Below are 144,179 nucleotides of genomic sequence, written 5' to 3'. Positions count from 1 at the left end.
TACATCATGCACCCGCTCATAAAAGCGACCTAAAATCCTGACGGGCACTCAGAAAAATTCTCTAACTCTCACAGACATAATGCAACTTGACAGACTATCTTTTTATCCTCCCATAAGCCTTCATTATTGAATTATTATCTGGTAGCTTTCCAATGATAGTCCTTGATCAGTTATACCAACGCAGAGACAATAGTATACTGGATTGCATTCAGTTATCCAGAACATCGTTGGCAATTACTCGCTAGTGAATATGACTGTCCAGCTAGGAAAGTCCATGTTACTGGTCACTGGGTTCTGTATGTCCTTGTGTGGCTGATGAGCCCTATCCTTGAGCCACATCACCAATCACACATTTGGCAGGTGCTTCCGGGAGATGGAATTAGCCATTGGCCTCAAGACCACTGAAATCCCTTTCTCCGGTGCATTTTCCACATTTCCTCTTGCTGCACTCCAAGTCAGTTTCCTCTGAACAAGGATCGCCCAAGCATTGACATTCAAGTTGCATTTCCATGAAACACTTCCTTCATTCTCCTCTTGGTAGAGTGCCCTCTTTGAACTGGGCAAAGAACTCAGGCAACCTAAGCACGTGGCAAGCCCCAGTCGACTTGCTTTTGGATAATCATGACCTTGTTGATATCAGACTCCTTCAAGGATACTAATGTTAATAATGCCATTCACAAGTTCGGTGATGACACCACCATAGTCGGTCGAATCTCAGATGGTGACGGAACAGACTACAGACGGGAGGTGGAAGATCTGGAAAAATGGTGCATTGAGAACAACCTAGCTCTCAATGCTGGCTAAACCTAGGAATTCATTATTGACTTTTGGGGGATGTTACTCATGCCCCCCTACACATTAACAGTACAGAGGGGGAACAAGTGGAGAGTGTCAAGCTCCTGGGAGTGGTCATCCACAACAAGCTTTCTTGGACTCTTCATGTGGACACACTGGTTACAAAGGCCCAACAATGTCTCTTCTTCTTCAGGCAGCTGAGGAAATTTGGCATGATGGCGAATACCCTTGCCAACTTTTATAGGTGCACCATCGAGAGCATTCTGTCTGGATGTATCACTACCTGGTATGGCAACTGTACCATTCAACATTGGAGACGGTTTCAGAGAGTGGTGAATTCACCCCAGACAATCACAAAGGCCAACCTCCCATCTATAGAATCCATCTCTCAGGCCTGCTGCAAAGAAAGGCCACCAGCATTCTCAAAGATCCATCCCACCCTGGCAATGCTTTCTACAAGCTCTACCATCAGGGAGAAGGTACAGAAGCCTGAACACATGCACCAGCCGGTTTCAAAACCGTTTCTACCCTACTGTTGTTAAAATACTGAATGGACTCACAAACTCTTAACATTTGCCTGTTCCTGTGTTTTGGTTTTTGCCGCTGTTTACCTATTATTTACTTATATATGTGACTTAACCATACTATCTGTGATCTGCCTGTATTGCTCACAAGACAAAGCTTGTTACTGTGCCTCAATACACGTGACAATAAATTCAATAAATTCAATTCAAGTGAGGAATGCAGATGCTGGAGATTAGAGTCAAGAGCGAGGCGCTGGAAAAGCACAGCAGGTCAGGCAGCATCCAAGGAGCAGGAGAATTGACGTGTTGGGCAAAAGCCCTTCATCAGGACGTTGTGCCTGAAATGTCGACTCTCCTGCTCTTCGAATGCAGCCTGACTTGCTGTGCTTTGCCAGCACCACACTCTCGACCACTAATGTTAATACACCTGTCCTCCCGATTGACATGGAAAATCCATCTCAAACAGCATCGATGTACTTCTCAAGAGTCTTGAAGTGGCAGTTATGCAAAGTCCACATTTCAGGCCTATATAGAACAGTCAGAAAGATGAATGCCTCATACACAAGGATCTTGGTATCAGCCAGGATGTGACAATGGTCAAAGACTCTGTGATCGCCAAAGGAAGTGCTCAGGGATTGGATGTAATGTTGAATCTCTGCATCAGTATTAGCATTCAATGAGAGTTAGCTTCCCAGGTAAGGCAAACGTTCCACATTTGGAAGAATTTCTCCATTTATTTTAATGGAGCAGTGGACCGGAATGTGACCTGGAATAGGTTGGTAAAGCACTTACTTAGAATCACACTGTTTTTATCTAAAACTGTGTCAGATATTTAACTCATTCTTTTTTACAGTGATATTGTTGGTTTATCTGAATTTACAAAGATCTTCTTGAGTATATTTGTTTTTCGTTGGATGTATTTGTCACTGATAGGACCAGCATTTATTGCCCATCTCAAGGTGCCCTTGAGAAAGTGGTGGTGAACTGCTTTCTTGACCCACTGCAGTCCACTTGCTGTGGTGGACCCACATGGTGTTCTAGGATTTGGACCCGATGCCAGTGAAGCAATGGCGATACATTTCCAAAGCAGGATGGTGAGTGGTTTGGAGGGAACATGCAGGTGATGGCGTTCCCATGTATTCGCTACCACTGTTCTTCTAGATAATGGTGGTCATGGGTTTGGAAGGTGCTGTCTAAGGAGCTTTGGGGAATCACTGCAGTGCATTGTGTAAATGATACAGACTGCTGTCACTGACTATCAGTTTTGGATAGAGTGAATACTTGCAGATGCGGTGCCAATGGTGTCAAAGTTCTTGAGTTTTTTTGGAGTTGCACTCATCCATCACATTGCTGACTTGTGTATTGTAGTATCATAGCACCTTATAATAACTTGAATGGTTTTATCTGTAGAGTTGGGAATTGCTGACATGTTATTCAAAATCACAAGTTTCATCTAGAACAGAGAATCTTTTCAAATCTCTTTTGCCATCGGGGCAAAGCTGAGCTGGTTTTGTATTAAATCTGACCAGCTCACTAATAACTGAGAGTCACTGACAGCAAAAACAAAAAAAACTGTTTTCCTTTCCTTAGCGCTGTTGTCCATCATCTTAATGAGCCCATGAACAGCTTTGGGTTTCAAATTAATTGCAGAATACAACAGCTGGAAAACAGAATGTTTTGCAATTTCCCGTCACCATCAGGCGAGTGGATGGAGACTGAAGGCCTGGAAAAAACCCAAGTCCTAATTATTCCACTTAATTTGCAACCGATGAAAATGTGAGCACAATAGTTGTACAGGAAAGTCGTATTACCTTGGGCCTTAAACGTTAGACTGAACAACCTTGTTACGCCACGTCCACCAGTTTCATTATGAAGGCATAGAAACCTAGGGACGACATCGTGTCTGTCTCCAATTCAACATCAATGTTGCCAACCCTTCAGCACTATTCCTGACATAAGCAAAAATCTGACCTTTTGCATCCAAACTCTTCCGGCATCTGTTGCACTCCCCCAGAAGATGTTGACTTTTCACATGCTTCTGTTCTACATATAATAATGATTTATATTCATGTAGTACCTTTAACATGGTAAATGGTCAATGGCATTTTGCCCAAATTTCCCCTCCCCGTGAAGCAGCCTAAAAATTATTTATGGGCAAGTTAATTATCTATGCAATCAAGAAATGACTTGATTTTCCCAAAGCTCCTTACAGTCAATACAGTGTGGATGCCTGAATAGCGGCAGGTTTTAGGGGAAGCACATTTGTCCATATCCAAGCAGGGGAGCCTGGTCTCCAATATCCTTTGCTATCCTTGCTGTTAGATACAGATTTCGCTATTTCTTTTATCTATTACTACCAACTAATATGGGGAGATAAAATAGGGAGGCAATGGCCTATTGGGGTTATTGCTAGACTATTAATCGAGAAACTCAGCTAATGTTCTGGGAGTTTAGACCAGAGTGGTGCTGGAAAAGCACAGCAGGTCAGGCAGCATCCGACGAGCAGGAAAATCGATGTTTCGGGCAAAAGCCCTTCATCAGGAATGGAGGCAGGGAGCCTCCAGGGTGGAGAGATAATGTTCTGGGACCCTGGTTCAATTTGAATTCAATAAAAATCTGAAATTAAGACTCAGTTGATGATCATGAACCCATTGCTGGCAAAACCCCACCTAGTTCACTAATGGGCTTTAGGGAGAGAAACTACAGTCTGGCCTACATGTGACTCCAGACCCACAGCAATGTAGTTGACTTTAAACTGCCCTCTGGGTAACTAGGGATGGAAAACAAATGCTGGCTTATGAGACACTCTCAACTTGTGAATGAATATGTTTAAAAAACCAACATAATAGGTGACATTATCTTAATAGTGGTTAACTATGCTACTCTTGGTAACAGCTCACACTATCTCCTACAAGGCTAACCTAATTTACATGGTTGCTAATCTTACCTAAGAACTTTCAAAATGCAGTCTCAAAATAATATTAACCATTTATAACAGATGTGTCAGAAATTATTTAATCCAGCATGATAGGTGACTGAATTATATAGATTATGTTAACCTGCAGAATATCAATATCATTATCTAGATACTGTTGAGATATGCAAAATAGCATGAGATGCACCACATTGAATGTTTGTGGAGAAGGGAGCAACAAATCAGGTCAATTCTTGCTATACAGTTCGGGTATATAGTCCAATAGGTTTATTTGAAAGTAAAAGCTTTTGGAGCGCTGCTTCTTCGTTAGGTAGCTATGGAGGAGCAGCACTCCAAAAGCTAGTGCTTCCAAATAAACCTTTTGGACTATAAGCTGGTGTTGTGCGATTTTTAACTTTGTCCACCCCAGCCTAACACTGGCACTTCCACATCAATCTTATGTAAGACAAAGAGACAAGAACAATTACTACAGACAACTATAACTGACTCCACCCAGAGACAATCCTATATATTTCAGTAGGGGGGAGCTATACAAATGCTTCAGTGTTAACCCTTTAGGGCCAACTGCCTTTTTTTTTTACAAAGTTAAAAGTCACACAACACCAGGTTATAGTCCAACAGGTTTAATTGGAAGCACACTAGCTTTCGGAGCGCTTCTCCTTCATCAGGTTGTTCAAAGAGTAAGTTTTGAAGTGGGTCTCAATAGAGGATAGTGCAAACAGACTTGTGGGATGGGGATGCAGGAATGGGAGGTTTTGGAATTCCAGAGATTCGAGCTGAGAGGTTTGAAACCCATGGCTACCTGGGAAGGAGTCAAGGGAGTGGAAGATTTGCGCAAACAGTGCAGGGACCCCCTGTGGTCGTTCCCCTCAAGAACAAGTATACCGTTTTGGATACTTGTGGGGGGGACGACTTACCAGGGGTAAGTAACGGGGCTCAGGCCTCTGGCACGGAGCCTGTCCCCGCTACTCAGAAGGGAAGGGTGGAGAAGAGCAGAGCAATAATAATTGGGGACTCGATAGTTCGGGGCACAGATAGGCGGTTTTGTGGGAACGAGAGAGACTCACGTTTGGTATGTTGCCTCCCAGGTGCAAGGGTATGTGATGTCTCTGATCGTGTTTTCCGGGTCCTTAAGGGGGAGGGGGAGCAGCCTGAAGTCGTGGTCCATATTGGCACCAATGACATAGGTAGGAAGAGGGATGAGGATGTTAGACAGGCTTTTAGGGAGCTAGGTTGGAAGCTCAGAGTTAGAACGAACAGAGTTGTTGTCTCTGGTTTGTTACGCGTGCCACGTGATAGAGAGTCGTGGAATAGGGAGAGAGAACAGTTAAATGCGTGGCTACAGGGATGGTGCAGGAGGGAGGGATTTCGGTACTTGGATAACTGGGGTTCTTTCTGGGGAAGGTGGGACCTCTATAAACAGGATGGTCTGCACCTGAACCTGAGGGGCACCAGTATCCTTGGGGGGAGGTTTGCTAGTGCTCTTGGGGGGGGTTTAAACTAACTCTGCAGGGGCATGGGAACCCAGACTGTAGCTTTAGGGTGCAGGACCTGGAGTGTAGGGAGGTTAGGAATATGGCATCAATCTTAAAGGAGGGTGCCTGTAAACAGAAGAGTGGCTTGAAGTGTGTATACTTTAATGCCAGAAGTATACGAAATAAGGTAGGTGAACTCGCAGCGTGGGTTGGTACCTGGGACTTCGATGTTGTGGCTATTACGGAGACGTGGCTAGATCAGGGACAGGATTGGCTGTTGCAGGTTCCAGGGTTTAAATGTTTTAGTAGGGTCAGAGGTGGGGGTAAAAGAGGGGGGTGTGTGGCTTTGCTTGTCAAAGATAGTATTACAGAGGTGGAAAGGAAGATGGACGAAGATTTGCCATCTGAGGTAGTTTGGGTTGAGGTTAGGAATAGGAGAGGTGAGGTCACCCTGTTAGGAGTCTTTTACAGGCCTCCTAATAGTCCTAGAATCGTTGAAGAAAGGATTGCGAAGATGATTCAGGAGAAGAGTGACAGTAATAGGGTGATTGTTATGGGAGACTTTAACTTTCCTGATATTGATTGGGAAAGCTATAGCTCCAGTTCGTTAGATGGGTCAGTGTTTGTGCAATGTGTGCAGGAGAGTTTCCTGACACAATATGTAGATAAGCCAACAAGAGGTGAGGCCATACTGGATTTGGTTCTGGGTAACGAACCAGGCCAGGTATTAGAACTAGAGGTAGGTGAGCACTTTGGGGACAGTGACCACAATTCGGTGATTTTTACTCTAGTGATGGAGAGGGATAAGTGTGTACTACAGGGCAAGAGTTATAGCTGGGGGCAGGGAAAGTATGATGCGTTGAGGCATGACTTAGGATGTGTGGATTGGAAAAGTAGATTCCAAGGCAAGAGCGTAATTGATATGTGGAACTTGTTCAAGGAGCAACTATTGAGTGTCCTTGATAAGTACGTACCTATCAGGCAGGGAGGAAAGGGTCGTGTGAGGGAGCCGTGGTTTAATAAGGAGTTGGAATCCCTTGTTAAATGGAAGAGGGCGGCCTTTGTAAAGATGAGGCGTGAAGGTTCAATAGGGGCGATTGAGAGTTATAAGGTAGCCCGGAAGGACCTGAAGAGAGAGCTAAGAGCAGCAAGGAGGGGACATGAAAGGTCCTTAGTTGGTAGGATTAGGGAAAACCCTAAGGCTTTCTATAGGTATGTTAGGAATAAAAGAATGACTAGGGAAGGAATAGGTCCAATCAAGGATAGTAATGGGAAGTTGCGTGTGGAGGCTGAAGAGATTGGGGAGGCGCTGAATGAATACTTTTCGTCAGTATTCACTCAGGAACAGGACATTGTTGTCGATATGAATACTGAGGCACGAATAAGTAGAATGGATGGCTTTGAGATATGTAGAGAAGAGGTGTTGGAAATTCTGGCAAGGGTGAAAATAGATAAGTCCCCTGGGCCTGATGGCATTTATCCTAGGATTCTCTGGGAAGCAAGGGAGGAGATTGCAGAGCCATTGGCCTTGATTTTTGTGTCCTCTTTGTCGACAGGAGTAGTGCCAGAGGACTGGAGGCTAGCAAACGTGGTTCCCTTGTTCAAGAAGGGGAGTAGGGATAATCCTAGTAACTATAGGCCAGTGAGTCTCACTTCTGTTGTGGGCAAAGTCTTAGAGAGAATTGTAAGGGATAGGATTTATGCACATCTGGATAAGAATGATGTGATCAAGGATAGTCAGCATGGTTTTGTGAAGGGCAGGTCGTGCCTCACAAACCTTATTGAATTCTTTGAGAAGGTGACTAAGGAGGTAGATGAGGGGAAAGCGGTAGATGTGGTATATATGGATTTTAGTAAGGCGTTTGATAAGGTCCCCCATGGTAGGCTACTGCAGAAAATACAGAGATATGGCATTGAGGGTGAGTTGGAGGTTTGGATTAGGAATTGGCTCTCTGGAAGAAGACAGAGGGTAGTAGTTGATGGCAAAGGTTCATCTTGGAGTGCCGTCACTAGCGGTGTTCCGCAAGGATCTGTTTTGGGACCATTGCTGTTTGTCATTTTTATAAATGACCTGGAGGAAGGGTTAGAAGGTTGGGTGAGCAAGTTTGCGGATGATACGAAAGTCGGAGGAGTTGTAGACAGTGAGGAAGGATATGGCAGGTTACAGCGGGATATAGAGAAGCTGCAGAGCTGGGCAGAAAGGTGGCAAATGGAGTTCAATGTAGCTAAGTGTGAAGTGATTCACTTTGGTAAGAGTAATAAAAAGATGGATTACTGGGCTAATGGTAGACTACTTGGTAGTGTGGAAGAGCAGAGGGATCTTGGTGTCCATGTACACAGATCTCTGAAAGTTGCCACCCAGGTAAATAGTGCAGTGAAGAAGGCATATGGCATACTGGCTTTTATTGGTAGAGGAATTGAGTTCCGGAGTCCTGAGGTCATGCTGCAGTTGTATAAGACTCTGGTGCGGCCGCATCTGGAATATTGTGTGCAGTTTTGGTCGCCATACTATAGGAAGGATGTGGAGGCACTGGAACGGGTGCAGAGGAAGTTTACCAGGATGTTGCCTGGTATGGTAGGAAGATCCTATGAGGAAAGGCTGAGGCACTTTGGGTTGTTTTCATTGGAGAAAAGAAGGTTTAGGGGTGATTTGATAGAGGTGTACAAGATGATTAGGGGGTTAGATAGGGTTGACAGTGAGAACCTTTTTCCACGTATGGAGTCAGCTATTACAAGGGGGCATAGCTTTAAATTAAGGGGGGGTAGATATAGGACTGATGTTAGGGGTAGGTTCTTCACTCAGCGAGTTGTAAGTTCATGGAATGCCCTGCCAGTAGCAGTGGTGGACTCTCCCTCTTTATGGGTATTTAAGCGGGCATTGGATAGGTATATGGAGGATAGTGGGTTAGTGTAGGTTAGGTGGGCTTTGATCGGCGCAACATCGAGGGCCGAAGGGCCTGTACTGCGCTGTATTCTTCTATGTTCTATGTTCTATGTTCTATAAAATAATACGGAGTGCCAGGGAAGTTGTAGAGGCGAGGCTTGCAGAGCTTGGGAGGGCCAGGTCTGAACACAATAATAAGAATTATTGTGAGGTTTTGTGCTTCCTGGGAAAAAAATTCGATCAGCAAGGACAGGGTGATGGACTGACATATTGCATTGCATAATGGGATATTACGTGATTATCTGTTAAAGCAACACAATCATGGAATTATTATGGTGCAGAAGGCGACCGTTAGGCCCCTCGTGTCTGCACTGCCTCTCCACATGAGTATCACAATTTAAAGTCATTCTTCTGTCAATGTGCATTGTTTCTGTTTAAATAACCATCCGATGGCCTTTTGAATGCCTCAATTGAACCTGCCTCCATCACACTCCCAGGCAGTACATTCCAGACCAGAATCACTCATCATGTAAAAATGCTTTTTCTCAGCTGACATTTATTCTTTTACAAATCACTTTAAACTTGGGCCATCTCGTTCTGATTATTTTATGAGCAAGAACAGTTTCCTCCTAATTTTCTGAAAATCTCCTCTTCTCTCTGAGGGGGACAAGTCCCAATCCCTCCAATCTATCCTCACCACTGAAATTGCACATCCTTGGAACCATACATGTAAACTCTTTCCAATATCTTCACATCCTATAATGCGGTGCCCAGAACTGAATGCAATACAAGTGCCTTGCACAAATTCAGCATCACTTCCTTGCTCTTGTACTCAATGTCACCATTAATAAAGCTGAGGACATTGTTTGCTTTATTAGCTGCTCTCTCCACCTGTCCTTCTATCTTCAATGATCTATGCACATATACATGCAGTGCCTCTGCTCCTGCGCCCCCTTTAGAATTATAGCCAATAGCATCTATCCATTTCTCCCTACCAAAATGCATCAACTCACATTTCTCCATACTGAACTTCCTTTGCCACATTCATTCCCCAATCAATTCATCTCCTTTTGAAATTCCATACTGCCGCCTTCACAGTAGCCTGTTCCAGTATAAGAGGTATCTAAGCTCTTGGTTGATGTCTGTACCAGAACTGTATAACAAGAATCAGTCTGATGTGTTGCTCCCTTCTCCACAAACATTCATTGCAGTGCATTCTCATGCTATTTTGCACACCTCAACAGCATCTGAATAATGATACTGATATTCTACAGGTTAACATAATCTATACAAAATTCAGTCACCTATCATGCTGGATTAAATCATTTCCGACACATCTGTTGTCAATGGCAAATATTATTTTGAGACTGCATTCTTAAAGTTCTATATGTATTCATCTATTAAGGTTCATTTCAAAATAATGAGTTAATTGTTGGCAGTAAAATCACCAGATGGGCCATTCAGCCCAGCAGGTCCATGTTGGTTCTGTGAAGAACAATCCAAAAAGATCAAATCTCTCCTCTATTCCTACTGCTCTATTCAAATCTCTACTTTGGTTTAAGAAGGTTCAAATACATCCATTGCACTGCAGGAAATGTGCCTTGAAATGTTTGTAAAATTCTATTCGCAAATTTCAAATTATTCCCATTCCTTTACTCAGGCACTCATTCCTTCAAATGGACTCTTTATTTCTTTGATAAGTTACAGCGTGTGGTAAAATCTAAAAGCAACTACTGCACTATTTGGGCTTCTCTTCCAGGTCTTAAGTGAATTACTCAGGAAGCTGTTGCGCCTGGAGCCTTGGACAGATGGATCCAACATACTGTCAGCTTTGGTTTCTCTTACCGGAGTAAGAAGTGCTCCAGGGAACAATGTTATGTATCTGTAACTGCACCATGACCTGCTCTCTTAAGCCTGAAGCACTTCACTGCACTTCCTTAGTCAAGGCCTCTTGTCACATTTAACTTGTGCCAACTTACTGGTTTGCCAACTCCGTTCTCACCTTGTGCCAGGATACTAGACACACCAGTGGTTTCGCATATCTAACCTTGTGCACTTTTGATTTAATTGTTAGCGCATTAATGGAAGTGAGGATATCTTTGTTGACAAGTTGCGTGCACACCCCACCCTTCATTAGACCAGCCAACATTCTTCCTGATTTACATTCTTCCTGCAAATCTGGAGCAGTCAGTCCCAGCAGTGCAGAATGAATTTAAAAAATTAGGGAAACGGTTAGCTCGTTCCAGGGCAGAAGTGCATTTTATATCCAAACCCCATTCGGTCTTGGCATTTGCACATTTTGATTCTGACCACAAGTAAAGAGGTGGAACTCTTTAAACATTCTTTGTTGATCGGCAGAATGCGGTCTTTGGAGATTGCTTCTCACTTGCACACAAATGAGAAATGGTGTCTATGCAAATGATGGGCTCACACTCTGCTTTTTTTTTTGTGAAATCACAGGCAATGCAGCCCAATAAAGTACCTGTCATGGCGCACGAGTGACTTATGAAAGTGGTGTTACTGTAGCAATTCCTTCCAGAGATGACCGTCTCTCAAAGTGGACACTGATTCCAGGAAGGAGTGTTTTGTAAACCTAATGTTGCCAACTTCCACGCTTCCCATTCAGTTCTCGCCAGCACTTGGCAGTAGGGATGAGATCGAATAACAGCCGGTTGTTATGGGATAGAATGATGCAGATTTTTTTTTTAAATGCTACTAATATTTACAAGAAACAGAAGGCTGGAAATTAACTCTTGGAACATTCAGGGAGGTATTTAACTCACTGCCAGGAGACAAACTTTTCTATGTGCAAAGCTGGTTTCACATTCTATGGTAGTTTTCAACCAGTGAGCTGTGACAAGGTGAGAGGTATGCCACAGAATTTCCGGGAAGTAGTGTCACTTTACCCGAATGCCAAAGCCTCATGGGTGTTCCCGATCTCCTCCGAAGCCTGTGTGCATTATTGAAGGCAGTGTCTGCTGACACCAGGGGGGGCCCCCGTTGACTGCTCACATACAAACCTCCAGAGCTGCACATATGTCGACCTCCAATACTGCACGCACATGGCCGTATAGATGGCATGGTGGCTCAGTGGTTAGCACTGCTGCCTCTCAGCACCAAAGACCCGGTTATGATTCCTCTCTCAGGCAACTGTGTGTGGAGTTTGTATATTCTCCCTCTGTCCATGCGGGTTCCCTCTGGGCGCTCCAGTCCATGTGCAGGTTAGGTGGATTGACCATGTGAAATTGATCATAGTGTCCAGGGATGTGTAGACCAGGTGGATTAACCATAGAAAACATCAGCTTACAGAGTAGGAGGTTAGGTGTGGGTGGGATGCTCTTCAGAGGGTTGGCACAGACTTGATGGGCTGAATGACCTCTTCCCACCTTTATAGGGATTCTATGGCAGGAGGTGGGGGGTGGGGTGGGGGAAAGAGAGAAATCTGGTCAATTATGCAGCTTGCTTGTCCATGCACAGAACCACACATTTCCATGTTAGCACAGATTTTAAAGTGTTTTTCTTTGATGTTATCACTGGATACAAGCTTTTGACTCGAAGAAGAAATTGATGAGTTTCTTGTCAAACAAGGTGAATGTTCTGCCAATTCAGCTATCGAAACATCTGAACTCAGAGAAACAAGACATAACTGTGCAGAGACAGTACAAGAGTGATCTGGCCTTGGGATTTTATGGGTGAAGAGGTGCCATTTGCCCCTTACCCGCAGAGAGAAGCAGCAAACGTTACCATGCTACCAAGTAAGGTCAGCGTTTTTCTCTCCACAGATGCTGCCAGACCTTTTAAGGTTCTCCTATAATTTCTGTTTTTATTGCACACCTCCTAAAACCGCAGTTGTTTTATTTATTCATTTACTGCCATTTGAAAGCCAACACCCTCAGTACTTCTAGAGCCTGAGTCCAAAACATCAAATGGGCCCAAGGTCTGATGGGAGTGTGGTGCAGATCTCCGATAAAACTCAAGAGGCCGGCTGCCTGGTGCCTGAGCTTGGAGCAAAGCCAAACAAGGAGAAAGTGAGAGCTGCAGATGTTGGAGATTAGAGTCAAAAGTTGTGGTGCTGGAAAAGCACAGTTGGCCAGACAGCATCCAAGGAGCAGGAGAGTCAACGTTTCAAGCATTAGTTCTTTGTCAGGAATGGGTGGGGGGTGGGGGAGCGCAAAGTGGCTGAGAGATGAATGAGGGGTGGAGGGAGGGTTGTAGAGAAGGTAGCTGGGAATGCGAAAGTTAGATGGAGTTGGGGGCTGATAGTGATAGGTTGGAATGGACGGTGGAGCAGATGGGTGGGAAGGAAGACGGACAGTTAGGACAGTTCAAGAGGGTGGTGCCAAGTTGGAAGACTGGATCTAGGAGAAGGTAGGGGCAGGGCAAATGAAAAAAAATAGTGAAATCAACATTGATCTCGTGTAGTTGGAGGGTACCAAGGCGGAAGCTGAGTTGTTCTTCCTTCAGGCGTCGGCCCCATGTACTTGCTGACACCTTAATCATGGCTGGTACGTAAAACAAATCATGGCTGTGATGCTTGGAGCTGAAGCTGCAAAACAGATCAACAAAATTCCCCTCTCTGATAACACTGTTAAACAGTGAATTGATGACATATTAGCTGATAGGAGGTGCTGCAAGAGAAGCTAGCTGTGAGGAGGAAGTGTGCCTTGAAGATTGTCGAGTCCACCAATATAAGCAGATAGTACCAGCTGCTGGCTAACATTCAGTGTGTTGACAGGATCGCCGTTCATGAGAACTTCCTCTTTTGCTGTTTATCCCACTTGAAAAGGGGTAGGAAAGATTTACAAGAGTATTGCTGGGGCTCAAGGGTTTGAGCTATAGGGAGAGGCTGCTGTTCCTTCCCCTGCAGCGTCAGAGGCTGAGGGGAGACCTTACTGAGGTTTATAACATCATGAGGGCATGGATAGGGTAAATAGACAAGGTCTTTTTCTTAGTGTAGGGGAAAATCCAAACCAAGAGGGCATAGGTTCAAAGTGAGCCAGGAAAGATTTAAAAGGGACCGAGGAGTAACTTTTTCACGGAGAGAGTGATGGAGGCTGGTATAATTACAACATTTAAAAGAAATCTGGATGGGTACATGAATAGGAAGGATTTATGGGCCAAATGGGATGAGATTAATTTACGGTATTTGGCTACATTGCACATGTTGGATGATTGGCATTGGGAGGAGGGATAGGAGACAAGCAGCCCACCAGAGGAAGGCAGCACTGAGAGTCACATGGCGGAGGCGAGCTTTGGGTTGGACAGTGATAAGGTGGTGAGGGGTTGGGTGGAGAGCAGGAGTTAATGATAGTCAGCCTGCTGGGTCACTCCTGCTGATCTTTCATTTAATTTTGAAAGAATAAAATTTTTTTTACCAAACTATATTCAAGTCTCTCTGGAAAAGAAAAAAAACTTAGTCACATACATTTGCTGGTGAGGTAATAGCGCTAGTGAAAACTTTTGAAGTGCAAAGCCTTGTGGATTATCTTCAAGTTAAATGCAGATAGGATAGGGGTATTTAAGGGACTTTTAAATAAGAGCATGAATATGCAAGGAACGGAGGGATATGGACCAAGGGAAGGCAGAAAGGATTTGTTTAATTTGGCGCCATGTTCGGCACAACATTGTGAGACAAAGGGCCCATTCCTGTGCTATACAGTTCATTGTTCTATGATAATGGGGGCAGAATAAGACTGACAAGAGTGGGAGAGGAATAAGGGGCAGTGATGGGGTAAATATCACAGAGATGGAGTGAGAAAGACGGGAGAGATTACGAAGGAAAGGGATAAGAGTGTGGGACAGCAAAATAGGAGAAAGTGGAAAAACAGCTGTAAGAAGAGAGAAATCACAGGCTGAAGTTCAACTCATTTCTGAACCCCACTTCCATGTGAATTCCTCCCACAGTAACACAAAATCATGCAATGCTGCAGATTTGGATTCATGACAAGTTTATTCAGCAAAATAAACCAAGCTATTTACATGATACAATCTGAACATTTCAAAACACAGTAAAAATGCAATTCCATCTATCCTATCACCCTGTCAGTGGGAACTAGGGATAGCCAGTAAATGCTGGCCCAGACAGTGGAATCCCAACCCCATCAACAAATATATTTTTAAAAAGTATCTGGAGTAAAAACAAATTCTCAGAACACCTTACATGGGCTCCAGAAAGACGTAGGATGAGTAATTCCAAAATCTGAAGGGTGGGGTGAAATATATTGTTGAAGAGACAAGTGTGTTTATAATGAAACCAATCCATTATAACACACAGCTCTTTAAAACTCCCACTTTAAACCTCTGCTTCGTTTTGCAAGGCTCTTCAAAAATCCATCCTTTCCTCATGTATAATCTTTACAATCTCTTGATTTTCCCCCAATTGTTTCCTCGTTTCCCCCTTTTTTCTTCTTCCTCTTTGCAAAGTCTCATCACCCAGTGTCAGCTGCAGAGCTAATCTACCTCATGAAAACGTACTATATAAATGCATTTTCTTTTGCAGCAATCTAATATTTTTCCTTTTTACCCTCCTGCTTCCAAATTCATAACGTACAACCAAAGTAAGGGATACCCTCTATATAGCTTGAAGCAATAGATAAAGTTGATTATACTAACAGGGGGAAGAATGACCATGATTTAAAGTTGGCCAAAGAAAATTTAACACTTAAACTGCATTTGTTTTTGGCTAATGAATGTTTATTGAAAACGTTATATAATGCCATTACAGTTAAATGGAAAAAATACAGTGACATTTTAACGAACTAGGCTTTTGCTGCCAATTTGATATTCCAGTAATTTTACTGCAGGTCTATTAAAGCTGTGAAGTCAAGGCCGGTTTGGAGCACAGGGGTTTTTGTGAAGTGCTTGTTATCCTGAGCTGTCAGATAAAGAAAAACATACTTAGTGAAAAACTTGTAAGCTTGAGTTTTACAAGATGGCAACGGAGAATAGGGACACAGTAATCACCTAATTTCACTCCAGTTGTGCGCAACAGATATTCAGTTTACCATTACACTCAACTGTTTAAAATCCAAGTTTTGACATTAGAAGTCAAAATATGACTTCAAAAAGAAAATCAGAATTCACAGCTACTAGCAGCTGCATGCTGTTGAAATTCATACTTGCAAACTGAAGTTAATCATTGAGAGTTATAAGGTAGCCCGGAAGGACCTGAAGAGAGAGCTAAGAGCAGCAAGGAGGGGACATGAAAGGTCCTTAGTTGGTAGGATTAGGGAAAACCCTAAGGCTTTCTATAGGTATGTTAGGAATAAAAGAATGACTAGGGAAGGAATAGGTCCAATCAAGGATAGTAATGGGAAGTTGCGTGTGGAGGCTGAAGAGATTGGGGAGGCGCTGAATGAATACTTTTCGTCAGTATTCACTCAGGAACAGGACATTGTTGTCGATATAAATACTGAGGCACGAATAAGTAGAATGGATGGCTTTGAGATATGTAGAGAAGAGGTGTTGGAAATTCTGGCAAGGGTGAAAATAGATAAGTCCCCTGGGCCTGATGGTATTTATCCTAGGATTCTCTGGGAAGCAAGGGAGGAGATTGCAGAGCCATTGGCCTTGATTTTTGTGTCCTCTTTGTCGACAGGAGTAGTGCCAGAGGACTGGAGGCTAGCAAACGTGGTTCCCTTGTTCAAGAAGGGGAGTAGGGATAATCCTGGTAACTATAGGCCAGTGAGTCTTACTTCTGTTGTGGGCAAAGTCTTAGAGAGAATTGTAAGGGATAGGATTTATGCACATCTGGATAAGAGTGATGTGATCAAGGATAGTCAGCATGGTTTTGTGAAGGGCAGTTCGTGCCTCACAAACCTTATTGAATTCTTTGAGAAGGTGACTAAGGAGGTAGATGAGGGGAAAGCGGTAGATGTGGTATATATGGATTTTAGTAAGGCGTTTGATAAGGTCCCCCATGGTAGGCTACTGCAGAAAATACAGAGATATGGCATTGAAGGTGAGTTGAAGGTTTGGATTAGGAATTGGCTCTCTGGAAGAAGACAGAGGGTAGTAGTTGATGGCAAAGGTTCATCTTGGAGTGCCGTCACTAGCGGTGTTCCGCAAGGATCTGTTTTGGGACCATTGCTGTTTGTCATTTTTATAAATGACCTGGAGGAAGGGTTAGAAGGTTGGGTGAGCAAGTTTGCGGATGATACGAAAGTCGGAGGAGTTGTAGACAGTGAGGAAGGATATGGCAGGTTACAGCGGGATATAGAGAAGCTGCAGAGCTGGGCAGAAAGGTGGCAAATGGAATTCAATGTAGCTAAGTGTGAAGTGATTCACTTTGGTAAGAGTAATAAAAAGATGGATTACTGGGCTAATGGTAGACTACTTGGTAGTGTGGAAGAGCAGAGGGATCTTGGTGTCCATGTACACAGATCTCTGAAAGTTGCCACCCAGGTAAATAGTGCACTGAAGAAGGCATATGGCATACTGGCTTTTATTGGTAGAGGAATTGAGTTCCGGAGTCCTGAGGTCATGCTGCAGTTGTATAAGACTCTGGTGCGGCCGCATCTGGAATATTGTGTGCAGTTTTGGTCGCCATACTATAGGAAGGATGTGGAGGCACTGGAACGGGTGCAGAGGAAGTTTACCAGGATGTTGCCTGGTATGGTAGGAAGATCCTATGAGGAAAGGCTGAGGCACTTGGGGTTGTTTTCATTGGAGAAAAGAAGGTTTAGGGGTGATTTGATAGAGGTGTACAAGATGATTAGGGGGTTAGATCGGGTTGACAGTGAGAACCTTTTTCCACGTATGGAGTCAGCTATTACAAGGGGGCATAGCTTTAAATTAAGGGGGGGGTAGATATAGGACTGATGTTAGGGGTAGGTTCTTCACTCAGCGAGTCGTAAGTTCATGGAATGCCCTGCCAGTAGCAGTAGTGGACTCTCCCTCTTTATGGGTATTTAAGCGGGCATTGGATAGGTATATGCAGGATAGTGGCTTAGTGTAGGTTAGGGGTGCTTTGATCGGCGCAACATCGAGGGCCGAAGGGCCTGTACTGCGCTGTAATGTTCTATGTTCTATACCGAAATGAGAGAGTAAAAGAAATAAAATTTGAATTAAACAATTGTCATTGCTGTAAAAACCCACCTGTTCTTCAAGGAAGGGTTCTGCTGCCCTTACCTGTTTGGCCTGTGCAGTGATTGAAACTAGGTGGATTTTTACCTAGTGATTGAAACTAGGTGGATGTTATTGACTGAGATCCTTGACTGGGACTGTTAGTCTGGGTGAATCAGGGAGCCCTGGCTGATTGATATAAATAGGGGATTCTCCAACTCAATTTTGATTTAATCCTTGCCTTCCCCTTCACTGTCTGATCACACAGCATTGCTCTTCGATGTGAAGGGTACTGCTCGTCCCTGGCCACTCGGGTGTTTCCTTTCTTCCTGGTGGTGGAAATTTGAATAAATATTTGTGCACCATGTGTCTTTCACTGTGTCTCACACCTGCACACACACAACATGGGTGCTGGGGGAAAATATAAGCACTGCCGCGGTTAGGTGATAGTGTGGGGGTTAAAAGAAAAAAAAACATGAGTTAAAAAAATATTAAATATGAGTAAAAACAAAAAAAAAGGGGGCTTCTCCAACTCTATTTTGATTAAATCCCTGCCCTCCCCTTCACCGTCTGAGAAGGGCACCGCTTGTCACTGGCCACTCAGCTGTTTCCTTTCTTCTTGGTGGTGAAATATAAATAAAGACTTGCACACTTGTTGCTTTTCACTGTGTCTGACACCTGCACACACACAACATGGGTGCTGGGGAAAAATAATTACTACTGTTGTCAGGCCGTAGTATGGTGAACAGAAAAAAAAAAGTGAAAAGAAAAATGAGTGTCAAAAAGAAAAACTGGGCGTTAAACATTCTGTTGATGGAGGGGTGCCTCTGAGGGAGATGGGTCAGTGAGTGTGAAAGACTCTCCACTTTTCAAAAAAAAGGGGATTCAGAAAGTCTCCTGACTTTAGGGACTGATTCTGAGCTGGCTGGTCATAGCCAGTGTACTGTGCACACATAAATATAGGGTAACTTGGTGACGGGATACTGGCCTCTGCAGTTATTTCAGCCTGTATATAACTTCAGAGCCACAGCCAAGTGGCTGATTTTTAACTACTCTCCAAAATGGCCTGGCAAGCTATTCTGTTGAACCTAACTGCTAAAGACATTAAAAAAAGATTGATACTGGACAGACCATCTGGCATTGGTCTAGATAGAAACAGGAATGATAGGCTCAGCAAAGTCTTCCTTACTAACATCTGGAAGCTGATAAAAAATTGGGAAAGCTACCCAACAGATTTGTCAAGCAACAGCACAGCTCTGTCATGGTCTCAGACCCTCCCCTTACAGACAATATTCCAGATAGCACCATCACTGGCTCAGGATGCCTGGTCCAACTAGAAGGACAGCCCCAGCAGAGATGGCTGCACAGTGGTTTACATTCAGGAGGGGATTGCCCAAGGAGTCCTCAACATGGAGTCAGGACCCTATGAAATCTCAAGGCAGCAGGTATGGAAACTTTCAGCTGATTACCCCAGTGTCATCCCCACCCACTCCCTTTGTGGGCAAGTCAGTATCTGTCCATGTTGAGCACTGCTTGGAGGAAGCACGAAGGTTGGCAAGGATGCTAAATGTGGGTGGGGAACATCAATGTTCTCTAACAAGAGTGGCTTGGCAGCACCACTACTGACCAAGTTGGTCAGGCCTTAAAGAACATAATTGAGATGGAAGCAACAAGAGGGAAATATCGTACTTCACCTTATCCTTGCCAACCTGCATGTCACAAATGCATTTGTCCATGACAGTAATGTCCTGAAGAAGGGCTTATGCCCGAAACGTTGATTCTCCTGTTCCTTGAATGCTGCCTGACCTGCTGCGCTTTTCCAGCGACACATTTTCAGCTCTGATCTCCAGCATCTGCAGTCCTCACCTTCTCCTCGAAGTAATGATACAAGTGACTACCATACAGCCTATGTGGAGATAAAGTCCTGCCTTCATACTGAGGGTACCCTCTATTATGCTGTGATGCATCAGCACAATGCTAAATGGTATAAAGTTCAAACAGATCAAGCGGTTCAAGACTGAACACCCATGAAGTGCTGTGGGCCATCAACAGCAGGAAAATTATACTGAAACACAAAGTGTGGTCTTCCCCATTCTATCATTAGCATCAAGCCAGAAAATCAATTCTGGTTCAATGGAGAATACAGGAGCAGCATTAGGTGTACCTAAAGGTAAGGTGTCACCTAGTGATGCTACAACACAGGATAACAGAATAAGCAGCGGTTGATAGACAAGAGTAAGGTGAGCCCAGAACCAACAGATCAGAACTAACCTCTGTAGTCCTACCATATCCAGTCACGAATGGATGTGTTGTCCGAGTTGAAGGACATCCATCCTAGGATAACCCAAACAAAGACACACACAAGAATTCCTAGAAGCATGGCATTTTCAGCACTGCTTCGCCTGAGGCTCACGAAAGATGTTACCTATTAGGGTGACGAAACGTCTGGAAATGAATCTTCCAGGTCAGCGAGCAAATCTACATCCAAAACCTCAACCTGAGTTACAAACCTTCTCAAAACCTATGTTTTTGTTTTTGTCTCTGTTTACCTATTATTTACTATCTATGCTACTTAACTCTGTGATCTGCCTGCATTACTCACAAGACAAAGCTTTTCACTGTGCCTCAGTACACGTGACAATAAATTCAATTCATTCATTCAAATCAACATTGGTCTTGAATTTACTTAATGACCAGGTATTCAGAGCTCTCTGTGCTGGATAATCTCAACTGCTCACAAGCTGTGGAATGAAGAAAAATACTTCCAATTATTTTGAGACCATGACCCTGGAAAGGAGAAATATCCCTCCAGCCTTTATCCTATCTAGCCTCTTACTAACTAGGTGTTTTAACTCAATTTTCTTTTTTTTTAAATAGAAGACAACTCTAGCTCTCCATGAAAAGCATATCATAGAATCCCTACAGCATAGAAGCAGGCCATTTGACCCATCCTCTGAAGAGCATCCCACCCAGACTCTCCACCTTTATTCTAGTCCTGCAATCCTGCACATCCCTGGACAGTATGGGACATTTTCCATGGCCAATCTACCTAACCTGCACATCTTTGCACAGTGAGTGGGAACCAGTACACCTGGAGAAATTGAATGCAGACACGGGAAAAATATGTATTTTTCCTTTGACAAGACAGAGGGGGCAGAAGAGATCTAGATGTGATCTCAAGACACTATGTCATTTTAACTAATACACACATCCTGCAAAATGATGTGTCATTGGGTAGAACAGCATTCCTTACCCACCACTAATCGTCCTTGAGAAGGTAGCAGTAAGCTAGGAGCTCATGTAGCATTAGTACACCCATTGGGCTCTTAGAAAATAGTTTCATCAACTCTCTCTCTCTCTCCACCTGTTCCCCTCAGCCTTTCCAAGCGTTGCAGTTTTTGTTTCAGATTTCCAGCACCCACAGTATTGTGCTTTTGCGCTGTTAAATAGATCCAGGATTTAGACTCGTCGACAATGAAAGAAAGTGATATCGTCTCAAATTGAAGGTGGAGTTGCACGAGTTAGATCCTAGTTCCCTTTTCTCCCCGGAAATCCCAGTTTAGAAGGTGCTTTGGTTGAATAGTGGTGCTGGGCGGGGCCAGAAATAAATGCCCATTAACCAATTCTAAATCTGTGTTTATATTTCAAACTCAGCTTTAAATTGAGTAATAACCTTTTGTGCAACACTTTATCATGAGCTTTTTGAAATTCCAACTGTCTCATCTAACCATCCTACTTGTTACAATCTCAGCAACCATTTCTTAGAAGCAGTTTCCTTTTCATACACCTGTGCTGACAATGGCCAGTCACATTATAGTTTAAGTTCTATTATCAAGTCTTCAGGCATGGATTTCAGCATTTGTCTGACTTCAGATTCCAGGCTAACTGATCTACTAGCCTGTTTTCTCTCTTTCCTTGCTTGAATAGAGTACATAGGATTTGAAGTTGCGAGCCCTTCAAATCAAAATTCCTATAATTCAGTACAAATAGATTCTAAATTTACAGTTTAGATGGACATTGAGACTCGTCAATGCAGCAATGGGAAAACATATACTGATGCAGCCATTACTGATAAAATTACTTAGTGAAGCTCAAAGTTCAGATAGAAGATACCTGCCTTAGGATGCACCTGATACTAGTACCCTGAAAACAGGAGAAATACTTCCTTCTGCAACACTAAAGATTTATTTTAATAAAAGCTGTGGAACACTATTTAGGAAGACATTTCCTAACTCTTGTCATTGATTGGCCTTATAATGTCATTGTGTGCTTATTGTAGTAGCATCCATATACCCCATTTGTCAAGAGAAATATAGGTGATGTTGCTGTATGACTGAATATGAATGGTTTTATTGTCACATATTTTACAGTGAGAAAAGCAGCAAAATACAGTGAAAAGTTTTTCCACTGCCACCATGACCCAGTACCAAATTAGGAAGAGCTCTTGCAAATAAACAAGCAACTCTTAAGGAAAGGTATGGGGTAGTAATCCAAAGTATTGAATAAGGCTCGAGGCAGCACAGTGGCTCAGTGGTTAGCACTGCTGCCTCACTTCACCAGGGACCCAGGTTCGAATCCAGCCTTGAGCAACTGTCTGTGCGGAGTTTGCACATTCTCCCAGTGTCTGCATGGGTTTACTCCGGGTGCTCTAGTTTCCTCCCACAGATGTGCAAATCAGGTGTATTGGCCATGCTAAATTGCCCATAGTGTTCAGAGATCTGTAGATCAGATGCATTAGTCATGGAAAATGTCAAGTAATAGGGCAGGGAAATGGGTCAGGGTGGGATACTCTTCAGAGGATCACCGTGGACTTGTTGGGCCAAATGGCCTATTTCCACAGTCGGGATTCTACCATAATAATCCAGTGACATGAACACAAATTCTATCACGACAGCCTAGGAATTTAAATTCAGTTTGTTCAGTAATTCACCTGGATGGGGAAAAAAAAACTAGCAATGAGTAATGGTGATACATAACTACTGAATGCAACATGCATCTGGTTGACTAATGTCCTTTAGAGAAGGAAATTTGGCATCCTTATCCATTGTGGCAAATGCATGATTCCGAACCATTTGAAATGCTCAACCAAATCACTCCGTTATCAAGGCAGCTTGAGAAAAACAACTACAGAGTGGAGGTTCAACGTAGGAAAGTAAGAGATTTTATTGTAAACTCACTGAAGTTTCAAAGATGGCAAAAGTGTTTGCTTGAGGAAGGATGAAGATATTATTGGTTCCATCCATTACCCAACGATAGTAGCTCAGGTAAACCACTTAGATACCACATCCATGCGTGTGGCTTGATTTGTCATCACGTCTTAAGACTTGCTGCAGAGAGTTCTACCCACTTTAATTTAGCATTACTTTGATATAATCAGATGCAAAACCAAAACTGCTGAGCATTAAAAGATAAGATTACAATGGCAAGGCTCCCTTAGACTAACATTTTACAGTAGTCGATTCGGCAGACGCCTAACCTTTGCCTGCCATCTTAGCAACAATGCAACCTGGAAATATAAAGAAGAATTTGTTTTTTTTTTGGAAAGAGTACAGACAAAACATTCCAAATGTTCTACTGAAGAGCGCATAGCGATCATCACCACCTTTAAGCTGCCCTTTAAGTAACACATTATTCTGACTGGTACATGCACACGAAATTCAAAGGGAAGCACAACAACTGCAGAAATTGATCAGAATGACTCATGAAATTTTGGCCTATCTTAACAGAAGTTGTAATACAAACGTGGCAGATGTTTCAATTGCATGTAGCCTTCATCAGACTCCATTTGGAATACTGCAGTTTTTTTACAATAAGCCTCAGGAAAGATGGATCAAGCTTTGATGGAGTTACAGTAGAGATTGCTAGAATGATACCAGGGCTTCAATTCAGGACTAATTAAAAGACTACAAGAGGCTGGATGGACTAATCTTGCTCCAGTCTACCATTGGCTGGGTTAGAATTCTCTGACAATCATTGTGAATGCTAGCTGTTAAAAGGGGCCCCACCATCATATCCTCAAGACAAGCAGCTTGAGGGGTTCCTGCAACTCAGGACATGCATATGTTTCATGTTCAAACTTTAACAGTGATCTACTTAAAAAAAAAAGTAAACTGTTTAGTTTCAGAGTTAAAATCATCTCTTGGTATGGAACTTGTTCACGATGTAGGCAAGTTCATTTTGCAATGTCATTGCTGCAGTAGCTGCCACACACTCACCACGTGAAAGACAATGCCATATTCTACCTTGTATTGGTCCAGCCAGCCATCACCACATCCTTGTGGCCTAGCCTCTCCACCAAGGAGAAGCCCCTAGCAGCAATTCCTTGGTGTCAGGAAAGACAAAAAATCATTCTTAATCTCCTCTTTGGTGGTAAGAAAGCCTGCTCAAAAGAGTTTGAGATAGAGTCATAGAGATGCACAGTACGGAAACAGACCATTCCGTCCAACCCGTCCATGCCGACCAGAAATCACAATCCAATCTAGTCCCTCCTGCCAGCACCTGGCCCATATCCCTCCAAACTCTTCCTATTCATATACCATCCAGATACCTTTTAAATGTTGCAATTGTACTAGCCTCCACCACTTCCTCTGGTAGCTCATTCCATACACGTACCACCCTCTGTGTGGAAAAGTTGCCCCTTAGGTCTCTTTTATATCTTTCCCCTCTCACCCTAAACCTACGCCCTCTAGTTCTGGACTCCCCCCCCACGCCAGGGAAGACCTTGTCTATTTATCCTATCCATGCCCCTCAATTTTGTAAACATCTATAAGGTCACCCCTCAGCCTCTGACGCTCCAGGGAAAACAGCCCTAGCCTATTCAACCTCTGTCTAGAGCCCAAATCGTCCAAACCTGGCATCATCCTTATAAATCTTTTCTGAACCCTTTCAAGTTTCACAATATCTTTCCAATAGGAAGGAGACCAGAATTGCACACAATATTCTAGTAGTCTAACCAATGTCCTGTACAGCTGCAAAATGACCTCCCAACTGCATTGAGCTCTAGAATGGTTGAAAAACTCGGTGATGGAACCTCCCGTGTCTTAGTAGTATTCACTTTTCACCTTGCTGTATCAATTTCATGTCTGTAAGTGACAGCATTTAGAACTTGTCCATGATTTTGTGGTTTGGAATGGCCTAACTCTTCTTATTCAGCCGGTTATATGAGGTGTACGCAGAGCTGTCAGTTCAGAAATTCTGCTCACCATGAGCATCTTTCTATTGGATTTCCTATTCTGGCATCGGGAATAGCTGACAACTTGGTCAGAGCTGAAAAGTCCAGAGTATTCTGAACTTGACACACTATAATTTCACCGTAACTAAGGTGCAAAGAAGCAAAGGAAGGAATTTCAAAATAAACAATTTGTACGACAGGAATCTCTGATCAGGAAGGGATGTATACTATTGAAAATACGGCAGTGCTCAGCTGTAGGAGCAATATGAAATGAAACGCTAGGTATAGATGACAACTACAGCACCTAGTTTTATATATATAGCTTTAATGATATGTCCCAAGATGCTTCAGATCAACATTATAAAACAAAATATGAAACCAAACCACATAAGGAAATTTTGGATCAGAAGATTAAAAGCAAAAGAGGGAGAGACTCAGAGGTGAAAGAAGACAATTCTGAACTTTCAGACTAGGCAATGAAGGCATGGTTACCACCACAAATCAAAGCAGGTATTATTATAACATGCAGATGGGACTTTACATGGAAGCCACTGTGCAATTTTGTTCAGCTAATCAACAATAAAATTGCTCTGATAAGGGGTATCAGGAAGCAAGATAAGTGCAGTTACCAGGAATGTAAGTAGGACATTCAAGTCAGCTGAATTTTAAAAGTCACCTAACTGAACCTTTCTAATTGAGAAAAGGGAATTACTGCAAGTGACCTACGCACATTGCTGACAGCAAAGATCTCAACAAATTAAAGAGTAGGACTGAAAGTAAGCATAGTACATTCTTGACAAGTTTTATTTTAATTAGTAACACTGGCGTCAACTTTTTAAAATCATTTAATGCATTAGTTAGAACAAAGGGAGACCAATTTGAGACTGAGATGATGAATTTCTTCTCTCAGAGGGTTAAGAGTCTTTGGAACTCCTTGGCAGACAGAGATGTGGGGGCAGCATCTTTGGGTATATCTAAGGCCGAGGTGGATTGATTTTTGATCAGAAGAGGAATCCACGGTAATGGGGAAAAGGACAGGAAAATGAATGTGAGGAATGTCGGATCACACATGATCCTATTGAATTGCAGTGCAGGCTTGAGGTATGCTCCAAAACATCCTCTGATACTTTGGTACAGGCCTCCAGTTCAGGCTGGTCTTCATTTAGTGAGAAACACTACTCCCATCTCCACTATCACCCCCTAAAAGATCCTGCAGCACAGCATTGACACCATTCACCGGGTCTGAACGACAACTGCACTATTTCTATTTCATAGTCTTATCGGTCATGCTTGAAAGCCACTTCAGTACATTTTTTTCCACAAACCTGTTACGAATAGGAAGTTAATTCTCAATTCTAAAAACTAAACAGTAAATTGCAGACGTCCCCTTGTTAATTATGGGAATCTATCTAATCTATCTCTCTAAGTACATAAAATGTCAAAAATACAAATGTGCAGAAAATGTCCAACACAAAAATTTGTCGGGTAAGGTAAACATTGATATATATCTACCACTGTTACATTATTAGTCTTAAGTGCTAGAGGCTCTGATGAATTACCTGGAGGTGTTCCACAAATGTAGATTTTTTTTGGATTTTACAGCTTTGCTGATAGAAAAAATGTTTTTGCTCTCTACTGAATTAAGATTACATTAAAACTCACCTGGAATGCTGTTCCAAATTTGGAAATCAGTCTGCAAAGCTCTAAGTGCTTCAAGCATAGTGCACTATTTCTGTCAGATGACAAAGTTACCCGAAAAGTCAGCACAGTTCTTTGTGCATTTCCAATTCTCCAAACGCAATACTTGAGTCAAAGTGATGCTTGCTTTATAACTGAAAGGTGAGAATAAGATGGAATGGGTTGATACAAGTGGATACGATAGGATCCCTAAATATCTTGAAGAGACTAGTGTTATGTTTTCTCCTTGCTTTAATAAGTTTGGATTGTAACACACATCAGAATGTGAAAGAATTATTTATAAATTAATGAAAATCTAGCAACATGATTCAAATAACCATGAATCCTGCATTTTTAAGTTGTGCTGCTCATATAAAATGATCCATTAATGATCAAAGAATTAGCTGTTATTTAACAAATTTCTCCCTATTGCATAATAAACCAACACAAGATAAGCACCAAATTAGATGATGTCCAGAGAAATTATAGCACTCAAGTAGTTCAACACCACCCAAAACAAAGCAGCAAATACAACTCAGACATGCCATCCACTTCCTTCAACATTTAGTCCCTCCACCACCGATGCACAGTGACAGCAGTGAGTACCGTCTACAAGAATCACTGCAATAACTTGCAAACTCCTCAAATAGCACCTTCCAAATGCATGACCTCTACCACCTAGAACCACAAGGGCAGCCACTTAATTGAAACAGCATAACTTGAAGATTCCCATCCAAGTCACATGCCAGAAATAATTTGGAGTCACTTCACTGTTTAATTACTCTCACTGGGTCAAAATCATTGAACCGCATAATTGCAAAAGGAGTGTCGTGACACCTCAAGGACTGCAGTGGTTCAAGGAAGCAAATACCACCCCATCTCCAGATCAATCAGGAATGAGTAATATATGCTGGCTGAGACAGTGATGCTCACTTTTTGTGAATGAATCAAACAAATTAGCTCATTCATATTGAAATTACTCCTTGTTGTGGTTCTGTTCGCCGAGCTGGGAATTGGTCTTGCACACGTTTCGTCCCCTGTCTAGGTGACATCCTCAGTGCTTGGGAGCCTCCTGTGAAGCGCTTCTGTGCTGTTTCCTCCGGTATTTATAGTGGCCTGTCTCTGCCGCTTCCGGTTGTCAGTTCGAGCTGTCCACTGTAGTGGCCGGTATATTGGGTCCAGGTCGACCTGGACCCAATATACCGGCCATGACAGTGGACAGCTCGAACTGACAACCGGAAGCGGCAGAGACAGGCCACTATAAATACCGGAGGAAACAGCACAGAAGCGCTTCACAGGAGGCTCCCAAGCACTGAGGATGTCACCTAGACAGGGGACGAAACGTGTGCAAGACAAATTCCCAGCTCGGCGAACAGAACCACAACAATGAGCACCCGAGCTACAAATCTTCTACCAAACTTTGAAATTACTCCTCACACCCCATAGCATCTTCTCATGCAATTGCAGAACACATTCCCATTTACCTCATCCCTCCTCAAAAACACAGACTTTCCAGGTGAAGCAGCAATTTACCAGCACCTCATTCAATCTAGTCTACTGTTTTGCTGCTCAGAATGGGACTCCTCTATCCTGGGGAGACAAAACGCGAAACGGCTGACCATTTTGCAAAACACTTCTGCTTTGTCCATTAAAATGATACCAAGTTTCCAGGTTCCAACACACCACAATGTTCCTATGCCATCATTCCAGTCTTTGGTTTGTTGCAGTGCTCCTGCAAAGTTCAGCACAAGCTGGAGGAACACCACCTTATTTTCCGCCTAGGTATGTTCCAAACTTCAAGACTCAACATTGAGTTTAACAATTTCAGATGTGAACATCTTCCTCAGTGTTCAGTACCCAACCCCAGGTCCTGTTCTGTATGAGTTGTTCCCAGCACAGGCAAGCTAATTTCAACTATTCACACTTCTCACTAGCCCCTATTCAACATAAATTTCTCTTCCAGTTTATCAGCAGAAATCCCTCTGTCTTGTATTTTTTTCCCTTTCTCGGCACTGTCTCCATTTACTTGACACATTCGTTGCATGCTCTACCCCAACTCCCCAGTACCTACCCCCATACCCAATCACCAGCATGAATACCATTTCATAGTTGCTTTCAATTCTGCCAAAAGGGTCATAGGATTTAAAACATCAACTTTTATTTCTTTCGACAGATGCTGCCAGACTCTGCTGAGTATCCCCAGTAATCTGTTTTTATTGCAAATTACTTTGGTATGGGGGAGGGGACTGACAAAGGAAAATGGCCATTCACATTACTCTCATTGCACATTAGCTCTTCTTACTCCATTGCTCAGGTGATAAGCTGGGTGGTTCTGGCTTAGGACACTCATTACTAGCGATACTATTCCATGACCGGATCAGACTAAATTGCTTCTACTATTAAGACATTTAGGCTGACTTATTTTTCCTTTTCTTCTTGCAGCGTTGCCACAAGGTTCTCAACGTCACCGACATTCACAAGACGGAAAACGCTTGATTCAAATAACGAGTCGCTTAATCCTATCCTAGGAATTAACAGAACTTCTCTTAAGAATCAAAATATTGAATAATGTTAAAGCTCAACATGTGTATACAAGTATGATCACAACACTATTTCAAGTCAGGTTTCTTAGCAACTTCCTAAGGAAAAAAAAATACCCTGACACAATTAGAGAATGCTGGTTTATTAGGCATTGCAAAAATAACAATCCAAGGCAGCAAACCCAGTTGTTTGACTATGCTATAGCAATTTAAAGAATAAATCAGTTACTTTACAATGCTGCAAAATTGATTTACAACATCAAACTTATTCAAATAATTGCAGTAATTAAACAGATTTTGTATGAAAATGATAATAATCGCACCTCATTCAATTAATGCTGAAGAATGTTTCGCATCGTGTTTCAGCAGGTCTCTTTACATTACTTGATTTACAAATTGTACTTTAAAGTGACAGTTCAGGAGATAAAAAAACACTGATCTACCATGTGTTGTTTCAAGTTTTCATGGTAACAGCCATGACTCCCAAGCCTAGGGCAAATTTCGGATCTATAAATTAAACTATACTATTAAGGTAACCTCAACTCTCGAGAGGCTAAATCCACATAGCACCAAGCTCCTAGAATGTGGATTAAAGAAGAAACATCTGGCAGAATAGCATTTCTTGCATTCCACATCAGTTTAAGACAATGAAGCTTGCTAATGCTTTCAGTAATTCTCATGTAATATGCTACAATGGCCCTTTCTCTTGGCCCCAGCAAGAGAATAACTTCTCCAGGGAGCTTATACCTGGGAAAGATTGAAGCAGGTTTTGACTGGCAGCTCAACTAGCTGATCCTCTCAGTCATTGAACTGAGGGTGGATCAGAGGCCACACTTTTGGCTTTGAGTCTACTATAACATAACTTATTCAGCAAATGTCAGAGTAACAGTTGAAGAGGAAGGGATCGCACTTCCTAATGTTAGGAGTAGAGGAGTTTCTAGGATTTGAAAGTATGAACTGAATTCAGCCCACAACTAGGTACGCGATGATGTTCTTTATTACTTTCAATATTTAACATGAACTCAAAGAAGCTTGTTGAACTACAACTGGTTTCCCCTCATTAGTGTTTATGAATCCACTTGTCAGATCACAGCTTCCGGTACACACAGGCGCTTTCATGTTATAATTCCTAGGTCATATGATTCGACATTGGGCAGCAAAGACGAAACCTTTGACTGTAAGGGACATGGAAAAACACTGCTAGTCATGCAAATTATAAATTGGAGTCTTGGAATTTGAGGTGGAGCCTTAAAGATCAAAATGGCCTGTGTTTAAATGTTCTGAAGCATGCACAGCAGAACACTGTCCAATTTGGTTAGGATTGTTACAAATTGTAATATAAATTAAAAGATGAACCTCAACGAGCTGCTTCTTTACAACAAGTGAGGATCTCAGTCTTGACCAAGACCACGTGCTATTCTCAACCAGACTGTTTCGTCAGCTACTGGGAATTTGGGTGGGAGACGTAACAATACTATTTCAAATAAAAGCTGCAAATATGATCCACTTCAAATGGACTCCAACAGGTTCGTAACTGGTTGGATTAAATGAATCTGGTCAGAGAGACCTGCAGCCTGAAGTCTATTTTTACAATCAAACAGTAGAATACACTGGTCGAGGCTTACAAGGACCAACAGTCTTCTAAAAAAGAAAACCAAATATTTTCAATTCTCCATTAGGTTTAAAGTGACTGAATTAGTAGAAGCTGTGATAGCAAACAAATGAAGCACCGAAAATAATTAAACAACGCCAATACCCTGATATCAATTACTTTTCAACATTAGATTGTCATTAGTTCCTGTAAAATAAAATCAGAACAAGCACATTTGGCTAAAAAATGGTTTCCATCAACAAGTAACATTTGTATTTCAATATTTACAATTCAATTACATAACAAATACAGTATAAGCTGTACAGGGTGGCAGTCAATTCTGCATCTTACAAGTCCTCAAGAAGTCAGTTGATAGGAAGGTGCCATATTTTTTAAAAACATTACAATGGCTACCACCATGGTTTTTTTTTACCAATGTAATTTGTTCATGTTTCTTTTGCTTGCCCTCAAGATGTGAACTGCACGGATGTCAGGTTGTGCAAAGTGATAATTAACTGTCATGATCAAAAGGTAGAACTTTGTAAACTTACACTGCCTTCAAACTAACAGTGTAATGCTGCTAAAAATAGAACCAACATTTTTTTAGAAACATTATTCAGAAGCACACATTTAACAGGAGATGAAAATAAAGTATTTTTTAGTACATAAAACAAGTTAGAAATTTGTCTATGTACATTAATATCAAGGCTACTATGAATACAATATTCATACATGTTAAATTGTTCTTGGATAAAATAGTTAGTGGAAAAAAGGAAACGGATTTATAACCTTAACCAGTATCTCATTATTATAAACATTCACAGAAACAAGGATGATTGGGGTTGACAAATTAAGTACACCATATATACACATATATCACAAAATGCCTTTACAACAGACATACCTTATTTCAAATTGCAGCCTCTGATTTCACAAATATAATTTTGTATAGCTAGCCATTCATTATGTCTAGCATTTTATTCATCAAACTCAAAGTAAAATACAGTTAGACAAAATCATTAAGAAATGTAAACTGTAAAGTTCAGTGCATAAGCCAGATTTAAAACAAAAACAGATCTTTATGGCCTGTGATTTTGTAGAGATGTTTACGTACTAATATTCTGTGAGAATCAGATACTATCTGTACAGAAAAACATAAGGCTGTATGCGGCATGTGCACAATGGGACTTGCCACAGAGTGATAATGCCACGATTTCCCATATCATGATTTGGGTCTGTTGGTAAGCGAAAAGGTAAGATATTGAACATAACTCTGTTAAAGCAACACATAAAAGCACACAGTTGCCAATCAAGAAGTAGAGGAATTGGAAGTCATTTATCTACAGTCTTGATTAAGAAGTAATACAGTAAATATTATTTAGAACATTGGTTGATGACCAATGTTGTAGCCATTCTGTAAAAAGGAAGTAAACCTATTTCAAACAAGAATGGTCAAATGCAACAGTAGCTAGAAATTACCGTTTTGCTAGGGGCTGTTCCAATCAATTAGACACATGATAAAAGTGCATTCAAGCACTTGTCAAGATAAACAAAACGGAAACCTTGTGTCATGATCAAGACAAAAATAATTTCCTTTACTGTTAAAACCTGGTATATAGGTGCACAATACTTATCAAATTACCCTTTCCAACATTTTTACTCAAGACATAGACAGGTTTATTCCACCTGTTATAATTCTCTCTTACCCATCTACATCCTCTCAATATCCTATATTTTGGGAAAAAAGTGAAATTGATGCAAGAAACGCTTTCTGGTTCAACTTCCAGAAAAGGAAGAAATAGGTAAGAAGTTTTAAAATTAAAATGCTGAAATGTTTGCTATTTCTCCATTCCTCCTAATCAATGACATTGAAGCTAACAACATGGTAAAGGGGTCAATTAGCATTCTGACTCTGTCAATGAACAATACAGTAATCAAATTGTAAGCCAGGGTCAGAAAAATAAATGAATCTGCAATGTGCAGCCAACAGGAGCCAGTGATGACTCCTAAGCTCATTGCACTACAGCATCAAATACTTACAGTGTCAAATAAGAAAAAGAATAGCAAAATGCTGGTATTTAGGATGATCCCATTAAACAGAAGATTATACACATATATTTTTCATAAAAACCTTAATCTGATTCTACTCAAAACAAAAACCCTAAAACTTAGAAATGATTTTTATGCTTGCATAGTGCATCCACTTCAGTTATCTGTATTTACAAAGTGATACGATCCTAGTTTTACATCTCTATAAACACAAATAATTCTTTTCTTAAAAAATAAATCATTGTAAGGAAATACTTGTGCTTGTCAATCAAGGCAATTTTATAATAATAAAGAAATCTGGATAATACCACATTTTAGAATAAGCAGGAATTCAATTATTAAAAACAGGTGCTGTAAAGGACATGCGATAATATTGTTATTATAAAAAAATCTGTTTTTCTATTTTACATAATCTATACCACATTTTCATGTAAAGAAAATTCCAGTTTAGACCTCCAATCTTTAACGTACACCTTTAAGTAACAGCATACTGATAGGTACTTAAGTCAAACCATGTTTCTGAATGGAAACTTTCAATGTGCTTACTAGGACGAGGTCATCATAGGCACAGGCAGGCCACGTGGCAAAAACAAAAAGAAAGAATAAAATGTGCAATTTGATGTATGATTCTTCTTGTGAGCATGTTCCGTTTAGTCACACTTCTCATCAGTGCTCTGTGGGTAGAAAGAAAGTATATATATTGAGGAAATAGAGAAGATTTTGCAACAGAGATGGTCTTTCTTTTTGAAAAAATTAAAACTTTTCAGGTTTTTGATCAATGAGATGGACTTCAAGCCCATCAGAATCTCATTGTTCAATGTTACATGATTTACTTGATGCTACCAACTGTATGAAACTATACTGAAACATTAAATAGGGTTATAGAGCTCTAATCAAAGGATTAATTAAACAGTGGAACAGAATGGTTCTTGGATCATCCAGGGTCTAAATGAGAATCCAACAAAACCAAGTTCCACTTTGAAAGTTGGACAAATGTTGCAATGAAAAGAAAACTAGAGAAGACTGGTAACACATGGCATTCTGGTAGCACACGAGTGGAAAACATAGCCAGAGTTTCTGGCAAATGACTCTTCAGTAATGCATGGAGATGGAACTAATCACTAAACTTAAACAAAAAAAACACTAACTGAACCAGAAGGTGTCCAACATAGTGAAGGACATATTTCCGTCATACACTGTATTCTGCTGGCCAATTTGGAAACAGCTTTTTCGCACTGAATTATGAGATATGTAAATGTTGATCCTCCCTGAACAAATGAAGATGTTACCGTTAGAGGTAAAAGTAAAAGAATATTGCCCTTTCTGATAAACCACAACCTTTTCACAGCTCTCAATTTATTCTTCCTTGACAAAATTATTGTTGCGGCTGTTCATTGATTTTATGTGATAACTTCAGCCACGCTGAAAAGGAAAATTGGTGTGACCGTGAGGAAAAAGCAGAGGAGTGAAATAATGGGACAGTTTTTAAAAAGGATGATACCTGAATAATGGCCTGAATGGTCTCCTTTGACACTATCAGTCTGACAAAGATGTTTCTAGTTTCCTGGAAACATGTGCTCAGATTTCCATAGATGCTGCTGGACTGGCTGAGTACTGCCATATTTTACGACTTTTATTTCACATTTCCAGTACTTTGCATTTGGCCCATCTTAATTTTTACAGCCATTCATCATAGTCAGTAATTCACAAGATTCAGTGTAGCTCATTTGTTCATAATCTTTAAAAATTTAGATAACTCCAGAGAAAACAACCCAATCTGCCTCAATTTAAATTCCTGATCCCAACCAACATATTATGCTTCTGCACAGACTCAAAGGTCAATTATCCTTTCAAACTAAGAAGCACAGACTTTGCAATTGAAAGAGTAACAGGAAATTCCTGAAGTTAATCCGAATAGGAAAAACATCTTTAATATCTCCAGACTGAATGGCTGTGCTTCTTTCGGAAGTAATCTTTATTTCCAATCTAGAACACCCAAGATGTTTAAACATAATCATTAGGACCTCAAAAACAGACACAAACGAGTTAAACAACAAAAAGATCTACCACCTGAAAAAAAATGTCAAATACCTTTTTCATATAAAAACGAAATACAAGATACTGACCTTAAAGATAACCATATAATGCTGCATTAAAACAAAAGGCTGTATGTATACAAGGTATATAGAGTTTACCTGGTCTAGTAGCATAATCAAAAAGTCTTGAAAATTTCCAAATCCTTGGGAGGAACAGGTGGGATCTTTTTCCACTCATTTTCAGGATAAGATTCAAAATTTGAAGTGTCCCCATCATGAGATAGCTTCGGTACTATTGGTGGCTGAAATAGAAAGTTTATTTTCAGGTAATAACTTTTAGACAGATCTATAAAAGTATTGCCTGATGATCTGTAAGTAACAGAATTTTTATCTTCTGTACAGTCAAAGAAATGTAACCCATTAATGAAAGGATCACAACAGTAGAAGTCAGAGCTTTTCCCACGTTCTTTCTAGAGTAATAGGAGCATGAGAAATGGTTTCACAATTCAGTTGGATCATGAAGTGAATATATTTCTTAATTTGTATTCCTAATATGTTTACCTAATTAAACTACCCTCTCGGTCTGGAAAAATTCAATTGTCCCAGCAACTGCAACCAATGACAAAAAGAATTCCACATGTCCCTTTCTTTAAAACAGAGCGTTTTCTAATTAATTTCTGAAAGAGCTAGTTCTAAATTTTAAAACTCCGCCCAATTGTTTCAGAGTCCATTAAAGTCCCTCACATACATCTTGTCACATGCTTACATATAATGTGCAATAAAACACCTATTAATCTTCTAAACTCAAGGAAATACAACCAAGCCTGCACTATCCTCAATTTAACTCATGAACTGCTGGCATCATTTAGGTGAATTTGTGCATCACTCCATTCAAGATAAATAAATCTTTCTAAAGAGCTGATGCCCAAAACTGAATACAGCACACAAAAGTAAATTGCTGGAACAACTCAGCAGACTTGTCGGCATTTGGAATCATAGAACATAGAACATAGAACATTACAGCGCAGTACAGGCCCTTCGGCCCTCGATGTTGCGCCGATCAAAGCCCACCTAACCTACACTAACCCACTATCCTGCATATACCTATCCAATGCCCGCTTAAATACCCATAAAGAGGGAGAGTCCACTACTGCTACTGGCAGGGCATTCCATGAACTTACGACTCGCTGAGTGAAGAACCTACCCCTAACATCTGTCCTATATCTACCCCCCCCTTAATTTAAAGCTATGCCCCCTTGTAATAGCTGACTCCATACGTGGAAAAAGGTTCTCACTGTCAACCCTATCTAACCCCCTAATCATCTTGTACACCTCTATCAAGTCACCCCTAAACCTTCTTTTCTCCAATGAAAACAACCCCAAGTGCCTCAGCCTTTCCTCATAGGATCTTCCTACCATACCAGGCAACATCCTGGTAAACTTCCTCTGCACCCGTTCCAGTGCCTCCACATCCTTCCTATAGTATGGCGACCAAAACTGCACACAATATTTCAGATGCGGCCGCACCAGAGTCTTATACAACTGCAGCATGACCTCAGGACTCCGGAACTCAATTCCTCTACCAATAAAAGCCAGTACGCCATATGCCTTCTTCACTGCACTATTTACCTGGGTGGCAACTTTCAGAGATCTGTGTACATGGACACCAAGATCCCTCTGCTCTTCCACACTACCAAGTATCCGACCATTAGCCCAGTACCCCATCTTTTTATTACTCTTACCAAAGTGAATCACCTCACACTTAGCTACATTGAACTCCATTTGCCACCTTTCTGCCCAGCTCTGCAGCTTCTCTATATCCCGCTGTAACCTGCCACATCCTTCCTCACTGTCTACAACTCCTCCGACTTTCGTATCATCTGCAAACTTGCTCACCCAACCTTCTAACCCTTCCTCCAGGTCATTTATAAAAATGACAAACAGCAATGGTCCCAAAACAGATCCTTGCGGAACACCGCTAGTGACGGCACTCCAAGATGAACCTTTGCCATCAACTACAACCCTCTGTCTTCTTCCAGCCAGCCAATTCCGAATCCAAACCTCCAACTCACCCTCAATGCCATATCTCTGTATTTTCTGCAGGAGCCTACCATGGGGGACCTTATCAAACGCCTTACTAAAATCCATATATACCACATCTACCGCTTTCCCCTCATCTACCTCCTTAGTCACCTTCTCAAAGAATTCAATAAGGTTTGTGAGGCACGACCTGCCCTTCACAAAACCATGCTGACTATCCTTGATCACATTATTCTTATCCAGATGTGCATAAATCCTATCCCTTACAATTCTCTCTAAGACTTTGCCCACAACAGAAGTGAGACTCACTGGCCTATAGTTACTAGGATTATCCCTACTCCCCTTCTTGAACAAGGGAACCATGTTTGCTAGCCTCCAGTCCTCTGGCACTACTCCTGTAGACAAAGAGGACACAAAAATCAAGGCCAATGGCTCTGCAATCTCCTCCCTTGCTTCCCAGAGAATCCTAGGATAAATGCCATCAGGCCCAGGGGACTTATCTATTTTCACCCTTGCCAGAATTTCCAACACCTCTTCTCTACATATCTCAAAGCCATCCATTCTACTTATTCGTGCCTCAGTATTCATATCGACAACAATGTCCTGTTCCTGAGTGAATACTGACGAAAAGTATTCATTCAGTGCCTCCCCAATCTCTTCAGCCTCCACACGCAGCTGCCCATTACGATCCTTGATTGGACCTATTCCTACCCTAGTCATTCTTTTATTCCTAACATACCTATAGAAAGCCTTAGGGTTTTCCCTAATCCTACCAACTAAGGACCTCTCATGTCCCCTCCTTGCTGCTCTTAGCTCTCTCTTCAGGTCCTTCCGGGCTACCTTATAACTCTCAATCGCCCCTATTGAACCTTCACGCCTCATCTTTACAAAGGCCACCCTCTTCCATTTAACAAGGGATTCCAATTCCTTATTAAACCACGGCTCCCTCACACGACCCTTTCCTCCCTGTCTGATAGGTACGTACTTATCAAGGACACTCAATAGTTGCTCCTTGAACAAGTTCCACATATCAATTACGCTCTTGCCTTGGAATCTACTTTTCCAATCCACACATCCTAAGTCATGCCTCAACGCATCATAATTTCCCTGCCCCCAGCTATAACTCTTGCCCTGTAGTACACACTTATCCCTCTCCATCACGAGTGTAAAAATCACCGAATTGTGGTCACTGTCCCCAAAGTGCTCACCTACCTCTAGTTCTAATACCTGGCCTGGTTCGTTACCCAGAACCAAATCCAGTATGGCCTCACCTCTTGTTGGCTTATCTACATATTGTGTCAGGAAACTCTCCTGCACACATTGCACAAACACTGACCCATCTAACGAACTGGAGCTATAGCTTTCCCAATCAATATCAGGAAAGTTAAAGTCTCCCATAACAATCACCCTATTACTGTCACTCTTCTCCTGAATCATCTTCGCAATCCTTTCTTCAACGATTCTAGGACTATTAGGAGGCCTGTAAAAGACTCCTAACAGGGTGACCTCACCTCTCCTATTCCTAACCTCAACCCAAACTATCTCAGATGGCAAATCTTCGTCCATCTTCCTTTCCACCTCTGTAATACTATCTTTGACAAGCAAAGCCACACCCCCCCCTCTTTTACCCCCACCTCTGACCCTACTAAAACATTTAAACCCTGGAACCTGCAACAGCCAATCCTGTCCCTGATCTAGCCACGTCTCCGTAATAGCCACAACATCGAAGTCCCAGGTACCAACCCACGCTGCGAGTTCACCTACCTTATTTCGTATACTTCTGGCATTAAAGTATACACACTTCAAGCCACTCTTCTGTTTACAGGCACCCTCCTTTAAGATTGATGCCATATTCCTAACACTCCAGGTCCTGCACCCTAAAGCTACAGTCATAGACTCCATACAGTGGGGAAATAGGCCAACTAGCCAATCGAGTCGGAACTGACCCTCCAAACAACATCCCACCCAGACCCAGCCCCTCATCTTACTCTTGTAACCCCATATTTACCATAGCTAATCCACTTAGCCTTTATACTCCTAGATGCAGACAATATGGGACAATTTAGCATGGCCAATCCACCCAATCGTTGAACTGAAGAAACCAGAACACCTGGTGGAAACTCAAGCAGAGATAGGGAGAACATGCAAACTCCACAGAGAGAATCACTCAAGGCTGGAATCCAACCTAAACATAGAAACAGAATTAACATTTTCACTGGTCTCACTCTTCAAAGATGCTGCTAAGCCTCCTGAGCAATTTCTGTTCTTATGTTTCAGATCATCAGCATTCACGCCCTTTATTTTACTTTACTGAATACAACACTCCAAATTGTGCCTGGACCATGGTGTTTAACAATTGAAACATCAGTTCCTTACATTCAACTTCCTTGAGAGAAAGGCTGAAAGTTAGAAGCTTTTAGATTGCTTTTCCCTCAGTATGTTTTACTACAGATGGCTTTGATGCATCTGAGCCTTTGTAGTCTGGTCTTTACCCTTTCTCAATGCGACTAAATTAAACTACTTGCAAATGAATAAGGTAGTCTATGACTCAATGACAATTTTCTCCTCAAATCCTTGTCGATAAAAATTTCTCATCTTCTACACAGCCTCTGTTTAAAATCTTTGATATATCAGGATACTAGCAACAGAGCATGACAGAAGCAATCTTCATTTTCTCTGCTACAATTAGGATCTTCAACACATTTACACCTCATCCGTCACTTTCAACTAGTTACTTATATTGGAGATAACCTTACTACCAACATTATTGTTACAAAAAAAATCACAATCATTCAAAACTGTATCAAGATGCAAAGAAAGGAAAATGGGTAAAAACAATAATGAGTTTAAATATTATGGGACATAAATTCAAGACAACATGCTTATGATTTAGGAAGAGTGTGCATTTATATTTAAATGTCCTGTTTATTTAACAAACAAATGATAGGAAATGAGCATAGAAAACAAATTACTACAAAGATGCCAAGCAATCCTTTAGTCTCTAACATCAGACTTAGAAACATGCAAAGCTGATCATTATTGAAAGCTAAGTTTTGAAGTATGCACATCAATGGGCAACAGTCCAAATTTTCACTATTAGAAAGCCAATCTGAACTAAAAAAAAGGAATTACATGCACATGTAGCAATGTGTCTGGGTGGGCAATGGCTGCACATAATCCATAGATTACCTTATTTGGCTGCAGGAAAGCACATTTCTCTAAAGGAAAATTAAACCATCAAACTGCATAAAGGTAGAAGGGATTCAAATGGAAGATAATTGTTTCATTTTAAAAGTTGGCCCTATGGATGCTGGTTTTACAGATCAACTGCTTTATACAAATACTACTGTATGGCAATAAAGAGTCAACCTGGCAGGTTAATTTAATTAGCATTTAAAAATATACAGCAGACAGATGGCTGATAATTTTTCAGGATTGTAATGCCCACTTAATAGCTTATTTACTTTCATAACCTCATGTTTATAGTTAAAAAATCAGGAATACCATATAACAGAATGTCTGCCAATGTAATTTAAAGCCCCGAGAAACAAAGAAATTTAACTGAAACTTCCAGTGCATAGTTTTCAGAAAACTCACTGCAACTGATATCTAAGATGGTCGCCACCTAAAATGCATTCCAAATAACAAAACTGACCTTAGAATCCTGCTGATTACTGCCTAGGTATGTTAATTATTATGAAGAGACTGTTTTTGTTCTAGAGGTCAGTAATGTTGTTTATTATTCATACACAAGACGCAGACTTAACTGGAATGAACATCATGCTTTGTTCACCTCTAACAGCTCAGAGCCTTCCTTGGCCACTTCAAGTTGAGTTTGCAATTTGAATGGGACTGGCATTGATCAAATCAAGGAAAGGCAACAGATTGCCTAATCCTAAAGTACATGAGTACACCAGTTCGTTTTCTGAAACAATCCAACAGCTATACAGTTTCGGGTAAGTCTGCTGGCGTTATGTTCTCAACTGCCATGGAAGGATTGATTTTCTGTGGGTTAGTAGCTCAGTAATACATAAAGAAAATCCCTTCAACTTAAACTCTTCACATATACAGTGCTACGTTTTTTTAACCATTTCCCCAATTATTTTCTAGTATCAATTTCCCCTCTTCATTGAAGCACCTTTGGACGTTTCCTACCTTTAAAAGGCTCTAGTTAAGTGTAAGCAGTTACTTTAGATCAACGAAAGGTAATAGTTCAACAACAAATGTGTACACTTTAAAAAGTGACTTAATTATATAGCAGATATTAGCAACAGTGGAAAAAAGACAGCACTTGTGTGATTATTGATCTTCAAATCACACTGCGACAGTTACACAGGATGCCATGACCTTCTAACCATAACCAGGTGAATGCGTCTCTTCTGGCACCACATGTCAGAAGACAAAGATTCAATTAGCTCTGGTTGGAAAACCACGGCATCCAGCGTAACCATCACAATGTGGGTCGTTTCTGGGATTTGCTGGTGCTCGGCTTGGGGGTGGAGCTTGCAATGCTCTCTGGGAATAGGGCGCCGCTTGTGTGTGCATGCACACGCGTGCGTGTGTGTGTGTTGGGGGGGGGTGCAATGTGGTGTGGATCTTTTGTGGGAGATATTCAGTGGTATTGAAGCTTGAATGCTGAGTGGCTTCTGTAGTTTGGAGGGCAGATGGCCTAAGGAGAGAGCACTGTGTTTGGTTATTGATTATAACGGAAGTTTTGGAATGTTATTATATCGGCTATTGGCTGGAGGTGGAGGGATTGGACCTGGGGATGGAATTGAGCAAAGCTGGTTGTGGAGGAAGTGGGGCAGGCTGGGGTTGGAAAACTAAAACTTTGTTGAAAGATGGAAAGTGTATAGTAGGTGCCATGGTAGGATGAATAAGCATCATAGTGGGGCAATTTATAAAACTTTTCACTGTATTTTTCATGTAAGAAGTACCTGTGACGATAAATTTCTATTCTATTATATTCACCAATCATTAAAAATTCAATTCAACAGGGAATATTGCAAAGATCTAGCAAATTCTCATTCTTCACAACTGAATTTTGATGCGTAAAAAAAACTTAACCTTGCAAACTTGAGATACATTTAAGAAACTGGGGATAGATTGTGTAAATTAACAGATTACATTACTGAATGCTTTCCAGTACATCAAAGAGGAAAGTTTATGAGCAGACTTACATAGCTGAACATGTGTTCATTGGAGAAAAGATCATACTGGAATAAGTGGAAAGCTTGCCTCCCTGTTAAACAGGATATTCTAAAGTACATACACAACAAGAATGAATTTTTCACATTCTGTTCCTAAATAAAACACTGCAAAAGCATGCTAAATACTTGAGACACCCATCCATAATTGGTATACAACAGTAAACTATTTAGTGGAGTGTCACTTTACTTGACTAGTGTGTTAAATCCAAAAATAACAAAGTTGTATATTTTGGAAGTAACCACTATTCCTAACTCACCTTTAGTTTTCTTAGAGGCACTGATTCCCAGTCCACGTATTTAAACCATCTGTGTCGCTTAATGTCATCTGCTCCATTCTGAAAAATAATGGAAAGAAGTTTTAGAATTCTTACCCAATAAGGATTACATCTACACCAGAATTAAAAACGAGACAACCTACTGTAATGCTATCGTCATGACTAGCCCATTATTGTGTACTCACTGCACAGTGGATAAATTCTGTATGTCATAAATTTAGTTTTGCATTGTTGAACAAACTACAGGAAACATCTTGTTAAGGACTTCAACCTCAGAATGTACAGCCGAATAACACATCTGATGTGATTAAGAAAAGTCTAAAATATTTGCAAACATTCTACGATACTAGAAGAAAAAAGATTTCAAATGTCAAATTTATAACAAGAGTCACTTTTTTTGTGCAAAAAGCAAACAAATAGCTGGAATGGATGGCTTGGGAAAGCAGATGAGGGAAAGATATCATGATTATTTAATGAAAAGCTATTACGTGTCATTAGGAGACAGCAGACTTATGGTAGAAACAATTGATCAAATGGGATGATAGGATGCGTTAATCCAAACCCATCTTGTGGGCATTCGAAGTTGCATTGTAAGCGTCACAAAAGCAGGAAGAGTCCTTTGTTTTAGTGCTCAAAGTGCCAAGTAACCAGAAATTGTCTTCAACACAAAAAACTAATAATACTAGCTGGCATTTTAATATAACACAGAATTTCCAAATGTCAGCATGGCTCAATGGTAGCTCTTATGCTAGATTCAAAAAGTTTCAGGTTCAAGACCCATTCCAGTACCAGGTGACAAACTACAGTTATTGGACAGCACTGAAGGAATGCTGCATTGTTGGAGGTTCTACTTTCAATGAGTGGTTCTACACGGTGCTGTGCCCTGACTTGTACAATTTATATCAATGATTTGGATGAAAGGATCAAAAGTATGATAGCTAAATTTGCTGATGGCAAAGATAGGTAGGAAAGTGAATTGTAGAGAGTAGAGTGTTTATAAAAAGGGACTGTAGAGAGGTTAGATTAGATTAGATTGCTTACAGTGTAGAAACAGGCCCTTCGGCCCAACCAGTCCACACTGACCCGCTGAAGCGAAACCCACCCATTACCCTACATTTACCCCTTTACCTAACACTATGGGCAATTTAGCTTGGTCAATTCACCTGACCTGCACATCTTTGGACTGTGGGAGGAAACCGGAGCACCCGGAGAAAACCCACGCAGACACGGGGAGAACGTGCAAACTCCACACAGTCAGTCGCCCGAGTTGGGAATTGAACCCGGGTCTCTGGCGCTGAGAGGCAGCAGTGCTAACCACTGTGCCACCGTGCCGCCCAACTGAGTGGACAAAAATCTAGCAAACCAAGTACACGATGGGAAACTGGGAAGTTATAAATTTTGACAGAAAGAATAAAAGAATGCATATTCTCGAAATGGTGCAAGGTTGCAGAGCTCTGGGATGCAGAGAGATCTGGATGTTATAGCATATGAATATGAATCAGAGAAGGTTATTCAGAAGATGCAGTAAGTAATCAGGAAAGCTAACAGAATGTCACCAGTTATTGTGAAGGGAACTGAGTGCAAGAGTAGAGAGGTTATGTTTCAGTTATACAGGGCATTGGTGAGACCCGCATCCAGAGTTCTGTGCAGTTCTTTTCACTGTACTTATGGAAGAATGCTAATATGTTGCAAGCAGTTCAGAGAAGGTTTACAAGTCTACTAACTGGAATGAGCAGATTGCCTTATGAAAAAAAGGCTAGACAGGCTAGGTCTGTATCCTCTAGAGTTTGGAGGAGTCAAAGGTGACTTAATTGAAACATACAAGATCCTTCCTAATGTGAGAAAATCTAGAACTAGGGATCAAATTTAAAAAAAAAGGGGGGGAACCCATTTAAAACAGAGATGAGGAAGCTTTTATCTCAGAGAGTTGGAAGTCTTTGGAATTCCCATGCTGAAAAGTCAGTGGACGCAGAATAAATTAAATATTTTTAAGGTGGAAGTAAATACATTCTTGATTACGAAGGGAATTAAAGATTATCAGAAATATGCTAGAACGTAGAGTTGAGGTTAAAATCAGATCAGCCATGATCTTTTCGAACAATGGAGTAGGATCAAAGGGCCAAGTGGCCTACTCTTATTCCTTGTTTGCACGTCCGTCATGTCACAAATTAAACTAAGCACAAACCTTCCTGCCTTTCCTCAGGATACCAGAAAAAGTTTGTAATCATTTCTAAATAAATTTCAAGTATGTAGTAAGAAAAATAACTTCAAAGTACTAAAGCGGGTGCAGTAGCACAGGCACCTGGGTGTGAATGCGCACATATCATTGAAGCTGGCAGGACAGGTGGAGAGAGCAGCGCATAAAGTAAACAGTGTTCTTGGCTTTATTAATAGGGACTTAGAGTACAAGAACAGGGAGTGATGTTGAACTTGTACAAGATGCTTGTTAGAATTTAGCTAGAGTATGGTGTATTGTTGTGGCCACCACATTACAAGAAAGGTGTGAATACATTTGAGTGTGCAGAAACATTTTACAAGAATAGTCTTGGGAATGAGAAACTTCATTTGAGGATAGATATAAGAAGTTGAGCCTGCTCTCCTTGGAGAGAGGAAAGCTGACAGGTGATTTGATAAAGGCTTTTTAAAATCATGAGTAGGCTGGTTAGAGCAAACGGAGAATCTGTTCTTTGTACAAGAATAAAAAAAGAACGAGATTGCGTAGATTTAAACTGACATGCAAATAAAACAAGGATAATGTGAGAAAAAAAACATTTTCAGATAGCAAATACTTACAGCACGGAACGTACTGCCTGGAAATATGGTGGAAACAGGTCCAATTGAGGCATCGGAGGCCAGGGGATGATTATCTGATTAGAAATGGTGTGCAAGGATATGGGAAAAAGGCAGGAGTCTGGTGCTAGGTAACAGAACCAGTGCAGGTATGATGGGCCAGTGTAGTGCAGCCAGCAGAACTTCTTGTCATTACAAGACAAATTTGACATCAGCTGCTGCTATTCACACATGCATAGGTAAACCTTAGAATCCAACTAGAATATTCCATCAGAAACTCTACTCCTCCAGTGAACAAGTCATCGTAGTCACTAGCAATAGATGTGATACTGAAATTGCTGTAAGAGCATCAATTTTGGAATACTTAACAATCACATCTGCACTAAAGATGAAATAGTTAGATTTGGTGCATTAGTGTGTGAGCTTTCTTGCTGGATAATTATTACTGAATAACTTCTCTGGCCATCAATAACTATTTTTACAAGCTGAAGTCTTATTTCTTATAGATGACGATTGTAATTTGTATTTCTTGTTTCCTGGATGGGTATATGAATAAAAAAGGTTTAGAAGGATATGGATGAAATGCTGGCAAATGGGACTCTATTTGATCGGGATGTCCAGGCCTCATGGATGAGTTGGACCAAAGGATATGTTTCCCTGCTGTATAACACTAAGATAAACACCATTAATATGCAAAGTAAAAACCAGAAGAATTAAAGGGTCACTCAACCCAAAGCATTAACTCTGATTTCTCTCCGATCCTCCCAGACTTACTGAGCTTTTCCAGTAATTTCTACTTTTGTCTCAGAATCAATGTCCGAATGGAAGAATTGGAATAGCATCAGCTGAATATGTTGGACATATTCTCACTATAAGGTTTGAGAAGTTATATAAATTCTTGACTGTAGGACTATTAGAGTTTAAAAGGGGTCTGTGGTTCAGCTAGCAGCACTTCTGCCACTGGGTTAGAAACTATACATTCAAGTCCTACTGCAGGAATGACTGGCCATACAAGGATGTTCATGGAGCAACCAAGAGGTTTAATAATCAGTCTGCTAATCCTTCCATATGCTCACATCGGGCAGTGACAATGAGAGAGATTCCTAATCAGCCATTATTGACAACAGGCATGACCTTATGGCACTATATAGCAAAACATCTTCACGAAAAAAATGATCAGGTGGGTGATGTACTCTGATGGCCGAGCACAGCAGTGAAGGAAAGGGGCACAATGAATAGAATGAACCATTTCGTTCTGTCCACAGCAGTTAAACCAGTGGACATAGCTTGCACTCCAAAGAAGACAGTACATGCAAAACAAGTGTACAGAAACATTATCGTAATGAATGAGTGGTAATTCGCTCAGGATGCCCGAAGCGTTGATTCATTTACATGTAAAGATACATTTTGTTCAGAAGTTAATAGTTTGGGATACAGTTTATGAACAAGTATTCTCTGTCCTACACTTAAAAGGAAACCTAGCATTTGCCCTCAAGGGAAATGAATGCTATATCCTCTGACAAGGGCAACTACCTGAGCCAAAACATCACAAGATGCAAATTGTTTTCAATCTTAGAAGGAGAAAGTGGAAACAGAAAAGGATGAGGATAAGGTATAGCAATTAAGTAACATAATGACAGATGAGAAGTTCTGGAAAATGGACCATGTTAGCATACATTCTAGTGACATTGAAACACAGCAGCGAGTTTAGTGAACTAAATGAGCAAAAACTATTTTCGTTATTTGATTTACGGAGAAGGTAAATTTTAAGAGCGAAAGAAAAGAAACTGACAAGAATTTCTTTTCAACACAAAGGTTGTCAGGAAGAGGAATATTATACAATATCTATAATCTAGTTTTAAGAGATATAGGTAAATATTTGAAATAAAAATTCAACAGGATATACTGTATGAAGAAAGATTGAAGATTGGGACTCCTGCCACCCAATTTCATCAAACTTGGCATGTGAAGACTTATTCCCATTGCTTTGCTTTTGGCTAAATACAGATCTCTCACTGGTTAACCCAACCATGATCGCCATCAAATTAATTAGTTAAATTGGCATAAACTAAATCAACAATCACTCAATGTGTCAATGACTTTATAATGGGATAAAAAAGCAGCAGTTCAGAATCATTCCACATATCATTCCAGTCGACAACTGACTAAGGCAATATTTTTATTGCTTACAATAAAGAACATAAAACTACTCACTCTAAATCTTCCACAAACACAAACTTACAAACTCTTGGAATTGCTAATTACTGTTATATGGGTTCAGTTAAAAGATAACAGGTAAATCTGGAAGCCTCACTAATAATATCCAGTCAACATCACTGCAATCAGCTAAGTTGGGAGAATGGAACAGATGTACAAAACATATTGCAAGTACAATTTGGAAGTACTCTTCTGATGTTCAAAACAGAACTTGAAAAACTCAACGTACTAGGATTCAGCTGTTGCACCTTCAGCTAATTGCTACACAGGGATGGTTGAATGGTAATGTGTTGATGAAAATCAGGCCATAGCCAGTCATGTGGAGAGGATGTCCTGTTTGGCAGGTTTCTAATGTTATGCATCCAAGGAAAAATTACAAATCAAGACGTATCTGCACCTGTGGTTTAATTTTCTAACAGAAAATAAATATTTCCAAATTGTTACAAGAATTAACATGTCAAATTCGAAAGCTATGTCAAATAAAAACTACCAAATGATCATGTGAACAAAAGTTGCACCTAATTGAATGTTCAGTTTTATTTTTTAAAATATTGAAATATTCAGTAAACTTATTAGTATCATCCTAACCCAAAATCAACATCCATCATTGCTCTCAAGTAATTCTGTTAACTTATGTACAGTAACTCTAGTGTCGCCGGTTTAATTAAAATCAAGTGTTACCCTGGGATATCTGCTGATAAATGCAACCCTGTAATGTAGCTACTCAGTAATTTGACCTGTATGCAAGTTTAATTGAAACTTCACATTCTCATTAATTTTGCTCATGGGAAGAGTGAGTGATTAAGCATAAAATTGACAGCTGACTAGTAACTTGACCGTCCACTTGTTACATTAAACTTAAATGATTTGCAGCTGCTTCGATGGTAAAACACAACGGCTTGTAAATACATGACTCCACAAAAATAATGACAACTATAATAAGCTAGGATTTATTTATAGGATTTGGTCAACCTAAGTAAACTATGAAATTCTGTCCTGTCTGGTTGGCCATAATCTCTGAATGGGCAAGAATTATTATAAGCTGAGGCTACAGTTTAAGGGTAAAGCTGTTAATAATAATGCCTTAAGGGAGATAAGCAGTTAAGTCAATCTGTTGCAAAATTCAAAACCTCAAGATTTCTTTTAAGACAGCACACATTATAGGGCAACAACTCTAATAAAGATGGGTTGTCATTAAAAACTCAGCTTTACAAAAGATAAATCATCTATTCTTGCCTGGTTTGGCAAATATGTGACTCGAGAAATTGAGTCATACAGTTTTAAGTGCCCTGACAAACCATTTAGCTTTATCATTCTGCATCAAAAATGAAATGAACTAGACGGATGACCAAGCATAACCTAGGCACCAGAAATGACAACAGCACACTCAGCTGTTCTGCCCCTGTAAAATCCTCTTTTCTAACAGCTGAAGACTCCTGCCAAAATTGGGAGGGCTTCTCAGATTAGAACAACAATCTGATAGTCACACTCAAGGAATTACATGTCACACAAACAATTGAGACAATACTATTACCGTGCCTAGGTCTGTCCTGCTTATAGGGCAACCAAGATGTATACAATCAGGAGGGAGTTGCTTTGGGAGTCTACAACATGAATGCAGACCCCATGAAATTTCATGGTATTAGGCCAAGCATGGAAAAAGAAAACTCCTACTGTTTACCTTGTTCCACCTCCAACCCCTACACACCACACTTCAGCTGATTAATCAGTGATCCTTCATGTTGAACACCACATGGACAAAGCATTGAGGGTGGTAGAGTGCAGCATGTACTCTGTGCAGAGGACTTCGATGTCCATCATGAAAATAGGCTTGATAACACTACTGACTCAGTTCACAGAATCTCAGAACAGAATCCCTATACTTTGGAGGCAGGCCATTCAACCCACTGAGTCCACAGCAACCCTCTGAAGAGCATACTAACAAGACCCAGACCCCTTACCCTTTCTTTGCATTACTCATGGCTAATCCAGCTGACCTGCACATCCCTGGACATTACAGGTGATTAAGCATTACCAATCCACCTAACCTGCACATCTTTGGACTGTGGGAGAAAACCACTGCATCTGGAGGAAACTCATGCAGCCATAGGGAGAATATGCAAATTCCACACAGACAGTCATCCTAGGGTGGAATGGAACCTGGGTCCCTGCCGTTGCGAGGCAATAGTGCTAACTGTTGAGCCACTGTGCCGTGATTACGTCATATCCTGCCCTGGTCTCCTTACCTAAGAAAACATTCTTGTCTTAGAGAAAGTGCAAAGGTTCACCAAGGAGAGGAAATCTGATTCTAATGTATAAAATTCTGACCAGACTGGATTGAGAGATGAGGTTTCCCCTGGCCTTGGGTACCTAGGTGGCAGTAGACTGAGATAGATAAAACATAGATACCTACAAGTCAAACGAGTCAAAAGGGAATATGGACATAAAAGGAGTATTGTATTGAGATAGCAATCAGACTGCAGGTGGTTCAAGGCAGCAGCTCACAACCACCTTCTCAAGGGAAATTCGGGATGAACAATAAATGTTGGTCCCTCAAGAGAATAAAAAAAGATCAGCCATGATCATGTTGAATGGCAGAGCATGTTTAAAATCGACCAAATAACCTTCCCCTGCTCGGATTTTTATATGTTCCTTCAGTGCTGCTGGATCAAAATCCTGCAGCTCCTTTACTTTGAACATCCTGGGGGGACGAATACCAAAATGGACTAATACCAAAATGGACTAAAGTAGTTTAAGGAGGCTAATCACCATCAGTTTCTCAAGGGTAGCTAGGGATAGACAATAAACATTGGCCCAGCTAACAAAGGTAAAATTCATGAATGAATAACAAGAAGTTCTATTAAGGGTTAAAACAAGTCATCTTCAGCTCAAGGCATAATACTGTTCCTCTATGATAAAAAGGTCATTAATAAAATATTACTCATAATAATCTGAAGGACGGAAATTATAAATTATAAGACACCATGTAGTGTATTATGCTCATCATGAAGTTTTATTGTGGTCAATCATTGTTGGCAACAATTCAAACTGCATGATTAGATTTGCTCCATGCATTCACTATTTGTGTACTTCTTGGAAAAGAATTATACTCATCATCAAATTAATTACAGGAACAGAAAAGCCTACTGTTAAAAGATGATCTATATCTTTCAACAAGGTTGATTTGACAATTACATGCCATAGGCTTTTTAAAAAAATACAATAACTTCTTAAATCACAGTGAAAACGCTTGTGATTTTGCATTAAAGTTTTCCACCAATACACAACTACGATACATACTTAATTTATACCTTGGAAATTACTTGGATGACAAATTAGGCTTCACTTTAAAAAAAGCTAGCTATTATTGTGCCACTAGCAAATGCTAATCTTTCAGTCTCATTGCACATAGGCACAACCAGTCAACTTCTGGAACTATCGAGATGACATATTTGGAACACAGTCCACATACTCACCATCAAGACTGATTACTTGGCCTAGCTCAAGTTTCCATTCATTGCCTCAAGATGAAAAATCTTTCAGATTACTTTAAGGCTTGTTGAAATCAATGAGTTTCTTTTTGTTACTCTGTTCTTTTAGACCAATTCTGCTTAGCTCATCGAAAATGATACAATTCAATTTTGCATCAAACTCTGTGGCATTCCTTATCAGAGGGCAATAGAGGCTGAATGTTAAATACGTTTGAGGCTGAATTTGACAGATTTCTAATCAGTAAGGGAATCAAGGCTTAAGGAGAAAAGGCAAGAAAATAGAGTTGAGGATTATCAATTCCATTAAGTGGTGCAGCAGATTCAATGATCCAATTTTGCTGCTAAGTCTTATATTCTTTTCCATACCTACCCTAAGTCTTACTGAGTTATAGTTATTATAACCAAAATGTTTTCCTACTGACAAACATTCCAAGCGCTTGGGTTCCTCTCTCAATATTAGGCCCAAAACTGTTCCTGGTTGGGCCTTCTATCTACTGACCAAAAAAGCTCTCTTGGACATAATTTAAGAAATGTGTTCTGTCCCTACCTTGCAGATTCGAACTACTCCACTTAATTTTTAGACAGTTAAAATCCCCAATTATTAATACCTTTTTTCATATTTCACTAACAGATGATAATACATTTGATTGTGTACACCTCAGCGACTATTTCAGGGTTTCTAGGCACCACATTTGCCTCTTTTGTGTTTTTACTTTTACACATTTGACCTCTTTGATCCTTCTAAAATATGATTTCTCCTCACTATCATTGTTTCCTTGATTAAGACTGTGAAACTCACTTCTTCCTTTTTAGTCTACGTTTCTTCTGCCTTCCAGGCTCTCACATTTTAACTTTTCCAACTCAGCTTCGCTTCCCTCTGAAACTATTCTGTTTAAGCAGTGTTATGATAAGAAGCTAGGACTTTACACAGCATCCCTCACAGAAAGTAGCACTGGAGAATGGGGATGGGAAGGATGGGCACGCACACATGGGAAACAACACTTGAGAGTGAGAGTGATCTTTACTCAAATCATTTGATCCCAATGATCTTTGCTCAACAGTACTAAAAAGCATTCATCAATCAAAGTAAAATTAAAGAGTAACAGTACAAGTGTCATGTGGTAACCAATTTAGAAATTACCGTTTCCTCTAAAAGTATTGATGCTTGCATATAATTAAACATAATGAATGATTTACAACAACCATCTTACAGGATAGTGGAACATGGTTTAGGAATCACTAACTTCTGTACTTTCAGACAGAATTCAAAAAAGTTTAGGTTACTTCACATCTTTTATTTATGCATCTATTGCTTACCTTCATATTGCCTAACCGTCTTGTCCGGTCAATAACTAGAAGCTTTTTGATGAGATCTCTAAAACAAAAAAGAAGTTAAATGTAACATCAAAAAACATTACTTCTCATAGAACAACAGATCTGGTCAACTTTAACAAACCATACATGAAGATGCATAAACAGAACATTAGTACAGCCATAGTTTTTTAAAATAACTTCTAATTTGACATTGAATGTATGTAATGCCTTTTAAAAACTGACATTTTAAACAATTGAAAGAATGATCCAAGAATTGAAATGATATAGCTTTGTACAAATTAATCTGAAATAGAAGTTTAGCATGGATGAACAATAAATGTTCCATTTCTCTTCTTAAAAATGTATTGCTGTAACTCTTGTTTCATGATTCAAGGTTATCCCAAGACACAGAGTAGAGGATAAAGTACAACAAAATGTCTAGCCAAAAACATGACAATTGTCATAGTTGTGGGTATGTTCGCCGCGCCGTGAAATTGATTTGCAGACATTTCATCCCCGGTCTAGGTGACATCTTCAGTGCTTTGGAGCATCCTGTGAAGCGCTGTTGCGCTGTCTCTTCTGGAATTTATTTGGTTCTGTTCCTGCTGCATCCAGTTGCCTGTTCTGACTGTTTGTTGTAGTGGCTGGAACAACTGGGACCAGCAGGAACGGAACCAAATAAATTCCAGAAGAGACAGTACAGCAGCTCTTCATAGGAGGCTCCAAAGCACTGAAGATATCACCTAGATACGTAACAAAACGTCAGCAAATCAACTTCCAAGCTCACCAAACATACTCACAACTACGACAACCGGTACCAGAGCTACAAATCTTTACACAAGCCATGACAGTTGACAATAAATCTCAAACTACTACGAACAATTTAATAAAAAACTGCTCAAAATCTGGAACAAAACAAAAATAACTGAAAATTTTGAACAGAAAATAACGTTAATGCTTCAGGTTGAGATAACCTTTCTCAACCTGAAATATTAACACAATGAATCTGTAGCATGTGCTGATTGTTCTAAGATTCAATCTGATTCCCCGATGTCCTTTAGGGAAGGAAATATGCTATTTTTAATTGGTCTGACTTACATATGATCCCAGATCGAAAACAATGTGGCACTCCTAATTCACCTATGAAATGGCCTTAGCAAACTGTTTGGTTCAAAGGTAATCAAGGATGGGAAACAAATGTTGGCTATGATGCTCGACCAATCTCCAGCGACTTGTTTTTCTATGTTTTATAATATATTACAGTCCAAAGACAGCCTGAAAGACTGCACCTTCCCTCAAGGAAGGTGTCAATTTTTAATACAAGGCAACAGGAATTGGATTAGACTATTCAGCACGTAAATTTACAGCAACAGTTCAAAGTCTAATTGCTCATTGAAAGGAAATTGAAGTTTAGTTTCTACAGCCTCCTACAGCCAGCAGAACTGGAGAAGTAATTTAGATTACCATATACCTTTGTGTGGAAAAATTGTTTCCAGAAGTCTGTGCTGATTCAGCACTAACTTTAAGACAGATGCTGGATGCCTTAAAATGCATAAAGTGGATAAATCTCCAGGACCTGATCAGGAGTACCATCGAACCCAATGGGAAGCTAGGAAAGTCACTACTGAGCCCTGTGCTAAGATATTTGTATCACTGATAGCCGCAGGTGACGTGCCGGAAGACCGGAGGTTGGCGAATGTGGCGGTGCCACTATTTAAGAAACATGGTAAGGAAATACCAGAGAACTAATCACACCTATGAGTCTAACTTGAGTGGTAGGTGAGTTTTTTTAGATTAGATTAGATTCCCTAGAGTGTGGAAACAGGCCCTTCCGCCTAACAAGTCCACACCGACCCTCCAAAGAACAACCCACACAGACCCGTTTTCCTCTGGCTAATGCAGCTAACACTATGAGCAATTTAGCATGGCCAATCCACCTGACCTGTAAATCTTTGGACTGTGGGAGGAAACCGAAGCAGCCAGAGGAATCCCAAGCAGACACGGGGAGAATGTGCAAACTCCACACAGACATACACCCAAGGCTGGAATTGAACCTGGGACGCTGGTGGTGTGAGGCAGCAGTGCAAACCACTGAGCAAGAGTGCCACCCAATTGTGTTGGAGGGAATCCTGAGGGACAGGATTTGCACATATTTAGAAAGGCAACGACTGATCAAGGAAATCAATGTGGCTCTGTGTGGGGGAAATTGTGTTTCACTAACTTAACTGAGTTTTTTTGAAGACGTAACGAAGAGGACTGATGAGGGCAGAGTGGTGGACATAATCTATATGGACTTCAGTAAGGCATTCGACAAAATTCCTCATGGCAGACTGGTTAGCAAGGTTACTTCACATGGAATATAGGGAGAACAAGCCATTTGGATTCAGGACTGGCTTGAAGGTAGAAGACAAAGGGTGATGGTGGAAAGCGCTTTTTAAACTGGAGGCCTGTGACCAGTGTTGTGCCACAACGATAGATATTGGATCCAGTGCTTTTCATCATTTATATAAACGATTTGGATACAAACACCGGAGGTATGGTTAGTAAGTTTGCAGACGTTATCAAAATTGGAGGTGTAGCGGACAGTAAAGGAGGTTAATTTCAGGATACAACAGGATCTTGATCAGATGGACCAATGGGCTGAGGAGTGGCAGATGGAGTTTAATTTAGATAAATGTGAGGTGTTACATTTTGGAAAGGCAAATCATGGCAGGACTTATACATGTAATAGTAAGGTCCTGGGGAGTGTTGCTGAACAAAGATACTATGGAGTGTAGATTCATAGCTCCTTGAAAGTAGAATCACAGCTAGATCGGATACTGAAAGTATTTGATATGCTTTCCTTTATTGGTCAGTGCATTGTGTGTAAGAGTTAGGAGGTCACCTTGCGGCTGTACAGGACATTGGTGAGGCCATTTTTGGAATACAGTGTGCAATTCTGGTCTTCTTGCTTTTGGAATGATGTTGTAAAACTTGAAAAGGGTCGAGAAAACAATTACAAGGATGTTTCCAAGACTGGAGGGTTTGAGGTATAGGGAGAGGCTGAATATGCTACAGTTTTTCACCCTGGAGTGTTGGAGCCTGAGGGGTGATCTTAAAGAGGTTTATAAAATCATAAGGATATGGATACAGTAAATAGACAACATCTTTTCACAGAGTGGGGGAACCAAAACTAAAGGGCATAGGTTTAAGGTGAGAGGGGAAAGATTTAAAAGTGATGTAAAGGGTAACTTGTTCATGTAGAGGGTGGTACACCTATGGAATAAGCTATAAGAGGGTGGAGGAGGCTGGTACAATTACAACATTTGAAAGGCATCTGTATGGGTATGTGAATATGAGCCAAATGCTAGCAAAGGGGACTTGATTAATTTAGAGTATCTGGTTAGCATGGAGGAGTTGGATTTAAGGGCCTGTTTCTGCTCTGTACATCTCTCAAACGCTACAATGCCAATTGTGCTGGATTTCGCCAACAAAATTAGTGATAAATTTTATTAGATGCCGTGAAACAGGGACGAGGGAAGGTTATTGGGAAGCTTTTTTCCTTTTTTTGAAAAAGAAACCCTATACCCCTACAGAACCATTGTATTTCTGTAATTAAAAAGAAAAGTGTACTTGGGCATGGCCATTTGGTAGCACAAAGTTTCAGTACTGCCGATGGTATTTTTCAGTGTGGTGCACTTGCATGTACACTGAGTCCTATTCTTTGCCAATTGAAAAAACGCGTACACATATTGCACGTGTATCAACTCAACAACAAATGAAATCCATTTTCAGTTTCATTTCTCAGGCAATGTCTTAACTTGAGTCAACTCGCTTGATTTAAACAAAACTTGACAACTGACTTGCCAGTCAACTGGCAAATTCTTCATGACAATGCTTCTTTCTACCAGTCACTGATTAACCAGTTAATCCAAGCTAAAACATCACTTTCTCTTTATATTAGTATGTCTTGCAAATTATTCTGCGTTATGGACCGAAAGCTTTTACAGTAATACCAAAGTCTTATTCAGGAACATATGGTTGAATGAAGTGCGAAAATGGCCAATAAGTTTTTTTTTCTCTTTCACAGTTAGAAATTTTTTATAGACATTACTGCACACATGTAAGAATGGAGAACAAATGATGATCTTGCCAGCAAAGCCCATATCCCATAAAAGAAGAAAGTACATTCCTGCTTTTCAATAATTTGAAATTTGAGAATGGCTGTCTTCATTTCACATCATGGCTGTTATGAGATGTCAAACAAGCCATCAATAGAAGTGAAAAACCTTTAGCCTGCTACAAACAAAAGCCAAGCTTGCCTGCTTCTGAACAGGTTTGCTGAGACATCAGGGTGAAACCTGATTGCTCTCCTGGAAGAGTGACAAAAAGAACTTCTCCATATTCCACTTCCTGAGCAGGAGGTGCCTGTGTTTAAGAATAACTATCACTAGATAGAAAGTGAAGTGAATCTGTGACGACAATAATCAGTTTTTTTTTTACCCTTCACCCGAAGGAAGAATGTGTGTTTCAGGTTTGGAGGATAAATAATTTTATTTTCATACTACAAATGGTGTGCTGACCAATCTGCATCTTCACTGAACAGGTTTTGTATTACAATAAATCATTAATTTGGTCCGCATATTAACGCTTTTATCTTTTGGAATCTTTTCATTCCAAGTATAAAAAAAGGCAAAGCAGACAATTGACCATATCAAGACTTGGGTAAAATACTTTTATTTTATGCTGCAACCCACAGAGTAGTGGAAATAGAGTGACTATGCATTCCTCCCATTCAGTTGTAACAATAGATGCATTGAACAGACTCCATATACATCAGTCGCAACTGAATTCTGAATTCAAATTCAAAGCCCATCGAAGTGCCTCAATAAGGCACTGATTTAACATTATTGGAAAAGCATAATATATATCCAAATAGGACCATGATTATTTCAACTTTAAAGTAGCTATTTAACAGATTGTAACCATCTGGATACCTGAAAAAAATTCAATTGCCTGTAAATGTTCAGAAATGTGCTTTAAATTGCTTTCACCTGAAGGTTTGTAAAACTATGGGCTGTGATGATGTTAAAATGGTATTATAAAAATAATACATCAGCATTACTGTTCAAATAAACCATCCTACTTAACGGCCATCTGATAGCCAACATATACAATATCCTGATTTGGCAAAATTAATTAACACAAAAAGCCACTAACTTCTGAGTTGGATAGCTAAACTTTTTCAGATTTCTCCACAATCTAGAAGTTGAATATGGCAGTGTATCCTGAAGCTGAATGAATACTAGGTAACAGTTTTAAAGGAAAAATAGTCTATCTGGTTTGAAATTAAAGTTTTGCTCAGAGCTAACAAGATTGTGTAAACTCCTCTTGCAATAATTTATTTTTTAAATGGGAAACTGACCTGAAGGACTACTTTAATACAGAACCGAGGAACAGCAAGAGAAATGCATGTCACCAGAGTGTGCTAAGGTGACATTGAAAATGGACATTAAGAGCCTGAAGTGTCTCAAAGAAAAGAAGATATGACACAGTTTTGTGGTGCCGGCAAAAATCAAGTTCAGATAAGAGATCAAGTGTTTTTCACACTTAAACACTGAGTGTAGAAAGCAGGAAAATTATTTAATTTGATAATGCAAAAGTCAGTGACTAAAGTGAGAATCATTGATATAGTTAATCAAACATCTTAAAGCTAAAGACATCAACCTCCTCCACTTTCGATAACTAATAAAAGTATAACATCCTGTAACAACATTAACAGTCTCTATTTGATACCTTGTCTGCATTAAACAAGATAATAAACTCCTATGAGTCCTGTTCATAGAGTTAGAGTTCTACAGCATAGAAACATACCCTTCGGACTAACTCGACCATGCCGACCAGATATCCTAAACTGATCAGTCGCATTTGGCCGATGCAGGTCATACTGCTCTAACATGTGTTTCATAAATGCAAATTCACTATAACACAATTGACGAAGTGGGGACACTGTTTCTAAAGCATGAAATTTCAAAAACATGTGCTGACTCTTACACAATTACATCGGCAACATTTTAAGCACAGTTTCTAAAGCCTGATTTTTCTATTATGCAGGGTTGCACAAGAATGCAACCATTGCATTACTGAAGAACTACCTGTATCCCTTTAAACCTTCCCTATTCATGTACCCATCCAGATGCCTTTTAAGTGGTTTAATTGACCCAGTCTCCATCACTTCCTCTGGCAGCTTGTTCCATACACGCACCACCCTCTGCGTGAAGTAGTTATCCTGTAGGTCTCTTTTAAATCTTTCCCCTCTCACCTTAAACCTATGCCTTCCAGTTTTGGACTTTCCTAATGTGGGATGACGACTTTGGCGATTCACTCTTATCCATGGCCCTCCTGATTTTATAAATCTTCCTAAGGTCACCCCTCAGCCTCCAAAGCTATAGAGGAAAAAAAGCCTCAGCCTATTCAACCTCCCCTATAGCTCAAACCCTCCAATCCCAGCAGCATCCTTGTAACTCTTTTCTGAAACCTTTTGAATTTAACAACATTGTTCTAATAGCAGGGAGACCTGAACTGAATGCAGTATTCCAAAACTGGCCAAACCAGTGTCCTGTACAGCCCCAGCATGACATCCCAATTTCTATGCTCAATGCACTGACCAATGAAAGTTCTGGATTATTACCAGCAATTTCACTGGGTCAGGGTACTATTCAGCCTTGATAGCTAGCCCTCATTGTAAAGTGACCGATTGGTACCTTCCATCCATACCCATGGAATTTTTACCTTCGAGAGAAGAGTATGGAAAACATTCATACTGGGGGAAAATCCTAATTCTATATGGAGTTAAGAGAATAGTCATGTCATTTAGATTAATATTTTATAAAAAATACTTAATGTCATAAAGCCTTTTATCTGTTACATAGTTATCATCTTTCTTTCATTGTTTAATAATAAAATTTTAAAGGCACCGAGGTAGCTGTCAAAACAGCTATGGCAAGTTTAGAAGTGTGGCCGAAGAAACTATCCTCAGTGGTCCACTCAATCAAATCACTCATCTGGTTGGATATTTGTTTTAAACTTACACCTAGAGGCTGCCAGCTTAAGGGCTCCTACAACGTCCATGAGAAAGACTTTTACATAAACACTAGCAAATACAATAAGCTAATATTCAAGGTATAGGCATGGAGGTCTTTGGAGGCAGTGAATACTTTTCCCATGGTAGATACTCATTGTTTTTTCTACGTAAGTGCCTTCTACTTGAATTTAAATCTTGGATACTCCAGCCTTGGAGCTTCCAGCCTTGCGCATGAGGTCAAACTAAAACTTTTAACTTTTTATAGCAACAATTAAAGCCTCCTTGCAATACCTCAAACTGTACTTAGGGTACCATTAACATGTTCTTGCTTGAACTGCTTCTTATTCAACATAAATGGTAATCAGAATTTGACAAAAAAGTCATAAGAGAGCATAAGAGAGTCATAAAAAAAGTCATAAGTCATATTTTTCAAGTGCATAGTAAATACCTACGGTTTTACACAAGGAATAGATTTTTTGATATAACTATTTCCATGGGTAACAAACAGCCTTAATTATCAATACCTGCCAAGTTGTTTTTGTATGTACAAATGCTTTATTCTTTTCAACATTTAAAATTTTTAAGCTTAGGACAATTGGAACATTTTGTAAGGCATTCTTCACTCAAGATACTTGCCTTCTCACAAAAGCAGATGAGACTTGGACTTTTCTTCACTGAACACGGTGACAAGTTATTTTGTACACATTCTCCATTTTAAGCACTTTCAAGTGATTTTGTTTAGCACGTTAAAAATTAGTAACCTTCGCCAATAGCGATGCCTTCAATTTGACTTTTAACAGGTTCCTGTTCATGTTCGTTTTTTTTCTAAAAACTGGTACTTCACCAACCATTGATATCCCTTCATTAACCCTTGACGCATCCCTTTCCAACCTTCCCATTCCTCTCTTATCATTGACTAATAATATCTATTGTTTGCCACTGAGCAGATCAGGGTGGCTAGCTGGTGTCAGGGAAAGCAAAGTGATGAGCCTGAAGCAATAAGAGTTGTTCAGAATTAATAAGCTATTCAAAGGGATCTTTGGGTCAGTTGGATGTAAGGTCAGAATAACTCAAACATAATCCACCTACGTTTACATATTGTCTTATCAGAAAATAATCTTCAATCAACATATATGTTACAATTTTTTTATACATTAATAAAAATATATTTTTATCAAATTATTTATGGAATATGTTAAGACTTCTGAAGGCTGGAAAAGCTTGAGTTTTCTTCTTTGGAGCAGAAGAGATTTGGGGGACTCCTCTTACAGGCATATTAGATTAAGCGGGGCATAGGCAGGGTGAATAGAAAGCAGTTAATTCCCTTGGTTGAAGAGTAAATAACAAGAGGGCATCATTTTAACATGAAAAGCAATGGGGTTTAAGAGAGGATTAGAGGAAAACCTTTTTCAGCTAGACAGCGATGGGAGTTTGGAATGTACTGCCTGGGAGGGTAGTTGAGGCAGAAAATCTCAACTTTTAAAATACTCAGACAAACACTTTAAATTTAAGGGTATGGAACTAGTGTTGGAAAGTGGGAGTAGTGTAGATTTAGCAAAGCTTTGGCAGTACCGACTCGATGGGCTGAAAGGGCCCATTACATTGTCTGTTTTTATGATTCCAGATGAAGAACAGCCATATAAGTTTGCACATTGCTTTATAGGTTTCTGGGTTTCTCTTTTTCCAAACTATGATGAATGCAGAACAATAGCCAGAGCTTAATATTAGTGAAAAGCAAATATAGTACTCAAGCTGACACATGGATAAAGATTTGATAAAGCACTGAAGGTGAAATCTTGAAAGCACTTAGAGACAAATGAATACAATAATAGAAAAATAACTTTGTCACTAATCTGTGTGGATAAATTGAAATAGGTTGAATGTCTTTGCTTAGTCATTATTTTCTTTGAAATAAATATAGGATTCTGCCATTTGGTACTTCACTTGCAATTCTAATGCTTGGATAACCCCTACAGGGCCAATGGGAAAATTCATAAATTGATCCATTTGTGGATCTTGTTGAGTGTGAGTTCCCTTAGTAACAGGCAAAGGCCTGTCCATCTGGAACTCATCGCCTCAGTCCTTTTCTTTTAAAAAAAAAAGAGACCAGGGAACTCCTGCGATGCAGAGGTAAGTCCCTATACCTGGACTGAGACACCTGGGTCCCACTTGCTCCAGAGGTGGTGTGTAATAACAGGCTGGGACAAGCTTAAAAACACCATGAATAATGGGTCTATTTAGGCGATCAGTAATAAATTATGTTCCAGGCTTCCTGAGATACTTCAGTTGCAATGAGTCAAGAAAAGTTTTGGACAGCCTTCCCTTCAACGAACCCAGTAACTAACACGTGACAGGGAGTAATAGAAGTAGTAATTGGTAAATTGAAATCTTACAATGTAAGTGTAAAGGAATGGCCCCAATATGCTCAAAGAATGGGATACGTTCATCAGGCAAATGGGGATAAAAGGGAATCACCAAAGTGTCATTCCTCTGGCTGCTTGTGGGGCTCTGACTTTCATTATCACAAAGAATTTAACTTATCCTGTTTTGGAGTTGGGGTGGCTGAATTTAACATAAAATGGCTGTGAGATTTTTAGCAGACAAAAGATGGTTGAAAAGAAATGATAACGGAGGCAGTAGTTTAGACAGGCAGAATTGTGGCCTTCACCGTATTGCTATGGATCAGGCCAGACCCCCTCAAACCATTTCAAGGAAGTAGCCCAGACTCTATCTTTGCCAGTTGTTTTAAGCAGGTGTAATGAGGATATTCCCGGAGGGATACAGCTGGCCCAACCACTTAGTTTCAAAAACAGGATTTTTTGCAAGATTACCTAATGAAACACAAACAAAAGAACAGAATACAGAATAACTTCAACTATCCAAAAAAACCGAAAAGACCATTTCAACTTAATGATGATGTTCCAAATTCCTACATAATGCCCATTAACACTCCTTGGCAAAAAATGTAAAATGAAACACAGGGTCTTACAGGAGAGATGTCAGAGAGAGAGTATGGAACACCTTCTTCTATTTAGCTGTTTCTTTGACCAGCAGCCTCAAAACTGACTGACTGCTTTCTCTGAATAGCCAGACCAGAGTAAAGCTGGGCTGGGAGAACTTCATTGTACAAGCGTTTTTGTTAAACTTGAAAGCCTTTTTTCCAGAGGCAGTACCTGTTAGCTATAATCAAGTTGCCCTAAAACCCATCTAAGCCAGACCTCTCGGCATTCTGCGTTTATGACTCCTCTGAAAGAAAAACCAAGGGCAACATGGTTATGTTGTTAAAGGAACAGCATCATCACATTAGTGAGAAGCAACGAAGGAATGAAGGCATTGAGACATTAAAAGATAAGGGAAGCTTGGATGAAAGTCCTTTACCAAGCTAATTTAACATTTGCTTTGTAAAACTGAATGGAAGGGGAAAGCTCAACCAACCTTCGCTAAAACCCTTTAAGTAATTATAATTACACATACACATATATATTTGTATAATAATAGTAATAATTTCAATTTGCAGTAGCTTTAGTGTATTATACTCTGCGAATTTAATTAGATTTCTGTAGACAGTCAGCTTCAGGCACAGAGACTATTTTGATATAAATACCCTTGAAAACCCTAGATATATAGGTTGTTGCAACTAGTCCAAAGTTTGTTATATAGTAAACTGGGGAGAGGATTGCAGAAAAAAAAAAGCATGTTGACTACCTCCAGCAGGAACCCTCCACAGAGGTGATTATTTCAACAGACATACCACTGAGAGCCAGCATCTTACAGTGACCTTTCAATGGTCTTCACAAAAGAGACTTACTCTACACCACTTGAGGTAAAAACAATGACAGTAGGTGCTGGAAAGCCCCTTTTGCCCGAACCGTCGATTTTGCTGCTCCTTGAATGCTGCCTGAACTGCTGTGCTCTTCCAGCACCACTAATCCAGAATCTACACCACTTGAGCAGACCTAGAAAGTAACAGGAATGACGCAACGGGCAAAGCGACACAGGGTGCCCCATCATCACAGGAATGAGGTGGACCCCCTTTAATTCAGAGGGAAAGGGACTTGATGCCCTATTGGCCTCGCAGGGGGTATCACTAATTAATCTCACTATGGAACTCGTTAAGTACAAGTTCCCTTTGTTACAGGTAATGACCTGCCCAGATGGAACTCACCATGTGATCCTTTTCTTTTTAAAGCAGATGCAGGGACACAGTGATAGTGTCCCTACCTCTGATCCAGGAAACCCGGGTTCAAACCCCAACTGTTCCAGAGATGTGCAATAATACCACTGAGCAGGCTGATTAAAATAAGTACAACCAGATGAAACACACCAGCTTGAAATTTTTTCTTTTTCCGGTGAAGCCAGATGCCAAGTCCAAAAGATGGGTCAATGCTTGTCATATCGCCATAGGTTGGCCTACAACACCCCCTCCAACAGAAGACTCTCATACAGCTGGGAACTGCAGTGTATTCCTGTACACCAAGATTATAAACAAAATACCAAACTCTGCATGTGGCATCTGTCCTGGAAGACTTTGCAGTATTCAGGCTGTTCAACCTATGGTCCGAATTAGATTGTTAAAGACCAAGAAGCACATCAGTCGAGCGAAGTGTGTACATGACAGAATTATGCATGCATTCCTTATTGAGAAACAGAAGATAGTGATGAAAGTGCCAAAGTTCTAGGCACAAAGCCAGAAATCAAACTATCTAGTTTGTATAAACATGAAAATAAAAAAACTAATTGGAAACAAAACAAAGCAAACCCAGGGGAGTCTTGTGGCACAGCAGTAATAGAGGTAAAAACAATAACAGCAGGTGCTGGAAACCAGATTCTGGATTCGAGTGGTGCTGGAAAAGCACAGCAGTTCAGGCAACAATCAAGGAGCAGGAAAATCGACGTTTCGGGTAAAGAGCCTTCATCAGGAATACAGGCAGAGTGCCTGAAGGGTGGAGAGATAAATGAGAGGAGGGTGGGGGCGAGGAGAAAGTAGCATAGAGTACAATAGGTGAATGGGGTGGGGATGAAGGTGATAGGTCAGGGAGGAGGGTGGGGTGGATAGGTGGAAAGGAAGATAGGCTGGTCGGACAAGTCATGGGACAGTGCTGAGCTGGGAGTTTGGAACTGGGCTGAGATGGGGGAAGGGGAAATGAGGAAACTGGTGAAGTCCACATTGATGCCCTGGGGTTGAAGTGTTCCGAGGCGAAAGAGGAGGCGTTCTTCGTCCAGGCGCGGGTGGTGAGGGACCAGCGGTGAAGGAGGCCCAGGACCTCTGTGTCCTCGGCAGAGTGGGAGGGGGAAGTTGAAATGTTGGGCCACAGGGCAGTGTGGTTGATTGGTGCAGGTGTCCCAGAGATGTTCCCTAAAGCGCTCATCTAGGGGGCGTCCAGTCTCCCCAATGTAGAGGAGACCGCATCAGGAGCAACGGATACAATAAATGATATTGGTACTTGTGCACGTAAAACTTTGATGGATGTGGAAGGTTCCTTTGCGGCCTTGGATGGAGGTGAGGGAGGTGGTGTGGGCGCAGGTTTTGCGATTCCTGCGGTGGCAGGGGAAGGTGCCAGGACAGGAAGGGGCGGGGAGGGGTGAACCTGACCAGGTAGTCACGGAGGGAACGGTCTTTGCGGAAGGAGGAAAGGGGTGGGGAGGTGGTGGAACACGCAGAACACACCACAGAACACACCAGATAGCCTTCTTTAGAGACCGCAATTTCCCTTCCCACGTGGTTAAAGATGCCCTCCAATGCATCTCGTCCACATCCTTCACCTCCGCCCTCAGATCCTACCCCTCCAACTGTAATAAGGACAGAACCCCCTCCCACCCCAGTGCTCACCTTCCATGCTACCAACTTTTGCATAAACCAAATCATCCGCCGACATTTCCGCCACCTCCAAACGGTCCCCACCACTAGGTATATATTTCCCTCCCCACCGCAGGAATTGCAAAACCTGCCCACACCACCTCCCTTACTTCCATCCAAGGCCCCAAAGGAGCCTGCCACATCAATCAAAGTTTTACCTGCACATCCACCAATATCATTTATTGTATCCATTGCTCCCGATGCAGTCTCCTCTACATTGGGGAGACAGGGCGCCTCCTAGCAGAGCGCTTTAGGGAGCATCTCTGGGACACCCGCACCAATCTACCACACCACGCTATGGCCCAACATTTCAACTCCCCCTCCCAGTCAGCTGAGGACACAGAGGTACTGGGTCTCCTTTATTGCTGCTCCCTCACCACCCGACGCCTGGAGGAAGAACGCCTCATCTTCCGCCTCGGAACACTTCAACCCCAGGACATCAATGTGGACCTCACCAGTTTCCTCATTTCCCCTTCCCCCACCTCACCCCAGCTCCAAACTTCCAGCTCAGCACTGTCCCCATGACTTGTCCTACCAGCCTATCTTCCTTTCCACCTATACGCTCCACCCTCCTCTCTGAACTATCACCTTCATTCCCACCCCCACTCACCTATTGTACTCTATGCTACTTTCTCTCCACCCCTAGCCTCCTCTCATTTCTCTCTCCATCCTTCAGGCACTCTGCCTGTATTCCTGATGAAGGGCTTTTGCCCGAAACGCCGATTTTCCTGCTCCTCGGATGCTGCCTGAACTACTGCGCTTGTCCAGCACCAGTCTAATCCAGCATAGCAGTAATATCCCTACCTATGAGCCAGGAAGCCCAGTTCATGTCTCAACTGCTTCAGAGGCGTGTCATAATATCTCTGAACAGATTGTTTCGAAAATATCACAAAGCAGACCCGAAGAACTCTTGTGGGTGCAGTGTTACGATTCCGACCTCTGAGCCAGGTGGTCTGGGTTCAAGACACTTCTCCAAACACATTGATTAGAAAATATATTCAGACGCACTAGTTAAAAATTAAAAAAAGGTCATAGGAACTTAAGTGGTGAGAAAGCTGTTCAGTTGCGTAAGAATACGTCTATATATGGAAAAAACATAGGGTTCCAGTGCTCTTGTGGCACAGTGATAGTGTATCTCTGAGCCAGGAGGTGTGTGCTTAAGTCCTACCTACTCCAGATGTAGTTATAACATCTCTGAAAGCATTGATTAGAAAGTATCTACATAAAGCGTGCTTCCAGAGCATTAGTTAGTAGAGATACATCAGTTAGTGCATCAATAATTCACAATTTTCAATTTCCCCTTAACAAGGAAAGTAAGAATTTAACAAAAACGGAAATTGCTGGAAAAACTCAGCAGGTCTGGCAGCATCCGTGAAGTGAAATTAGAGTTAAAACTTCAGGTCCAGTTTCTAAATAATAATGAAACACTGTTCAAATAATTAATTAAGTTGTTCCAGCACGAGTCAAAGTTTAGCTCAGCTGTACAACTTGGATTGAAAACCTTAGGGTGTCCTACCAATAACGATGTACTAGTAGGTTATGAACTCAACAGGCCAATGACAGGTACCAGAAAGACATAGAGGAGCCAGTAAAGGTGAGCACAGTTAAGTTCACCACTTAAGTTCCCATGACCTTTTTTTTATTTTTAACTTGCAGGTCTTGCTGGAAAACTGACATAGCAAATTTTGCCACTATAAATGTGCACAGTAATAATAGCAAAAATATCACTCACTCTTCAACTAAGACCTGCAAGCGGCGTTCTGATAACAGAACAACACAAAATAATGCTTAAAGTCACAAACAGATAATGCAGAATTGAGGTGAGGAAATTGTCCTTCACAGAGTAATTAATGCACAAAATAAGCTTCCAGACAGAATATTGGAGGTGAAACTCTGGAAAAAAAAAATTGTTGTATGATCCAAGAATACCTGCCGGATACATAATTAATTTATAATACTGCAATCACTGAGGGGTTTACGTAAACTTACTTCACATAGAAATCCAGATGTCTTGGGAAGTCCAATTTTCCAGCAAGAATCTTTTGGTAAATGCCAAAAGGGTTGTCATCGAAAAATGGTGGGTAACTGTAAAATAATTCATGCAGAGTGGATTAAAAGAAACTTTCTCCAATTTTTTTTTGTTTCCTAATTGATACAATGAAGTCTTCAGCAGCAGAACAACCAAGTGGATGGCAAGACAGCAATTTGTTTTACATCTCACCATTTTTCTTCCCATTGCACAAGAAAACTCCTGTATTAAATAATCGGCTGTTTCATGAAAATTTATCACTATTCTCATACTGGTTATTGGCAACATTGCCAAGGTTAACAGACTATGTATTTACTATTTGGAAGCAAGGTCTCTTCTTCCCATTTGTGTGCCAACAAAGTCAAAAGGCAGAAATAGGTTTAGTAAATCTGGCACTGCACTTTGGATTGAGAAGGCCACAATGCAAATTGTCAATAAATTTTGAAGTTATACAGAGTTAATTTACAAAAGTTGTAGCAATATGTGTATCAAGAAGTGAAAACACTTTAGTCATCTGATGTATGCTTTGACAGGTCAAATTGACATTGGGTTCAAACAGAATATCCTAGAACTATCTAAGCAAAAAATGATGCCATTCGCCCTGTGCCAAGTCTCTGCAGGAGAAATTAATCTAGTTCTACTCTGCTGTCTTTTCCTTACAGCTCTGCAATGTTTTCCTCTTCAGATAATAATCCCAATCCTTTTTAAAACTGTAACAACCTGGCTCAACCACATCTTCAGGCAGTCCATTCCAGACTTAATAAACTGTTTTAAAACAAAGTTTTCCTTTATATTCCCTTTGTATTTTTTGCTATTCACCTTAATTCTGTGTCTTCTCGTTCTTGATTTTCCATCATTTTGGTGACGTGTATTACATTCAATAATGTATTATGTATGAAAGAACTGAAACCAACATGGTTATTGTAACAGATGAGAGACTTAAACAGTCCATATCTTTTTCAAGGTATAATGCCAGTTACATCACACTCAACTTTTACCATAAATTCTGTGTCTTACAATCTTATACTCCACAACCACTTGAAGAAGGAGCAGCGCTCCGAAAGCTAGTGCTTCCAATTAAACCTGTTAGACTATAACCTAGCATTGTGAGAGTTTTAACTTTGTACACCCCAGCCCAACATTGGCATCTCAAAATTATGAGCGGGGTATATTGGCTCATATGCATGGGATATCTTATATTTGGCCAAGGCAGACAAGCCTTGGTTTAACATTTCAGTCATAAAATAGTTGGTAAACTGCTGTGTTTTAGTCCAAATAGGCTCATCGGTGTTACATATCTTCTATAATGTAGGTGCCATTTCAATTCACTACAAACATCTTATGGTGGTGCAAGTATTACTAATAATCTAAAGAATGCAAGTTCAAGTTGTACCAGGACACATTGAGTATAAGGAATCAGTTTAAGAAATACACATTGAGAAAGATGGCATCAGTAAAAGTTATAAAAGTCCAAATGATCCCATGTCCTTCATGGAAACAAGCGTTATGCCCTTAGTCAATTGTTACGGACCAGGCAATGCCCTGTCAAAACATTGGGAAGGTAGCTTGGACCCTAACGTTTTCTTATTTTAAAAGTAGATGTGAAGTTGATATTCCAGGTGTGATGCAGCTGGTCAAACCACTCAGCTTTAAGCAAAACAGAATTTATTTAAATACTACACGAACAAAAGAAAACAGAATTTAGAATAACTTAATTATTTGAAAATCCAACCAACGCGACATAGCAACTTAACTAAAGAGCTGTTCCAATTCCCGTAACATCCCACAAACACAGTCCTCAGCAAAAGGCAGTTCTTACAGACTAGAGGGATTTTAGTGAGAAAACAGTTAGGAACCATCTGCTGAAACCTGGAACCTTTTTTTTCTGGATTGCAGCAACTTCTCTGCTACAACTAAACCAAACTAGAAAAACCTGAAGTGGGAGAACTGGCCACTCCCCTGCCATTATTGAAGTAGATTATTTGGCATCTCTGCCTTTAAGACTCTCTTGGACAAAAATGGACAAAATAACCTTTTTAAAGTGACAGCATCATCAAACAATCTATTTATGTTCTACAAAGTAGATAATCCTTAACCTATCAATTGGGAAGCATTATGGAATGTCCTCTTCCGCTTCGTGCAGCATGAACTTTGTCCCCATCCTTTGCCTGCTGCATAACAACATTGAAGTTGTGGTAATGACAAATGGCTCCAATGCTGACCCATTTCCTGTTTGGACCAGTGCCAACCAGGTCTGCGCCATCGTCTCAATACTGTGCTTGATCAAATGCTTCTTCACCTCACTGCCGACAAACTCCCCACTGAAGTGGAACAAACTTACAGAACGTATAGGAAATTATTCAACCTCTACCACCTTCAAGTCAAAATCAAAGTCTCCCCAACCAGTGTCATTGAGCTGCAGTGCAGAGATAATGCTTATATAAATACAATCTGAGGCCGTACTCTAGACCATTGTCAGCATTTTTACGGAGGCATAGGAGAGCATGGGTCTCTGAACATCCACAAGACAAGGATCCTTTATCAACATGGTTTGAGAGTTCGGAGCAAATCCTCGATCATCAAGGTCCGGGAAGATGGGGGGGGGGGGGGCTTAGAGGAATTGACCACTCCCAATAGCTTGTACGTATCCTGTCAGCCAAAGTAGCTATTGATGAAGATATCCATCACCACCTAGACGTGCTAGCACAGACTTGGGTTACCTGAGCAAACGGGTATCCAAGCACAACAACATCAGATCCAATACCAAGGTTATGGTTTACAGAACTGTGGTGGCTTCCATCCTGCTATATGGCTTTGAGACATGGACTGTGTACAGCAGACACCTCATGGAACTGCAGCAGTTCCATCAACACTGCCTGTTCAAGATCCTGCAAATCCGCTGAGAGGAAAGACACACCAAAACCACTGTCCTCAACCAGGCCAACATTCCAGTATCGAGGCACTGATCACCCTTGATCGGCTATGATGGCTGGGCATGTCACGCGCATGACTGACACAAGACTTTCCAAGCAGGTGCTTTACTTCCAGCTCCGAAATGGCAGGCAAGCCCCAGCTGGACAAGGAAGGACTTCAGTGCTGCTCTCAACGCCTCAATGGTGAAGTGAGGCATTCCCACCAACACCTGGGAATCACAGGCACAAGACCGCCCAAAGTGGAGGAAGAGCATCCGGAAAGCCATTGAACATCTTGAGACTTTATATCAGGAAAAAAAGGAAGCAAAAGGAGTGCACTGCCACATCAATGCCACACCCACCCCTTCCCATGACTCCAACCTGCCCTAAGTGTAAGATAGCTCATGGTTCCCAGATCGGTCTGTACAGGCACCATGGGGACTCATCCTCGTCTGCAAGGGACCACTGATGATGACAATCTTTAACGCTTCAAAATTAGATAGAAAGCCAGAGTACTCTTTCCAGGGCAACAAGGGATAACTAATAATATGCTGGCATACAATGCTTGAATCTTAAACGCTGACTCCATGCTTGCTGTGACTCAGCAGATTAAACAGTGCAAAAGTCAGAATTATGTTGGCAACTCAATATAAAATGTCTATTTCTCCAGAAAGTTCAAGTATAAATTATAAACTCTAGACAGGAAGCTGTATTCATGCATATTTTAAATGAATTCGGATGTGCAGCAATTCAAACAAAGTTTTTTTGCAAACTATTCAAAAAGTCACTGGCTTTTACAGAAATAAAATGTCTCACAGCACTAAATAATGATAATTTGTCTCTACCAATTGGTACATTTGCTGCCAAAGAGCTCACAGGCCATAAATACTCCACCTTCAGTCTTACAAACCATTAGAAATTTTGATGAATGGAGTCTGGAAAGTTTCCTAACAAAATGTACATTTTATACTTTGGTAACAAACAAATGAAGCTTTGAACAACATCACAGGGAAAGAGAGGGGAATTCACAAAAAAAAAGCAGAACCTTAAGCAACCTTTGTGCTTTCTTATTGAACCCACACGTGTTAAACTATTAGCGTTTCCCTTGAAAACATAGTACAAGCAATTGAACATCAAATTACTGAATATGAAAAATAGCCAATGTTTCCTCAGTAAATTAATTTTTCAGGAATACTTACCATGAGTTGCAAGATTATAAACTATACCAATAACACCCAAAGACATTTTTAAATAGCACTTTGGTAAGCAATACAAAACAGAATCTGACAGAGAAACACAAAGGATGATGCAAGGACTAGTAACTAAAAACTTGATCACAGACTTATGATACACTGATTCAAGGTGGACATCCCAGAGCTAAGGCTTTGCCAACTGAAGGTATTGTCACCAGTGTTGGAGCTATAAAACCGGAGGATGTGCAATTGGTCAGAACTGAGATAGTACAAAGGATGGAGGTAAAGGAATAGAGATAGATAAGAGTGAATTATACATGGATTCAAAAACAAGAAAGTGTCTTGAACTCTAGGCAAAGGCAGACTAAAAGTTGATACGCATCAGGTTTAAAAGGGTGATCAAAATGGTACAAATTAGGACAACAGCAGCAGATGGACTCGAGCCGATTTTAGGGAGGGATCCATTCAATGTTACTTAAACATTTTTAAAAATTACACATTTATGAAAGTCCACGTACAGTATACCAAACTGCATCAACATGCTCAAGGGTTGCTAAATTAATACCTTTAATAGCCTAAAGTATTGAAAGAAATCTCAAGTGTAATAGAGGTGCACAGCACAGAAAACAGACCCTTCGATCCAACTCGTCCATGCCAACCAGTCTTCCCAAATTAAATTAGTCCCATTTGCCTCGGTTTGACCAATAATGCTGTAAATGTTTCCTATACACATACTTTCCCAGATGTTTTTAAAAATGCTGTAACTGTACTTACACCTACCACTTCCCTTGGCAGTTCATTTCATAGACATACCACGGTTGTGCAAAAACATTGCTCGGGACCCTTTTAGATCTTTCTCCTCTCACCTTAAAAACAAACGCCCTAGTTTTGAAATCCCTCTTCACTGAAAAGATCTTTGCTATTCACCTTATCTGTGCACCTCATGATTTTATAACATCTATAAAGGTCACCTCTCCAGCTTCTACTCTCCAGGGAAAAAAATGTTCCAGTCTATCTAGCCTCTCCTAATACTACAGGATGAATTTGTATAGAGCCAGATTTCTGTTTTTGGAACAATTTTTTTTCATTATAGTCAAACTTTGCCAAAGGACTTCAAACCATCTATTTCAAAGATGTAAAAGATGCTTAAAGTTTAGAACAAGTTTGATTTTCAAACAAAATGATTGGGACCTTCATCTTTCTCATAACCCTGTAAATTATCAAGAGTTCCACATTCCAGGGTTAATGAGTAATGGATTCAATCAGAGCCAAACTCTCCCTTTAACCAACATTCTCATCTGTGCTTTTTTTTCAGCAGGTGTTACTGGATAGTGATCAAGTGAATGGCTCTACTCAATTTTTCCTCTTCCAGCCTAGAGAACAAAAGCCAACTACAGCACTCCTAGACTATTAGTTTAGTGGTAATAGACAAATAAACAAAGACAAGGGTTAAATCTGTCAACATCCTGGCCATTGTGAATCAGTACCATATTGGACTGGTCTAACATTTAGCGAGAGGTAGAGATGCTCTGTGAGGGCTTGAGATATTGATTCATAACTATCCCACTTAGCAAGTGAGTTGTCAAATAATGTGCACTGAGGTTAGCCTTTTGGAGTAAAGGCATAACAGTTTTCTCAAAAGGTAAGAGTTTCTCTTGTTTCCTAGGCTTAAGAGGAAACAGTTTATTTAAAAACAAGCGAGGCTTCTTTTTCAGTAACTCGAAGTGTAAGCATTGCCAAGAAACAGCTATCAAAATGAGTAATATTAACAACAAGAACAACTTGAGGGAATCAATTTTTTTAAAATTTCCGAAATACTTACCCAGAAAGCATTTCAAACATCAGCACACCTAATGCCCACCAGTCCACAGCTCTCCCATGACCCTTACTTTGTATAACTTCTGGTGCGAGATATTCTGGTGTTCCACAGAGTGTCCAAGTTCTAACAAAAAAGGAAAAAAAGAAAATGTTGTAATTAATTTTCTTAAAAAAGAAAATCAAAGCAAACTTCCCTTACTGATGAAACAAAAAAGTCAATGAGAAAGAAAGTTACCCACAACTTGGGTTGGTTTTATAACATACCTATTGCTTCAAAAGGTAAAAAACTGCTATAACATGTTTATCATTATAGGACATGCTTCCATTTTTGACTCAACGTCAGCATAGGCAGACTGATACATTCCAATTCAGATAGCACCTTCCAAACCCATGACCACTACGATCTAGGCCAAGGAGATACAGACACATTGGAACACCACCTGGAAGTTCCTTTCCGAGCGATGCACCCTCCCGACTTGGAAGTACAGTTGGTTCTGACATAACGCAATAGTTCCGTTCTCATGCCATCTCGCCTTATAAAAAATTCACACAATAGCGACGTCATTTAAATTAATGGGCCCAGAATCGAGTTACAGCCAACACAGGTTAAGGAAAGCTTGCATTCTAAAATACTAGTCTAAATTCTTTAGCCATGTTAAAGAAACACACTTTATAGTGGAACCAACTGCATATGGCTGTTATTTCGCTGCCACTGAGTCAAAATGCTAGAACTCCTACTCTAACATGTAGGCATACCTGTGCCAAGTGGAATACTGCGGTTCAAGAAGGCAATGCACCACCACCTTCTCCAGGCCAGTTAGGGATGGACAATCAATGCTGACCCAGCAAACAAAGCCGCATGCCCCTTTGAATAATGGAAAGCTCCACTTCCTTTTCCAAATCTCCAGAGTCTTCAAAATAAAACAGATTGTGGGTTCTACCCACTTATAGGGAAGTGGCATCATCCACAGACAAAGATTAACATATATGTATAAGGTGAAAACTCACTCATTCTCTCCATTATCTTTCAACCTCAACCACCTCTTTTATTTGGTCAGATTGGCTATCTGAAATGAGAACGTTCCCCAACGCTAGGAAAACTAAAGTAACTGGTTTGGCTCCCACCACATTCTCTTTCCTTGTGTCACTGATTGCATGTTCCACCCTAGTCCAAAGAAAATGTTTCTGCCCTGTGACACAATACAAGTTAGGAATAGACAATCATGACATCCACATCAACACAATGAACATTGAAGTTTTAAAAATCAACATCATTTAAAAATCAACTCATTCATTGTCAACATCACTTTTGATCCATTCAATAGTGCCAGCTTCTGCTAATATCAAATTTCCTCCACCACAAACACTTTTCTCGACGCCTTCAGTGACCACTTTAATTAATGACCACAATTAGCCTCCATCTTTCACAAAATTAAACTTGTTGAAAGTGCAGCTGCCTGAATATTATTCATCATAGACCTTTGCTCATCCATTACCACAATGTTGTCTCCTTGTTTCCAAACATAATAGCTCCAGGATCTCATCTTCAAACCCTTCCATTTGGCTTACTGCACCATCATTTTACCTGTTCTTCCTCAAAAACCCTTTTGTACTCTGACTCCAGCCCCAAATTACTCAATTTTCGCCAATATTTTCCACATTGTGCAAAATAAAATAGTCACCATTCCACTGGGCTCAAACAAAGTGAGCGTTTGTGAAAGGACGTGGCATGCTACTTCTGGTGTAAGGAGATAATAAGAGCACAGGACAAAGGGAGGTCTTCAAATTAAATCATAGAATATCTGCATTTTACAGATTACTGAAAATATTATACTATACAACAATGTACAAATTGTATATCTAAAATTTGATTCTTGGATACAGACAGCACTAGTAAGGATGAGAAAAACTGCATGGATGAAGATAATTTACCTAATGCTGAGACCATAAGACACAGGAGCAGAAGTTAGGCCATTCAGCCCATCGCGTTTGCTCCACCATTCAATCATGGCTGATAAGTTTCTCAACTCCATTCTCCTGCTTTCTCCCCATAACCCTTGATCCCTTTGATATTCAAGAACCTATCTATCCCAGTCTTAAATATACTTAATGACCTGATATCCACAGGCTTCTCTGATTGAAGAATTTTTTTTTCCTTATCTCAGTTCTAAAAGGTCTTCCATTTACTCTAAGGCTGTGCCCTCAGGTCCTAGTCCCTTTTACCAATGAAAATATCTTCCCAACATCTACTCTGTCCAGGCCATTCAACATTCTGCATACTTCAATTAGATTTCCCTTCAGCCTTCTAAACTTCATCAAGTATAAACCCAGAGCCGTCAAATATTCCTCATGCATTAAGCTTTTCAGTCCTGGAACCATTCTTGTGAACCTCCTCTCAACACGATCTAGGGCCAGTACATGCTTCCTGAGGCATGTAGCCCAAAACTGCACACAATACTCCAAATGTGGTCTCACCAGAGCATTATAGATCCTCAGAAGTACATCCTGTTTTTATATTCAAGAAATACGAGTGGTAATTAAATAAGTATATAAACATCAATTATTGCCAGTTCCTGTGATTAAAATGCCACCTAATCAGAATTCTGAAAATCAGTGGATAATTTCAACAATGATAACTAAAGTTATTTAAATCTGCATAAATTAGTAAAGTGATAACTTCAGTAAATGTAGCTTGAATGAGCAACAAAGACAATGAAGCAGCAACTTGGTCTGCTTTACCTATATTCCACTTTTTTGAAAGAGTTACAAGAGTCTTGCCATAAAGCATCCTGGATTTTTATTCTTCAAACATTTTTTTCAGTTTCCTAAAGTCAAACGTAGACCATGCCAGATAAGGTTGACTCAGAATTGACCAGCTTGCCACTCAGTTCAAGGGCATTTAGAAATGGACAACAAATGCTGGTCTAGCCAGTGATGCTCTCATCCCATAGAAGAATTAAGAAAAAAATACTTCAGAGATTAAACAGTAATTCTTAGCATTAAACACAAGACATGGCTTTTCTGAAAATAAAAAGTCAAGTAATACTTTTTTGGGGTTCTAAAAAATTTTAATAGCTATAATCCAAGTATAACGAACCTTATCAGTTTAATTGGAGGGCAACACCACCATCTGGTGTTAGAATAAGTAAGTACAGTGCATACCTTACAGTTACATATCATTTGTTAAACGAGTTCTACTGAACAGCTAAACCTTACATTGCTACAGCATTCGACTAATAGCGGAGTATTTCACAACATTAAAAAAAAGACTTCTGATTACCAAGAGAAAATATTACAGAGGAATACCAGGATGGACACATTACTTGGAGAGATGAATAGCACTGTTATAGAGAATGCAAAATCATTAGATGAAATTGGAGTAAGGGAGAAAGCAATGAAGTTTAAATAAGGCTGCTGTGTATGTAAATAAATGCATGGAATACAGCATGAACATCTAATTTCGACTCAGAATTGCTATGTGGGACTACAATGTTGTGGTGACATGAGAGATCTGGCTCAAGGAAGGACAGAACTGGGTTAAATTCTGCTTTTATGTTCAGAACAGTTAGGAAAGGAAATTAAGGAGCCATGGAGGTATTGGTTAAGGAGAACATTGATATAGAAAGGTGACATTCCAGAGGGTTCATGCACAGAATAAATTTGGCTAGAACATAGGATCGCAAGGATACAATTACACTGAGTTTTGAAAAGATTTGTAGCTCAGGTTGAGTTTTTGGATGTAGGTTTGCTTGCTGAGCTGGGAGGTTCATTTCCAGATGTTTTGTCACCCTACTAGATGGGGATGGGCCTCAGGCAAAGCAGTGTACATGATTCCTGCTTTCTGTTTATATGTTTGGGTTTCTTTGGGTTGGTGATGTCATTTCTTGTGGCAAAGTCATTTCCTGCTTTTTTTTCCCCTCAGGGGGTGGTAGATGGGGTCTAACTATGTGTTTGTTGATAGAGTTCCAGTTAGAATTCCATGCTTCAAGGAATTCTCGTGCATGTCTCTGGTTGGCTTGTCCTAAGATGGGATGTCTTATCCCAGTCGAAGTGGTGTCCTTCCTTATCTGTATGTAAGGATACCAGAGAGAGAGGGTCATGTCATTTTGTGGCTAGTTGGTGTTCATGCATTTTGGTGACTAGTTTTCTGCCTGTTTATCCAATGTAGTGTTTGTTACGGTCCTTGCACAGTATTTTGTAAATGACATTAGTTTTGTTTGGTGTCTGTATAGGATCTTTCAGGTTCATTAGCTGCTGTTTTCGTGTGGTGGGTTTGTGGGCTACGATGATGCCAAGGGGTCTGAGTAGTCTGGCAGTTATTTCTGAGATGCCTTTGATGTAGGGGAGAGTGGCTAGGGTTCTGGACATGTTTTGCCTGCTTGTTGGGGTTTGTTGCTGAGAAATCGGTGGACTGTGTCAATTGGGTACCCATTCTTTTTGAACACACGGTATAAGTAATTTTCCTCTGCTCTGCGTAGTTCCTGTGTTGCAGTGTGTGTTGGCTCATTGAAATAATGTTCTAACGCAGCTTCATTTGTAGGTATTGGGATGATTGCTTCTGTAGTTCAATATTTGGTCCGTATGTGTTGTTTTCCTGTAGACGCTGGTTTGAAGTTGCCCATTGGCTGTTTGCTCTACTGTGACATCTAGGAACAGCAGTTTGTTGTTGTTTTCCTCCTCTTTAGTGAATTTTATGCCAATAAAGGTATTATTGATGGTCTTGAAGGTTTCCTCTAATTTGTTTCATTTAGTGATGACAAAGGTGTCATCCACATAGCTGACCCAAAGCTTGAGTTGAATGGTTGGCAGAGCTGTTTGTTCGAGTCTCTGCATTACTGACTCTGCTAAGAGCCCTGATATCAGAGATCCAACAGGTGTTCCATTGGTTTGTCTGTAGGTTTTTGTTGTTGAAGGTGAAGTGTGTGGCAAGGCATAGGTCCAGTAGCTTGACGATACGGCCCTTGCTGATGAAGTTAGTGGTGTTTGGAGTGTGTGTCTTTGGGTCTTCTAATAGTGTAGTCAGTGTTTCCTTGGCCAGTTTGATATTGATTGATGTAAACAGGGCTGTTACATCAAAGGAGACCATTATTTCATCCTCTTCTATCTTAGTGTCTTTGATGGTCTTCAGGAATTGTTAGGTGGAGTGGATGGAGTGGCGTGAGTCTTCTACTAAGTGTTTTAGGCCTTGTTACTCCTTGGCTAATCTGTAAATTGATGTTCCAGGTAGAGTGACTGAGTCCTGCTTTGTGAATTTTGAGTAATCAATAGAAGCATGGTGTGTTGGATCCATCTGGATTTGTTTTTTGGAAGTCGGTCTTATTTATCTCCCCAGATTTCTGAAGTTTTTTTTGAGTAAGGCTGTGATTTGGTTCTCTAGTTGTGGGGTTGGGTCTATCGCCACTTGTTGGTAAGTGTTGGTATCTGTAAGTAGTGCATTCGCTTTTTCAATGTAGTCTCTGATTTAGAATGACTGCCAAGCTTCTTTTGTCTGCAGGTAGGATAACAATGTTTTTATCTTTGTTTTAGTCTTTCCAGTGCTTTCCTTTCTTGTGTATGGAGTGTGTTTCCTTACTTTTTTCTGCTTAATGTTGGTGTGACTATCTGTCTGATGGCTTGCTGGGTTTCTTCTGGGAGTTGGTTGTCTTTTAGCGTTGTTTCTAATGCTGCTAAGAAATCTTTCTTGTCCGCATCCTGACAGTTGTAATTTAATCCTCTTACTAAGACGGCTTTTTCGGTGTCTGTTAAGGGTCGGTTATGTAAGTTTTTTTTTAATCCATGCTTCAGCGTTGTCAGTGTTGTTGTTACTTTGCGTAAGCTTGTCTAGCTTCTTCTGCAGGTCTAGTTTTTTCATTTTCTGTGTTTGTCGCTGTCTAATATGTATGGCTTGTTGTACTGTGTCTGTCCATTCATGGTCTGTTGCAAAAGTAAAGACTTTTGGTGCAAAAATTCTCAGTTGTATTTACTGAGTCTGTTGTGGGCATCATTAATAATTTCTCCAAGCACTAAGCCGCCGTTTTGCCCTGCTATTCTTTTAGCTAGCAGGGTACTAAGGGGAAGTTTGTATTTAAGACACTTAGGTAGTACCTGTTTTCTTAGGGATTCGTGCAGGAAGTACAGCGGGTGGCACTCTGTCAAATGGCATTAGTTTCCCATTTTCAGGCCATTTTTAGCGTATTGCACCCATAGATCTTAGCAAGTTTTGAGAAGATTTATAGCTCAGGTTGAGGTTCTGGATGCAGGTTAGTCACCAGGAAACATGAACACCAACTAGCCACAAAATGACATGACCCTCTCTCACTAGTAACTTTACATACAGATAAGGACGGACACCACTTTGACTGGGACAAAACATCCATCTAAAGACAAGCCAAACAAACAGAGACACGCACAAGAAACCCTCGAAGCATGGGATTCCAACCGGAACTCTATCAACAAACACAGAGTTAGACCCCATCTACCACCCCCTGAGGAAAAAACAGGAAATGACATCACCACAAGAAACCCAAACATATAAATAGAAAGCAGAAATCATGTACACTGCTTCGCCTGAGGCCCATCTCCATCTAGTAGGGTGACGAAATGTCTGGAAATGAACCTCCCAGCTCAGCGAGCAAACCTACATTGTTTGGTGCAACCTTTCCACCATCAACAAATCTGCAAGGAAATTAGAGAAGTGCAAATGATGGAACAGTTACAATGAAAAACTTGAATACACAGATTGGATGTTAAGAGCAGATCGGGGAAAGCATCCCTACACTGTGTTCAAGAGAATGCCTTATAGTAGTACATGCCCAACAGGAAGAGAGCACTACTAAATTCAGTTCTTCAGAAAGAGGTGAGTCATGTACATCAAATTTCCATTGGGGAATATTTTGAAGACAGTGATCATTGTATTGTAAGGTTTAGGATGACAATGGAAAATAGTAATGATCAATCCAGAGGAAAAAATAATCAACTGGCAGACAGGCAATTTCAAATGGGGGCAAGCGTAGAGCTTATCCAAATAGACAAGAACCAAAAGGTGGTTGGGAGAAACTGGAATTGAACAATGGGTTACCTTCAAACAGGAGAGGATTTGGATAGAGTCAGGGCATGGAAATGGAAAAGGTGGAATCAAGAAAATCCAGAAATCACTGAGTGAAAAAGGAGACCGTGACTAAGGTAGAAAAGAAAATATGGTACATGATCAGTGTCAAGTGGTAGATGCAATTCAGAAGGGAGATAAAGAAATTAAACAGATTAAAAGAAAAATCTGGCAGCTATCAAAGGAAAATTCCAAACTCTTTGGTAGGCACATAAACAACACAATGGTGGTTAAAAGGATGAATAGAACCACTCAGTGACCAAAAAGATAATTTAATCATGGAGGCAACAGACATGGTTAAAATCTTAAACAAATGCTTTGCATGTGTCTTTACCCGCAAAGCAGATGCTATGCAAGCCCTGGTAACTAAATCATGAGACGTATTTAGAATGATATGGGGGCGATAGTGAATACACCGGTGCTTAAAGTTGAGAATGCACCAGATCGATGTGTCACAAAGCTGGTCCTTTTTTCTAAAAACTGTTCCTTTTCTCAAAGATACTGGGTCCTTGATTTTTTTTCAGAGGAGAAAAATGTGTTGCTGGAAAAGCGCAGCAGGTCAGGCAGCATCCAAGGAGCAGGTGAATCGACGTTTCGGGCATAAGCCCTTCTTCAGGAATGAGGAGGGTGTGCCAAGCAGGCTAAGATAAAAGGGAGGTAGACGGACTTGGGGAGGGGCGTTGGGAATGCGATAGGTGGAAGGAGGTTAAGGGGAGTTGATAGGCCGGAGAGGGGGTGGGGGCGGAGAGGTCGGGAAGAAGGAGGACAAGAAGTCGGTACTAAGTCCAAGGGTTGGAACTGAGATAAGATAGGGGGAGGGGAAAATGAGGAAGCTGGAGAAATCTGCATTCATCCCTTGTGGTTGGAGGGTTCCTGGGCGGAAGATAAGGCGCTCTTCCTCCAGGCGTCGTGTTGCCATAGTTTGGTGATGCAGGCGGCCAAGGACCTGCATGTCCTTGGCAGAGTGGGAGAGGGAGTTAAAGTGTTCAGCCACGGGGTGGTTGGGTTGGTTGGTGCGGGTGTCCCAGGGGTGTTCTCTGAAACGTTCCGCAAGTGGGCGGCCTGTCTCCCCAATGTATAGGAGGCCACATCAGGTGCAGCGGATGCAGTAAACGGTGTGTGTGGAGGTGCAGGTGAATTTGAGACGGATATGAAGGATCCCTTGGGGTCTTGGAGGGAAGTGAGGGGGGAGGTGTGGGCGCAAGTTTTGCATTTCTTGCGGTTGCAGGGGAAGGTGCCGGGAGTGGAGATTGGGTTGGTGGGGGGTGTGGACCTGACGAGGGAGTCGTGGAGGGAGTGGTCTCTCCGGAACACTGATAGGGGATGGGAGGGAAATATATCCTTGGTGGTGGGGTCTGTTTAGAGGTGGCGGAAATGGCGAAGGATGATAATATGTATCTGGAGGTTGGTGGGGTGGTAGGTGAGGACCAGCGGGGTTCAGTCCTGGTGGCGACTGGAGAGGCGGGGTTCAAGGGCAGAAGAGCGGGAAGTGGAAGAGATGCGGTGGAGAGCATGGTCAACCACGTCTGAGGGGAAACTGTGGTCCTTGAAGAAGGAGGCCATCTGGGTTGTTCTTTTTTTCAAAGGAGTCATAAAACAATTTGGGCTCTGAAACAACTGGTTTGGTATAGAGATGAAAAGGGAGGCCTTTTTGTCTATACGTAAACAGATGAGACTTTAGGCCACAGCTTTCATGTTTTAGAAGTAAGCTGTATAATGAAAGGGGAGTGGTCAGTCCTAAAAGCTGAAGTCTTGTTTGAGTCAATTCAGAGGGCTGTGCGCTAGACTCTCTGCCCTTCTAACTTGGACCTGTAAGCCTCTGTTTCACTTTTACTGTGTTTATTAGGACAGTTGTACATTTTCGGAACAGCATAATAAAATCTAGTTTAGGTAAACTGATGACTGTGAGTATTCTATATTCTATTCTTTTGTGTTTCATTCCACAATTCTGTGACTACATTTTTGTCTGTTTTAAAACCTGGCAGTCAACCTAGCTAACTTACTCCAGGTAATTTTCACTGTACAGTTACGGAAACAAATTGCAAAATTACGGTCTGACCTGCCTGCTTAAAAATGTTTTGAGTGGTATGGCCAAGTCCATAACAGATGCATCCAAGGACAATGAAGGAAGTGAGTGTGGAAAGTGTACAGGGACTGGCAATTCTCTGTCAATCTTCTCTGGATTCAGAGATGATGCCAGAGGACTAGAGAATTGCAAACATTATGCTCTTTTTCAAGAATGTGGAGATAAACACAGCAATTATAAGCTACATGACAATTCTGTGATTCTGAGAAAATAAAAAATAATTTCCAAAGATGAGTACTGGGTTCCTGAAATGCATAAAATTGGATAAATCCCTAGAACCTGATCAGGTGTACCCTAGGACTCTGTGGGAAGCTGGAGAAGTGATTGCTGGGCCTCTTTCTAAGATATTTGTATCATCGATAGTCACAGGTGAAGTGCCAGAAGACTGGAGGTTGGCTAACACGGTGCCACTATTTAATAAAAGTGGTCAGGACAAGCCATGGAACTACAGACCAGTGAGCCTGATGTCAGTGGTGGGCAAGCTGTTGGAGGGAATCCAGAGGGACAGGATGTACATGCATGTGGAAAGGCAGGGACCGATTAGGGATAGACAATATGGCTTTGTACATGGGAAATCATGTCTCACAAAATTGATTGGATTTTTTGAAGAAATAACAGACGAATTGATGAGGGCAGAGCAGTAGACGTGATTTATATGGACTTCAGTATGGCGTTGGACAAGGTTCCCCATGGGAAACTTGTTAGCAAGGTTAGATCTCATGGAATACAGGGAGAATTGGCCATTTGGATAAAAAACTGGCTCGAAGGTGAAAGACAGAGCGTGGTGGTGGAGGGTTGTTTTTCAGACTGGAGGCCTGTGGCCAGTGGAGTGTCACAAGACTTTTCATCATTTATATAAATTACTTGGATGTGAGCATAAGAGGTAGAGTTAGTAAGTTTGCAGATGACACCAAAATTGAAGTGTAGTGGACAGTGAAGGAGGTTACCTCGGATTACAACAGGATCTCGATCAGATGGGCCAATGGGCTGTGAAGTGGCAGTTGGAGTTTAATTTAGATAAATGCGAGGTACTGAATTTTGGGAAAACAAATCTTAGCAGGACTTATACACTTAATGATAAGGTCCGAGGGAGTGTTGCTGAACAAAGAGACCTTGGAGTGCAGGTTCACAGCTCCTTGAAAGTACAGTCGCAGGTAGATAGGATAGTGCAGAAGGCAATAGACAATAGACAATAGATGCAGGAGTAGGCCATTCAGCCCTTCGAGCCTGCACCGCCATTCAATGTGATCATGGCTGATCTTTCCCAATCAGTATCCTGTTCCAGCCTTATCTCCATAACCCTTGACTCCACTATCTTTAAGAGCTCTATCCAATTCTTTCTTAAATGAATCCAGACACTGGGCCTCCACTGCCCTCTGGGGCAGAGCATTCCACACAGCCACCACTCTCTGGGTGAAGTAGTTTCTCCTCATCTCTGTCCTAAATGGTCTACCCCGTATTTTTAAGATGTGTCCTCTGGTTCGGCACTCCCCCATCAGCGGAAATATGTTTCCTCCTGCCAGAGTGTCCAATCCTTTCATAATCCTATACGTTTCAATCAGATCCCCTCTCAGTCTTCTAAACTCAAGGGTATACAAGCCCAGTCGCTTCAGTCTTTCCGTGTAAGGTAATCCCGCCATTCCAGGAATTGACCTCGTGAACCTACGCTGCACTCCCTCAATAGCCAGAATGTCTTTCCTCAAATTTGGAGACCAGAACTGTACACAGTACTCCAGGTGTGGTCTCACCAGGGCCCTGTACAGCTGCAGAAGCACCTCTTTGCTTCTATACGCAATTCCTCTTGTTATGAAGGCCAGCATGCTATTAGCCTTCTTCACGACCTGCTGTACCTGCATGCTTACCTTCATTGACTGGTGGACAAGAACACCCAGATCTCTCTAAACAGCCCCTTTACCTAATTTGATACCATTGAGGTAGTAATCTGCCTTCCTGTTCTTGCCACCAAAGTGGATAACCAGACATTTATCCACATTAAACTGCATCTGCCCACTCACCTAACTTGTCCAGGTCACCCTGTAATCTCCTAACATCCTCATCACATTTCACCCTACCACCCAGCTTTGTATCATCAGCAAATTTGCTAATGTTATTGCTGATACCATCTTCTATATCATTTACATATATTGTAAAAAGCTGCGGTCCCAGCACGGATCCCTGCGGTACCCCACTGGTCACTGCCTGCCATTCCAAAATGGAGCAGTTAATCACTACCCTTTGTTTCCTATTAGCCAACCAATTCTCTATCCAATCTAGTACTTTGCGTTTGGTATGCTTTCCTTTATTGGTCAGAGTATTGAGTACAGGAGTTGGGAGGTCATGTTGCGGCTGTATGGGACATTGGTTAGGCCACATTTGGAATATTGCATGCAATTCTGGTCTCTTTCATATCAGAAAGATGTTGTGAAACTTCAAAGGGTTCAGAAAAGATTTACAAGGATATTGCCAGGATTGGAGGATTTGAGCTATCGGGAAACGTTGAATAGGCTGGCGTTGTTTTCCCTTGACCGTCAGAGGCTGAAGGGTGACCCTAAAAAGGTTTATAAAATCATGAGGGGCATGGATAGGGTAAATACCCCTGGGGTGGGGGGAGTCCAGAACTAGAGGGCATAGGTTTAGGGTGAGAGGGGAAAGATATAAAAGAGACCTCCTAAGGGGCAATTCTTTCCACACAGAGGGTGGTGCATGTGTGGAATGAGCTGCCAGAGGAAGTGGTGGAGGCGAGTACAATTGCAACATTTAAGAGGCATCTGGATGGGTATATGAATAGGAAGGGTTTGGAAGGCTACGGGCCAGATGCTGGCAGGTGGGACTAGATTGGATTGGGATATCTGGTCAGCATGGACGAGTTGGACTGAAGGGTCTGTTTCCGTGCTCTCCAATAGACTCTATGACACGATGAAATGGGTTTGACTTCTACTTCTACAGATCCTTGGCACTAGATAACTGAAGTCCATCAAAAATGGGTTCTTAAACAACACAACCCTTGGTCACATTAATGGATTCAATCAATAGTTTCAATCATTCAAAAGTCATGGCCCAGAATAGGCTGGAGCAGAGCATGCCCATTTTGCTGATCTCCTGCCTCCTAATCAATCAAGTGGAAAAGACCAAGTTTTCAAAGTATGAGCTAATAACTGCACAGTGAAGAAAACAGACCATATGGGACTTCGATGATTGATGGGACCAAACGTTTGCTGTCTTAACTAATGAGATTTCAAGTTAGCAAAATAAACAGGCATGTTGGAGAATTAGAATTAAAACTGGCACCGAGGAGAAAGGAAAATGGATTGGAACAATGAAAGAGGCAGAAACAAAAAGGAAAAGTATTTCAAAGTTTTAACCATTTATGAGGACAATTTACTGCCTATGGGAATTGTACTGTACGGTTTCAACATTGTTCTTCCTGGAAAGGTCAAGTGGCATTGCAAGAATGGAAGTTGAAGATTCAAAGGGGCTTTAAATCATTCTTTCAAATTTCTACAACACACTTGATTTGCTTTACTGGCACAAATGCAACAATTTCTTGAGACTTGAAAGTGTTCAGAAGACTTCTTAGAGCATATGATGGATCAACACCAATAGTCTGGCAATCTGTGCTATTGCACAACTCTAAGGGCTCTTCTTCATCACAAACTGCTACATTATTTTTACAATAATATGTGCATACTTTAAACTCTTCATTATTTTCAAAGCAAATACTAGCTTAATGTTTCTTCTTGACCCAAAAAATTTGGTGAGCTCTTCAGGTTAGAAGGAAGTCTTTAAAAAAATCATGTATATTAATTTTGCATTATCTAAAAACATAGGTGATCAGTATCAAACTGCAAGACATTTCCCCGCCCCCCAAAAAAACCCACAAAATAACTACCAAATTTATACAATGTCTACACCTGTTTTACAATTAAAAATGACAACACACTTTTCTCAAACTGTGATGAAGCAGATCATTCCTAGGGTAGACATGCACTAAAGTGTTCTGATAACCAATATACAAATGTTTAATTGTAAAGAATAACCTACTCTTGATTAAAAATAAATTACTTAAAAATTTAGAAGCATTTCAGTAGAAAATCTGTTTAGCTTCCCACCACATATGTTTATGCCTCCACTATGCCCTAGTATGCCCTTTGCACAAAAAGGACAAATTCCACCCTATCACTCCTCTCAAGCATTAGTAAAAGGACATAAAAGATCATCAATATGGCGTCTTCCAGGGACACTTGGTTCCTCACCTCATTGAAGCCTTGGTCCAGCTCAATTGGGCACGCTTAATCCCTGGTGGAGAGGAAAGAGAGATTGCTCTTGATATCAAGGCAGAATTTAATCAAAATAAAGCACCAAGAAGGTGGAGTCAATGGGATTCAGGGTAAAATCTTCTGTTCGTGACAATCATACTTAGCACAAAGGAAGAGGAGTCTGGTTGTTCAAAGTCAACCATCTCAGCCCCAGGACATCTCAACAGAAGCTCCTTAGGATAGTGTCCAAAGCCTAACTATCTTCAGCTGCTCATCAATAACCTTCCCTCCATTGTAAAGATCAGACGGGAGGATGTTCATGATAACTGAATAATGCTCAGCACCATTCATGACACTTCAGATACATGAAGCAATTCATGCCCAAATGTTGTATGATATGGAGTTTCCCAGTATCAATATCCTGAGGATTACCACTGACCAAAGACTGAATTGGACCAGCCATATAAATATAAGAGCCATATAAATACAAATAAAAGGGTGGGAAGTCTACATCAAACAACTCCTCTCCTAACTCCCCAGTGCCTGTTCACCATCCCCAAAGCACCGTCAGGGGTGTGATATAATACTCCCCACTTGCCTCGATGGAAGCAGACACAGCTACACTCAAGAGATTTCACACCATCCAGCTTAAAGCAGCCCAGAGAATTGATACATCATGCACCACTTTTTAACATGCAATTCCTTCACAGTTCGCACATAGTGGAGGTTGTGTTTACCACCTATAAGTTGCACTGAAGCAGGTCACCAAGGCTCCTCTGATATTTATCAAATTCATGGCTTCTACCATCTAAAAATAGAGTAGCAGAAACATGGGAACATCAGCAACTGGAAATTGTTCTTCAAAACACACACTGTCGTGACTTGAAAATATATTGCCGCTCCTTCAAATGTTGCTGTGTTAAAATCCTGGAATTTTTTCACTAACAGCACTAAATGAACTATAGTGGCTCAAGGCAGCAGCTGACCAACACCTTCGAAGGCAACTACAGATAGGCAAGAAATGCTAGCCTAGCCAGCAATGCCCACATCCCATCAATGAATAAAAGGATTCCCAAGTAATTTATACAATAAATAAAAATATTTATAATAAAATAGGCAATTGAGATACATGAGATTTTTTAGATTAGAGATTCTTAAATGACTAGATTATTTAATGTTGAATCTTGAGAAGAGTCTATAATTTTTGTTGTATTTATTTCCTCACTACGTCAAAAAATGTTGACAGAGGTCTTCTAGTATTCAATGGATTACCTTGCAAGAATCAACTATCAAAATGGTTTGCAAGCTTAGATGTGGTTATAGAAATATGGAGAGGAAAGCCATGGACAATTTTAACACAGGAATCAGAATTTTAATATCAAGATGTTACCATGCTGGCAATCAATGCAGTATAACAAGCAGAGAGAGATGATGGGTGAACAGAAGTTAATGCAAATTAATATTGGCAGAGTTTCGGATAAGCTAAAGCTGATGGAGGTTAGAGCGTCTGAAAGGCTAGTGAGTACAGCATTGCAACTGCGGATTCTGGAAGACAAAATAGAAACAGACCATGATTTCCAACAAATTAACAGAAATAGGTGTCAGGAAAAGTGATGTTGGAGGTGCAAACAGGAGATCCTGATGATGGAATTAATAAATGCCTGAAGCACACAGAGTCAAATTGGTCAGTGAAGTTGCGAGTGGGGAGCAGATTCAGATAGTGACTAAGGTGGCAAGATGGAGTGATAACTTTGAAAACCAGAATTTAACAAAATTCTTTCATGGGCATGAGCGTTATTGGCTAAGCCAGTATTTGTAACTGTTGTTCTGAAATGCCCTTGAGAATGAAGTAGAGCCCTAGTTCTGAAAGGCTCCAGTTTGAGAGGAGAACATGGCAGAGTGGAGTCACGTGTAGGCCAGATTGCGTGGGGACAAACAAACAAAAGATTAGGTCACAAATCTACCACAGGCATGACATTTGAACTTTCAAAACAAGTGGGAGAAAACATCTTAAAGTTCAGGCATGTTCAGACTTGACTCAGCCAGTAGGTGGTGTATGTACACTAAAAGAAAGAGACGAAGCAAACAAGTTCAATCACGATAAAAAGTGCACGTTATAAAGCCAGTAAAGAAAGAAGTCCCAAGGCAAAATTACTACAATAAACAAAGGAAGCACCAGAGTGAAAAATAACATAAAAAGTGCTTTTTCTGGATTAAAAAGTGAAGTAACTCACATAACATGATCTCTCAGAACTATGTTAGAAATTGTCAAATAATACCTCCAATATGTGCTACTTCAACTAGAGCAGATTTATAATTTATTAGGCATTAAAATCTTTGCATGGAGTCAAGTATTTGGAGAGAATGAATGATTTTAAGAGTGTGTAAATTTGCAAATATTCAGATAGCTAAAAATAAACTATGGTATGAGCTGTAATGGTTTCTCTGCTAGCTTGTCACCAGTAGATATCACAGTACAGTTATATTACTTGTTTCAGTTTCTCGCTTGTTCACTGAAATATTAATCTCCCCTCTCAACAGAAGGGGAAGCCCCCTATAAAACTGTACTGAGCATTTTGCAATGAACACAAAATGTTGACTTTATAATACTGATGAAGAACTAATGTACAGTTCGTTCTGTTATAATGCACGTTATATCAACGTGAATTTGCTGTAATGTGATTTCTACAGTGCAAACCTTTTAAAACATGTGTGGGCTGTAACGTATTTACAGCACCAACACTTTTAGTGCTCTTTCTAAAGTGTGATTGTTCCATACAACCATAGCATTACAGAACTACTAATACATCACAATCACAGGTCTAACAAGAGGACATGAATGAGCTCTCTTTTCCAGGCAGAATTTTGTTTGGGGCGGGGAAAGCATTAGCTGAATCAGCATTTAATGCCAATCCATATACCACTAGATTAAAAATCTCAGGAGCTGAAGGAGGCCATTTGGCCTGTTGAGCCCACTCCACCACTCAATGAAGTCATAGCTGATCTGATAGTCCTCAATTTCACTTTCCTACTTTTACGTACTTAACACTTAATTCCCTTACTGAAATAAAAACGATATTCCATTTGCCTTTGCTATTTATTTTTATTCACTTGTGGGACTTGGGCATCTCTAGCTGGCTAGTATTTATTGCCCACCCCTAGTTGCACTTGAGGTGGTGGTGGTGAGCTGCCTTCTTGAACTGCTGCAGTCAATATGCTGTAGGTGGAACCACAATGCCATTCGAGAGAGAGTTCCTAGATTTTGACCCAGCAACAGTGAAGGAGCAGCAACATATTTCCAAGTAGAATGGAGAGTGGCTCAGAAGTGAACTTGCAGATGGCAGTGTATCTGTTGCCCTTAGCCTACGAGATAAAAGTGGTCGTGGATTTGAAAGGTGTTATCGAAGAATCTTAGGTGAATATCTGAAGTGCATCTTACAGATAGCACACACTGCTATTACCAACTTTCAGTGTTGGAGAGAGTGAATGTTTGTGGACGTTTGCCGATCAAGTACGTCACTTTATCCTGGATGGTGTCAAACTTTGAGTGTTGTTGGAGCTGCATCATCCAAGTAAATGGGGAGTATTTCAACACACTCTTGAGTTGTACATGGTGGACAGGCTAGAGTGAGTCAGGAGGAGACTTAATTGTCACAGTATTCCTAGCCTCTGACCTGCTCTTGTAGTCAGTGTGTGAGAGGTAACTCCAGTTGAGTTGCTGGTCAATGGTAACCCCAACGATGTTAATAATGGAGGGTTCATTGATGGTAATGCCACTGAATGTCAAGGGGCGTGGGTAAGAGAGTCTCTTTCTGGAGGTGGGCATTGCCTGACATTAGTGTGGCACAAATGGTCCTTGTCACTTGTCAGCCCAAGCTTGGATATTTTCCAGATCTTGTTGCATTTGAACATGAACTGCATCAGTATCTGAGGAGTTGTGAATGGTGCTGAACATTATGCAATCATTGGTGAACATCCCCACTTCTGACCTTATGATGGAGGGAACGTTATTGAAGAAGCAGCTGAAGATGGCTGGGCTAGGAATACCACCCTGAGGAACGCCTGCAAAGGTGGACTGGAGCTGAGATGACTAACCTCCAACAACCACAACAGTCTTACTATTTATTAGGTATGACTCCAAACAGCAGAGATTTGCCCCTAATATTCATTAATTTCATTCATTGCTCACTGCTGTCCTCCATGGAAGTAATCTACGATTCACATACGGTATGGCCAAATGTGACTCCAGACCCACAGCAATATGGTTAACTCAACTGCCCAATGAATGGTCGAGCAAGCCACTCAGTTGTATCAATATTTAAGTAAAACCAGACAGACCCCCAGCATTCACCTATGGACCACAACTGACAGTAGCAGGCACAGCCCGGTCAACCTTGCAAAGTCCTCTTTATCAACATGTGAAAGCTCGTGCCAAACCTGGGACAGCTGTCTCACACACAGTGTCAGTCTGTTGCTTTACTAGTCATGTTCACTACATTATACTTTACAGACAACACCCCAGACACTTCAGTCACCACCCCTGAATATGTTGAACCCCACTGCCACAACAGAACCAGAAGTGACGGACAGTACTAAACAAGATGGTGCTCAGTGAGCTCTTAATATTTATTCTGGAACCCATGAAGTCTCATGGTTCCAGGTGAAATATGGTCAGGAAACCTCCAGCTGGTTACCATGTACTTGGCTGATGAATCAAGTCGTCCTTCATGTTGAGTAACAATTGGAGAATGTGCTATGGATGGCAAGGGTGTAAGATGTCCTCTGTGTGGGGAATTTCAAAGTCCACCACCAACAGTGGCTTGGCACTACTGATCAAGTTGGTCAGGTCTTAAAAGGACACAGCTGTTAGGCTGGACCTGTGGGAGTGGCGAGTGGGCCAAGCAGAAAAAACATAGTTGACTTCATCCTTACCAATGTGCCAGCTGCAGATGCATCTGCCCTTGACAGTATTGGGAACAGCAACCATTGCACAGACCTTGTGGAGATGGTCCCACTTTCACATCAAAAATACCCTCCATGTTGGGTGGGTCTATCATTGTACTAAATGTGACAAACTTCGAACAGATCTAGCAACTCAAGACTGGGCGTTCATGAGGCACCGTGTGCCAATGACTGTAGCAGAATAGTATTCCAGCACAATCTGTAACCCCTTGGTCCAATATATCCCTCACTCAACAACTACCATCAAGCCAGGGGATCAATCCTAATTCGATGGACAGTTCAGGAAGGCATGCCAGGATCATAAAAATGTGGGGTTAACCTGGTAAAGCTACTTAACAGGACTGCTTGCAGGAAATGATAGGCAGAGCTAAGTGATTCCACAACAAACGGATCAGAAGGAGCTTTAGAAAGAGCACTAAAAGTGTTGGTGCTGTAAATACCGAAGCTGAGGAGGAGGAAGTGGCTTCTAAAATATCAACACGAACAATGGTGGAGTCGTCCAACACATCAATGCAAAGATGAGGCTCAAGTGTTCACAGAAATCTTCATCTAGAAATGCTGAGTGGATGATCCATCTCGACTTCCTCCAGTGGTCCCCAGAATCACTGAAACCAGTCTTCAGCCAATTCAATTTACTCCACATGATGTCAACAAATGGTTGGAGACACTAGATAGTTCAAACGCTATGGCCCCTAACAATATTCCCGCAATAATTCCAAAGAACTAAAAGCTCCAGAACTTGCCACTACTCTAACAAAGCTAAATTGTGCAGGTATGTCCTGCACACAAGCAGGAGAAATCCAAATCAGCCAATTACCACCCCATCAGTCTACTTTTGGTTATCAGTAAAAAGTGATGGAAAGTATCAATAGTGCTATCAAGCAACACCTGTTTAGTGACGCCCAGTTTGGGTCCCACCAGAGCCACTTAGCTCCTGACCTCATTACAACCTTGGTTCAAACATGGACAAAAGAGCTGAATTGCAAAGGCTAGGTGCGAGCGACAGCCCTTGACATCAATGCTGCATTTGATTAAGCGTAGCGTCAAGAACCCTAGCATTACCTGAACTTGTACCCCAGATTGTGATTTATGTACAAGGACTCCCAAATCCATCTATGATTTGACTGCAGGAAGCTTTCTCCATTTTAACAACATTCACCTCCCTTACTCTTCCTGACAAAACGCATAACTCTACACTTGCTCATATTTGTATTTCATCTTCCAAGGTTTTGGCACAGACCTGTCTATATCCCTCTGCAAGTTCTTTGGAGCAGACTTGCCACTTGCCTTCACACGTATTTTTGTGTCATACGCAAACTTGCCCATAGTACATTTGCTTTCCTCATACAAATAATTAGTAGATTCATTGCAAGAAGTGAAGGTCCCATCACTGATCTCTGTGGCACACCACTTGTTATATCTTGCCAACAGGAAATGTACCCATTTGTGCTTCCAGTTTCCTATCCAATCTTCTAACCATGGTAACTATTGGGTGTAACCACTACATCATGAGCCTTTATTTTCCATAAAAATCCTTGATGTTTCACCTTACCAAATGCATTATGCAATCTGAGCAAAGCATTATCACTAATTCCCTGAGCCAGTCAAAAACAACCCAACTATTCCAATTCCATTTTCCAGCACTTGGACCAGAACACACTGTGCATTCGCATCCCAAGTCTGCATCTAAATAGTTCTTAAATGTTGAGGGTTTCTGCCTCTACCACCCTTAGTGAGTTTTGAGAAGATATGGAGCTCAGATTGAGGTTCTGCATGTAGGTTTGCTCGCTGAGCTGGAAGGTTCATTTTCAGAAGTTTCATCACCATACCAGATAATATCTTCAGGTGAGCCTCCGGACGAAGCACTGCTTATGATTCCTGCTTTCTATTTATAGAACATAGAACAATACAGCGCAGTACAGGCCCTTCGGCCCTCGATGTTGCGCCGATCAAAGCCCACCTAACCTACACTAACCCACTATCCTCCATATACCTATCCAATGCCCGCTTAAATACCCATAAAGAGGGAGAGTCCACTACTGCTACTGGCAGGGCATTCCATGATCTTACGACTCGCTGAGTGAAGAACCTACCCCTAACATCAGTCCTATATCTACCCCCCCTTAATTTAAAGCTATGCCCCCTTGTAATAGCTGACTCCATATGTGGAAAAAGGTTCTCGCTGTCAACCCTATCTAACCCCCTAATCATCTTGTACACCTCTATCAAATCACCCCTAAACCTTCTTTTCTCCAAAGAAAACAACCCCAAGTGCCTCAGCCTTTCCTCATAGGATCTTCCTACCATACCAGGCAACATCCTGGTAAACTTCCTCTGCACCCGTTCCAGTGCCTCCACATCCTTCCTATAGTATGGCGACCAAAACTGCACACAATATTCCAGATGCGGCCGCACCAGAGTCTTATACAACTGCAGCATGACCTCAGGACTCCGGAACTCCATTCCTCTACCAATAAAAGCCAGTACGCCATATGCCTTCTTCACTGCACTATTTACTGCACTATTTATATATTTGGGTTTCTTTGGGTTGGTGATGTCATTTCCTGTGTGATGTCATTTCCGGTTATTTTTCTCAGGGGGTGGTAAATGGGTACCCAATGAACACAGTCCGCCAATTTCTCAGCAACAAACCCAAACAAGCAGACAAAACGTGTCCACAAACCCTAGACACACTCCCCTACATCAAAGACATCTTGGAAATGACCAGACTACTCAGACCCTTGGCATCACAATAGCCCACATACCCACTAATACATTAAAACAGCAGCGAATGAACTTACAAACAAGCAAAACTAATATCATTTATAAAATACCATGCAAGAACTGTAACAAACACTACATTGGACAAATAGGCAGAAAACTAGCCACCAGGATACACAAACATCAACTAGCCACAAAACGACATGACCCTCTCTCACTAGTACAGATTATGTACAGAGAAGGAAGGACACCACTTTGACTGGGACAATACATCCATCCTAGGACAAGCCAAACAAAGACATACATGAGAATTCCTAGAAGTGTGGCATTCCAAATAGAGTTCTATCAACAAACACATTGACTTGGATCTCATTGACCACCCCCTGAGAAAAAGAACAGGAAATGACATCACCACAGGAAATGGCTTCCACAGGAAATGACATCACCAATCCAAAGAAACCCAAACATATAAATAGACGGCAGGAAGCATCAGCAATGCTTCGTCTGGAGGCTCACTGAAGAGGTTACCTAATATGGAAATGAAACGTTTGAAAATGAACCTTCCAGCTCAGCAAGCAAACCTATGTCCAGATATATCTCCCTTACATACTGAGTGTCCCAGATTGCCACCACCCTTTGAATGAAATGTTTTCCGTTATATCCTCATATTTTAAGCAATAATTTAACAGCTAATTTCAATCTAAGATCTAGTCTGTTCTTTAATTGAGCAACTGACTGAACGTTGCTGTTTTGTTTGGGTGCAATTTAATTGTGCTTGGAATTTTCTTGAATCTTCCCTTCCTTCGATTTCTGGGATTTCCACAATGTTACTTTGTGAAACACCTGCTCAACACTGTGGAGTTTGCACGTTCTCCCCGTGTCTGCGTGGGTTTCCTCCGGGTGCTCCGGTTTCCTCCCACAGTCCAAAGATATGCAGGTCAGGTGGATTGGCCATGCTAAATTGCCAGTAGTGTTAGGTAAGGGGTAGATGTAGGGGTATAGGTGGGTTGCGCTTCAGTGGGGCGGTGTGGACTTGTTGGGCCGAAGGGCCTGTTTCCACACTGTACGTAATCTAAAGAGTTCTACCACGCTCAAAGACACAGTAATTTTAACTCCTTCATCTTTATTCTGGGCCCTGGAGTGAGACAGAATGATCGTCCAGGTGCACAGAGACATGAGTTCACGGTCATCTTTTGAACAGCAGTTTCTTATTGAACTTATACAGTCAGTTTATCGAGAGGAGCATCCAGATAAGGCGATATACATATTAATTGGGTGACTGTTACAATCAGTGAGCTTCAACAGTAAAAGATTAAGCCATCTGCTGTTACACAATGAATAACTGTGCAGGTCAGGTGAATTGGCCATGCTAAATTGCCCGTAGTGTTAGGTAAGGGGTAGATATAGGGGTATGGGTGGGTTACGCTTCGGCGGGGCGGTGTGGACTTGTTGGGCCGAAGGGCCTGTTTCCACACTGTAAGTAATCTAATCTAATCTAAAAAAAAACTGACTTCACATAATGAATACTTTTCACCTTGTTAAACTAACCTTACATACTGAGGTGTTTCTAGCATTGTTAAATGGTTCTATATAATGAATGCTTTTCCAACTTGTTAACCCATTACCTTTGCCTCCAGCACCCCATTGTTAGTTATAAGCTGTTATCGGACCTGAGTCATGCTCAGCTGAACCTCTTGTTTAACTCTTGCCCTGCCTGCACCCAGCTGAACCTTGTTTCACAAAACTCAGAACTTAACTCTTTCCCTGGCTACTTATATCCTATACACATTCTCATTTCCTCCTTTTATCATTTCATGATAAACAATGGCATTACTAGCTTTCATAAGACTCTGACAGCTAGTATTTAAGCTATTGGCACACACCATTCAATGATTAGAACAAAAATTACTAGTCTGTTACAGTAATGAGAGTTTGAAGAATCCTCCCATGTGGGGAAAAACAAACACCAGTAATGTTCTTAACTCCAGTCCTTAATGACCACTCCATCCCCTCTAAGTCGAATGGAAAGGAGCCAGTTCTCCTAAATCTCCTTCAGTAAAGTCCAACTTGAAAACAAAATTCAGTCTGTCCTTGAGCATCACTCCACAGAAAAATCTGATTTCTTAGATAAGGGCAATTAAATGCTTAACAAAGCTGATGAGACTTCCATCTTTCCAGAGATGCTTCAGATGGAGGGTACCAGCGCATCAGAGTGTGCAGTGCAGCAGCTGCAACTGCAGGCTAGATGAATGCAGCATTCTTTGCTGCTTCTGCTCCCACTCTGCTGAAAATGTAACAAAGATAACTGGCTGTTTTGATGTTAGCTTGATCAGTGAACCTTCATATCCCTTAAATGATCAAAAGACCAGGTAAAACTCACGTGGTTTAAAGTCCATAGGAAAGCCATTGACAAAAGCGTACCGACCTTCTCTTCATTGCTAGTTTCTTCACTTTTCGTGCTCGTGTCTGGGAAGCTGATTGAATCCATTGGATCAGGTTGTGGGGGGTGTTGGGTGGTGGCCCGAAGGAGTGCTTTACCTGGGAATGGCGAAACTCCAGAGACGATGCTAGCTGCTGAAAGTATCTTTTCATTTCCTTTCTTGTTCCTTCCTTGCCAACATGGTTATCAGTATGAAGACAGTCACACATTTAACTACACTAAATTGCCTATTTCAACCGCCTTCAAATTTCTGAAGTCTATGACTCTGTTCACTATTTATGACATTATCACGTTTTATACAATCCATAAACTTCTAAATTGAATTGTTTAGGCAGTACAGTCAGTTATAAACAACAATCAATGGTCCTAAAATCAAACCCTCTGGTACCTCTTACAGATTATTCAAAAATTATTTTCCTTTAACAAATTGATACTTGGCTAATGTGAAAGCTGTCAGGAAAAGTATTTCAAAAGTCTGGAACAGCAAGAAAACAACAAAATGTTTTACAATTGAAGAGGCAATTTCAGTTCGGATTTAAATCTCAAATATTCGTGGGAAACAAATGCTGAATTTTTAAAATATGTTCTCCAAATGAAACTTCCCAAATAAAAGTCAAAATTACAGTGGCCACTTTGGTAGAGGTCAACACTCTTTGAATTTGCAATATGAAGGGGGCCAGTAAAGTCTTGACAATAATTAACAGAATTTAAACAGCTCAGCCTCAAACTCTAATATTTTCTATAAAATCAAACTCAAAATGCACTCTCTTTTGTGAACACTGCATTAAAAAAAACAAAGATATTTTAATTGAATACTCTCATCTGATTCAAACATGACCACTGACCAACTGTTCCTTTTTAAACAGGTATTGTTGAATTTCAAACACATCAGGGGCTCAAGGTATTCAGTCAACTTGTTTTAAAGTTACAAGTTTTATAATTTTAAAAAGGACATAATGTTGTACAATTTCAATGTAAAAACAAAATCTGCCCCATTGCACAGCCCACATAATATACTGAATTGAGATCCTGATTCAAACAAGGCAAAATAGTCACTTGAAAGGCCTTTCTGAACCAGTATTTTAAACACACCAGAAGTTTTAAATATCAAACACTCTCAGCATGGCACAATTTACATTGAAACTTTCCTTTTTCAACCCAAGTGCTAGTACAACTTTCATTTCAGTTTTCGCATTTATTTTACATCCTCTCACTGAAATTACACTGATAAAGAGAAAGCTCTTACAGCAGACCATATGGCGCCGCAGTCCAAGCCACTCTCTTCCCCCAGAACAAAGACTCAGAGCTTCAAATTTCACCCCGGGGGGCGGGTGGGGGATTTTAACCCTTTTCACCTCACAGGGGCTTGAATCCCACTTAAAACACAGAACACTCGAACCCCAATAAAATACAGAACTCCAACCTTACGTAAACAAAAAGAGCTTGAAGCTCACAAACACAGAAAGCACGAACCTCAGCACAGTGCAGAGGACTTGAACCACAAATCAACCCATCCCAGGGGACTCTAACCCTAGTATTGCGCAGAGGACTCTAACCTCAAGCCAAACCCACTCAGTACTGCTCAGAAGACTCGAAACTCAATCACACCTCCCCTCACCCCAGGGGACTTGAACCCCAGTACCACACAGAGGACTCTAACCTCAACTAAACCCATCCCCGGGGACTTGAACCCCACTGCCGTTCAAAGGATTTGGACCTCACTCACACAACCCTCCCCCAATGCAGCGCAGAGGACTCAAACCTCAATCATAAACACCCCCTACCACTCCAATGTAGCGCCACCACCTTATTTTCCATTACTGATTCACCAAACTCACATGGCTTATAGGACCTAAGTTTACTTTGTTAACGCCTTTCCTTTCTAATCACATAATCATAGAAGTTTTCAATACAAGCGGTGCCCATTTGACCCATTGTGGCTGCACCAGCTCCCCAAAGAGTTACTCAACTTGTCCAATTCTCTAGCCCTAGCTCTGTAGCGCACTAAATTCACCACTTTCAAATATATATCCAGCTGGTTAGAACACAGGAAATAACTTAATTTCAAAATCATGATATCCACTTGAAACTGCAGGTTATAGTTTCAAAACTATGGTACTGCATGTACCCAGAATATGACAATGGAAATGCAGACAAGATTGTGTTCATTTCTGAAACTGAATTTGAACTGGCAACTTTACTTATGTCAGCACAGCAAGAATCAAACACAATATTAATCAAATACTGACCACGTTTGACTGCAAACAAGAATGAACATAGAACTGAACTGCTAATTGTGCACTACTTGCATAGTATTGGCCGTTAGCAGGAGTGAAACTATTGAATATATTATAAGTTTAATACACATTCCCTGGTGATTGTCTAGATACCTGCTTAGATCATAAATGAACGATAAAAACAAGCCAGTAGTGTCATTCTTTCTCTGCCTGTCCAGTTACTCAAATTTGATTTTAACCTGAAGCATCAAAACATTCTCATAAAAGGAATTAATTTTAAAATGTGTTACCTTGTTGGCAAGGTTCAGTGTAATGGCTCAAGGGGGTGAATGGTCTTCTCCTGTTCCTATGCTCCAAAGGATACTGACAGCATCAAGTACTCAACTTTGAAATGTGCTCACCGTGATAAACGCATGAATCACTAGTTGCTTTTCTATCAAATCTAGGAAAAGCAAGCAAGATGAGCCACTTTTCCATGTTTATTTTGTAACGTGAAGTTGGTTTCGTATAAGCCTATTGCAATGAGTGGCCTCAATGTTTCAACCCTGTAAGTATCTGCACACAACATTTCAGTTGGCATATCTGTAAAGAATAGTGATGTCAAGATAAATTGACATATTCTTTATTGTCAAAACCTTAGACTGGTAGAAGATCCAATGAAACATTCCTTGAAGCTGCAATGGAAGAGAAAGAACCAGTTTACTCTATTATGGCGGTCAAAAGACCAGAAGGAATAGGATCACCATTAGAATATTTAGCCCATTAGTCTACTCAACCATTCAATCATGACTGGTATGTTTCTGAACCACATTCTCCTGTCATTTCCATGTACCCCTTGATCCCCTTACCAATAAAGAACCTACTTATCTCGGTCTTAAAGACAATCAATGATTTGGCATCCACAGCCCTCTGCTGCAATGGAGTTTCACAGATTAACATCCTCTGGCTGATGAAATTGCTCACCAGCTCTCAAGAGAGGCTGTGTCCTTGGATAACAATCTCTCCTACTATTGGAAATATCTTCTCCACTTCCCTTCTATCTCGGCCTCTCAGTATTCTGTAAGTTTCAATCAGTTCCCCCTCATCTTTCTAAACTATATCGAGAACAAATCCAGAGTCTTTAACCGCTCCTCATATGACAAGCCCTTCAGCCCCAGGACCATTCTCAAACTTCCTCTGGATCCTCTCCAATGCCAGCACATCATTCCTTAGAAGCAGGGCCCAAAACTGCTCACAATATTCCAAATATGTTTTGACCACAACTTTATGCTACCTCAGCAGTACAACTCTGCTATTGCAATCTATGCTTCTTAAGATGAAAGTAACATTGCACTTGCCTTCCTAACTGTCAATTAAACCTGCACATTCACTTTAAGAGAATCTTGAACTAGGACTTCGAAGTTCCACAGCACTTCAGATTTCCAAAGCCTTTTCCCATTTAGAAAAGAATCTCCTCCTTTTCAGGTGATTGATTGATAATTACCCCTCAGTTAGCTTGGCTACGTTATTAACCTTTTCATGAGACTACTGAACTTTAATACTTGAGTAAGAAAAACAGTTCTATCCCCATGCTTCAAATCCCCCAAACTATTTCCTCAGGCTTTGCCTCACTTCAGATATGATCTCTCCTTCCAGACCATACAAAGCAATAGAAAATTATACATATACCTATGTCTAGTTTTTGAGCTCGATTTACATTCAATTCATCCTTATGTCATTCACAGGTAGATAGGTGAGCTACCATTGATGGAAAGACAAGATACTGATGAGTTATGAATACACAATGCATCTTAAAACAGGAATCTACAATTCTACTAACCACTGGATGGGTTATTCTTGTAATAGCTTCCTTTAATAAGAGAAATCCTAAGACAGACAGTAAAGGAATGCACACGATGCAATAATACAACGCTGCAGTATGATGAAAAGATTTTTATTGATGTGATTAAAGTGATAGACAGCCAGGGATTGCATTAAAAGGCTATTTTAAAACAGCAGTTTAAGCTAATAAATCAAACTTATACCAGAGTTCATGAGGTCATCTCAAAGTACAGATCATGAAGAGAACAGACTTCAAGTCATATGTGCACAAGTTAGTTTGCAAGGATATGCTTAACCTTGAAACTACAAGCCCAACCAACCTGCAAAAAGAAACTGTGCTTAATTCAAACTGGCTAAAGATTTTGGCTTCATTCTCAAGAAATGAAGCATCCATGGAAATCATAGGCAATGTAGTTTTTCTTGTGTGAGCAAAACCAACGTAGTGTACAAAATCCCATGCAAGGACTGTACAAAATATTACATAAGACAAACAGGAAGACAGCTAACGATCCGCATCCATGAACACCAACTAGCCATGAAACTACATGACCAGCTATCCTTAGTAGCCACAGACACAGATGACAAGCAATATGAATTCGACTGGGACAACACTACTATTATAGGACAAGCCAAACAGAGAACAGCCAGGGAATTCCTAGAGGCACGGCACTCATCCACAGATTGAATCAATAAGCAAATCGATCTGGACCCAATATACTGAGCACTGCAACTGACAGCTGGAACTGACAACTGAAAGCGGCAGATTCAAACCACTACAAATGCCGGAGGAAAGATCACAGAAGCGCTTCACAGGAGGCTCCCAAGCACTGAGGATGTCACCTAGACAGGGGACGAAACGTCTGCAACACAAATTCCCAGCTCGGCGAACAGAACCATAACAAGACAGAATTGAATTTGTTTTCTTTCCCCTGTACAGGGTTAGAGAGATTTGGACCTCTGTTTCCATCACTTTTTCAGAAACAGTGTTTTAAAGTATTTTTAAAGCAGTGAGAAACGATTCTTGTTAAATAAGGGGATGAATGGTTATCTGGCATAAATAAGAATATAGATTTCAAATTGGAATCAAATCAGCCATGACCTTATTGAATGATAGAGCAGACCTGAAGGGCTGAATTGCTTATTCTGCTCAACTTGTATGCTCATATAGAATAGTTTTAAGAAGTGAGCCTGCTTTTTCACTTCCATATTTGAGCTAGATTTGGCATAGAGCAGATTCATTTGAGGGCAATTTACACAAGCCTTTGAGGGAGAAGGAAGGAAATAGTTCCAATAGTTTATTTAGGGAAGACAAAGATTGAAGACAAAGAAGCTTGAATGTAGCATTATCACAATCAAATGGCTAGTTTCTGTGACATGAATTTTGTTATCCTCCGTGATTTGAAGTAATTAGAGTAATATTATGCTATGCCCTGCGGCACTGGGTTTCTCCAGTCTAACACGTTGATTCCTTGTGGCCACTTTCACTATATCAGAGGCATTCGACAATTGGTACCGCACTCTGATGAGCTTCTGATACTTTATGCACCCAGACATTGCCACCACACTGTTGCTTCGCTGGCAGCCAATTCCATCGAGGTAGCAATTTCAAAAGCCACCTTGAAATCCACGTCTCTCCATATTATTAGCTTCCCTTGGATGGCCTCATGTCAGAGGCCATAAACCAAATGATCCTGCAAGGCATCTTGGAGGAACCTTCCAAATTTACAATGTTCCACTAACTTCTTTAAGGCAGCCACAGTGTGGGCAATGAACTCTCCTTTCTGCTGTACCGGTGTATAAAAATATAAGTGTTCCACAATCACCAATAACTTTGCATTGCTCTTGGTAGATCTTCTGTGCATGGTTTCTCTAGTTGCAGACTCCTTAGAAACCAGAAGGTCTTGCTCCCAACAGTACTCAACAAAACTGGGATCATTATGTCATCACAAGTCACCTTTAAGTATGCATCAACCTGACCATGGCATTGCAGTCCTATTGCTGTTTGCAATAACATACTGCTGCAAGCTAACATATTCAACACTGTCATACATGAAAAACAACATGAGGGTGCACTTCACTGTGGAGCAAGGTGTCCTAGTGGTCTTCTCAATAATTCCTCCCCAGATCAAAAGGCTCTGCACAACCCTAGGTTTCCCACTAACTGGGTAAATGCAATTTACACTATTTTGCATTTTGCTCTGATCCACTGTTCATGAACATTCAAAAATGGTTAAGATGAGCAGATTTTGAATGTGTGTCTGTGCTCATAGTTGAAGAGTGTATTTTTGCCACTGGATTTGAAATATTAATGCATTTGATCCTTATTTACCTTGTTGTTTACACTATGGTACAAGTCTCTTCATTAAGGCTATAAGCATAGTAAATGTGACATTTACAAGCAATCAATTCAGTTAGAAAAAGTGGGTGTGTCATTGAATTGTTTGCTTCATTGAAGCTTGGAAACTACTTACCTAACAACCATCCTTGATATTAATGGTATTACCAATGAGTCACACATGATCAACATCCTGGGGATTATCATTGACAAGAAATTAAACTGGACTAGCCATATAAATACAGTGGCTACAAGGTTCCAGGCTAGAAATCCAGCAGAGACTAACTCACTTTCTGACTTCCCAAAGCCTGTCCACCATCTACAAGACACAAATCAGGAATGTGATGGAATACTCCCTGCTCGTCAGGTTGAATGCAACTTAACAACCCACAGTACAAAGCAGACCACTTGATTGATACCACATCCACAAACGTTCACTCCTTCTGAGAAAGTGTATGGTAAAAGCAGGCAGGAAAAAAAGAGTTAAGTTCTGAGTTTTGTAAAACAAGAGGTTCAGCTGAGCAGGAGTCAGATCAGATAAGAGCTTACAGTTAACAATGGGGTGCTGGAAGCAAGGGTAATGGGGTAACTAGGTGATATAGCATTCATTATGTAAAGCCATTTAACAATATTGGAAGCATTCAGTAAGTAAGGTCAGCTAACAAGGGGAAAACTATCCATTGTATGAATCCAGTTAATAAGGTTAAGAACATTCATTGGATAACAGTAGAGGGCTTGGTCTCTGCCATTGATATTCGTTGATTGCAATGGTCACCCAATTAATATGTATGTTGCCATATCTGGATGCTCATTCCTGTAAAATGACTATATAGTTCATTGAGAAACTGTTGTTTGAAAGACGACTGGGATCCCATGTCCCTGTGTACATGGGCAATCATTCTCTCTCCCTCCAGGGCACAGAATAAAGATGAAGGAGGTAAAACTCTACTGCGTCTCATAGCGTTTTGCTTTGACTGAAAAGGGGAACTGGCCGACACTCCACCAAAGGTCAGTATCTGTAACAAGATGCATTGCAGAAATTCTCCAAGACTCCTTAGACAAAACCTTCCAACTCATGATTACTACCATTTAGGAGAGCAATGGTAGTAGATACATGGGAACACCACCACTGCAAGTTGCCATCCTGCCCTGGGAATATACTGCCGTTCCTTCAGTGTCGCTGGGTCAAAATCTCTCCTTAACAGTATTGTGGATCTGCCTTAAAGTGAATTGCAGCACTTCAAGGAGGAATCTTATCAAGACCTCCTCAAGGACAACTAGAAATAAATGTCAGCCAACAAGCGAAGTCCACACCTTATGGATGAATGAAAAAAGTTGAGAAAAGGGTAATGACTGATTGACAATTCAACTTTGACTGGTCGACATGCCATGGTCAACACAATGTTTGTTTTTAAGCTTTGAAATAAATCTAAGAAGGATATGCTATGTAGTGAGAATGCTACATAGAAACAAACTTTAAAAAAAAGAAAAACATGGTAAGCAGAAATGAACACAGGTGGCCTCATGATAATGTCACTTTTCCAGAACCCCAAGCTAAGATTCTAAGACCACAAGTTCAAATCCCACCATGGCAGATGGTTAAATCAGAATTCAACAAAAAACCCTGGAAAAACAAGCTAGCCTAATGGCAACCATGCCATCACTGCCGATTGATGTCAAATCCTACCTAATTCACTAATGTTGTTTAAGAGAAGGAAATTTGCCACCTCAATTTGGTCTGGCTTACATGTGACTCCAGACAAACAGTAAAATGCTTAATTATTAACTGCCTTTTGGCCATCTTGCCCTCATCATATAATTTTTATTTAAATTGGTTATACATATTTTCATACTTCTGACAGAGGATCTATATGAATACTTGTCTCCACAGCTCAGTGTGCAAGCAGAAACTTCCACCAATCCAGAGTAGTTGGATTTTCCCTGGGAGTCCCCAAAACTGTCTATGAAAAGCAGAGGACAAAATGCCACAAACTGAAAAACCAACATTTTTCTAACATGAGAAGTTAAAGAAATACACAGGCTCATGATTTATGCACTGCCACCTTAAACAAATGAATTTATTGAGAGCTTTCTACCACCTCAAAATGTCATAAAGTACTCCACAGAAAGGACAAATGAAGAACTGTCACTTGACTACTCATCAAGAGATCCAGGCTATTGCTCTACAGACATTGGTTGGAATCCCAAGATGACAGGAGGTGAAATGTGAATTCAATTAACAAGTATGGAAGTAAAAGCAGACCTTTAGATGGGTCCTCTTGTGGTGCAGTGGTAGTCTCCCTACTCCAGGACCGAGCGACCCAGATTCAAGTTCCACCTGCCCCAGAGGTGAGTAACAACATCTCTGAACAGAGTAATTAGAGAAATAGATTAAGTGTAAAGAAAATCCAAAAATATTTAGAGAGATAAAAACTAAAAGAAGACTTTAAGAGCTTTTGTCGGATTCTATAACAATGGTGGTTACAGTTGACAGACCTTCAAAGAAATTTTTCAAAGTGCTCAGCAAAAGTATACTCCAATGAGAAGGAAGTACTGTAAGGGGAGGGGCAACCTGCCATAGAGTCATGGAGATGTTCAGCATGGAAACAAGACCCTTCGGTCCAATTCGCCCATGCCAACCAGATATCCCAACCCAATCTAGTCCCACCTGCCAGCACCCGGCCCATATCCCTCCAAACCCTTCCTATTCATATATCTATCCAAATGCCTCTTGAATGTTGCAATTGTATATCCTCCACCACTTCCTCTGGTAGCTCATTCCATACACGCACCACCCTCTGTATGAAATAGTTGCCCTGTAGATCTCTTTTGTGTCTTTCCCCTCTCACCCTAAACCTATGCCCTCTAGTTCTGAACACCCCCAGGAAAAGACTTTACCCATTTAATTTTATAAATCTCTATAAGGTCACCCCTCAGCCTCCGACGTTCCAGGGAAAACAGCCCCAGCCTGTTCAGCCTCTCCCTATAGCTCAAATTCTCCAACCCTGGCAAACTCCTTGTAAATCTTTTCTGGACCCTTTCAAGTTTCACAACATCTTTCCGACAGGAAGGAGACCAGACCTGCATGCAATATTCCAACAGTGGCATGGGTGTCCATGGAAATAAGGCAGGCTATCAAAGTGAAAGAGAAGGCACATAAAGTGGCTAAACACAGCAAGAATCTAGAAGATTAGGAAAACTGTAAAGGTCAACTAAAAGCCACAAAAAAAGCTACAAAGTAAAGTAAGAAAGGGTATGAGAAAAAACTAGCACGGAATATAAAGACAGATAACAAAGGTTTCTATAAATATATAAAACAGAGTGGCAGTTAGATATGGGATATGATGAAATGGCTGAGGCATTGAAGAGGTACTTTGCATTGCTCATCACAGCGGAGGGTACTATTAATATGCCAGTAAGTGACAAAGAGACGAAGTAGGTGAGGACCTGGAAACAATTATTATTACGGAAGAGCTAGTGTTGGGTAAGCTAATGGAGCTAAGGATAGATAGGTCTCCTGGCCCTGATGGAATGCATCTCATTACTGGTGGTAATTTTCCAAAATTTGCTGGACTCTGGGGCAGTCCCAGCAAATGTGACATCACTGTTAAAAATGGAAAGGAGACAAAAGATGGGGAATTATACTCCAGCGAGCTTAACCTCTGTAGTGGGGAATACACTCAAGCATCTTATCAAGGAAGAAATAGAAGCGCATCTCGAAAGAAACCGCCCCATTGTACAGACGCAGCATAGGTTCATGAATGGCTAGTCATGCTTCACAAGTCTTTTGGAATTCTACGAAGTATTTCAAGCAAGGTGAACAATGGGGACCCATGAGGCTGCTACATAAGATAAAGACACATGGTGTTAGCATGGATAGAGGATTGGTTAACTGACAGGAAGCAAAGAGTAGGGATAAATGAGTGCTATTCTGGCTGGCAATCAGTGACGAATGGTGTGTCTCTGGGATCAGTGCTGGGACCACAATTATTTACAATTAATATAGATGATTTGGAGTTGGAGACCACGCGTATGGTGTCAAAGTTTGCCAATGACACTAAGATGAGTGGCAGAGCAAAGTGCACAGAGGACTGTGAACTTTGCAGAGGAGCATAGATACATTGAGTAAGTGGGCAAAGGTCTGGCAGATGGAATACAATGTTAGTAAACGTTAAGTCATACATTTTGGTAGGAGTAACAGACTATTACTTGAATGGTAATATTGACTCCAGACCCCATAAAGTTTCATGAATTCAAGTCAAGTATGGGCAAAGAAAACTTGATTGCCACCTACTGCCATTGCTCAGCGAATTAATCGGTTCTCCTCTATGTTCAATACAATTTGACAGGGCATACCAAGGTAAACAAGGGTGCAGAATTTGCTCTCGGTGAGGAAGTTCCATGTTGGTTACCAGGAGTGTTCAGTGGCACCCAAACAGACTGACCTGTCCCTGTACTAAAGTGGGCCTTTAGCAAATGGTGACAAAGGTAACAAGAGAAAAAGTACTACTTGATCTTGTCCTCATTACATCGGTCTGATGCAGATCCTCATCATAGTATTTACAGCAATGCCTAATTATAAAACCCCACCTTCACATTCAGGATATGATCCATCACATTGTGTGGTCTAACACCATGCTGAAGGATCAATTTTGAATACTGCTTGTCATTCAACACTGAGCATCCATAAAGGTAACTTCTCATGACTCCTGAAATTTTCTTTCAACAAAGATGAATTGCTGACAGCCATAGAATGTTGATAAACATCCAGCTAATTTGGAACAACTTGGACTTCAGTGGTCACAGTCTTTCACAGATAGAAAGAAACACTGGCATCTGGAAATTCTATCACTTAGGAGCTTCTTGCACCTTCAAGGTGTCACTACTATTCTGACTTCTGGGTCCACAATAACAGAATTCCCAGGCCAAAAAGAGTTGCTAGGAAACAATTAGCATAGCCCAGGGCAATGTTCCCTTCAATCTTTTTTCCACCTGTGTATGTCTCCAGGATGCAAAGGGCTTCCCAGTGGCTGCATAGTTCAGAGGGATCTTTGACCCTTCATCCTCTCAAAGGTAGATTTTTTTCCCCCATAATTAAAAAGAAGCCATCTCTTATTGCTTAGCTTAGCTGTTTTGCGAATGTGAGTTGATTTGCAGAAAAACAGCAGGATGCTTATAAGCACAAAAACGTTTGACTTCTGCAAATAGCAGATGGGTTAGGTAATAATACTCATTTAACAAGCCAGCACAGGCACGATGTGCCGAATGACCCCCTTCAGTGTCAGAACATTTCTATGACCCTATGGGTCACAGCCCATTTACTGAACAAAATTCCAAGAAATCACATGATACTGCTCAATTCAGAAAATATCCAAACAACTCTATGGTTTCCAGTGTCCTTCAAAGTCCTTAAACATGGATATGGATTCTCAGTTCTCACACTACAGCAATGTTGCATCCAGCTGTGAATGGTGTTAGACAATTAAATAATTACCTGGGGGATATGACTCCACAAATATTCTCAGCATCATTCTGGCTTACTGATCAAGAATTCATCTATCTCAGCCTTAAGTATACACAAGCACTCTCTGGTAAGGTGTTGCAGAGACTCAACCCTTCAAGAGAAGGAATGCCCCATCATCTCAGTCTTAAATTGGCATCCTTTACTTCTTGGGGAAACATCAAAGAATGTGGCTGACGCTTATCTGCCCTCTGGGCAATTAGGAATGGGCAGTAAATGGTCTAGCCCATGATGCCCTCATCCGATGAATGAATAAAAAACTCCTCTCTACATTTACCCTATCAAGCCCCTTAAAAATCACATGTTTCGATGAGATCTCTCATTCTTCTAAACTCCAGCGAGTAGAGTTCCAATATATTTAAATCTTTGCAGATAAGGCAATTCCTCCATACTGGCATCATCCTCATGAATTTTCTCTGAACTGCCTCCAATGAAACAATATCTTTCCTTCAACAAAGGGGATCAAAACTGCTCATAGTACTCTAGATATGGTCTCACCAGCACAGTTGCAGTAAGATTTCCCAAATCTATACTCCAACCCCATTGAAATAAAGGCCAACATTCTACTCGCCTTCCCAATTATGTGCTGCACCTGTGTCCTAGCTTTGTGTTTCTTGCACAAGTACACCCAAATCCCTATTCAAAAGCTGCAGCTTTTTACAGTCTTTCTCCATTAAAAGATGTATTAAATACAAATAGATAAAATAAATATAACTAAATAGAAATAAATTGTTAAACAAATATTAGTTTAAATTTTAAAAAGACAAGGCTGAAGCATTTACAACAATCTTCACACAGATAGGTTTAATGGCTGATCCATCGTGGCCTCCTGAGATTCTCCACTATCACAGATGCCAGTTTTCAGTTATTTCAATTCATGCTACCAATAAACAGTTGAATGCATTGGACATTGCAAAGGCTATGGGGCCTAACTATATTTTGGCTACAATACTGAAGACATGTTCGCCAGAACTAGCTGTGCCCATAGAAAAGCTGTTCCAATACAGCCATAACACGGACATCCACCTGGTAATGTGGAAAACTGCCAGGGAATGTCCTGTCCACAACAAGGAAGACAAATGCAACCTGTCCAATCCCTATCCATTCCTGATGAAGGGCTTTTGCCTGAAATGTTGATTTTCCTGCTCCTCGGATGCTGCCTGACCTGCGGTGCTTTTCCAACATCACTCTAATCTAAACACCTATCCAATCCTATCAATCTTTTGTTTTGTAAATTTGTTAAATTTTGTAAATGGGGGAGGCGTTGGCCCAGTGGTATAATCACTGGACTGTCAATCCATAAAGAACAAAGTGAAAACTGCAGATGCTGGAGAAAAGATTCGAAAAGTGAGGTGCTGTAAAAGGCCTTCATAACCCTCGTCCTGATGAAGGGCTTATGCCCAAAACACCGATTTCTCCTGCTCCTCGGATGCTGCCTGACCTGCTGTGATTTGCCAGCGCCATACTTTTTGTCTGTTAATCCATAAACCCAGGCAATGTTCTGGAGACACAGGTTGAATCCCACCATGTCAGATCATGGAATTTGAATTCAGTAAAGAAAAAGCCAGGAACTAAGTGTCAAATGATGACCATGAATCTACTGTTGATTGCTGGAAAAAACCCATCTGGTTTACTAACGTCCAGATGGAAACTGCCATGCTTACCTGGTCTGGCCTATGTGTGACTCCAGATCCACATCCATGTGGTTGACAGTTAACTACCCTCTGGGGGTAATAGGCAATAAATGCTCTGCTAGCCAGCGATGCCCACATCTTGTGAATAATTTTTTAAAAATCATGTGATATGGGCGTCACATAGGTCAACATTTATTGTCCAATCCAAATCGGTTGTTAGAAAGATATTCAGCTGCCTTCTTGAAGGATTGCAGTCTATATGGTGGAGATGCATCCATCATGCTATTCGGCAGGAAATTCCAGGATTTTGACCAAGCAATAGTGAAGGAACAGTGATGGAGTTCCAAGACTGGATGGTCTGTTACCACATGTAGACCAGACCAGGTTAGGATAGCAAATTTCCTCTCCTAGAACACATTAGTGAACCAGATGGGTTTTAAAAAGGTAACCAACTTGACAGTATGGTCACCATTAGGCTATGTCCTCAGAATATTAACTGGTGTCCTGGATTACTGACCCAATGATATTACCACTATACACTGTACCCCAGGAAAGATTAATAAAAAAGGGGAGAAAAATAATCTGTGGACAGCTTCAAGCGTTTGGTCCAGCTATTGTAAGCAGTACTTAAAACTTCAACAGAGCGATTGCCAAGTTTGCTGAAAAGCCCGTTAAGTACATCAGATACTACCCGCCCTTTGAAAGCTGCTAGGTACTAGTTCAGCTTTGTTTCCTCTAGTGGGCTGTAACTGTCATTGCCAACTGTTTCAACCAGCTACATTGAGCCTTCTTGTTCATACTTATCTTACTGGTGTTTCCAGTTCACCTGTTTACTTTTATTCGTTCATGGAATGTGAAAAGCCAGGATTCATTGGTAATACCACAATGCCCTTGATTGGTAATCTGTACCAATTTAGAAGATAACCAGCGGCTAGTAAGCAAGTAATGAAAGTACGCACATTGATCAAGAAATACATACACCAAGAAAATCATTAACAAGAGTGCATTCCTAACTAAGCCCACCAGTCCATTTTTGATTTAATCACTAAAAATGTAATTAGCCACCCATGAATTCTCAATTTAAGCCTTATGTAGGTCATGCAATCAAAAACACTGCTTTAGGGTCTGAACCAGCTATGTTTACAGTTGTTCAAAATTAATTTAGAACACTTCGAAGTTTAAAACTCAACATAACTCTCACTGGTTTAGACCAGTAACTCATACGAACTTTGCCATAGAACCTTTGCGTTTTCTCATTCTTTCATCAATAGTTTGGACAGAAAAACACACTGGCAGAAGTCTAGCCCACAGCACTGACTCTTCATAATTCTGGTTCTTTAATCTATAGTTAATGGAAAAATAACATTCAAAGTGTCAGGCCTGGCTGAGCTCAATCCTGTTCTACACTAATAGCAGTCCTTAAACATCAATCAATAATAAACGCAAAGATCATCCTTCCTTTTACTCAGTCTAACAGTAGCAAGGCCAAATACATCAACTGAATTCAACTAATTCAACCCAACCCGGGACTTTCCAAGCCTGTGACATTCAACTCTAATACATAGCATTTAGTCAGAAACTGGAATAAATTTCTAAACTTAATTGGTTATTTTCCAGACAAAGCATTTTTATGTCTAATACATTATTTTATCAAATCCTGAGCTATTTAACACAGAGTGAAGAATTATTTTATATATCGGAGGACAACGTCAAAATGAAATTTCAGAATACGTACTTAAAGCAACAACAGAAATGAAGCATGGATGTTATTTTGCTTACAAATTAAGAGCATTATACAGCCCGGAAACAAACCAGAATTCCAACATTGCACAACATTGTGCTCCATTGCACAAAATGATCAAATATTTCTTGGTATAAAAATGGGCAGACACTTTTATGATCAATTAGTTAAGTAAGGGTAAAGAGGACTCACCGGTCAACAAGTTTTTTTGCAAATCCAAAGTCAGTAAGCTTAATATGACCTTCTCTGTCCAGTAGAATATTTTCAGGCTTTAAGTCTCTGTAAACTATATCTTTGGCATGTAGATATTCTATTGCACACACAATCTCTGCAGAGTAAAAAAGTCCAGAACTATTGTTGAAGCGTCCAAGATTACGTAAGTAAGAAAACAGTTCTCCTCCAGGCACGTATTCCATCAACATATATAAAAACCGTTCATCATGATGCGTCCAGTATCTGTTGATAAAATTATTAGATGGGAAAAATGACCATTAATCAAGACTACTAACTACTGTTACACTGAAAATAAGCAAATTGTTAAATCAGATCCAACAGCAAATTCTCTTAGCTTCTTACAATAGAAAACAATCCATTATTTTTGTGTTGCTGATAGTACAAAGCTAGTTGGAAACACAAGTCATGAGGAGGACACAGATATTTCAAAGAGATACAGATAGGTAAAATGACTGGACAACAGTATAAAAGACCACAAAGCAGTCACTCTCTCCGAATACTTTTCCTCTGCTGCTTCCCATTTCGTATTTGGATTTATAGAAAGCACCAACTGGGTGACTGCTTTCCAAAAACCTACACTTGTCCGTAAAAATGATCCCCAGCTTCTAGGTGCTTGCAACTTTGACAACCCACCATTATGTTAGCTTGACAATGATCCTATCTCAATTCTGTTGCAGTGGTCAATACAAGCCAAAACATAACACTTCATTTTCCACTTGTGGACATTACAGCCTTGAGGACTCAATATTAAATTTAATCATTTCAGAGCATGAACACCTCCTCTGACATTTATTATCCACCCCTACACCTCACATCCTGGTATGACATGGGCACAGCCAACCCATTTTCACTCACTCATAGCCCTTACTATCACCTTTCTAAGTTTCTTCTATTCCCTGCCTTACTACCTCCATTCCTTAGATTAACCTTTTCTCTCCTTCTCTTTCTCTGGGCACCATCTCCACCTAACCATTCACTTTTCTCCACCACCTCCCCACCTCCACCCCACATCACTAAAAATGCAATGCTGTCAGTTCTGAAGGAGGATCATTGGACTCAAAAACATTAACTCTCTTTTCTCTCCACAGATGCTGTAATGCCTACTGAGTTCTTCCAGCTGTTTCTGTTTTTGCATGTTTTAAGTCTCCAGCAAATGCATTTCTTTGCTTTATTTTAGACAGATTTTTAGTCTCCCATACATTCAAGGCAGGGAAACAGAGCAGAGTCAAGGTTAGCTCTGGTCATAATGAACAATGGAACAGACTTGACAAGCCAGCATGTTCTACTCTTGCTCCTATCCCTTGTACGTTGTAACCTGTAGTTCATAGGACAGGAGTAGCCCCAGCTACCATTTGCCCAAGCCCAATACAAAAACCCAGGCACTATATTGCATAAGTTACCAACTGGAGTTACCTCAAGACATGGAAATACTTGGTAACAAAAACGAGGAAGGCAGATTACCACCTAAAATGGCAATAAATTTAGAGAAAGGAATGCGCATAGAAAGCTGAATGCCCTCATATAGCAATTGCTAAAAGTAAGCATACAAGTATAAAGATGGCAAAGGACATGTTGGCCTTCAGAATGATAGCATTAGAGTACAGGAACAGGGAGGAGTTGCTGCAATTGTACAAGGCCCTTGGTAAGACCACACCTGGAATATTGTTTGCAGTTTTGGTAACCTTATCCGTGGAAAAATGTTTGTATGATAGAGCAGAGTACAGCAAAGGATTACCACACAGTTCTTGGGATGAGGGGACTGACATCCTGAGGAGAGGTTAAATCAGTTAAGATTATATTTGCTAGATTCAGAAGAATGACAGGGGCTCTCCATTTTGCAGCAGGAGCGGTGAGAACTTACCTCATGAATAGGCGGAGTGAAGGCTCAACAGTAATGGACGTGGGCACTGGGATTGCTGGGCACATGAACTGATATAATTCAGTTTTGGCTTATCTAGAGACAGTACATACGTACTATCTCCCACTCATCCTTCTCTAGCCAAGAAAAACCATGTGTGGAGGCTTGGTAAGGTTAGACTTTTTTGGGTTTTCTCTCTCTCATCTATTTAATCACTCAGCTGTTTAGAGCAGAGGGAGTGGAGGCTAGGGCAGGTGCATGATCCTCTTGCAGGAGTGGGAGGTAAGGGTCACCACTGGTCTCCCTGCTAATTTCACCTGCGAGAAGTGCACTTAACTCCAGCTCCTCACAGACCGCATTAGGGAATAGGAGTTGGAGCAGGATGAACTTCAGATCATTCGGGAGGCTGAGGGGGTGATAAGAAAGGAATTCTAGAAAGGTAGTCATACCCAAGTTACGGGATAAAGATAACTGGGTAACCATCAGGAGATGGAAAGGGAATAGACAGACAGTGCAGAGGCCCCCCTGTGTCTGTTCCCCTCAATAAAAAGTGTATCATTTTGTCTACTGATTTGAGCGGGAGTAGGGGGGAGGGGGGAATGACCCAGCAGGGGAAAGGCACAGCAGCCATGTTTCTGACACTGAGCCTGGCTCTGTGGCTCAGAAGGGAAGCAGGAAGAAAGGAGAACAATAGCGATATGGGATTCAATTGCGAGAGGGTCAGACAGTAGATTGTGGTTGCGAGCGAGACTTCCGGATGGCGTGTTGCCTCCCAGGTGCCAGGGTAAGGGCTGTCTCGGATCGACTCTACAGGATTGTTAAGGGGGAGGGAGAGCAGCCAGAAGTTGTGGTACACATCGATACCAATGACAGAGGTAGGGAAAGTGAAGAGGACCTGAAAAGAGAGTATAAGCAATTAGGTTGGAAGCTAGAAGGCAGAACGAGCAAAATAGTAATCTCAGGACTACTACCGGTGCCACGTACTTGTGAGGCTAGGAATAGAGAGCAAGTGCAAACGAACATATGGCTGCAAGGCTGGTGTAGGAAGGAGGGCTTCAGATATGTGGATAACTGGGATACCTTCTTGGGAAGGTGGGACCTGTATGAGAAGGATGGGTTGTACCTGAACTGGAGGGGCACCAATGTTCTGGGCAGGAGGTTTGCCAGAGCTCTTCAGGAGGGTTTAAACTAGATTGGCATGGGGTGGCAACCTGATCTACGGATCAGATGATGGAGTAGTGAACAGCCAGGTACAGCGTGCAAAGAGTCTATGTGGAAGGATAGGCACTTGACCGGGCAAAGGTGTAGCCAGTGTGATGGGCTGAAGTGTGTCTATTTTAATGCAAGTAGTATCAGGAATAAGGGTGACAAACTCAGAACATGGATCAGTACTCAGAACTATGATGTTGTGGCCGTTACAGAGACTTGGATATCACAGGGGCAGGAATGGTTGTTGGATGCTCCAGGATTTACATGTTTCAAAAGGCATCAGGGGGTGGTGAAAGAGGTGTAGGAGTGGCATTGCTAATCAGGGATTGTATCATAACTGCAGAAAGGGAGATGGTCAAGGAGGATTTGTCTACAGAGTCAGTATGGGTGGATGACAGAAATAGGAAAGGAGCAGTCACTGTACTGGGAATTTTCTGCAGACCCTCAGTAGCAATAGGGACATGGAGGAGCAGATTGGGAGGCAGATTTTGGAAAGGTGCAGAAATAACAGGATTGTTCTCATGGGTGACTAACTTCCCTAAAGTGATTGGAACATACTTAATTCAAATAGTTTGGATGGAGCAGTTTTTGTCAGGTGTGCCCAGGAATGGTTCTTGATGCAATATATAGATAGGCCGACTAGAGGGGAGGCCATATTAGATTTGGTACTTTGCAACAAATCAGGCCACGTGTCAGATCTCTCAGGTAGAGATGATTTCAGCCACAGTGATCACAACTTCATGAGCTTTACTATACTCTTGGAGTGGGATAGGAGCAGACGGAATGGGAAGGTATTTAATTGGGGGGAGGGGGAATTAGATTAGATTAGATTACTTACAGTGTCAAAACAGGCCCTTCGGCCCAACAAGTCCACACCGCCCCGCCGAAGCGCAACCCACCCATACCCCTACATCTACCCCTTACCTAACACTACGGGCAATTTAGCATGGCCAATTCACCTGACCTGCACATCTTTGGACTGTGGGAGGAAACCGGAGCACCCGGAGGAAACCCACGCAGACACGGGGAGAACGTGCAAACTCCACACAGTCAGTCGCCTGAGGTGGGAATTGAACCCAGGTCTCTGGCGCTGTGAGGCAGCAGTGCTAACCACTGTGCCACCGTGCCGCCCACCAATTACAATGCCTTTAGGCAGGAACTGGGGTGCATAAAATGGCAACAGATGTTCTCACGGAAATGCACAACAGAAACGTGGAGGTTGGTTAAGGTTGATGAAGGTAGAGCAGTGGATGTGGTGTACATAGATTTTAGTAAAGCGTTTGATAAGGTTCCCCGTGGTAGGCTCATTCGGAAATTAAGGAGGCAGGGGATACAGGGAAACCTATCTGTCTGGATACAGAATTGAATAGCCCATAAAAGACAGAGGGTGATGGTAGATGGAAAGTATTCAGCCTGGAACTCAGTAGCCAGTGGTGTTCCACAGACATTGATTCTGGGACCTCTGCTCTTTGAAACTTTTATAAATGACTTGGATGAGGAAGTGGAAGGGTGGGTTAGTAAGTTTGCCAATGACACAAAGATTGGAGGAGTTGTGGATAGTGTGAAGGGCTGTTGTAGGTTGCAACAGGACATTGACAGGATGCAGAACTGGGCTGAGAAGTGGCAGATGGAGTTCAAACTGGAAAAGTATGAAGTCATTACTTTGGAAGGCCGAATCTGAATGCACAATACAGGGTTAAAGGCAGGATTCTTGGCAGTGTGGAGGAACAGAGGGATCTTGGGGTCCAAAGTTGCCACTCAGGTTGTTAGGGTTGTTAAGAAGGCGCATGTGCATTGGCTTTAATTAGCAGAGGGATTGATTTTAGGAGCCACAAGAGCTGCAGCTCTATAAAACCCTAGTTAGACCACACTTGGAATATTGTGTTCAGTTCTGGTTGCCTTGTTATAGGAAGGATGTGGAAACTTTAGAGAGGGTGCAGAGGAGATTTACCAAGATGCTGCCTGGACTGCAGGGCATGTCTTCTGAAGAAAGGTTGAGGGATCTAGGGCTTTTCTCATCAGAGCAAAGGAGGAAGAGAGGTGACTTGATAGAGGTCTACAAGACGTTGAGGGGCACAGACAGAGACCTTTTCTTATGACGGAAATGTCTATCACAAGGGGGCATAACTTTAAGATAACTGGAGGAAGGTTTAGGGCAGATGTCAGAGGTGGGTGCATGGAATACACTGGCAGCGGTGGTAATAAGTCAGATATACTAGGGACATTTAAGCGACTCTTGGAATAGGCACATGGAAGTTAGTACAACGGAGGGTACGTAGGTTAGTCGGATCTTAGAGTAGGATAAAAGGCCAGCACAACATAGAGAGACCAAAATGCCTGTACTATACTGCACCGTTCTATGTTTCTACGTTCTGTCGGGCAGTAGAGTAAGACTCCTGAGCCAGAGCTCGCCCACTCTGTCCATTTCTTTTCTTTTTTGCTCCCTTCTCACTTTTTTTCTTTTGTACCTCCCGTCCTTGTGTGGCATCGGTGATGTCCAGGGTCAAAGTCAGCAGAGATGCCTAGCCTCAGTCTGAAATCAGACTCTCGGCACTTTCAGCTTGAATGTGAAGCCGTGCACCGTCTAGGTTGGAAGGAGTGTTATTCTGAACTCTTCTCTATTTTTCTAATTTATTGTTTGACTTTTTATTTCATTATTTTTCCTAACCTTTTGTCCCTAAGAATTTGTACTTAATCTGAATCTGGAGACCTTGGTATTTAATATGACGCTATAAGAAGCAACTTATACATTTTTCACTGTACTCACGAGTACATGTGAGAATACAGCTAATTTTTGGAATTCTTGTAACATTCTAACAGGCCGAGAAAGAGGACAATGACAGCGAATACACAAGCAGAGGATGAAGACTGAGGATATGGGGGTCAACATTTATGATTGAGATGAGGAGATTTCCTCACCCAGACAGTAATTAGCATGTAGAATTTGTTACCAGAGTCATAGAGTTATACAGCACAGAAACAGACCATTCAGTCCAACTCGTCAATGTCGATCAGGTATCCCAAATTAATCTAGTTCCATTTGTTAGCATTTGGCCCACATCCTTCAAAATCCATCCTATTCCTGTCCCCATCCTCATGCCTTTTAAATTGTAAATGTACCAGCCTCTACTACTTCCTCTGGAAGCTCATTCCGTACATGCACCAGATTCTGAAAATGTTGCCCCTAGGTCCCTTTTGTATCTTTCCCCCCTCACCTTAAACCTATAAGTGCTAATTTTGGACTACCCTCGGCTATTCATCCTATAGTTTCCCTTCATGATTTTATAAACCTCTAAGAGGTCATCCCTCAGCCTCCGGTGCTCCAGGGAATACAGCCCCAGCCTTTCCAGCCTCTATAGTTCAAACTGTCCAACCGTGGCGACATTATTTCACAACATCATTCAGACAGCAGGGAGACCAGAACTGAATGCAGTATTCCAAAAGTGGCCTGCATAACCACAACATGACATCCCAAGTGCAATACTCGATGCACTGACCAATGAAAGCAAGCATTCTTCACCACCCTGTCTACCTGCAATTCCACTTTCAAAGAACTAGGCACCTGCACCCCTTGATCTGTGTTTGGCAGCACACCCCATGGCCCTACCATTAATTGTAGAGGTCCTTACCAAAATGCTACAACTCATACTTATCTAAATTAAACTCCACCTGCCACTCCTCAGCAATTGAGGCCAAAATACAATGATTTCAAAGTTGGATTTAGCACTTGGGGATAAAGGGATCAAAGGATAAGGAGGACAAACAGGATCAAACTATCGAGTTAGACGATCAGCCATGATTATAGTGAATGAATAGCAGGCTTGAATGGCCTACTCTTAACTTCTGTGTTTTCATAAAGATGCATTCTTGTGTAGAGAATTAGAGAAACGCAGAAATATAAAAATTTGTACTGTCATCATACTCCAACCCAATGCAAATATAACTTCTTGTTACTGCAAATTAATGACAAATCTTGAGCTGGTTTGACATTAGAAGAGGCTACACCCAATATAGACCTCAAACATTCTTTTTAGCATGCAACTTTTCCATACAATGGCAATTTTTCTAATGCTGAAGATGTGTTACATGTTTTCAATTTTTTTTTCCACATGCAGCAATATCTAAATCTCATTCCCAGCATGGTATTATTGGAAAACAAAGGCTGGAGCTCAGTAAGGATTTAAAAATCTAATGATTTAATTAAAAATTACTATACGTAAACTCAGCTATCCATGTAGGAGAGAAATTTAAACAAGCAATACTATCTAAATAATGCATGAGTCTAATTAATGTACTGTATTAGTCAGACAAAATCATCTTCAGTAAACATAAGCCTACTTACAGCCTTATAAGAAATGGATGGTGGATCTCGCTTAAGATACTTTTCTCATTATGCACATGCTGTTCCTGTTTAAGTCGGATTACATCAGGAATGCTCATCACTTTCAAAGCACAGTATTCTCTGGTCTTCTGGTCTTTGACTAGCAGAACTCGTCCAAATGTTCCAGTCCCTGAAAACAGAATAAAGAAGGAGAAACAATATAACCTGCATTCAATTGAAACCTTGCCAACACTTGACAAGCCCAAGCAGCAATTTGCAAATTATTTGCAGTTTATATCGAAAACTTTGCGTTGAGCATGTACCTCAACAATATTAGTCAATTGATCATCACATTAATAACTACACATCCAAATGGTAGAACGTTTTCTGCTTGCAAATAATTACTCAAATGCAAGTATCAAAATTACATAAAATTCACTTAACCGAAAACACCTTCACGGCAAGAATACATTTCACACCTTAAACAGTAAATGCAACACTTATTGGTCCAAGTATTTTGATTCAATGCTTCAAAAGAAATATATAGTTGTATTGACACCACTTAAAAAGCAAAACAATAAACTTTGAGTATGTGACAATGCAAAAATAAAGTGAATGAAAGCGGATAATGACAAGCAAGTTAATGTGAACAAAGAAAAATGTTTCCTATTTTAAACTTTCACAGTAGCACCTTCATGAACTATTGAAAGCAGCTTGGTCAGACCACCATTCACATTCTCGAAACATCAGTGACCATTTCAGAAAGGTGCAAAGTGGCAGAATCATTTTATTATGCTCCAGTGATGCAGGAAAGCTGCTGTTTTTTGCCCTGATTAAGGAGCAAGCGGGCAATGTGAAATCAGAGACGTGTTGATTATTTGTTAAAGGAAATTTAAAAAAACAATTGCGATTTAATTTGTTAGTGTTAGCCCACAAATGACTAGACCTCATAACTTGCTGTTGCGCGAGATCCACAATTGATTTCACTAATAAAATTACAAGTATTGGCTTTTCCACAATTCAACAAATGAACAACAAGTATAAATGATAAAATGTTTCTAAATAGCTTATATTAATCACAGGCTATCAAGTCAGGAACTGACTAGATTTTCCCCATTGCAGAGGTCAGTGTTAATGATAAACCAAACTTCGCACGTTCCATGAGTGAGTTTCAACCACAGCTCTTAAAAGTTTTTACATAGTAGTTTCCAAGTCATCAGCTTTCTCTAACATCCTTTAAACTTCGAAGGGGTTGATAACTGAAAAGAATAGAGGATTTGAACTTAGATGCAGAACATAGTGCACAAAGTTTGATCTTTGGACTAGTAATCACCCTTGAGCAACTGGATGCCATCATGCAAATGTTTCCTCCATCATGCCATAGCTACACCAATTTGCTTTCTGTTAATTATTGGCTATAAATGCAAATCTTTGGGTTTTCCATGAAAGACAATATGTTAAATTGAATCAGCTAGCATTTAAGTTAATCAATTCAGAAACAATTTATTTGTGGGACACGTTCTGCTTCTCTTTAGCTGAGTATGCTAAGTCTTCAGTGGAAAACAAAACATCTCTGCCAAAAATCCACTAAGCAACAGCAGTCATAAGCTATATCAGTATTGGAGATTAAGCAGCCAGATTAAGTTATTTTTACGAAGTTACTGGATTTCTTAAAAAGTATTAAATATCTGATGGATAACAGTGCATGTTGTCAACCAAGATAGACTTTAAAAAACTATTTAATATTGCAATATAGCAGAATGCTTGCAAAGTAAATCGTAACTTAGTTTGGCAAATGGCTAAGTGGTAGCAGCAAAGGGTGTAAAAAACTGTCATCGTGGAAAATAATTGCTAGAAGCAGCCCACAGGGATCCTTGTTGGGATCACTATTCACATAAACAAACAGATATTGCTGAAGTCCTGACCAACATTTATCCCTTAATTATAATACTGCCAAAAACATTTCAATTTATGGGACCTTGCTGTATGCAAATTGGTTAAGCTTTCCTCCTTCCAACAATATGCTTTTGGTAATAGTCATAACATTCAAATGTTTTTCATTGGCTGTGAGCTGCTCTGTCAAATTCTGCAAGTTCTCAGTTTAACACATCCATGTTTGTAGGTGATAAATGGATCTAATGCAAAATATGGCAATCAACATGCAATAAGCCAAAACAAACCTAGATTGGGTAACTTGGTTTGGCAGATAAATGGGCATTGGTCAACACAGATACCTTTAAACAGTTTAAGATAGACATTCTTGCATGCTTTGCCTATCAAATGGTATTGGCTTTGAGACAACATTGCAAAGTGACTTGCTGTTTTCTAAATGCCATCACTAAGTTGCCTGTTTTCATCTCCATAACATTATCCAACTCCACCACAGCCTCAGCTGTGATGCTAAAACTCTTTTCCATTCCATTAGTTACCACCAAACTGAGCTATTCTACTGCACTTCTAGAAGGCTTTCCAAATTTAGCCCCTGGTGTCCAAAATGCTCACCACATGTGGCAAATCAGCCACAAACAGAAAATGAAACAATACCACAAAGCTGGAGTTCAAACTGAAACAATGAATGAGTATGGGTCTCACTTAGAAAACTGTTATTTGTCAGCTGTCCCTAAGTGAGCATGGACGAAGCGAGCATGTTATTATTTGGCACACAGGAATCACACGTCAATCAGAACTCAACTTTATTTATCGGATGATAGCTCAATTGTTAGCTTTCTAATCGAACTGAAAGCTGAAACAAAGAAACAAATAAAAACATACCACCTGTTACTTTCTTTATTCTTGCTTTTTATGAATACAACTGTATCAAAACCTGCAGGACATTCACCAATCCACTGTGAAAGCTGGATCAATCTTCAAAAGCGACCAAAGTTTTTCAGTGAATTTAGTGACAGGATGTATGTTAATTACAGAGATTGGTTTTTGCCTAGCTGACACAAAGGTTTTCAAGAAAACAGCTGGTGTATGTGAGCATTGAGCAATAATGCATAGTTGCAAAGAGAATCAAATTGGGCAATCTAGACAGGCAAGGGAAGTTCAGTAATGTGTTCAGCCATCGTCCCAATTACTAAAATCACTGACCAAAAGGAGGAGTCTGCTGCTGGTTTCAAAGGAGAGATTACAGGAGGATGGCTATTAGCTAAAAGATCGATTAAATGCATTGATACTTGTTTAAAAATAGGAGAGGATAGTGTTAAGTAAGGCAAAAGTCAGAACGTAGGGGTCAAGACTCAGATTTGTTGATTATTTTCCTTCCAAGTAGCCATAATATTTCAACTCTGATAAAATAGCAACAGTTCACTCTTTATTCAATTTGTTTTTAAAATAAACTGGAGCACACTATTTCAGTTAGCAGATTGTCACCATCCTTTGAGTTTGTATACAACAGAGTTGCTTTGACGAACAAATTACAAAATCCTTTTGAAGTTATTATTCTGGATCTGGCATTGACAGCCTAAGTCTTGATTGATGAATGTTGAACACCTTTGGCAAGAACTGAAATCCTGTTGGACAATTCTACATAAACTTGGTGTTATCTAAAATTTTCTGATCCCAATGTCTCAACTTCTGTCAAATCCCATTCACATTGTGATACTATGATGACTGATCCACAGTGGTTTACTGTTAAACAGTGTCAACTTAAAGATCACCCTCAAACTTAAATCCCTGCTTGGTCTCATCTCTCATTATCTCTAACCTCCTCTAGCCCTCTCTCAAGTCTACTAAAACTAGTGTCAGCAAAATAATCTATCACCATGCTATTAATATCACCATAGTCTTGTATTGTGAGAAGAAAAGGTTAGAGGAAAATAGGGGGGAATTAAATCAATCTCAAAATGATAATCTTACTCACCCCTTAAGGCAAAGGTGGCTATGTTTGTCGTCTTAAGAATTCCATTGCATTCCAATGATATACAGATGGCTGCAAAGATACTATTGAACACAGGATAGGATACCGCAAATCACTGCGTTTTGGACAGATCACTAGTTCAGGATTGCCTCTGCTTAAATTTCTCTCCACTGGATACAACAAATGAATTTGGAGCAGGAATGAGTCACTCAGTCTCCCGAACCTGCTCCGCCATTCAATAAGGTTACAGCTGATCTGATTATTTCACATTCCTGCCTGTGATAACCTTACACTCCCTTATCAAGAATCTACCTCCAGTTAAAAAATATTCAAACACTGCTTGTACTGTCTCTTGAGGAAGGAAGTTCCAAAGACTCATGGCATTCTTTGAAACAAACATTTCTATCATGTGTAGTTGAAATTCCTTTACTTTTTGATAAAGACAGTACCATTTTATTTGGTGGATATTGTCTTTTGAGATTGAGCCACTAAGCTCTCTGGTCACGTCTTTGGTGACCAGTCTTGGTTTAGCTAAATTGAGATTTTGAAAATAGCACTGGTGACTAAAATTAATTTAATCTGTAATGGTAATTAGGCCTCTTCTGTGGAGCTCTGGATTATACTTTTCATGATTTGAAAGTATGTTATTTTTTAAGCAAAGAAAACTCCTTGTTCTCAATAGAGACAAAAGAAAACTGCAGATGCTGGAATCCAAAATAGACAGGCAGGAGACTGGAAGAACACAGCAAGCCAGGCAGCACCAGGAGGTGGAGAAGTCGACGTTTCGGGTATAACCCTTCTTCACAGCTAGGGGCAGGTGTGGGGGGAGCTGCAGATAAAAGGGGTGGTGGGGGCAGGGGTGGTGACGTGGAGATAGGTAAAGACAGGTATCCCCTGACTCCCTTCCCAGCCCCTTCCACTGCTCCCTGTCACCAAATTCATTCTTCCCACTGGTCAATTAGGTTGTACCCTCTACCTGTCTTCACCTATGCCCAATTAGCCACCCTGACCCACCACCCCCTTTATCTACAGCTCCGCACCACACCCACCCCCAGCCCTAAAGAAGGGTTACACCAGAAATGTCGACTTCTCCACCTCCTGATGCGGACTGTCTTGTTCTCAATAAGCATCGTAAGCTGTTTACATGTGCTTGCCCTGCTATTCCACTGGTGAGGTAGGGGATCCATTGGGAGGGGACAGGCAGATGAAAACCCAAGTCCAGAGAGCCTAAGGTACAGGTCATTGATGTCGAGATTTTCTGAGTGGGTGTGCTGGTGTTCCAGCATTCCACACACTACCCTTTTCCAGAGTTGGCAAACACCCAATGTAGGAAGGAAATCTTACAAAGCAGAGGGAAAACTACAACATATCACAATTTTGACATACTGTGGCACATTCAGCATGGAACCAGCAGCAAGTAAACAATTAGTCAATGGGAGATCATAAAGCATAGTCTTGAAAACCTTGGTCTTTGCTTGGAGTCTCAGATTTAGCTGCTTCCCATCCATGCGATATCTGACCAAAGTCAGGATCACCATCATGGAAGGTATCATACAACCTGGTGGACAGAACGTGAAGAGGAATGGCACTCGCAAAAGCCCTGTTTAACGCCATTAGATTTGTCACAATAGAGGGAATGAAAGTAGACAGTGGGGAGGGACAAAGTGTTAAATTTAGCATTACACAAGGAAGTACTCCTAGAGTAGTCAAGAAAATGGCCCCAGAAACATTGAATGCTTTTATGGTAAACTTTCAAGATTCTATACACTTTGGAACAGTTCCTATGGATTGGAGGGCAGCTAATGCAACACCACTACTTATAAAAATGAGGCAGAGAGAAATCACAGAATTATAGACTGATGAGCCCTACATCAGTGGTAGGAAAAATGCTAGGGTCCATTTCAATAGAGTTACTAGCAGAGCACTTGGAAAACTGTGAAAAGATCAGGGATACATGACAAACTTACAGGATTTTTTCAAGGACGTAACTAGAAGAATTAATAAAGGGGGAGTCGGTGAACGTGGTTCATTTGTAAAACGTTCCAATATATAATATAGGCAGCAGCTTTGTGAAGTAGGGGGTTAAGTTGTGCTGTGATAGGGTAATAAGGGTGTATGCATCACAGGAAATGATGGAATATCACATGTTCTTGCTCCCTCTTGCAGCACTGTGGCTCGATGAAGCTAAGGCAAAAAATTATTTCTAAATAAAGTTGGTATCATCACCTTAACAGATTAATTTGTAAATATTCTTTAGCAACACAATGTGTCTTAGAATATTAAATTACCATACAAATTGTCATTATAAAACGTGGAGCCACTGATGGTTACTCATACTTCAAATTTTTCTTGCGATCAAACTTCTCCTCCAATGAAACAAAATTTCATGCAAGCAGAATATAATGGCTGCAGGAGATCTTGACAAAGCACTTCAAATTTTAATAGGAAATCTGGTGAGATGCTTACTGTAACAGCAGGGGGATACAGTAGTTACTTTAGTGGTTAGTACATGACAACACTGAAGTTAACAACAGAAAATTGGGGGCAAAGTACTAGATTGGATAGAGAATTGGTTGGCTAATAGGAAACAAAGGGTAGTGATTAACGGCTCCATTTCGGAATGGCAGGCAGTGACCAGTGGGGTACCGCAGCTTTTTACAATATATGTAAATGATATAGAAGATGGTATCAGCAATAACATTAGCAAATTTGCTGATGATACAAAGCTGGGTGGTAGGGTGAAATGTGATGAGGATGTTAGGGGATTACAGGGTGACCTGGACAAGTTAGGTGAGTGGGCAGATGCATGGCAGATGCAGTTTAATGTGGATAAATGTCTGGTTATCCACTTTGGTGGCAAGAACAGGAAGGCAGATTACTACCTCAATGGTATCAAATTAGGTAAAGGGGCTGTTCAGAGAGATCTGGGTGTTTTTGTCCACCAGTCAATGAAGGCAAGCATGCAGGTACAGCAGATCGTGAAGAAGGCTAATAGCATGCTGGCCTTCATAACAAGAGGAAGTGAGTATAGAAGCAAAGGGGTGCTTCTGCAGCTGTACAGGGCCCTGGTGAGACCACACCTGGAGTACTGTGTACAGTTCTGGTCTCCAAATTTGAGGAAAGACATTCTGGCTATTGAGGGAGTGCAGCGTAGGTTCACGAGGTCAATTCCTGGAATGGCAGGATTGCCTTACACGGAAAGACTGAAGCGACTGGGCTTGTATACCCTTGAGTTTAGAAGACTGAGGGGATCTGATTGAAACGTATAGGATTATGAAAGGATTGGACACACTGGCAGGAGGAAACATATTTCTGCTGATGGGGGAGTGCCGAACCAGAGGACACAACTTAAAAATACGGGGTAGACCATTTAGGACAGAGATGAGGAGAAACTACTTCACCCAGAGAGTGGTGGCTGCGTAGAATGCTCTGCCCCAGAGGGCAGTGGAGGCCCAGTCTCTGGATTCATTTAAGAAAGAATTGGATAGAGCTCTTAAAGATAGTGGAGTCAAGGGTTATGGAGATAAGGCTGGAACAGGATACTGATTGGGAATGATCAGCCATGATCACATTGAATGGCGGTGCAGGCTCGAAGGGCTGAATGGCCTACTCCTGCATCTATTGTCTATTGTCTAAAATTATAGACAAACCAAATCATCGGATAAGCCTGGTTAGACTCAAAAGCCTGTTTCCATTTTGTAATTTTGCAATAATTTGACTCATGTTACAGTGATCACTACCAGCTATATAAGCAACAATTAAGCACTGAAAGAACTAAAAGCAGAGTAACTGTCAACATTAGCATGTAATTTGCATTAGAATCTCCATAGATTCTATCATGAATCTACATAGAAGGCTGGAATCAATAACTGAAGAAAGAAGATAAATTAGCAAGACAGAATCTTAAGACACAATAACAAAACACCATCTTCAGGCTGTTAGCCCTACAATGTATTCAAAACTGGAATTATTCAGACATGTTCACAGGATTATCTAAAAAAGAATTTCTTTCCACTGAAAGATGACTCACTACCATTCTAATCAAGTGCCCCTTGCACAAGGTAATACTCTATGCTCAACCATCTTCAGTTGCTTCATCAATTAGCTTCCCTTTGACACAAGGTCAGAAGTTTGTATGTGTACAGATGACTGAACAATGTTTGACAACTCCTCAGACATTGAACAAGTCTGTCTCCAAATGCAGCAAGACCTGAATAATATTCAAATGTGAGCTGAAACATGGCGAGTAAAATTCATACCAAACAAATGTCAGACCATGACCGTCAAGCCATTGCTCTTTCGTATTGAATAATGTCGCCATCATTGAATTCCCACATCCTAGGGGGGTAACCACTGATCAGAAACTGAACTGGAACAGCCATATAAATACATTGGATACAAAAGCTAGCTACTAGCGAGCATCTCACTTCCTGCCTCCCAAAAGCCTGTCGTTCATTCAGGAGGTTGAATCATAGAGGTCTACAGCATGGGAACAGGCCCTTCGACCCAACTTCCCCATGTTGCCCAGTTTTCAAAATTAAACTAGTCCCACTTTCAGGCATTTGGTCCTTATCCATCCACACAAATCCCAAACATGTACCTGTCTAAACGTTTGTTAAATGACAAAACTGTATTTGCTTCCACCCCTACCTCTGGCAACCTATTCCAAACAAACACTCACCATGCTCTGTTTGAAAAGAACTGCCCCTGTGGAAACTAGGCAAGAAACTCCAGTGCCCACAGTGGAGGTATCTGTATCACTGACAGCCACAGGTGTGGGGCTGGAAGACTGGAGGATGGCTAATGCTCTTCCTCCCTCCATAAGGATCTGAGTCCCTCTCCCACTGCACCACCCCATTCATCCCCTCTGCCCTGAAGCAAACCCACTGCTATAACCACATCTCCCTCCTCTAAACCGGCACTGCCCTCTTTACCTGTCCCACCTATCCATCTTCCTTCCCACCTATCCGCTCCACGCTCCTCAACAACCTATCACACCCACCTAGCGCCTTCCCAACTACCTCTCCCCAGCACCCCCCACACTCTTATTTATCTTTTACCCCCACTCCCTGCCCCCAACATTCTTGATGCAGGGCTTATGCCCGAAACATTGACTCTCCTGCTCCTCGGATATTGCCTGATCTGCTGCGCTTGTCCAGCGGCACACTTTACAACTGACTCTCCAGCAACTGCAGTTTTCACTTTCTCTCATTATTTAAAGAAAGACTTTCAGGAAAGAAAAGACTGGAGAGCCTAATATCAGTGTTGAATAAGTTGTTGGAAGAGTTTGAGACAGGATCTATGGGAAAGGGAAGGACGGTTTAGTGAAAGTCATCACAGCTTTGTGCATGGGAAACCATCTCTCACAAATTTGATTTGAGTTTTATTTGAAAAGTTGACCATGAAGATCCATTAAAGTAGTGCGGTAGACATTGTCTACATGGCCTCCAACAAAGTTCCACAAGGTAGGCTGGCTAGTAAGGTCACATGGGATCCAAAGAGAGCTAGCCAATTGGAATAAAAATCAGGTTGACGGTAGAAGACAAAAAGTGATGGAAGAGGATTGTTGTTTAGACCAGAGGCCTGTTACTAGCAGTGTGCTGAAAGGATTGGCGCTGGGTCCACTGTTGTACATCATTTCTTTAATCAATTTGGATGAGAATACAGGAGGCATGGTTAGTAAATTTATGGATGACACCAAAGTTGGTGGTATGCTGGACAGTGAAGAACGTTACCTAAGAGTACAAATGGATCTTGATCAACTGGACCAGTGGGCTGAGCAAAGACAAATGGGGTTTAATGCAGACAAATGTGAGGTGTTGTATTTAAGCAAGACAAACCAGGGCAGCACTTGCACACTTAAAGGTAGGACTCTTGGGAGTGTTGTTGAACAGAGAGATCAAGGAGTGCAGGTACATTATTTCCTGAAAGCAGTGTCACTGGTAGACAGGGTGATGAAGATGGCATTTGGCATGCTTGCCTTTATCGGTCAGCGCACTGAGTACAGGAACTGGGACATCATGCTGCAGTTGCAAAAGACATTGGTATGGCCACAGTTGGAGTACTGTGTGCAATTCTGGTTACCCTGCTAGAAGGAAGATATTATTAAACTGGAAAGGGTGCAAATAAGTCTTACAAGGATGCTACCAAAACTAGAAGGTTTGAGTTATAAGGATAGGCTAGGACTTTTTTCCCCCTAGTGCGATGGAGGCTGAGGTGATAAGCTAATAGCCAAGGTCTTTTCCCAGAGTAGTGGAGTCCAAAGGGACACAGGTTTAAGATGAGAGGGAGAAGATTTAAAACTGACCTGAGGGGTAACATTTTCCACATAGAAGGTCATGCATATTTGGAATGAGCTGCCAGAGGAAGTGAAAGAGGTGGATACAATTACTGCATTTAAAAGGCATTTGGACAGGTATATGGATAGGAAAGATGGAGAGAAACATGGGCAAAAGCAGGCAAACAGGACTAGTTCAGTTTAGGTAACCTGGTCAGCATGGATGATTATGGCTGTATAATTGAACGTCCCTCACTTACCTGAATGAGCATAGTTCCAACAGCACTTAAGAAGCTTGACATCATCAAGAACAAAGCAACCCACGGGATTTGCACTACATCCTTAAACATCCACCTCTAATGCTTAGTTGTAACAATGCGTACCATGTACAAAATGCACTTCAAATAAACGAAGATCCTTTGACAGCACCTTTTGGACCCAGGAATGCTACCTTCTAGAAACATGAGGGCAGCCAACACATGGGAATGCCACCAGCTGCAAGTTCCCCTCCAAGCTATTCACCAACCTAACTTGGAAATATATCCTAATTCCTTCAACGTCACTCGGGCAAAATACTAGAATTCTCTCCCTAACGGCAATATCGGTATACCTCCAGCACATGGCTGGTGCACTTCAAGAAGGTAATTCACTGCTACCTTTTCAAGGGTAACTAGGGACGGAATAAATGCTGGCCCAAACCAGCAACGTTTTTGTCCCATGAGGTAATAACATGAAAGAGCAAAAATGTGGCAGATGGAACTCAATGTCAATAGATAAAAGACATCATACTTTAGTTAAAGAAAGGTAAATTATTGTTCAAATACAGTTGGGTAATGTGGAAGGGTAAGAGCATTTTATGGTTCAAGCTCAGTGGACTTTATGACCAATGTATTATTGTACAAAGCAATAAAAAGCTAATGGAATGCTGTGTTTTATGTTAAATAGAATGAATATAAAAGTTGGGTCGTGTTGGTGAATTTATTTAAATCTCAAGGGAGATTACAATTGCCTTAGATAAAGTTGTTTTGGGCTCCACATTGCAAGAGGAATGTTGAGAAAGCATCACTTCAGATTCACTGGGATAAAACCATTATGAGGGAACAGAAACACTAAAAGATAGATTATGGGATGATACGATGGTACTAAACTGCAACTTCTTTTCATTTCTAAATTACGTATAATGTATTGTGTAGTCACAAAGTACATAAGTACTTTTAAAATATTGTTGCTGTTGAGATAAGTTTCTGGAAAAAAAAACACTGGCAAGGACACAAGGTAAAACATGTCATTGCTACATGCCTGGAGATTATATATATGATAGGATTCATTCCCATGGCTCATTATATGCCTGCATTTACAGTACAGGCTACCAAGACACACAACAGCTATGTTTTATTTAACATTGACTCTGCACAACATGAATTGGCCAAACAGCTGAGACCTGTTGAAGTTAGCTCTAAATGAGTTTTCTGCATACACTGAAGATGCTTTCACGTTCTTTAATACCATACATCACATGCACATTTGGGAGCAATCGTGTAGTCATGTGTACTTTTGACATTGCCAGCTTATTTACAGCGCGCTACCTGATAATTGCACACCATCACTGTATCATGGCAATCTATAGGAACATGTGCTGGAATCTGGATTCAAACCTACAACCTCATGTGACTACGTTCAGTTTCAATAACATCATGTACTCGTAAATAGATGACAACTGACATGGGATCTCCTCTAGTCTCAGTTCCAGTTAATATATTTGTTTGCTACAATAAGCAGCCCACATTTGGTAGAAAGACCACTAACTTATTACATAGTTCCAATGTGTAAGTGACTTGTTTATATTTCAACCTGCAGCTGGAACAAATTTCTTTACATAGTTTAATTAACTCCATCCTGCACTCAAATCTACCAGTGAAAGGGGGTAATCAAAGTGCTGCCTCACAGCACCAGTGTCCCAGGTTCGATTCCAGCCTTGGGCGACTGTCTGCGTGGGGTTCCTCCGGGTGCTCCGGTTTCCTCCGACATTCCAAACATGTGCAGGTTAGGTCAATTGGCCATGCTAAATTGTCCACAGTGTTAGGTGCATTAGCCAGAGGGGGTGGGTTACTCTTCGGAGGGTCGGTGTGGGCTTGTTGGGCTAAGGGCCTGTTTCCACAGTGTAGGGAATCTAATCTAAACTCCTTTTCCTTGATACAGTAGTTGAGGTCAGAAAATGTGACTTCTATCTATCAAAAGCTTATATTCACCCAGACAATATTTACACTGGAATTCACGAACTGCAAGATAAATCTCATTACCAACATTGTGCAGAGGGCCCTAGTCATCTGATCCATTTAAGTGTGACATGGAGACTGGGCATCAAAACCACCCAAATGATAGATAGCCGAATCAAATCACCATTCACTTTATGTCACAAAACCTCATGAGAGGCTATGTCCATGACTTTTGATCCTAAATCAGAAACCAGTCAACCTCCAATTACCCTGGAAGGGAAAGGTGTCACAAAAATATGATGGGGTGAAGCTTGCTGCCTCATATTGCTACTGTGCAGTAAACCCCTGAGTGGTTTTCTCCATTAACAGGATGCTGTCATCAAGCCAAAACTAAAATTTGCCTCAAACACAAATGAGTAATATAATGTACAAGTTCCAGTGCCAAATAGGTCATGTGCCCCATTGATTGGTGAACTATACCAAACAGCAAGTCCAACTGACCATTTGCAGCTGGCAGAATGGCACTACTGCTCAACCAGCCTCAAAAGTTCATCTACCTTAAGACATGATTTCGCAATTGGAAATAATTTACTAAATAATCTGGATTGTAGCAAGGTTTTCATCAGAAACTAGTTTAAAATCATCAGTCAGGCCCACAGTGTGATGCATTTACACGTAGAAGCTATAATGTCCGCCTAGGAACCCTCCAACCACAAGGGATTAACTCAGATTTCTCCAGTTTCCTCATTTCCCCTTCCCCCACCTTGTCTCAGTCAAATCCCTCGAACTCAGCACCGCCTTCCTAACCTGCAATCTTCTTCCAGACCTCTCCGCCCCCACCCCCACTCCGGCCTATCACCCTCACCTTGACCTCCTTCCACCTATTGCATTTCCAACACCCCTCCCCCAAGTCCCTCCTCCCTACCTTTTATCTTAGCCTGCTGGACACACTTTCCTCATTCCTGAAGAAGGGCTCATGCCCGAAACGTCGATTCTCCTGCTCCTTGGATGCTGCCTGACCTGCTGTGCTTTTCCAGCAACACATTTTCAGCTCTGATCTCCAGCATCTGCAGTCCTCACTTTCTCCTATAAACATAAATACCCAAGACCTTGTTTTATCTACAGCAAAGGAATTTGTACATATATTTGCAGCTATTTCAAAAACAGAGGGTACAAAGACAGCTAAATTCTACTGCATCCCATGACAATATCCCGACCAATAAGACTCTACCTGCCTGATTTGACAATTAAAATTAACCGTTAAATGTCCTTGCTGTATTTCCATGGCAATTAGAGTCATAGAAATGTATAGTGCAGAAACAGACTATTCAGTCCAACTTGCCCATGCCAACTGGATATCCTAAATGAATCTAGTCTGATTTGCAAGCATTTGGCCTACATCCTCTCAACTCTTCCTATTCATATACACATCCAGGTGGCTCTTACTTATTGTAATCACACCATCTTTCACCACTTCCTTTGGCAGTTTATTCCACACACACACACACACACACACACAAAATCCTCTGTATAAAAACTTAGGTCCCTTTTAAGTTTTTCCCATCTCAACTTAAATCTTATGGCTCAACAAATCAGCACCCTGTTCTCACACAGTATAGTATGTTGCCTCAGTCTGATTTCTAGCATCCCCAATTCTTTGGTTTGTATGCCTGGATGCCCTTGATCAGTTGGTGGTGAACTGCCTTCTTGAACCAGTGTAATCCATTTTATTAGATGAGCCCATAATGCTGTTAGGGAGGGAGCTCAATTTTAATCCTGGTGACTTTGAAATGGGCAGCAATATATTTCCAAGTCAGAAAGGGGGAATTTGGAGGGGCATTTGCAAATGGTGTTCCCATTTTTCTGCTGCCTTTACCCTTCTTGATGGTAGGGTTTATGGGTTTGGAAGGTGGGTTTGTGGATATACAGCCCATCAAGTAGATCACTTTGTTCTGGATGATCAAGCTTTTTTGAAGGTTGTTGGAGCTGCATTAATCCATGCAAGTGAGAATTATTTTGTCAGTTTCCTGACTTGAGAGTTGTAGATGGTAGACAGGGTATGAGGAGTCAGGAGATGAGTTGCTCGCTACAGTATTCTCAGTCTCTGATCTGTTCTGGCAGCCTGAATATTTATACAGCTAGTTCAGTTTAGTTTCTAGTCAAATGCAGCCCACAGGTTGTTGACTGTGGCCACCTATTATTTTTTTCAAACATCACAGTTCTGGTAATTAATTGGGACTACACAGGAACCTCAATTATCTGAACGACCCGTGCAGAGAGTATTTCGTTTGCCAGATAATCAAATGCTGGATAACAGTTTAGCTAAGCATCAGGACCTTGCGACATTGCCAGATAACCAGAAATTCGGATAATCGAGGTTCCTCTGTATATACACATACACAGTACTTGACAAACCAGAGGTTGCACCATCAAATTTGATGTCCTGTAACTCTATTAATATATAATATGCATTTTTCTAATACTTGTTCATTGTGGTTGACTTTTTCAATCTTCAGGCAACTACTGATCCTTCCAAACTTGGGTTCATCTGCGTGGGCCTTCTCGAAACTGCCTCCAATGAAATAATATCTTACCTTAAGTAAAGGAACCAAACCTGTTCACTATACTCCAGATGTGATTTCACCATCATCTTGTAGTCCTAATAAAAAATTTCTGTTCTTATACTCCAACTCCTTGAAGTAAGGGTCAATATTCCATTAGACTTCCTGGTTACCCATCACACTCATGTGTTAGCTTTCTACGTTCATGTGCAAACATCCTCAAGTCCCTTTGTTTTGGTTTTCTGCAGTTTTATCTGGCAGAAATTATATTCTTTTATTCTCCTACCCAAAATAAACCAAACTTGTCATTTTCCCACAACATACTGCATTTGCCAACTTTGTATCCATTTACTGAACTTAGCAATCTCTCTCTGGGATCACTCATTTCATCTAAACAGGCATGACCCAAACAGCCCGCAACTTAAAGCACCCAAGCCAGAATTCAGAATGGCTTCAATCCAGAGGCTATGGCGAGCCTGAACAACTTGAAATAACCAAATGGCTGAGTAGTTGCAACCAATTTTTGGATGGCCTTCAACTTCCAGTCTTCTATTTGAATTATATACTAACAAGCATTTATTATAGAACAAATATAATAGCTTACATGCTGTAGATAGAATAGGACGTATGGGGACATTGTTTGTGTGTCTTGGGTAGCCTTTGTGTGCAACCATCGTATGCCATGAGAACAAATCCTATCACATATATCACCAGGTAGGTGACCACCCTTACACAAGTCCAACATGGACTTGCGCAGCTTGGTTTGGAGTGTGGCAGATCCTTTAGTTATGAATTTTATAGAATCATTGAAGAATCATAGTATTCCTATAATACAGATAGAGGTCATTCTGTCCATTGAATCTCAAGTGACAGCTTAGATCTCCAGTAATGTTATCACCGCAGCAGCGATCTTGGGGCTCAGAGTGAAAATACACCCCTCTCTTTTAAATTTTTAAAAACTATGTCCTGGAATTAAAAATATCATTGGATGGAGTAAGGCTAGAACCAACCTCCATCAATCACATTAGAACTTTCCAGCAATTTTTTGTATTGCACTTATCAAAACTAGGACATAAAACATACTTGAATAAATATTTTACACAGCTTGAAGAGGACTCCGATGACTGTTTGGGCCATCATTACCGTCGACATGCAACAACCTGCAATTTTAATTCTTAGTCCAAGCATTTAGATTCTGATTGGTTAGATTGTTGTTGAAGCAGCAGAACTTGGCTGTCTCCATGGACTCTCTTTTTGATAAATCTATAAAACATGTGCAAATTCCTTTTGACTAAGTAAAACAGGGTCCCAAGTATTTAAGTCTGTAACTTCTAGATATTTTCTAATCAACCAGTTCACGGATGTTTTCAAACATCCCTGGACCAGTGTGACTTGAACATGGACCTTCTGGCTCAAAGTTAAGGACACTACCCTGGCACCTCAAGAGCCTTAGTGCACAAAAAATGCATCACAGTGTGAACCCAGCTAATAATTTTAAATTTGTTTGATTTTGAATAAATCAAAATAGCAGAATTACATCTAATTTAAGATCCAACTTGCCACATTACCTTTTTACCATCCACGTACCAGTCTTCCATGTGGGATATTGTGAAAGGCTTTGATGAAAACCATTTACACTACATCAACTGCACTATCATCTCCAAACTTAGTCCCTCGTACAAAAAACATTAGCAATTACTCAGAAAAGCATGAGCAATCACATGGAAAAATGTGGGTTGATTACGAAGAATGATTGATGAGGCAAGGGCAGTGGAAGCGGTCTACATGGACTATAAGGCACTTGATAAGGTACCTCAAAGCAAGCTGGTACAAAAGGTTACCATCTCATGAGATCCGGGGGTGTGCTGGTCAGACGGATACAACACTGCCTGGGTCATTGACATTAAAAATCACAACACCAAGTTATAGTCCAACAGGTTTAATTGGAAGCACTAGCTTTTGGAGCGCTGCTCCATCATCAGGCTTCCAAATAAACCTGGTGGACTAAAACTTGGTGTTGTGAGATTTTTAACTTTGTTCACCCCAGTCCAACACCAGCTCCTCTACATAAATAAATGATTAGACAAAGGGTCAGTTAGACTCGAAATGTCAGCTCTTTTCTCTCCTTACAGATACTGCAAGACTTGCTGAGATTTCCCAGCATTTTCTCTTCTTTGGGACCAGCTCCTCTACATCTTAGTCATAGAAGATCGAGTAGCACGGAAGAGTGCTTTCGAGAATGGAGATCAGTAACAAATGGTGTTCCACAGGGATCAGCAATGTTGTTTGCAGTTTTATATAAGTGATCTGGAGGAAAACGTAGGTGGTTTGCTAAGTCGGCAGATGACACCAAAACTAGCGGAGCTGTGGACAGTGAGGAGGAGTGTCAAAGGATACAGCAGAATATAGATAGATTGCAGATTTGAGCACAGAAAATGCAGATGGAACTTCACAGAGTCATACAGCACAGAAACAGACCCTTCAGTCCAACCCTTCCATGCGAACCAGATATCCTAATCTGATCTAGTCCCATTTGCCAGCACTTGGCCCATATCCCTCCAAACCCTTCCTATTCATATATTCATCCAGATGCCTTTTAAATGTTGAAATAGTACCAACCTCCACTACTTCCTCTGGCATCACATTCCATACATGCGCCACACTTTGTATGAAAAAGTTGCCCGTTTGGTCGCTTTTATATCTTTTCCCTCTCACCCTAAACCTATGCCCTCTAGTTCTGGACACCCCCACCCCAGGGAAAAAAACCTTGTCTATTTATCTTATCCATGCCCCTCGTGATTTTATAAACCTCCATATGGTCACCCCTCAGCCTCCGATGCTCCAGAGGAAACAGCCCCAGCCTATTCAGCCTCTCCCTATAGCTCAAACCCTCCAACCCAAGCAACATCCTTGTAAATATTTTCTGAACCCTTTCAAGTCTCATAACACCCTTCCATTAGGAAGGAGACCAGAATTGCACACAATATTCCAAAAGGAACCTACCCAACGTCCTATACAGCCTCAACATGACCTCCCAACTCCGGTACTCAATACTCTGACCAATAAAGGAAAGCATACCAAAGGCCTTTTTCATTATCCTATCTACCTGCGACTCCACTTTCTAGGAGCTGTGAACCTACATTCCAAGGTCTCTTTGTTCAGCAACACTTCCTAGGACCTTACCATTAAGTGGATAGATCCTGCTAAGATTTGCTTTTCCAAAACGCCACACCTCGCATTTATCTAAATTAAACTCCATCTCCCACTCTTCAGCCCATTGGCCCATCTGATCAAGATCCCATTGTACTCCTAGGTAATCTCCTTCACTGCCCAATACACCTCTAATTTTGGTTTTAATCCCAATACCTTGATGGAAGATCAAATTCGGGTGCAAATTACACAATAAATGCAGGACCCTTTTGAGCACTGACATACAGAAGGATCTGGGCGTACAGGTCACAGATCGCTGAAAGTGGCAAAACAGGTGAATAAGATAGTCCAGAAGGCATACAGCATGCTTGCCTTCATCAGCTGGGGCATCGAATATAAAAGTTTGCAAGTTATGCTATAGCTGCATAAAACCGTAGTTAAGCAACATTTGGAATACTGTGTGCAGTTCTGGTAGCCATATTACCAGAAGATAGATGCTTTCGATAGGGTGCAGAGAAAGGTTACCAGAATGTTGCCTGGTCTGGAGGGTTTAGTTATGAGCAGTGGTGGCATAAGCTCAGATTGTTTTCGCTGGGAAAATGAAGGCTGAGGGGCGACCTGATAGAGGTCTACAAAATTATCAGAGACATAGATTAGGTGGCTATTCAGAGACTTTTTCCTAGGATGGAAAGGTCAATTACAAAAGGGCACAGGTTCAAGATGACAGAGGGCAAGTTTAGGGGAAAAAATGTGGGGAACGTTTTTCAAACAGAAGGCAATGGGTGCCTGGAACATACTGCCAATGAAGTGGTGGAAGCAGGCACATTTGTTTGGTTGTATCTTGACAGATACACGAGTGCGAGGCAAATAGGGGGAAAGAAACCACGTATGGACAATTAGTAGCATGTCTAAATAAGGACTAGGAATCAGTACAGGCATTGTGGGCCGGAGGGCCAGTTCCTGTGTTGTACTGTAAGGAAGTAAAAAAGAACAAGGGGGCATAGATTAACATAATTTGCAAACAAAGCAACGGGAGGTGATGGTCTAGTGGTATTGTCATTGAATTAGTAATCCAGAGTTCCAGGTAATATTCTGAGGACCTTGGCAGATGGTAAGACTTTGAACTCAACGAAAATCAGGAATTAAGAGTCTAATGAAGACCATGAAATCACTATCGATTGCTAGCAAAGTTCTTGGAAAAATCCATCCAGTTCACTGATGTCCTTTAGGGAAAGGAACTGCCATCTTCATCTGGTCTGACTTTCATGCAATTCCAAATCCACAGCAATGTAGTTGACTCTTAACTGCCCTTTGATCAAGAGGGATATTTAGTTAGGGATAACTGTTGGCCTTGTCATGAAGATGTTACGACAATGGATGAATGGACACTACAGAACAATTCTGGATTAGTGGTGCTGGAAGAGCACAGCAGTTCAGGTAGCAACCGAGGAGCAGGAAAATCGATGTTTCGGGCAAAAGCCCTTCATCAGGAATACAGGCAGAGAGATAAATGAGAGGAGGGTGGGGGTGGGGAGAATGAAGCCTAGAGTACAAAAGGTGAGTGAGGGAGGGGATGAAGGTGATAGGTCGTGGGGGTGTGTGTGTGTGTGTGTGTGTGTGTGTGTGTGTGGGGGGGGGGGGGTAATTTGGATAGGTGGAAAAGATAGGCTGGTAGGACAAGTCATGGAGACAGTGCTGAGCTGGAAGTTTAGAACTAGGATGAGGTAGGGGAAGGGGAAGGGGAAATGAGGAAACTGGTGAAGTCTACATTGATGCCCTGGGGTTGAAGTGTTTCAAGGCAGAAGATGAGGCGCTCTTCCTCCAGGTGTCGGGTGGTGAGGGAGCGGCGGTGAAGGAGGCCCAGGACCTCCATGTCCTCAGCAGAGTGGGAGGGGGAGTTGAAATGTTGGGCCACAGCAGTGTGGTTGATTGGTGCGGGTGTCCCAGAGATGTTCCCTAAAGCGCTCTGCTAGGAGGCGTCCAGTCTCCCCAATGTAGAGGAAACTGCATCGGGAGCAACGGATACAATAAATGATATTGGTGGATGTGCAGGTAAAACTTTGATGGATGTGGAAGGCTCCTTTAGGGCCTTCGATGGAGGTGAGGGAGGTGGTGTGGGCACAGGTTTTGCAATTCCTGCAGTGGCAGGGGAAGGTGCCAAGATGGGAGGGTGGGTTGTAGGGTGTGTGGACCTGACCAGGTAGTCACTGAGGGAACGGTCTTTGCAGAAGGCGGAAAGGGGTGGGGAGGGAAATATATCCCTGGTGGTGGGGTCTGTTTGGAGGTGGCAGAAATGTCGGCGGATGATTTGGTTTATGCGAAGGTTGGTAGGGTGAAAGGTGAGCACCGGGGAGTTCTGTCCTTGTTACGGTTGGAGGGGTGGGGTCTGAGGGCGGAGGTGTGGGATGTGGACGAGATGCGTTGGAGGGCATCTTTAACCACATGGGAAGGGAAATTGCGGTCTCTAAAGGAGGAGGCCATCTGGTGTGTTCTGTGGTGGAACTGGTCCTCCTGGGAGCAGGTACGGCGGAGGCGAACAATTGCCAAACAGAAATGTTCCCTCCCTGTCGGGGAACACTTCAGCAGTCAAGGGCATTCAGTCTCTGATCTTCAGGTAAGCATCCTCCAGGGAAACCTTTGTGACACACAACAAAACAGAGTCAGCAAGCAGAAACCGAGAGCTAAGTTCCGTACCCATGAGGACAGCCTCAACCGTGATCTTGGGTTCATGACTCACTCCATGTAACTCCATCATCCTGTTCTGCATTTGTAAAATCTTCATTACTGTTCTGTTTTGACACCATCAGCTTGCTAACTTGATATGATCTCTCTCTACCTTAATTAGTTTGTACAGTTTTGGACAACTTGTTACTTTGGTTAGACCCTCGGAATGAGACTCTTCTATCTATCATATTATTCCAGCCATTTGGTTTGTCTCCAACACCATCTTGTCATACAGTCATAGAGATGTACAGCACGGAAACAGACCCTTCGGTCCAACTCGTCCATGCCGACCAGATATCCTAAATTATATCTCAGACAATTTTTCAGCATTTGGCCCATATCCCTCTAAATCATTCCTATTCAAATATCCATCCAGATGCCTTTTCGATGTTCAATTGGAATAGCCTACATCGCTCCCTCTGGCAGCTCATTCCATGCACACACTACTCTGTGTGATGTTGGCCCTTAGGGCTCTTTTCAATATTTCCCCTCTCACCTTCAACCTGTACCTTCTTGTTCTGGACACCCCCATCCCAGGGAAAAGATCTTGGGTATTTATCCTATCTATGCCCCTCATGTTTTTATAAATCTCTATAAGGTCATCCCTCGGCTTCCGATGCTCCAGGGAGAACAGCCCCAGTTTATTCAGTCTCTCCCTATAGCTCAAACCCTCCAACTCTGGCAACGTCTTTGTAAATCTTTATGAACCCTTTCAAGTTTCACAACATCCTTTCTATCGGAGTGAGACTAGATTTGCACACAAAATTCCAAACGTGGCCTAACCAATGTTCTGTAACATAATTTCCCAACTCCCAAATGAATTCACTGACCAATAAAGGAAAGCATGCTAAACACCTTCTTCACTATCTTATCTACCTGATATTCTACTATCAAGAAACTATGTTTCATAATTTTTTATTGTAATAATCTCTCTGCCAGATTTAATCAGATCATAGGTCATCCCTTCACTTGCTATTCAGCGGTTGACACTTTACGCTCACTGCCTGACACTTTTGGTCACCTGCAGGGGCTTGTTATTCAGCCTGTTGACACTCCACACACCATTTGTACTATCTTTTAATCTCTCCGCTTATAAATTCTGGTGATATGAAGGAGCCAATGTTGGACTGGGGTGGACAAAGTTAAAATCACAACACCAGATTATAGTCCAACAGGTTTATTTGGAAGCACTAGCTTTCAAAACGCTGCTCCTTCATCAGGTAGCTGTGGAGCAGGATCATAAGACACAGATGAAGGAGAAGTGCTCAGAAAGCTAGTGCTTCCAAATAAACCTGGTGTTGAGTTTTAACTTTATAAATTCTGTACCTGGCTGCTTCCCTTCACTTCACCTGATTAAGGAGCAGCACTTCAAAAGTTTGCGATTTCAAATAAATTTGTTGGATTATAACCTTGCGTCATGTGACTCCCAATCTGGGCGGCATGGTGGCACAGTGGTTAGCACTGCTGCCTCACAGCGCCAGAGACCCGGGTTCAATTCCCGCCTCAGGCGACTCTGTGTGGAGTTTGCATGTTCTCCCCGTGTCTGCGTGGGTTTCCCCCAGGTGCTCCGGTTTCCTCCCACAGTCCAAAGATGTGCAGGTCAGGTGAATTGGACACGCTAAATTGCCCGTAGTGTTAGGTAAGGGGTAAGTGTAGGGGTATGGGTGGGTTGCGCTTCGGCGGGGCGGTGTAGGCTTGTTGGGTCGAAGGGCCTGTTTCCACACTAAGTAATCTAATCTAAAACCTTATTCATATAACAATATGGAAAACTGAGCTAAACATTTAGCAGGTCTGGCAGCATTTGTTGCACAAGAAAGGTGACCAAAGGTAACTTTCTGGTTCAGATCATATTATGTTTGTGGCATTTCCTGTTTTCATTTCAGTTTGCTAGCATCTGCTCTCAGCAAACAGCTGCTGTGTTTATTAGTATAAATGAGATGGAGGTGATTAAATGGTGATTTAATTCATATACGGATGGAACTTATTTAAAGCTAAATATTGCAGTTATGTTGCACCTTTCATGACCCAACATGAGAAATTATTTTGTAGTCAGTACTGTAAATTATAAAATGTAGTATCCAACACAGCAAGGTAATTTGACAGGAAAAAGAACAGGAGCAAGTGTAGACCATATAAGCACTCAAGTCTGCTCCATCATTTAACATGATTGCAACTGGTCATTAATCTTAACTCCATTTTCCTGCCCACTTACTGGGTCTGTTAATTCCTTGAGAAGCCGAAAAGACAGTCCAAATTAAATACGTACATTCAACCTTTGATATATTCAACAATGATACAAAGAATTCCAAAGATTTACAATAGTGGGCGGCACAGCGGCTAAGTGGTTAGCACTGCTGCCTCACAGTGCCAGAGACCAGAGTTCAATTCCCGCCTCAGGCAACTGACTGTGTGGAGTTTGCACATTCTCCCAGTGTCTGCGTGGGTTTCCTCCGGGTGCTCCGGTTTCCCCCCCACAGTCCAAAAATGTGCAGGTTAGGTGAATTGGCCATGCCAAATTGCCCGTAATGTTAGGTGTAGCAGAATGAGTCTGGGTGGGTTGCTCTTCGGTGGGTCGGTGTGAACTTGTTGGGTCAAAGGGCCTGTCTCCACACTAAGTACATAGAACATAGAAGAATACAGCGCAGTACAGGCCCTTCGGCCCTCGATGTTGCGCCGATCAAAGCCCACCTAACCTACACTAACCCACTATCCTCCATATACCTATCCAATGCCTGCTTAAATACCCATAAAGAGGGAGAGTCCACTACTGCTACTGGCAGGGCATTCCATGAACTTACGACTCGCTGAGTGAAGAACCTCAATTGAGATATTTGCATTCTGCTTAGTGGCTGCCCATTATTTGTCATATTAAATCTTTCTGAAATGCTTTTAGTAATAGGAAAGTAATATAGAAATGTACATTAATAAAGAATGTAATGTATATTGTGGTATCTTGGTAAATGGAGTTAATTACATTAAATTCCTGTTAGCATTTAACAAAATTTCTGTAGTCCAGTTTCATGACACCTGAATTCTAAATCTCTGAATCTGTTCATCTTGGTTGGACAAGTAAACTTTAAATTCTATACTTCACATCTGACTACATATAATTTGCCTAGAGTTTTTTGGGTAACATATCATTCCATTTTTGTGAAACCTATGTCTCTCATGGCTGTTTTTCTTCTGACCTGTGGTGTCTCATTTTGCAGCTTGGGATTTCATTGCTATGGATGTGTGCAATGACTTAAAAGCAATTTGTCAGCAATGAACGCAACAAATGCTTACTTGCTGCTTTATGTTTGAATAGAATGGAGTTACTTTTGTTGATGAATGTGCTCAGTTTTTGCGTTAGTAATTTTAAATGTACCATTGCTTTGCAATAATTGATACGTTTTTGTGGTTTTAGCTGACACGGACAGATTCTAGCATTTCCAAAAGCTAGAATTGTTTAACTATCTTGTAAAACTCTTAAATTCGCTGGGAGAACTCTAAACTAGCTCATTAATCAGATTGTGGTGAGTATTTATGGATTTTAAGTAGATTGCCTATGATAGTTATTTCAGTTATCTGTTTGATTTGATATATTAATGTCTTGTTTGCAAGGATAACACATTAGAGCACAGATTAGTTGCTAGTTTAAAAAGGTGTATAGCTTTCAGATGGGACTAAATTTAAAAAGCAGAACAGCCTATTAGAACCATGCACTTTGAATTCAGAGTTTATTAAATTGTTCAATGTACTTTCCTGGACTGTGATCCATTTATTTGAAGTTTTATGCATTTCAGGAATTGTATATCTACTATACAACTTAAATAGGAGTGTACTTTCGTACTTGTCCCCAGCATTAATGTTGTCATATTTAAGATCTTCTGCCTAATGGCAGATGGGAACACAGATTTTGCTATCTGTGAAGTTATTTTTCTAATCCGTTGCATATGAGAGCAGATAACTTTTTTTAAAAACTATTTCTTGTATATTTG

The 144,179-nt window shown here is 41.1% G+C and overlaps 1 protein-coding gene and 1 pseudogene across 1 annotated transcript; one reads left to right on the top strand and one right to left on the bottom strand.

Annotated features, from left to right (window-relative positions):
- Positions 1–29,191: 29,191 nt before the first annotated feature.
- prkx (protein kinase X-linked) lies at positions 29,192–132,780 on the bottom strand. Its single transcript, XM_072576891.1, has 9 exons — positions 132,690–132,780; positions 119,431–119,599; positions 111,980–112,243; positions 72,954–73,073; positions 66,987–67,082; positions 52,081–52,138; positions 42,248–42,325; positions 34,900–35,042; positions 29,192–33,378 (listed from the first exon to the last, which is right to left on the bottom strand). Exons 2-8 carry the CDS (start codon positions 119,526–119,528, stop codon positions 34,917–34,919), a joined length of 840 nt encoding a protein of 279 aa, XP_072432992.1. The 5' UTR covers positions 119,529–119,599; positions 132,690–132,780; the 3' UTR covers positions 29,192–33,378; positions 34,900–34,916.
- Positions 63,516–66,789, top strand: LOC140481038 (large ribosomal subunit protein eL34-like; annotated as a pseudogene).
- Positions 132,781–144,179: the final 11,399 nt, after the last annotated feature.

This window comes from Chiloscyllium punctatum, chromosome 9, assembly GCF_047496795.1.
Source record: "Chiloscyllium punctatum isolate Juve2018m chromosome 9, sChiPun1.3, whole genome shotgun sequence".
NCBI lineage: Eukaryota > Metazoa > Chordata > Chondrichthyes > Orectolobiformes > Hemiscylliidae > Chiloscyllium > Chiloscyllium punctatum.
Note: the sequence above shows the minus strand (reverse complement) of the source record. Positions and strands in the feature narration are given on the sequence as shown.

Excerpts from the sequence above, each read along its gene's own strand:
- prkx (XM_072576891.1), bottom strand. The coding sequence starts at position 119,528 with ATGAGCATTCCTGATGTAATCCGACTTAAACAGGAACAGCATGTGCAT. Across the intron at positions 73,074-111,979 it reads GCAAAAAAACTTGTTGACCG|AACTTGGACACTCTGTGGAA; the intron begins GTGAGTCCTCTT and ends CTTTTTTGTTAG. Across the intron at positions 52,139-66,986 it reads CATCTGGATTTCTATGTGAA|AGATCTCATCAAAAAGCTTC; the intron begins GTAAGTTTACGT and ends TTTTTGTTTTAG.